The sequence below is a fragment of the Sesamum indicum genome, linkage group LG10 (genome assembly GCF_026168435.1).
Source record: "Sesamum indicum cultivar Baizhima isolate 11 linkage group LG10, ASM2616843v1, whole genome shotgun sequence".
NCBI classification, from domain to species: domain Eukaryota; kingdom Viridiplantae; phylum Streptophyta; class Magnoliopsida; order Lamiales; family Pedaliaceae; genus Sesamum; species Sesamum indicum.
This window is the reverse complement of record NC_142666.1, coordinates 3,873,498-3,997,515: the sequence shown is the minus strand read 5'-3', so window position 1 is coordinate 3,997,515 and position 124,018 is coordinate 3,873,498. Positions and strand designations below refer to the sequence as shown.

The following is a 124,018-nucleotide window of genomic DNA, read 5'->3' as shown; positions in this document are numbered from 1 at the left end:
AAAAACTCTATCTGAGGATATTTTCAGCTTCGAGGTGCTGTGTTATACACCTTGACGGAGCTTGTGGTCTCAACTCATTTAGGAAAACCCTTTGTGAGTTCTTGAATTGAAGAGTTATTAGTTTAAAGGGCATTGTGCTATGTACCTCGAAGAGAGTATTCTAATAAGGGTAGAGTTGTCAATTCTCCTCTTTTTGAATTTCTTGTTAGGCCATTGCAATCTGAGCTTTATATCGTCAGTTTGCATTTTCAACAATTCAAACCGTTTTCCACAGATGATGCCAAGCTGATGTTACAACAAAACATAAGAGATTAGAAATAAATATGAAAATGATTCAAAATAGGTTAGCTCAATTGTTTATAATTATACCAATTACAGAATAATAGTAAATACAAAAACAATGCTAATTTTTCTTCTTTTTCCTCTTTTTTTCCAAATGCATCTTCCTGAAACAACGTATATACTGATTAGAAAAATTGATCATTCTACTTGAACATGGACTATTTTTTCGTCTCTATTTAATGGAGCCAATTACACGATTCAAAAATAGAGCCCACAATCTAATTATAAAAAATATAATCTAATATTTAATTATATAATTCGACATATCAATTTTATTACATATTTTATTTTGTATACGCACAATATTTAAACAAAAAGTAGTTAAATTTTATTTAATGTTAATTAAAATTGCATAAAAAATAACTCAAAAAATAAACTAATTCACAACAAAAACAAAAAGCATACGCGAGCCGCGTCCTGAAACACCAACCAAAAACCCGGTGGCAGATCCGGTAATTCCATACACGTCGAGACCCAATTCCAAACCCCCTCAAGAAAATATCTCCTCCATTTCTCGAACCTTCCCTGCGGCGTTAGACTGCCCTCTCTCTCTCTCTCTCTCTCTCTCTCCCCAGATATTTTCCTTCCCCACTGCGACTTTGCAATTTCTGCCGCATATAATAATGAAATAAACTTCTTCCCCAGTTTTGCTTCGTCTACGCAACTGCCCTTTCGCGAGAAATCCCCATGGAGGCTTAACCAGCGCTTGAATTCATCGCCGATCCCTCTCTGTATCTGTGAATGCTCTAGAATCCATTCATCGGAATTAACAAGTTTTCCGGGTACGGGTATGGATAGAGAGGGAGGATCCGACGTCGGGTCTTATTGCTACTACACCGTCCTCGGGATTCGCAAGGATGCCTCCTTCTCAGACATTCGTTCAGCTTACCGCAAACTTGCTCTGGTAATTTTAATTTTTCTTTAATCGGAGACGATTTTTTAATTTAAATTTTGAAACCATCATTTTTCGAATTTTGATTTTTGAATTTTGTTTCCGGTGGGAAGAAATGGCATCCAGATAGGTGGGCGAAGAACCCCTCCGCCGCCGGAGAAGCCAAACGCCGCTTCCAGAAAATCCAAGAAGCCTACTCAGGTTGAGAAACACAAACCACACACACTGAATTCTTCAATTTTTATTCGGTTTTAAGATTTAAATTCAGTTTTTGTTGATTGATTGAGTGATGGGGCGTGAATAGTATTGTCGGACAAGGGGAAGAGGTCAATGTACGACGCCGGATTCCTTGATCTCTTTGAGGAAGACGAGGTGCGTGTGCGTTTATTCCCTAAGAAAAAATATCTTAGATATTTTTCTTACCCTGTGCCTTTGATTCTTCCACGCCTCTTTTGCTTCTCACACACCCCTTAATCACAAATTTCCCGATTTAACCCGTCTATTAAGTTTTCCTGGCTTGGGCTTTAGTTGCACCTTCTGCATGCATAGTTGTACCTTCGGTATGGGACGTGGTAACAAAATGGGTACTTTTAATTGGATCGTTGTACCTCGTACATGTGTTAGGGCAAAATTCGAGTGAATTACACTTAGCACCCCAAGAATTTTGTAATTTGCAATTCTCCCCTCTCTCAAATAAAGTTAACATTTTGCACCTTCAGGAATCATTAATTTAGTAGATTGCACCCAGATAACTTTTTGGACCGGGGAAGGTATAAAATCATGAGGGCAATATTGTCAAAATATTTATACTTTCGTGCCTAATTTCCCCCTCAATACATTAGTGTAAGATGAATAAATATAAGCTAAGTGTATTTTAGTGTTACTGTCAAATTGATGCTTAAGTTTATGCATGATCTAATTGATACGTATTTGATACTTGAGTCTTTATATAAAAGTCAAATAGTTGCATAGCCATATGTAGAATATTTATAGGAATAATTACGATATTCTGTTCTGAGGTTTGATGTATTTATATGTAGATTTTCTGTAATTTGAGAATTTACATATAGTATTTTTTAGGTTTGCTTTCGCCTTATAATAAGTCTATCCGTTGGTTACAATTCACAAAATTTGTCGATATTAATAAAAATAATATATATATATTAATCCTCAATTGATTTATTACTGATGTATTGCAGGTCAAATAAATTTTTTTATGATCAAATTACACTCATATGTTTTCATGTGTTAATGTACATACGGAGGTGTATTTTCACTGTTATAAGGATAGTTTGGACGGAAAAAAAATTGTTTGACCTGCAATAAGTCACTATTATATCAATTGAGGATAACCATCAATTTTTATTTAGTTTTTTGTTAATGTCAGCAAATTCAGTTAATTTAAACTAATGAAGTTATTTGTTAGATGAAAGCAAATTTTAGAGGTGCGAAATGTAATTTTTCAAACAACATAGGATCTAACGTATTATAACATCAAACTTCAAAAGAGGGGTCGTAATTATCCCTATTTTATAATGATAAAAGTGCCCTTTAATCTACCTTGATTTTTGTAGCCATTTATTATAGTCCTATAATTAAATAAAATTATACTATTATAATAATCTAAATGAGTAATGGTAAGTTAGTTTGTTATATATGAATATTGATTGAATAAGTAAAAATTAACATTAGGTAGGTAAGTGGTGGTTTTAAAAATAAAAATTTAGAAGTTTGGAGTATATGATAAATTTGGCATATGTAATAGGGGATGGGAGATTTCCTACATGATTTGATGAATATGATGGAGCAGCAGAACGTTGGGGCTGAGGTACGCAATTTTTTCTTCTGGTAATTACATTCACACCACATATTTGCTCATCTTTCTACTTTGTTTGAATTGGAAGAAGGCAGAGAGCATTGAGGATCTGCAGAAAACATTTGTGGAATTGTTCGGTGAGGATCTGGCAGATATGATGATGATACAGGAGAGCCACGAACCGGTGGTGAGGAAGAGCAGTGGGAACAGCAATACGCGGGTTACGCCCAGGCGCAACACCCACCTGTGACATTAACCCCTCCCTCTCCCTTGTATTATTACTACTATTATTATTATCATTTCCCCTCTTCCTCCTTTAGTAGTTGTTCTAAGGCCGCCTAATTGGAGGGTCATTTCAGAACTGATGATCCCAAAAAGAAAAAGAAAAATGATTGTTTGAGGGGTAGATTTGGTAATTCAAGTGACTTACTAGTTTGGTGGTTCCAAAACTTAAGAACGTTGCAAAGTTGTTTGCTTTGGCTTAACAAAACTCTTTTTCCTTCTTTCCTTTTTTTTAAAAATAAAATTAGCCGAAAACATGTGCACTTTGTTTGGTTTTTTTTAACTTGTTTTAGTGTGTTTTGTGAAGATGGAGAGAGAAAAATAAAAATAAATAAGTATAAGTTAGAGATATTGTGTGTGTTTAGATTTATTTTTGGAGATAATATAAAATAAGTATGGTATGTTTGATGTTGGTTAGTGGGAGATAGAAAGTATTGTTTATCGTCAAATTATATTTTATTTTATATATATTTATATATATGTATGAATATGTATATAATTTATTTAGTTGTTAATGAATTAAAATAAATAATGTTTTCTAATTATAAATGTACAAAAAGTGACAAACATATTTTATATAAATACACTTTTATAAATAATTAAATGCACTCTAATAATAGATTAATAATATTTTTGTTAGATGATTTATTCGATGTGATAAATTTAAATATATTATTTAAATAATGTAATATTTGAATTAATCGTGTAGAATTAATATATTATTTTGTATTTTTAAAATTTTTTAATTATTTCAATGATGTAAAAAAATATTAAGTACAAAATATTAAGTGGTTAAAACTAAATATATTCGTATTTAAAAATTAAAAGGCTATCACATTTCAGGATGTACTTTTTGTTGGCCTTTTGGAAATACAAAACTAATTAAAACAAATAAAATTAATTTTAAAAATTACAAAACAAATGTACCTAAATATACAAATATTTTAACCCATTTCAATGACGGGTCAAAAGCGAAAACAAACGCTTTGTTGTTCTGGTTATTTTTAGTATTTTCTTTCTTTTATTATTATTTGCATAAACTTGCCAAATTCCATAGCGCTGATTTTGTAATTTCTCATAATATTTGATTGCCTAAATAATTATCCTTTTGAGTTTTTATTTTGCATAATTAATTTCTTATTATTATTTCATCAGGTTAGTATTCTTAAAACTTTGTTTTTGTTTCTTTCTCTCACTTTTAGGTGAAATCTTCATTGGAATTTGGAATTTGGAATTTTTTTTCCTTATCTTTATTGTCGTGATGGCCAACATGTTGAGAGAAATTCAATGTCATAACAATCGTTATTTGACAAAATTATTGTGGCTTTCAATTTACATTGTGATGAGCCTAGAAAATGCACGTACAAAATAAATAATGCCACAAAAAAATGTCGTGTTTGGTCTATTCGGAGTGGGAAGTTGTGAAATAAGTGTTGGAATGTAAAAATGGTCAAATGAGTGATAAAGATAGTATTATTATTTGAAATTGTGTACAATAAGAGATTGCTATTGAATTTAATCTCCAAGTATGAAATTATAATGCTTCTTTAATTCAAAATGATAGCAAAAAAGATGAAAATTGAGTAGATAGGCTCAATGCGTAAAACGTAGAAAAAGTACAGGAATGTGTGAACCTAACCCCTTTTCCCGTTGGTGACCTCTTTATTTATAGGCACACAAGGTTATTGTAGAAGGTAATGAATTTTGGGGAGTATGATCTTGAAGTGGTTGTATAATGTTGAATCCCCCTCAAATTTGGTGCAGAGTCCCCAGCGACTGGCTGATCCCCTCAGACTCAAGGGGCAGCTAGAGGATTCCCTCAAATTCGTGGGTTGTTGGAGTCTGCTGTCTATCTTTTGGGGAATAATGTTGCCTTCTCGGACTTTTAGTTGAGGAGCTTTATCCTAGCTGGATATCAAGTCTGTTAAGGTTTATAATACTTCTCCTTGTGGTGCCATGTGTCTCTAAAGTCTACTAATCCTTATTCCATTCATGAGGGGAGGCCTCCAGAAGTCCTGCGTGGCTGCCATTTAGGTTTCACATAGGTGCCGTGTGGAGGACCTTTTGATTTTCGGTTGGGATCTTCAAATTCTTAAGCTTTCTTGTGGGCTCGTGAGGCCTTCTCGAATTTGGGTGGACTGGATCTTTTTCAGCCAACTTTATTTTTTGGAGTGCGCTTGCCGGTCCCTTTGGGCCTCTTACCTTATGGATTTTTTTCCCGATCTGAACTCTCTAGGGAGCACTATGGGTTTTGCAATATTTTCTTTTTCTTTTAAGTCGCTTGGGCCTCTTTGAAATTTTTATGCACATCATTAGTCCTCCCGAATAAATGCAGATTTCAACACTTATTAAAATAGAAGCCTTAGAGGCAAGAGACTAGCCTGAACAGGGAACCATATTTTTTTCAAATTCCTAAATAGCATGTTAATAGTATAAGCATGCTAAAAAAAGAAGAGCTTATTTTTGCCTGTACGAAGTAGGGTTTTTATAAAGGTGCTTCCTTAAAGAAGGGCTTGTTTATCTTCACGAATGAGAGTTTATAAGGGCGTCTAATTGGAGTAGGATTTAAGCAGGAGGAATAATAAGATGTTTGCCTGAAATAAGGCTTAGTTAAATCCATGGAGGAGGGTGTAGGTGCCTGCACGGGACACCTACTGAAAGACGTAAGTGCCTGCCTGAAAAAGGGCTGGGATGCCTCTCCCGAGAGGGCTTATGTGCCTACCTGGAAGACATGGCTTTTTCTGAGAGGGTGTCTGCTTGGGGAAAGAGTTTTACTATCAGATGGATGCCCGCTTGGGGGCAGGACTTATTTCCTGAGATGGCTGAGTATGTGTCTACCTGGAGGCAACGATTTATTCTGAGAAGTTTGAGATGGTGTCTGCCTACAAGCAGGGCTTATTCTAAAGCGATGCCTGGCTGGGGTGCACGAGTTATTCTTAGAAGGAGTCTAGGTGAAGTTGGACCTCATCCTCCTGTTCCTTGCGTCTTTTACCATAAACTTCATTTTTGTACTCTTTAGTATCCTCCAAGTTAATGCCTTGTTTAGCTCGTGCTAGGAAATTGTAAAACTTGGGAGGAGCCATTCTTAAAAAGACTTGAAGAAGCCCCATCTTCTATTCCCTACGAAAAAGCACAAGTTAGTAAATCAAATGTAGTTGTACGTAGGGGTGGGCGTTAGGTCGGGTAGTGCGAGTTCAGGTAGTTTAGGTTGGGTACCCGAACTTTCAGGTAGCTATTAGTTATCTGATTCCGACCTGAACATTGTCAGGTACCCGAATTTTTTAAAAATATTTTTTATCTTTTTTTTATTTTAAATTAGCTTCTAAATTTCAATTTCTATAATAGATAAATCGTGGTTGAATCTTCCATGACTAAAACAAAGATTGTTTTGACGACTTCTTCCTTTTCTTAAACAAATCATTTTTTTATTGTTAATTTATTAAAACTCCTACTTTAGTTTATAAATGATAAATATTTCAATACACTATTAACTAAATAATAAAAAAATAAAAGAATAATACAACAATATTAATATTTGGATTTGATAATCTTAAGGTCATTTTCTTTATGTGACATATTAGGATTTGTGGAATAAAAAATAAAAGAAGATTTGAGTAGAAACTTTTATGCAGAGGTACTGAGAAGATTTGAAGGAACAAGGAGAAGAAAAATAAGAGTTAGATGGAGAAGGACAAAGAGTTAGAGGAAGAAGGAGAAATAAAATTCTAGTAAAACTCAAACAGTGAACATATTACACTACCCGAACCCTGACTCGATGTTTTAAATTCGAACGCCCACCCCTAGCGGTAGGGACCTATAAGGCCACTAAGTTAAATATTGAAGATACTCTCTCAATGATTCTCCTTCTTTTGCTGTAGGAAAAAAGGCTCATGATTGTCTTCTGACATCGTTTACTGCTGGCAAATTAGTGGAGAAAGAGAGTGGGAAATTCTCCAAATGCTCGGATTGATCCCAGAGGTAATTGGTTGAACCACTATTGGACCGACCGCGTGAAGGTGGTTACAAACACACGGAACTTAACCACATCGGTATAACGATGGAGAAGGGAAATATTCTCAAAGCATGACAGGTGCTCCTAAGAATCCATGGTTCCATTGTACTCCAACAGATGGACTCCTTCCAATTGAGGGGGAGTTCATCTGCCAGGATTTCTTACTGAAGGTGGTGCCCTCCTGCCCTCCCAAGGGGACTCTAAAGACACGATTATGCAGGTCTAAGAGGTCCTAATGAAGCTTATCAATGTCCACCCTCTAATCTTTAAGGGCACATTTTTGTGGTGGAGGGTGCTCCCGCCTACTCCCTAAGCAAACGCCCTGTCTCATGTTTTTTTGCACAGTAAAAATTAGATTAGTAGGGACATTAGCATTAAGTAATGATAATGGTGAGGTCACTAAAATTCAGCTTTGAACAGAGGTGGTAATCATCCTTTGGAGGTCCTCCAGCGAGAGCGGTGAAAGAATCGGTATGACCGGTCAAGGAAGTATCTGAGAAGGTGTTAGCTTCGGCGTTTGTAGCTTCCATTAATCTCACGTCTTAGTTCTATGTTCCTGCAGTTGGTGTCAATTGATACGTGCAGAAAATGCACATATGGAATAAATGATGCAAGCAAAAAATGCAATGCTCGACCCACTTAAAGTAGGAAGGGTTGAAATAAGTATTAGAAGGTAAAAACAGTCAAATGAGTGAAGAAGAGATTGTTATTGCTCGATTTTGTGTACAATAGAGATAGTATTTCTCCCTGGGGGCACACATGTCCCTAGCGGCCTGCTGGTCTTTATCCGATTTTGTAAGGGGACCTCCAGAGGTCCTGCGTGGCTGGCACCTAAATTCCTCGTGGGCGCCACTGAGGACTTTTGATTTTGATAGGGAGACTTCAAGTCCCTAAGCTTCCTTGTGGGCGTGTGAGTCCTTCTTGGATTATGGCCCTCTCAAACTTAGTTCTGTTGAATTTCTTTTGGCCAATTTATTTTCTTAGGTGCACCTGTCGGTCCTCCTGAGCCTTATAGGCCCTCTCTCGTACTGGCCCCCTAGGAGGCATTATAAGCCTTGTGCTTCTTTCTTTCTTTTGAGCCTCTTAAGTCTCTTTGAGCCAATCTATTTTTATATACATCACATTGCATTTTAACATATAAATATTGCGCATACTATTTTTTTTTTAAATAGTCTGATCATATAATGTTATACATTACCATAGGATTTAATGCAACACAAGATGGAGTAAGAATCGACAATAAAAAGTTCCATCGGTAAACAAATGACTCTTTACGTCATGTTGCTCAAAGTTTGTAGTAAAAAAGTGGGAAAGATTTTATTTTTTTTATTTCAGTAATTTAAATTTTGTTTACTTTTGATCTCAAAATTTAAATCTCACTTTAAGGACGATAATCTAAATTTCTTTGTCATGTCGTTAGATATTAATGAAAATCATATGGCCTTTTAAGTTAAGGAACTTTGAAAGAAATGTTAGCATGTAAGAGGCACATGCCAACATTTCTTGAGAGATTGTACCTGCTGATTTCGACAAAAGAAAGGAAAAAATATCAAAATTAGGTCCCATCATTTGGGTTCTATTAAAATTGCAAGAATTGAGCTTTTCAGGCTGAAAATGTCTTCATAAAGTGATTCAACTGCTACAAAGTTAACTATCACGTGTTATTATGGTAACGCATGAGAGATGAGATTCGGAAAAGATCTATTTCTTATTCGATTCTTCGGATTGAAAAAAAATTAGTTCTTATTTGATTCTCGGGTTGTTTGTGATTAAGACGTACTTAAAAGGCAAGATTTGAAAAGAAAAAAAAAAGAAAAGAAAAAGCTCAGGATTTTCCCTTAAGGGATCTGAAAAGAGGAAATTTGAAGATTTCGGGATTTTATTGGGTTAAAAGACAAAACAGCCCCTCACATGTCATCATTTCATCTAAAATGTCCACTTAACGGTCACGTTGGAAGGAAATTAAATTTTGATTTATAACAAAGAAAAAGAAATCCCTCCTAAAAAAAAGAAAGAAAGAAAGAAAGAAAGAAAAGCAATGTGGGGACTTAAATAATAAATACATGACTTTTAGATCAAATGAAGCTTTGCGTAGAAGACGGGGAGACTCTGAATTGTTATGAAAAGAGATTTGAATAAACGCGTCAAGATGATTAGATCAATGTCGCCACTTTGAAATTATGAAAAACGTCAGACACTTCTAATTACGTGTTTGGGTAAGATAATTCATATTTTAGAATAATACACATTGTTTATCCATGTGCACAACTTGTATTTAATTTTTCTTTTTTTTAATTTAAACCACTCGAAGGTGGGGAGCTTTTTAGGATCTCGTCTCTTTTTTATTGATCCCAAAAAGTAGCTAAATATACAGCCGGGAGTGCTAACTCCATAATTTCTGTTAGAAGATCATAAACAAGGAGTTTTAATCCCTTATAATGATACTTATTAAATGTATAAATAAGGAGTACTACTCCCTTACAATAGGGAATCGATAAAATAAGAAGTACTACTCCCTTACAAAGTAATTTCCTAGATACACTGTAAAAAGAGAAAATAAGTTGGGGGCATAATCCAGCATGTCAAAAAGTTTCTGCCAATATGCTTGAATCATCAGGCCCAACTTATCACTTGCAAAAGTTTCCCAAGCAGCAATATACCGAAAATGCAAGAAAATTAAAAGATAAAATACCGTCAAGTTGAGTTGAGAGTTTGACATGTTAAAAAATAAAGTTTCTGTCACAACGCCAGTAAACAATGAGTATATCTCAACTTGATGCCATCACTTAGTCTCTTGGGGTGCCTGCAACAGAAAGCCAAACAACCAAACGGCCGAAAAAGAGGGCACCTCCATTTCATGACTCGACAAAACAAAACATGAGCGGGTTTCCAGATAGATTAGATAGGAGCACAACTCCTTATTCTGGTGAAGCAGACTAACAAAGCCAATTATGGATTTATTTTGTTTTTTTATAATATTTTAAATTATCAATAATTTTATTATGAAAAAATTATGCAAATTATCGAATTTTTTATACACAAAAGGGGTTAAATTGCATTTTATTCATCTACAGAAATACGAAAAAAATGTAAGTAACCCCTCTATGATATTGTAAAGGAGTAAATTATCCTTTTATAGAAAAAAGAATAGTAATTTATCTCCATGTGTTTTTTATAATGCACCAATTTATATCCCCTGTATTAAGGACATGAGATAAATTACTATTTTTTTTAATCATAAGGAAGTAACTTATTCATTTACAATATTACAAGAATAATTCCGATTCAACCAATATATCAATATGGCTATAAATAAATAATAAACAGTCAGATAAAATGAGACAAACATCCACACTTCCAGTAACTTAAATTCATAATTTCGAACTTATTCATAAAATCTTAGTCTTAACTCAACCATTAACTAAAACTGAACTATCATAAAAGAATAATAGAGTAAAAGAGAGTTCTAGTAAGATGCTGCAATCTAGATATTCGTTTAACACACACACACACACGTATGCATGTGTGTGTGTTTATTTATTTATTTATTTATTAATATAGAAATACTATAGTTGGTAGTTGAAGAATAATAAAATATTTGAAATCATGGCAACTTGTCAATTTGGAAGAATTTTGTTTATTAATAATTTAAAGTGCAAATATGTATAGAGAAATTGGCAAGTTGCATGCTGTGGACGGTGGCTGTATTTTTTTTTTCTCTCTCCCTTAAATTATTGGATATACTTATCAAATTATGGTTAATTATATAAATATTATATGCTTTTTTTTATAAAGTTATAAGTATAATTTTAAGAGGTTTCGGTATAATTTTTCTTATGAGGTATTTGTTTGATTTAGTGCCGTGACAAGGTATTGATGTAAACTACAATTATAATATTAGGGGGTGTATTTATAATTTTTCAAATGGTATAAATTATTTGTATAATTAAACATAAGTTTGTAACGGTCAATTTATAAATTTGGGACAACTTTTGGAAGTTGTAACGGTCTTTGTAACGGAACACCCTACCGTGACGTTTTTGGGCATTACAAAATATTTTAACGTCTTACTTGGATGCTGTTACAACTTGTAACGGCCTATAGAGGCTGTTACAATGATAGTCCAATTGAAGAAAATGCATTTGGACCTATTTTCTGGATAGAGAAATCAAATTTTATTTACTTATTATTGGAATGTTGGATGAGTTGTCGAATACTTTTTGTAACTGTTTTGCATTATGTTGTAACGAGCTTTGTATTTCTCTTAGCAATAGTTTTTGTAACGGTCTTTATAACTCCATATGCGTATGTTGGTTTTAATTTTGCATCGGCTTTTGTTTACTATTTTTTATACTGTGTTAGTAATGACAATTTGGACGAATTTCACAAAATTAATAACTGTCTTTTACGCGATCTTTGTAATGGGTTTTTTTTGTTATTTTATGACAATAACTCTTATTCCAAAAGCAATGACAAATTTTGTTTTATAATATGTAATTGTATTTAATATATTTTAATATTTATTTTTGTAAGACTAAATTATTGAATTTTTTGTTATATCTAGGTAGTTTTAATTTCTTAAATGTGCAATATTATATAAAAAAATATATAATATAACAAGAAAATAAAAATAATGTAATTACAAAAATAAAAGTATTGTTTAAAAATTATGTTTATACAAATTAAAAAAATCCTAATCTAAATCTAAATCAGCACCCCTTTTGACGATGGGTTCGTCGTCGTCTCCATCGAGTACTAGGGGGATCAGCTGAAGGCTGGGGTACTAGAGGATCGGGTCAGGTGGGATCCATTCGCCGCATCCACTCCTCGACCCTTGCTACCCGATCATCAAGGTCGGGGCGTGGCGTTTGTGGTGGCGAGGGTGACGGACTAGTGAACCTACTGGGCTGCAATGGTCTAGCAATAGTATGGTGGGCCTCGAAGTCGAGATCGAATAATTTAGTGTCAAATTACTACTCGAACCGCTTCCTCAGAAACTTATCCCCCTCCAACTTGACGACCTTGAATATTGACTCATCGTTGTAGTCCCACCAGTAGGACAACTGCAAATTTTACATATTAAAAAAACTATAAATATTAGATAAAAAAAAAAGTAAGTATTAATTAAAAAATTGAATAATATTCTTACATTTACATTGTTAAACCAGAATAATTGGTGCTATTGTGGGATCTACGATATGTTTCCTCAGGGATGTGGATAATGTCCTTTGACCGTAGCATGGATCAAAGTATGAAAATCTCGATCAAACCTCAAAAATAACTAAATATTAGAAATAATAAAAAATTAATAAAAATTTTATAAAATAATTTAATAAATTTACGTACGTACCACGGAGGCTGATATACTGCCTCTGGGTTGCTGGTGGCGGTGGATCCCATGACCTGGCCAAGGCCTGTGTATTGCTGCAGCCCGCCACATCTGACCCTACTGTGGGGAAATTTGTAGGAACCGGGAGCAGCAGGGATGCAGGCTTCCGTGGTGGGTGTGCATTCGTACTAGCAGCGGGAGAAGGACTGGGGGAACTATGACCGCGTGCACAACTACGGTATCAGCCACGACCTCGTCCTAGAGGAGGTAGAGCACCAATAGTCATGGATCTAAAATGTGAAAAAAATATTAAAATAGTCACATTAAGGTCCAATATTTTTCCCCTAAAATGCATATTTTTTTCTAAAAATTGCATTAAGGTCCAAAATTCCTAAAATATATTAAGGTCCAATTTTTTTTCCTAAAATAGCATAAAGGTCCAATATTTTCTAAAATTACATTGAGGTCCAATTTGTTTCTATAAATTGCATTAAGATCCAAATTGTCTAAAATTAAATTAAGTTCCAATTTTTTTTTTCCTAAAAGTAGCACAAAGGTCCAAGTATTTCCTAAAATTAAATTAAGTCCAATTTTTTTTTTCCTAAAATGCATAATTTTTTTCTAAAAATTCATTAAGGTCCAAATTTCCTAAAATTACATTAAGGTCTAATTTTTTTTCCTAGAATGCATAATTTTTCGTAAAAATTGCATTAAGGTCCAAATTTCCTAAAAGTACATTAAAGTCCAATCTTTTTTCCCAAAATAAACATAAAGGTCCAAATTTCTTAAAATTACATTAAGGTCCATTTTTTAATAATTGCAGAAATTAAAGAAATTACATAACATAATTTATTTTTACAGAATTTTCTTTAAAATCACCAAAAAATTACAGAAAATTAAAACAAATAGAAAATTGAGAAAAATATTAAAAACTACACAAAATGATTAAAATTTTATAAACTTATAGAAAATTTTTAAATATTTTTAAAGTTATATAAAGGTTAAAAAATAAATAAAAAATTATAAAAATATTAAAATTACAGAAAGTGATTACATTTTATAAAAAAAATTACATAAAATTATTAGAATTTTTTGAAATTTGCAAAAAAATTATTATTTTTTTAAAAATTTTAGAAATATATTAAAAATTTATACGATTACAGAAAATATGAATTTTTTTTATAAAAATTACAGAACTTTTTAAAAATCATAGAAATATAAAAATTTCAGAAAAATAAGAAAAATATTAAAATTACTGAAAATGTTTTAAAAATTTTAAAATTACAGAAATTTCTTAAATTTTTATAATTATAAAAAATTAGAAAAAATATTATAAAAATTACAGAAGAATTTTCAAAATTGGATACATTTAAAAAAAACGTTACATACATTAAAATATTTTCCAACAAATAAAAATTACTTACAATTTAAAAAACAAAATTAATGGGATAGGATACTTTTCTGGCTGGAGGGGTGGTGGTGGGGAGGGGCAAGAGTGGGAGCTGGTTGGGCGGGTTGGGGAGAGAAGGTCGCGCAAGAGAGAGAGAAATGAAAAAAAAGAAAAAAAATCTTCTAAGTACAACTATGACGCCTCTTATCAACACAAATTGGATTAAGATTTTCACTTTAATTACTGTTTGAAAAACTGAAAACTAAAAACAAAAATACAAACAAACAACTGTTTGTTTCTATTTTTATTTTTAATGAAGTAAAAATATTTTATTAGTGTTTGTGAGAAAAATAAAAATATGGTCAGATTGTATGTTGGTCTGATATTATTAGGTGTGAGAAATAAAAATTTGTTCGAATTTGATTATAAAAATAGTAAATATATATGTGTTGTGCATGTATGGAATTCCAACTTTATAGTATATTATTACATTATATGTCGTGTCATTGTCTCTTCCTCTTCTATTCAAATTACAAAAGAGGTCAACATGACAACACAATCTTTGGCCGATGAGTTTAAAATTTTGTATAGAGTAAGTAAAAATAAAAAGGCACTTTCATTGGACCTATGTTGCAAGGTTTTAATGCGATTGAGCATTTTCAACGAGCACATTACCACCCTCTTATAAAAAAAAAATATAATAATTTATCCCCCTGTACTTCTTAAAATGAAGTAATTTACCTCCTTCTATATTTTAAAAAATATAGAGAGGTAAATTGCTATTTATTTTTTTATAAAAGGGTAATTTGCGATATCATAAGGGGATAATTTGCTTATTTACGATATCATAAGGGGGTTCCTTGTATTTTTCTCAAATTGAAAATGTCCATTTAAAAATGAAACCAAATGACCCTAAAAACTAGCAATGAAAACATAAACTCCCAAGTCAACAATGAGGATATTTTGGACCATTATAATTTGGATTTTGAATCTAGTCCAGGTGAATTGGGCTAGTCCACAGAATTACTTGATCCAATTGTCAGGGGCTTTCCCCTTTCCAAGTGGACCAAATCGGATTAAGTAAATGCTTAAGTGAGAACTGATTGGAAGATTAGTTAACTGCTTGTTATCTCCCCTGATCCATCTAAACCCCTATTTACAGGAACGGGACGGAGATATGGGGACACGTGCTGAGGGTGATTAACATATATTTGGATTTTTTGGAATGTCTATTTTATTGTGATAAGTTGATCCAGCTATTTACTGCGTCATACGGGCCCCACACCAACAAAAATGGGATTTGCCACATCATCAGGGAGTAAGCAAAAATAACGAAAGTGATTACATTTCTTCTTTATCCATCATGTTACAACTGACATGTTCATCCATGCTGGTCGTACTTTGGTGATTATGTGTGGCTCAAGATATAGAATGTGGTGGACGTGTCTGCTAAGTTGAATGGGCCGTCAATAGGATATAATTAAGCCTGGAGTGATTGTTGTCTTGCTAACAGGTCAAAGGTAGTCGTGCGTTGGTGGTTTCCTAGCCTGCTGGTGTTGGGCTGATTGGGTTTGATTTCTTAGCCTAATTTGGGCTAGACTTTGCCATTACTTTTGGGGGAGAAAGGGGAGGGGGGCCATCAAAATTTTAGAATCTAATAATTGCGTTTCAATATAAAAGTCATAAGAAATTTGGCTTTTTATACTTTCAAAGTCAATAAATTCGCAAGTATATATTAAATTTGGGCCATATGCATATTGACGGATCAATCTAAGATAAAAATATTTTTTTTTTTTTAGTTTTGCATTGGTTAAATTGGGTCAAATCATGTTCAAGTATAAGCCGTTCAAAAAATAAGTTCAATCTACTAAGCTTTGTACATACCTATTAAAAGGGATCTTCACAATACAAGCTACAACATACACAATGATGCGCAACACACAAGTCACAACACAGTATACAGCGTAGCAAATTCAAACGACTCAAGTTTAAAGAAAGTCTCTCTCTATTTTCTTTAATATCAAATTTTCGAGTCTTGATACCATATATCAAGATACCACGTAATTTTTTCTATAAATTCAAAAAAAATTAGGCACTCTGATAAAAAAATATACTTCAAATCCTTACATCAACATTCTCAATAAAAAAATTAAGGTATAATCTTGACTTTAGACATTGGAACACTTTGACAAAATCAAAATTTGTCTAAATAATCATTATTTATAAGTTAAATGACTAACTCAAATAAATACCCATACATCATAGGACATTACGATGCTAAACTTTTTTCAATAAATGTAAATTTCATTAAGTTAAAAAACAAGTACATAAATACAGTACATCGATCATCAATTAGATCGATTCTTCGATAGGCCAAAAAATTCACGATAAAGTACGCATGTACTAACAACTGATATGATGCTCAATTTTTCAGAAGACCTCAATCTTGAAATTTATAATAGTATTATAATCTTTGATTGATGAATTTGTTGTTATGATTTTACTTAATTATTTTTTATAGTTTATTTCTTTCTTCCTTTTTTCTTTCAATTTCCCATTTTCTACCCAATATTATATATCTTTTTCTTCTTTTATCAACATCTTTTTATATATTCGATATTTATATTAAATTATGATTCCACATATACTTTTATTTATTTAGATTTTTTTAATAAAACATAATATAAATATTTTATTTAAATAAGTTAAAAAAATTATTCACACACTCACACCATCCTCATTCCCATTTTGCCCCTGACCAACCGCATCTGAGTTCCATACTTGTTCTTCCCCCAGCATTAATTTTCCCCTATTACCTTTGTCGGTCGTCCAGATATTTTTCCTTCACATTTAAATCCTCCATTATTGGAGTTCTTGTTTTTAACTCTGATTGATACATGTGCTATGCTGACCGTTCAATTTACTGTCTTTCTTTATCTTTTTTCGCTTTCCACCCAGTTTACCCCGAATTTGGGCCAGAATTCGTACCCGGATGTCGATTAGGGTTTTGTATTCAATGCGTTTTAACCCCAATTCAGTGATTTCAGAGACCGGCTTTTCTGTTTTGGAATAATTCATATTTGCCCATTCTTTCCGTTTTTACGGTTTCTTTTTCTCACATCCGTAAATCAAGAAAAGGCTTGAGAACTGAGATCGTTTACTTTTAACATTTGAGCAATGGTTCTGTGCTGCAGCTCTTGATCTCGCTCTGATCGACTGCAATTTCAACTGGGTTCTCGTCGAATAATCCCGAAATTTCATGATGGGTTCGATCCGATTGGAGGGTTCAAAGCAATATTATGCCACCAGCAGTCTTGTAATAGGCTATGCTCTCTGCTCCAGCTTACTTGCTGTCATCAACAAATTCGCCATTACCAAGTTTAATTACCCCGGTCTCCTCACTGCTCTTCAATACTTTACCTCAGCTTTGGGCGTTTGGCTTCTTGGGAAATTCGGGTTTTTGCACCACGATCCTTTCATTCTCGAGACAGCAAAGAAGTTCCTGCCTGCAGCATTGGTCTTTTACTTGGCAATTTTCACGAATACGAATCTCCTTCGCCACGCCAATGTGGATACGTTTATAGTTTTCAGATCCTTGACTCCGCTCCTCGTAGCCATTGCTGATACCGCATTTAGGAAGCAGCCGTGCCCGTCGAAACTCACATTTCTTTCTTTGGTGATCATCTTGGGGGGTGCAATCGGATATGTAGCTACTGATAATGGGTTCACATTGACTGCATATTCGTGGGCTATTGCATATTTGGTGACTATTACGACGGAGATGGTTTACATCAAGCACATGGTGACTAATCTTGGGTTGAATACTTGGGGATTCGTGTTTTACAACAATCTATTGTCATTGATGATGGCTCCCATATTTTGGATTGTGACAGGGGAGTATGTCGATGTGTTTGCGGCAATAACTTTGTCGAGTGGATGGGATTTGTTTGAGCCAATTGCATTTGTAGCTGTATCTTTATCTTGTGTGTTCGGGTTGCTTATTAGTTTCTTTGGATTCGCTGCCAGAAAGGCAATTTCTGCAACTGCATTTACAGTTACAGGGGTGGTGAACAAGTTTCTGACTGTTGCCATCAATGTGTTGATTTGGGATAAGCATGCTACTCCTTTTGGTTTGGTTTGTTTGCTCCTGACTATTGCTGGAGGAGTTCTATATCAGCAGTCTGTCACTGGAGTTGGGACTACTTCGAACCAAAGGGAGTCTCCTCCGCCCAAGCAAGTGGATAGTAAGAATGATAGTGATGAAGAGAAAGGCATTTCTGGTAAAATTTCTCGTGTATGAACAATTTTGTGCTTGCAAAAACTGCTGAGAAGCAGCTGCATATTTTAATTTACCGCAAAAGACTCAAATATTTGCGCTGTTAATCTCAGAATTTTCGTTAGGTTTCTTCCACTATTCCAGTACTAGATTATTTATTCAAGCATGCACTTTAACTTGTGATTCACAAATCTTTTGTCCATGTAGATTGGTTGCTGTAGATGGTATCTATTATATTCTTATACGCTTTATGATTGTGCATCATAGTGAAATTTACGAGTTATTTTATCATAACCACAGTCCAGTTTGTTGGACTCGTTCGACCCTTATGCCGACGTCCCAACTGCCCTCCGGAGGGATATGTGCATCTGAAAGATCCTTGATGCTATGTCCAATCCCAATATTAGTTCTATACATATGACCAGCAACAAGAAAAACAAATGCAGTAGCTAAACGATGATCACGATTGTTTCTAGGGAAATGAGATGTTCTACCGGTAGGAGCTGCCCAGTGCCCCTTCCTTTTCCAAAAAATTGTACAGATATGGTTTTTTGATGCAGAAGGACATCTTTTTGGAACTGCCATTTAAATAAAAGTTAATAAACTACCAACTAGTATAGCTTGCTGCTTAATACAGACTTCATACGTTTTGGGAATAAATAATTTTCTACAACCGAAGGAAAGAAAGTTTCTCACAGCAAATCTAAGTAGGAAGAAAATCTGTATTTTCTCTTAGTGTAAGAATGAAGATTAGAACTATATGATCCATGTTCTCCAGATTTCCTTTTTACTTTTGTTTGTTGGCATTCTGAACTCTATCAAGCAAAAATTGTTGTGATCAAGTTTTAAATTATTTGCAACTATGCTAACCATAATGATAGTTATGTCTGTGTGAATGATGAAATATAAAGGCTTATGGGAGAGAAATATGTTTCCTGTGCCGTCATATGCCCGAGATGCAATGATGTTGGTTGTTTGATTCTTTCACATTTTAGATTGTTTCCATTTGCTCTGATCTATTTTCTGCTGGATTTCAAGATTCATTATTTCATGAGTTGATCTGAAATTTACATAATGAACGGAGATTTATGCCTATTGTCTGTAATTAGCCATGTAATTATGCCCGTAATTGGTTTGGTCTTATCTTTTGTAATATGCCTTCTAGTTATCCCTCAAGAATTCTTGAGATGTAATTCAGAGTAGTCGCTCTTTAAGATCGATCTCTCTTTTGATAATAACCTGTGGTATAGGTTTTTCCTTACAAAGTTTCTTTGAGTTGACATGCTGATACTAAGGAACCATACTGCATACTTAAATAGCAAGCACTAATTCCCCATGTCTACTTAGTTTGTAATGGGAGTGATTACATTCCCACTAGTACCTTACATATGACCTACTTTTTCCATGGCATGAGAACAGTCGATCGGAGGATGTGCGATCATGTCAAAATCATGGTACTCCCTCTGGTATTTCTTGGAATTTTGGCATGGCTTACACCCTGGAGGATACATTTGAGTGATGATTTATGATCTGTATTCATGGCAAATCTTTAACCTGTGATGTTCTGCGTCCAGTCTTAGAAACATCGATCTGAAACACGTTCGATTCCTAACATTTTTGCCTGTGCCGGTTTCACCAGGCCATTGATTTCAAACTTGCTAGTTTTCCTCTTGTTCTACCAAGTTCATGCACCTTTAGTCCTTCCATTTGAGGCAGTTAGATGGATGTAACTTTCGAATGTAACCTATGAGTTAATATAGATTACAAGGCTTTGGATTTTCGTTTAATTGGGTAAATAATTGACGTGTGATCTTTTATCATAATTCACTCGAAACCATCGTATGATGTTAAGCAACTGTGGACGTTGGAGAATGTCCCGAACCACATAAATTGTGTTTCTCGTAGTTGTGCTATTTTTTTTTTTTTATTCATTTTTTTTTACCACGTTCACAATCTGACTAAATTTAATTCCTAATGTTAATAGCAGGCGTCCAACTTTAGAATATCCAAAGTCTGGGAGAGGTAATAACAAAAGGTACAAGAAAAAATTGTATTCTTAGTTCCACACGATAGAGAATATTGTATTTCTTGTCTCACAGTTTAGCATATTCGATCCATAAAATTTGTAATATCTTTGATCTGATAGGATAAAAAGTGTATTTGGTCCTAAAAGATTAAAAATTATAGCATTTTTTTGTCCTAAATGTTGCAATTTATTAACCTACGGGATTAAATGTGCTAAAATTTATAATTTTATGTAATTTTTTTTTTTTTTTGTATGGGACCAAAAGTGATATTTTTTCCCATAAAATCACCAACCCTTTTTTTCCTTACTATTTTCTGCTTTATTGATAAAAATAGAGTCATGTGCTATATATACTAGTGTGGTGTGTTGTCGTTAAAGGTATACTTTATGGGGCAATCAGTACGTAGGAATGAAATTTGATGAGAATATAATAAATTTAGAAATGGAATAAAAATAAAAATTAAATTATTTTATTATATCATTTTTATGTTTAGTTTAATACAAGAACAGAAAAAAGATTAATCACAGTATTTGTTTAGTAAATAGCAACTAAGCATGGCCTCGTTGCATTAGAAATATTGATTTAATTGTAAATTTGTAATATATACTTTTTTGGATGTTTTTCATATATTTAAATTTGTAATAAGTACCTGTTAATTATTTACTTATATTACTATAATATTTAAAATACAGATTTAAATATCAATACAAAAAATAGTATACTAAGTTCGTTTTTTAAAATTTAAATATCAATTAACGTGAATATTAATGAACAATAACAATAATATTTTATTAGTTAATTCAAATCAATACTTAATTTAAATATATGTTAATAAATTAATTTTAATACTTTCTTTTACGATATTTAAATTAATTTTTCTTATCATTTTAAAATTTTATTTTTTCTTAAATTAATTTTTAAATTTTATCAAAAAATTAAAGAAAATTGGGCTACAGCGACAGTTGCGTCACCCAAAGTCCCCTGATCGACCGTTGTGGCGATAAAATCACCCCCCCCCCCCGGCGCGAGGGGGCATGGGGTGGGCGGCAAGTGGAGGGTGGAGTGGGGTTAATTTTATTATTTTTTAATAAATAATAACTTATATTTTATATTTTATAATTATAGATATAATATACATTAAAATTGATTAAATCTTAACTATTAATAATTTAGATCTCACGTTTGCTATAGAAAGTAACTAAAATCATGTATAAGATAAGAATACTGATCCTACCCTCATGAAAATGAGTATTCATAATCTTGAGTTATGTAAAATATATGTTCCTAGCCTATTACTTCATTACAATATAAGTGATAATAATTTTGGTTTTATCGCAATATGTTATCAACGACGCGAATTGTACACTAAAATGTCAGTATAGATAATTAATAAGATATGTATAATAATAATTATATATATTTAGTGTCATTATATTATCACTATATATTGTAACCAATTGTTTATAATGATAATTTTATACGCAATATTTCTTCTCACTCGTTATATCTAGTGGCGACATTTACGTAAATATTATCGCTGTTAAAATAATAAGAATCAATATGGAGAGAAAATAAATTTTTTGTTGCTTAAACATATAACTAGTGACAATTTTAATATCATTCTTATTTTTTTTACATTAGCAAAAAGTTGATGTTAGTAAAAAAAATATTAAATAAATTTTTAATTTCGTTCCTTACTTAACGTTTTCATGAATATTTTTGTACTTGCAGTGATAAATATAATACATATATATGTGGAGTAGGGTTATCATTATTGTATTTTTTTTTGTTATAAGTATAAATTATTATATGAGAACGTTAAATAAAAGGTAAAATTGAAAATTTATGTAATTTTTTTTTTTTTTTTTTGCTAACGTTAGTTTTTTCCGTCAAAATTCTAACAAAAGGGGGTTAGGTGTAATAATGAATCTTCGAAGGAGGTATACGTATAATTTTAAAACTTTTTTTAGAAAAAGTGTAATTTTATATTTTCAAATAGAATCTGAATGTATTTAACCCTTATAATAATATAAAAATATGTATTTAAAAGAATATTTAGGTATTCAATACGATTTAGTAAACTAAAACTAAAACTAAACTTGAATAGAATATCAAATTTTCCAAAAAAATAAAAATTAAATACCAAATTGAATTTTTTGGTCTGAATTAAATCAATTTAGTCAGTTTATCAAATTGTAAACAACCTTTGGTAGGCAATTAAGATGGTGACGGAACTAGTGATTAGGGGTGCAAACGAGCCAAGCTCGATCAAAAATTTGAGCTCAAGCTCGGTCAGTTTGGAAATAAAGGCTCAGGCTCAAGCTCAAGCTCAATTAATTTTTTTTTCTAAACATATCTGGATTTAAAAAAATATGGACTATTATACTATTTGAAATACATTATTAAAAAATTTAAATAAGAAGAAGAAAATATTCATAAGAAAACAAATAAAAAAAGTAATATGATAAAAGAAAATTGACAGTCATGAAAACATTAAGTCCAATCATTTAAGGAGAAGTAATCAAAGTTCCACTATCACTTCTTATTATTTACACAAACACCAACAAATTCAGTTCACCTAAATCTCATAACCCCATCAGTCCAATTATTTAGCATGCAACACATTCAAGTAATAAAAAAAATTGTAACTTTGCAATCACACATAAGCATCAGCAATACACGGTGCCCTCCTCATTTATCAATTTCAACTCAAATATACAAAGATCTTGAAGTAACTGCAAAATATGAAGAAAAAGAAATATCATTAGTAAGAATAAATCTTTTTGCATCAAAGTTAAAAATATAGATAAAAAGTTAGATAAGGATGTAATAACTGATTACTGATAAAGAAAAGAAAAACTCAAACCAAATAGCGTAATATGCATTTTTCTTACCAAAAATATCATATTTCACAAGCATTGTCAACACTTAGAGTAACAACTTTCTTCAAGATACATATTAATTTCTGATTTCTAAGGCTAAACAGATTGAACTGACTCCAAAAAGTTATCATATTGAGACCAACCTCTTTAGATTCCAACATTACTAGTATTTTGACCTTGAGAACTGCCCCTTGCATTTGCCCAAGCGACTCACCTTCATCATTATATATCAGCGTGTATTTAGAATAAAGTTCATGCAAGGACTTGAGAACAAAACTAATTTTCCTTTCTACTTTCTCGAAAGAATAAAGCTTAGAGAAACAAAACTCAAGTGCTTTCATCTTACAGCTTGTATCAAGAATGGCTGTTACAGACATTAATAAATTTTAGTCGCACCCTAATATTTGTCAAATTTAATTTTCATTCTTTAAACCATATCTCGAATAAAACCATCATTGTTTAGTGACTTCTCATGTAATAACACTTTCGCTAAGATGACTGCATTTAGAAACAAGTTTGAAATTGGGTAATCACTCCCAGAAATGATGTGTATCGCTATCGCAGAAAACTTCCAACACCGAACATACCTTTTCAACTTTTTCCCAATCTTTAGGACACGGGCAGTCATCATAATGTGGATCTTTAGCAGCAAATCTTGAAAAAACATCATTGAATTTGATTGCAACATCTCATAAGTAGTTCCAACTCATTCGACAATCATCAATTAACTATCTTTCTAGTAAGTTTAGTTATTTCACAATTTTAGAAAATAACAAAAAAGCCTTGCATCTGATCGTTGAACATACTCTACACTGTCACATATCACTTCAACAATGTTTTTAATTTCACAAATACCATCTTGAGCTATGAGGTTCAAAATATGAGCACAACATCTGACATGAAATAATTTTTCCTTGCAAAGCAACTTTTTCTTTCTTTGTGCATAATCTTCAGAAGGTAAATGGCAGAATCATTGTCAACAAATACTGTGTGAATTTTACTTTAAATATCCCAATCTTCCAAGCAACGCCAAATAGCATTAGCAATCTCAAAGACTTTTACAAGGAGGTAGAATGTGAACAAAGTTGAGTACACATTTCTGTAGTCCCCAATTTTTATCAATCCAATGGCCAGTTATCACCATATACTCCATCTTCTGATTTTTTTATTTCCAACAATCAATCGTAAGACTACTTTTGTTTACTTTTTGCAGTAAGTCCTTCAATTTTTTTTTTTTTTCTGAGTCTCATAAACATTGACATAATATGTCCTTGTTGTTGTTCTTCAAACTCCTCTCCACTCAAGCATTCCCCTTCTACAAAATAAATTAAATCCCTCTTCTTCCACTTCAGAGAAACACTTCTCATGCATCATTATTCAGTGAGCTAATGACTCTTTCATTGCTTCCATGTCAAACTTTCCATCTTGTAAAGTTGGATGAGATGTTGGATCAACACTGCTGGGCATTAAGCCAAGCTATGTTTGCATTGAATTCTCCTTTTCCTTTATTATTTTTGCTCTAATATGGTTGGCACAGTGTTGCAAGTGTCTGCGCAATTGAGTGGTTGAATTACCTTTACTTTTCACAAACATCTTCTTGCAAAGGTTACAAGAGATTTTTATGGTGCCATCTAAATCCTTAACATCTTCAAATTCTAATCAATCGGTTGATTTTTTTTGTCTTTTGGCCTTCGACAATGAAGTTTTCTCATCTTTATCAACCACCATTGTTATGCCTGTGCTCATGTCAAAATTATTTTCGTTGAGAGACGGATATGTATCATCCATAATTTGTTGAATTCCGTCCTCCTAAAGTTGAAAGATTGAATCTGTTGAATCTACTCTGAAGGGAGAGATATAAGTTGAAAGATTACCATTTTGCGTCTCAAAATTCATACCTAAGAAACAATAAAAAGCAAGTCAACTAAATCCTAATCGTGATAATTTTTACTAAAATATAAAAGAAAATACGCCAAGCAAAAAGTGTTTGACAATATGCCAAGAATTATCACACTTTGAATCTAAAACATCTTTTGTGTAATACTGCTATTAACTGATATGCAACTCAACTCTAACATTTCTGGATTTTTGTATCACTGTTGTAGTGCAATGTTTCAATTTTGGTCAAAAGACACATAGTCTAAAAATGGAAAGTTTCAATCAATTAGATTATATAGCATTAAAAATCCATGGCCACCGATTTGAGCCTCAGAAGAAGACCTTTGCACCAAAACAAAATATTCAAACTCACATTAGAGATAGAAGTTCCAACTATGATAATCCACATCTACTCGAAACAAACATCATCCAATTTCAACAATACATCATTTTTCATTCCCCAAGTATACACAGCAACAGTGATACAAAAATCCAGCCAAAGTCCGAGCACAATCAAACAAAGTCAACAAAAATTCAATCAGGCATTTCATCAAACATTTTGAACGCAAAACTTGCTAAGAAAATTTCTTCTACATATTATAATAGAAATTTACAAAGAAGAGAAATCACCTGTTAATGAAGAAAATAACAAGCAAGCCACAAGATCTGTGCACTTTTTATCAGAATTTATGGGGGCTGTCAGCCTACCCCACCCCATCCAACCTGGAGATAGGATCCGAAATGTCAACCGTTGATCTCTATAGGAATTCTCCTTGAGATAATACCACGTGGCCCTATTGTGTACGGATGTTTGGACCTATAAATATTGATGTCCGAAAAATTTATGGTATGTTACATTCATTGCATATTTGACCATATTAAACGATCTAATTGCTTTTGACCTTATTGTATACTGATTTAAGTATTAGAGGGTCTTATTTAGGGATCTCCCAACTAACCTAATGATCTTCTTTGTTCTCAGGATCCACATCTTTGGGTGGTTTAGAATTTTCTCGACCTCATCTTTGAGAGGTATCGTGCACAACCCCTACCTCATCTAAACGATCTGGATCACATTGCTTTTTCAATTTTGTATGGACATCGAGTTTACACAACTATCAATATCAATTAAAAATAATCCAATGTATAAAGTTATTACTATTACAGTTACACTATAATGTGTCACGTGTTCCAATCAACGTATTAAAAACATTACCATATTCAAACTTATTTTTAAATTGCATTTGGAAATCAAATAACAATTTTTCTAAATAATGTCAAGTTACAATGAATGTCAAAATCTTTATAGTTATTGTAAATCTCTTTTTTTTCCCCCACTATTTTAGTATAATATTAAACTCTGGTGAGGAGTGTTTGCAAAAATTTTATATTTTTGAAATAAGTAAAAAGAAGTGTTCAATAAAAATCATGGATCATATGCTTTGAGGGTGTTTGGAAATGATTTATATACTTTTCAAAATATTTTATAAAATATTTCGGATATTTATAAGACATCGAAAAGTATTTGGTATATTTTTTTTCCTAAAGATGCTAATGGGATTGAAAAATAAAATGTTAGGAGCTTATAATCTCCTTTAAAAAGGAGGTAACAATTTCACGACTTTATAATCATATTAATATCAAAATTACCATAATTAACATCTTATAAGCTCCACAATATTATTTTGCCTGCATAGAACTGTAAACGATTCGAGTCGAACTGAGCACGCTATTGTTCAAGTTTGTTTAAATGATTTTCGAACTTTCAGAATTACGTTTGAATTTGATTATAGATTTAGGGAGTTTTTGCGAAAACTTTTGGCTTTATAGAAGTAATTTTTGTAAAAAAAATTGAGTTATGACAAAATCAAAAGGAACAGTTGATTTTAAGATTTGTTTTCGGCCCATCTTTGAGAGTGGCCGAAACAGAGTATATGTTTAGGTGAAAATATTTTAGGCATTTTTGGTATGTTTCACACTCTTTGAACAGTGTATTTTTTTTTTTTTTTTGATTTTGTGCTATTTTGTAGTGTTTTTAGAGTTATTTTCATTTTGTAGGAGCTGTTATTCCAAACACCTCAAAAAATATTTTTTTTGAAGCAAAAAGCTAAAAGATATTTTTCTAAAACTCGCGAACTCTACCTTAATCGAACTCAAAAGTTAATAAAATACGAGACGAATTCAAATAATTTTATATTTTTAAGTATTTTTATTATTTTTATATTAATTGAATCGAGTTCGAGTCGAATTAAAAATTCAACTAAATAAAAAAAAATTCAAATTTAATTTATTAAATTTAAAAAATCAAATTTAAATAACTTTTTATTAATTAATCTTAATTTAATATCGAATCGCTGCACAAGTCCAAGTCTAAGTGCAATCGATCCAAAAAGGCACAGCGGCGGGCGGGTCTGAATCGGGTTGGGCCAAGTTGGGATTCGGCCCAAGTGTTCAAATTCGGGTTTTCCCTCAAATTCAAATTCAAATTTCACAAGTCCCATGCTCGTAAATATCTGTTGATCCATGCCCTAATATTAAGAAACCCCAATTCCCAAACAATAAAACCCCTGTATAAATCCCTCGCTTCTCCACTCCGCCACTCAAATTCAATTCTCTTCTCCCCCAATTTCCCGTTTTCTCAGCGATATACTTGCTCTGGTGAACCATGTCGCTGAGACCTAATGCTCGCGTGGAGGTCCGTCGCAACAGGTACAAGGTGGCGGTGGACGCCGAGGAGGGCCGCCGGCGGAGGGAGGACAACATGGTTGAGATTCGCAAGAACCGCCGTGAAGAGAGCCTCCAGAAGAAGCGCCGTGAGGGCATCCCGCAGTTTTCTATCCCAGTTGAAGCCACTACCGGCATCGAGAAGAAGGTAGATATACGAATGGGTTTTCTTGGGTTGATGAAGTTTCGATGATTTGTGGTTTTGTGTGTCTGTTTTCTGTTTGCTTTGTTTTGAGGTTATCGAGACAGGTTTTCTACTTCGAATTGAATGGTTGGGTTTTGGTTTTCTTTGATGCTAGGGTTAGTGGCGTTTAATTGATTGTACGGATTCGTGAGCTGTGATTTTGAAAATTCTCTTATGTGTCTAATCTATATACTTTGTAATCGTTAAGTCAAGAGGGATTGATGTTCGTCTGTGTTTATTCCTTATGTTTTGAACTTAATTGGAGGCCTTGATGCCTCTTGCCTGTTTTTTCGGACAATGTTTCTTCTGCATGTAGATTGAAAATTCTCATTTGAAGTAATATGTAAATCAGATTGTTCTTGAACGGAATTCGTCTTTGTGTTAAAGTTGTGATGCTGTATGTTAATTTATTAATTATTTCACTTGCAGGTGCAGTTAGAAAATCTACCATCAATGGTTGCAAGTGTTTGGACTGACGATGCTGGTAGACAACTTGAGGCAACCACTCAATTCCGTAAACTACTTTCTATAGGTGATTACTGTAATCAGAATTTAGATTACAGCAAGAATTATTGACTCCTGGCTTTTCGTTACTGACTCTATGATGCATGGATTTTGGCAGAACGCAGTCCTCCAATTCAGGAGGTAATTCAAGCAGGTGTTGTTCCCCGCTTTGTTGAATTTCTGATGAGGGAGGACTTCCCCCAACTTCAGGTTTAACGAAATGTCTTATATGTTGTTTGAGATGTCCTTTTAAGCCCATATGGTTTCTTTTAATCTTATATCAATGTGCAAACACTACTGCAGTTTGAGGCAGCTTGGGCTCTCACAAATATTGCTTCTGGAACATCAGAGCACACTAAGGTGGTAATTGATCATGGAGCTGTCCCAATATTTGTTAAGCTTCTTGGTTCTCCAAGTGATGATGTTCGGGAACAGGTGCGTACATGTTATAAAATTAGATTTGGCTTAGTTGCTTTGTTTGGTTTGATAAGCATTTTTTTTGTAGTCAAAGTTTCTGCAAATTATATTGTATAATTTTTCATTTTACTAATAGCAGTTAGATTATTCCTCTTTTACACATTAGGCTGTCTGGGCCTTGGGTAATGTAGCTGGTGATTCCCCCAAATGTCGAGACCTTGTACTTGGTCATGGTGCCTTGGGTCCATTGCTAGCTCAGTTGAATGAACATGCCAAGTTATCTATGCTAAGAAATGCTACCTGGACGCTGTCAAATTTCTGCAGAGGCAAGCCACAGCCTGTGTTCGAACAGGTTTGTCTGCCAAAGCTTGGTCAGCAAGTGATTTTGTATGATCTACATGAGTCATTATATTCATGCATTTAAGGGTCTTTCCTAAACTTTACTATTGAATATTGCAGTTGATTTGTTTCACAGCTTAATATGTAGGTCATTGTTTGTTCATTTGTAGAGTTTTTATATGATGCTGTTCCATTCCCTCTGAATTTAGATGATTGTTAGCACAAAATGGTGCTATTAGACTTTATGAATGTTTTGAAGCATGGTTTCTACTGCACTGCTTGATGCTACTTATAGACTCCATAGCAATTCCTTGGCCATAAGCAAGTCCTCTGTGCATGACATGCTTTCTAAAATTAACTTGTAATTTTGCCTTTAAGGACTGCATATTATTGTTATATTGGATTATGTCACTATGGAAAGAATATGTTGTGACATTATTAGCTTAATCACAGACGAGACCTGCACTTCCAATTCTTCAACAACTTATACACTCTAGTGATGAAGAAGTTTTGACTGACGCATGCTGGGCTCTCTCTTATCTATCTGATGGAACAAATGATAAAATTCAAGCTGTGATTGACTCTGGGGTATGCCCCCGATTAGTCGAGTTGTTGCTGTGAGTATCTGTACTCTATAGTTTGGTATCCTCGGTCAAGTTGTTTTATACAATATGGGTTTTCCATTGTGTGTCTGATGAATGAAATGATCTGGAATTTCAGCCATCCATCGCCCACTGTTCTTATTCCTGCCCTTCGGACAGTTGGAAATATTGTCACTGGAGATGATTTACAAACTCAGGTATGGCCAAACATGTTGTGTGATTATTTCAAAATAAGGCGCATGTTTTCTTTTGCTATTTTTTTTTTTTGGATTTGGTAACACTGCCAAGTTAACCAATAGCAAAACAAAATACCTGGTGAGGAACAGAACTGGGATCTGGGAAGTGAATAGAAACTTTATTACACTGAATTTACCTGGGTTAATTTATATGTAAATTGAGCATGGGGGAAAATATCTGAGCAAATATCAATTTTAGGAATGGAGAAAGTTAACTATCATTTATGATGGTTATACTAATCTCAATTGGCCCAGCCCTTCTTTTCGGCTTTCATTGTCAATTTGGGGTAGGGATAAGGTTAATCAAATTGTGGTCTGTGTGAGTGTTGTTTTCATTTTTTCTTCGGAATGAGTTCCAGAGTGGGATGGTGTAAGATGTTTGGGATGTACCACCTTTTTGAGTATTGATGCAGGACCTGGTTGGTGGAATCTTATTCTTGGTGTCATGACATAGTAGGAATGCATGTACTATGCAATTGTTCTTCTAGGACTTTGAATGATATTATATTATTCGAAGCTAAGGGAATTCAGAAATGAAGCGTCTGTGTAGTATGCTATTCCAGTGATAGAGGTCCTAAAGTCAAATGAGATGTTGCTGCATCCCAACTTTATGTGCACTCATGGTTTGTGCGGGCCTGTTTTCTCTTGATTTGTTCTCCAGGCAAACCATGAGTGGACCTGTTCTCCCTTAAGTTTACCTTCATAGATAACATACATTGTAGGCTAGCATTGGATCCCTTAGAACTGCGTCGTGTATTTATTTTATGGATTATATAATGATTTCACAAGTCTGAGAGCCCAATCTTTTCCAGTGTATCATCAGCTGTAATGCGCTACCTTGTCTTTTGAACCTCTTGAGCGGTAGTCATAAAAAGAGCATTAAAAAGGAAGCTTGCTGGACTATCTCCAACATCACAGCAGGAAACAGGGAGCAAATTCAGGTAATGTTTGGTTCTCTGCTAATAATTATCCATTCAGTAAATGGTATATCAATTATGGTGGTTTGGAGTGCTTTCCCAACAGTTTTTGCTAGGTTTGTCAAGTAACACATTTGTTATTGCTGATGTTGCTTTTGCTACTCTGCAGGGTGTCATTGAGGCCAACATTATTGGTCCGCTAGTCCAATTGCTTCAAAATGCTGAGTTTGATGTAAAAAAAGAGGCTGCATGGGCCATATCAAATGCAACATCTGGCGGCACTCATGAGCAAATTAAGTGAGTCCTTCTGACATAAAAGTTTCGGAATTGAGCCCCCCTTTTGTTCTGAGCAAGATTAAGCTAGTCACTTGAACATAATAAGTTCATTTTCATTTTAGTATTAAATAGAAGTTTCGGAATTGAGCCCCCCTTTTGTTGTGAACAGGTACCTCGTAAGTCAACAATGTATTAAACCTTTATGTGACTTGCTTGTGTGCCCGGACCCAAGAATTGTCACTGTCTGCTTGGAAGGGCTTGAAAACATCTTAAAGGTAGGGGAAGCTGAGAAGAATTTGGGTCGGACAGGAGATGTCAACCTTTATGGTCAAATGATAGAGGATGCTGAAGGGCTCGAAAAAATTGAGAACCTGCAGAGTCATGACAACATTGAGATTTATGAGAAGGCAGTGAAGATTCTGGAGACATACTGGCTGGAGGAAGACGATGAGCCGGCACCACCTGGAGATGCATCGCAGCAACAGGGCTTCCAATTTGGAGGAGAGGTCTCTGTCCCCAGTGGTGGATTCAGCTTCAACTGAAACGTTTGCTACTTAAACTACATGGTTAGAAGTTAAAAGCTGACAAGAGTTACATGGGATTTTAGCCTCTTGGAAAGCATTGATGGAATTTGTTACAATTAGTTGTAATGGATATTTAATCCAATATCTTGAGTAATTTGTATTATTAGAAAATTGCCTGATTTTCTATTCTATGGCCGGGTGATTTTGGCTCTCCCAAAAAATTTGGTTACCCGGCTTGTTCTTGTTAGTGTTATGGATTCTCATTTCATGGGTAGTAACGTGATATTTTTTGATCCTTGATTGGTTTTTTGTTCAAACATTTCTGGTTGAAAGTATAATCAGATATTATTGTACTTGGTACCAGTCAAATTATGTTATATTGTATGGAAAATTTCCAGAATTTATAAGATAAATAAAATTTTTATATCTAAGAATTCTAAAATTCATTCCACAAAATTCGACTACTCCATGTTATATTTTTGGTGTTATCCCTTCTCTTACGTTCTTTGTTTTTATTTATTTTTTTAAATTGATTTTTGTAACATAAATTTTATAAAATTCGACTTTTGAATTTTAAGATGTATAATCTTTTTATCCAGGTTAGTGAAAATAATCAGGGTTCTATTGATATTTATTTTTGTTTAAAATATTAAAAGAAATATTTTTCTCTAAAATACAGTGCCTAAAAGAATAAAAAGAAGCCCAAATAATTTTATTATCTGAAGGAAATTTTGGAGAAAAAATTTCTTAAATATTTTCGAGGACATTATATTAATAGAGATAAAATTTTAATCTTTCAATTCAATGAATCAATAAAAATTAGTGTTAAAATGATAAGTTAATATTAAATTTATAATAAAATGATATCCAAAAAATGCATGAAAAAAAAAAAAGGTAAATATCAAAAGATAATAGGGGAAGTGATAAGTTATAAGATGAAAAGAAAAATAAATTATATATTTTAACAAAAAAAAGCCGAAAAGGGAGAAAGACACCAAAGGGGTGATCTTTCTTAATAATAATTAGTTATCAATCATAGAATAATGGCTTCAAAAACTTAAAAGTGCTAAAAATTGATAAAACTTGAGGAATATTTTAATAAATTCATTTAAAAAAATATTAATATTATGACCAAATTTTAATAAAATGAAGAACTAATTAAAGAAAATATTTAAGCATTCAAAAATTGGTACAACTTCAAAATTTTCTTTTTTTGTAGTATAGATTATTGTTCTATAACAAATATTTATATTAGGATAAATTATAATGACCTCCCTTAAGAATTTAGTATAATTACAAACCAATGAGAGATTATTCATAACTATGACAAATCTCAGGGAGGTTGTAGTTTACCTTTTTATATTATATTCACCTCTTTTTAACCACATAATACTACAATATTTATATCAATACACATTTCAAAAAATTACAAAACAATAAAATATAAAAACCTTTGAACGGAAGGCAAAACTAAAAATTCACTCATGGTTTTTTTGTGAGATCAGCATTTTTCATCTAAAACCGTTGTAAATGGAAAAGTTTTAAGAAGAGTAAAAGTACAATTTTCAAAGTGTGAGGTGCGAAAGCATGACTTGATTAGTTCCCCGGGGGGTGGATTAACTCAAGAAATCTGCTACCATAAAACAGTTCCATGTCATATATTTTCTATGACCTGTTCCAAGGCAACCTACATATTATCTTTCTGCTGTTTTGTCCATCTGTCGCTTAAGAGACTGAACAGCCTGGATTGGCCCGGTGTTCATTTTCATAATGTAATTTACCTCATCAGCACTGAGATAATTGTACTCGTCAACCAGTTCATCGAAGTCGTTGCGTTTCACATTTCACTCGAGATACAAGAGATGGACTTTGTTTCGATAGAGTATGAACTCAATCGGAATCAGATGATAGTTCCGATACAGGATTGAGTGTCCGGACCATGTTAGACAGTGTCTCCCCCATGTCTTCGACATCATCTTTTCCAAAACCCCAACTTGCAAGTAACTCTGATCCTAGGGCCCCTCGTGCAATACCAAACTTACGAAGGTTTTCCAATCTGTTCTCCAGAAACGGCAAAATGCAACTGCTAGAACGGAGTCTTGCTGCCATTGGGATGGAGTGCACTTCAAGTGACCCTCTTGATGCAGACTCTGAAATTGGAGTGTCCAAGAGCTCGCCATGTCGACCAACAAGGTTCCCGAATATTGAAGGGAAAGGCAATGGTATTGGAAGAGGACATTGAGCAACAGATAGATGAGAGAACCTGGGTCTTTCTGCTGCAGTCGAATAAGCAGTTTGCACTGCATCCTTAACTTCAGACACTGATGCCCTTTTGCATCCTGAAATTAGAAGAAACAAAAGATTAAAATACCCAACTTGCTCGAAAAATTAACTACCTCTCAATAGCATCCCTCTGTAGAACGTGTTCTGGGCCTTTTTCTTTTGCTATTCAATGGATGATTTCGTTCTCTACTTCGTAAATTTCACAGAATATTTAATATGAATGGATTATATTTAAATTCAATATCATCAAATATTATTACCAAGCCCATTATGACACCTAAAGGCTCAGCAGAAGTGCCTTCTTGTAGTCAAACTAAATAAATGAAAAGCAACTGAAACACAGTTTGCTTTCCCCATCTCATCATGGAGATCTCACTTAAAAAACAGTTAAACCGGGAAGAAATGAGACACAAGTCTTTATCACAGAAGCTTGTGTAATTTATATCCCTAAAGTTTAGGGACCCATGGAGTCAACATTTCAGTTCATTTTTTTTTATTTAGGAACCAATAATTTACAATACATGACAAGTATCCAAATCAGGATCTGACAGGAACCACCTTACTTCGAGCTTCTTAATATGCTTACTCATCATTTCCTAGAAAATTGATTATAAAGACTGAAAACACCATACTTGAGTTTCCAATTACAGGGCAAAATTCGTATGAGTGTGAATAATACCTGATCCAAAAACTCCATGAATGGTCATGGACTCCAAAGCATGCATGTCTTCAACATTTTCAGCAACCTCTGGAGTCAATGGATGCAAATTCTCCAACAAAGATTGCCGGCATTGGATATCTGTTTTATGTTATTTCATACTTCAGCAAAGAACCAAATTTGGAGGAGAAGAGGAGAAGCAGAACCCGGATTATAACCAGATTATACCTGACAAAGCAGGAGCTGGCATCACAATATCCAAAGCCATAACCTTATTCTGCTGAGCCTGGCCCGCTAGCATTTGTACAAGTTCATTTACATCCACTGCACCACATGTGTAGCTCAATTGTGCACTGGGCCCAAGCGGTTGCATTCTGAAAGGCAGACTGATGGAGTGTATTGCAGATGCATAAACTGCACTGTTGTGGTAAGGCTTTTGATCTTCCAAACAGAGATACTTGGACATTCTACCTTTCGTAATTGAAAAACAAAATGTTAGCAAAATGCTATAATTATAGGACGTACTCTTTCCAGAAGAGAAAACAGAAGTTCAGGCTGCAAAAGTTACAGCAAAATGGAAAGGAGAAGGTTTATATAGATTACAAAATAGATCCATTTAATTCTTTTTGCTAAGTAGAGAGGAAATTTCTGCAACTATGTAAACATAAGATTGTCTTCAAAACTAGGACCAAAACCTTGGCAGAAAAAGAAGAAAGAAACCAAACAATGCAGGTATATTATGCATATATGTGAGGATCTTAAAGATAGAAAGAAATATGATGAAAACCATAACATTTTATTGTTATTGATAAGTCTTACCTGATTAACCATTCAAAACAATAAGACAAACTAAAATGCTCGAAGACCCAAATCTTCATTCTAATTGCGCATGTCAGCTCAACCAAGTGTATATTTAAGGTTTCTTTCAAGTACACAACCATATATCTTCAATATCTATACTATGGGTAACATTTATCTTCAATATTTATACAATGGATATTTTTGCAATCATCCCCTCTAACTTCCAGTTTTTACAATTACCCCACCTTCACACCCCTGATAGTCAGAATTTGGTCAAACTTGGACAATAGATAAACAAATTTACCCTCACCGAAACTTAATAGTTACAAGATATGTTATATATTTAATACGTTCTCTTTTATCCTTTTACACATAAATTCGTGGAGCTTATAAATAAAGAGGTTCACTAGTAGAAAACATAATGGCATACTTATACAAAGCTTATGATAAGCTAATTCCAAACCAAGAAGAGAGGTTTGTGTAATTAATCAAAGATAAGAAGACGGTTCCCATAAACAAAATCTAGAATACAAAACCTATACTTGGCTCTGATTTCAGTTTTTTATAGATGGAACCCATCTTGGGTTCAACTTAGACAAGAAGAAAATAGTAGTTAACATTGTCCATCATAGTTAACATGCATCCAATAACCAACAATCAGAACCTGATGTAAAATAAACTAGAAAGCACCTTTCTTGCTCTTATACCAATAGAAAAGGCTGAAATCACAAATAGCACGCTCCAAAACCTAACCAAATAAAAATCGAAGCCCACATTTCAGTGCCTCTTGTACCAGAAGGAGCAACTGTTGTGCCTTTTCACAACCAGATGCTGTGTAAACATGAGAAGTGTATCACACCATGAGAAGTAAACAGTAACAGCAATTTCCCAAGCTTCTTTAACAAATGAAGTCACCATTTCTTAACAAATATCTTGATTGAAACCTACATTGATATATCGCCCTAGTGTTGCTCAAAATTGGGTACTACTACTGGCTACAGATTCAGATCTAAATCTCATCACATGAATTACCAAAATTTAGGTGTGCTACTTAAATCCTTAAGCAAACACAGACCTAATATGCTCCGCACAAGCTTGAAAATAGGATCAAATTACCGTAATTTATGATGAAGGTGTACATAGGGAAATGATATAACATGAGACATCATGAATATGTTAGTACATTGTAGCTCACTATATCCACACAATTTATTTCATATTGCCATAGTCGAAGTACTGCCTACTGCAATTAAGCACTAACACACATAATGCATAAGATTATTGAGACAACAAAGAGGGGAAGATAAAGATCAAAAGTTAGACAAAATATAAAGTATGAAGACCCTACAAATTTTTCCAACGGGGCCTAGCTTAGTTCGAGTTCCCACCAATGTGCAATTCTACTCTAATACTAGTTGTTGCTCTATGTTTGTTAGTTATAAAATTTGACATTGACATATACCATTGGAATATTGATTGTTAATAATTAAAGTTTATGATATAGTTGTAACCAAGTTACTCAAAAGGAAGATCATATTTTGAAGATCATAAAATTTTTAAAAAGATAATTTTATTGTGCCTCAATTTGAGGGTAAACTTTGTGGAGATATGAAAGAATTCATCGGCTTCTCATTTCTGTATAATTTATTAACAGTGTCTTAACTTGGCTTCATGTGTCTCAAGAAGAAACAATTCAGTGAAATAATAAATCAGCCAAATGGTTGCAATGCTCACTTGTTCTCAGGGATGGCAAACCCATAGGGACAATCAATTTAGAGAAAGTTGATAGCTTTGAGAATGAAACTGCATCATGAAGTTTGCGAGATAATGTCAGCTTGCGGTTGGTCGAATCCAGGGAGGAGTATGGACTACGAACAGAGTATAGTAGTACTGGAATATTTGTGTACTCGTCTGCAATATTCTCTAAGAACTCCCCAGCTACACCAGAGAATCCTCCCGAGTCATCAATAATAAATTGAATTCCCTGGCAAAAGAAGATGAAAATATAAATTTCAACATCATAGATAGAAGCCAAAAGAAGACTTAAATACAGCTGAGAATACACTATCAACATAGTCCAGCCTATGAAGTGTCAACCACAGTTCCTTTATTATACAGTTCCTTAGTTATTAAACAAAGAGCATCTCTCCACAAACATTAAATTATAGCCTGTTTAGATTGATTTTCGGAGAGGTGTCCCAACAAAATGGTTTTCCGAAAGGATATTTATGGTGGGTCACTGTATCAGAAAATGAAAAGAATGTTGAGAATATATTTTAGCAGAGAGTCAAATTTATATGACAAACCGAGTTCACTGTCTCCCAATAAAATCAATCACCTAACCAAGCCAACTGCTAATATACTATTCTATTTTCTTTTTCTTTCAATCAAACATTCTCAACCTCCAAACAAAAACCACCTTCAGTATAGGTTATTTTCTTTGCCTTCCCTCCCAACCACCAATTCTGTGATATGATTGCAGTAACTCATTTCCCTCTGTGCCACAAGGATCTCTCTGCCATTGCCATAGTGAACTAATTCCCCCCATTACCACCATTGGGTTTTTTTATCTTCTTTCTCAGTGCTCCCACAATCCAAGTCACCACCAACTTAATGCCGCTGGTACCACACTATAAGAGCACCTCATATGTCCTAACCCCTACCATCACTGAGTGGACATTGCTCATTTTAAGAGCAAAAAAATAGGAAAAAAGGAAATGTAAAAGACGAAAAGGGAAACAAGAAAATGAAACGAGAGGACATGGAACTGATAAGATGTTAACAGAAGAGTCATCATTCTTAAAACACGGGCATGTGCACACACGCACACACATATATATATGAGTGCGTGTGCGTGTATGTGTGTGTGAGTGAGAGAGAGAAAGAAAGAGAAAGGTGGGTGGTATTTGGTTGATCTCACAAGACAAAAAGTTCAACAGCTTTTGCCATTTCGGTGGGCCCATTCTAGGTTACAAGAAAGTGTTTGGACGCCCATCTCGGATTTCATTTTCAAAGTGTCCGAAGCTATTTAAGAAAATTGCAATTTTCAGAGAGGAAGAAAAAGAGCAAAAAAGTTGCATTCCTTTCTTTTTTCCTTGGTTTCAATGATTAACTGCATTGCATCTGCCAACTCCAATCCACTGAACGGGCATTAACTCTTAAAATCCCCATGATAATTCAAATCTTTTCTGCTCTTTCCAACACACTTCGTCTAAGTGCATTTTCATTCTATGCCAAACTCTCCATATAGGCATCCACCATATTGTAACACCACGTTCATGGAAAATGTAAAGAAATTTATGGGAAGTCATCCAGGCAGACTCATTCATTACCCAACCACAAAACGAACTAAAAAATATTGTTGCATGGGTGAACATGATACTTCACAATTGCCTTCAGATTGAAGCAATTTAGAACATCAGGGCAAATTAAAATTTCTGATGATTGAAGAGTTTCGCATGCATTTCAACAAAGGAGAAACAGAGTACTCGTTTTAGTTTCCATCACTAACATGTTTGGCAAATGTCCACTACTATTACAGTTGTAAACTTTTTCAAGAAAGAGAACAAGTTCCTTGTGTTAAACAAACTCAACTGAAAGTTATGACTTCACTTCAGTGTTGTATTAGGCTGGTCTGGTGGACTAATAGGGCAAATAGAAAAAGCATATTAAACAGAAAGCAGGTGATACCAATCAACAGGAGCCAGAAAGCTTATCAAGTTCAAGACTGAACTTCTTGAGAGGCAAAAAGACCATTCCACCATTGTGTCAAGCCTATGGGAAAAGATAAAATATAACCAAAAGCTAAACAGAAAGTAAGTGATTGCCAATCAACAGGGACAGGAAACACTATCAAGATCACGATTGCACTTCTGAAGAGGCAAAAAGACATCCATCACTATCAAGCCTATGGGAACAGATAAAATGCGAAGAAACCAAAATTCCAAGTTACAGGTTGGCAGACATAAGGCTCCATGGAAAACAGAGAGAAATCAGGAGGTATCATGCATACGTAGTACCTGAGGAAGGTCACATTCTTCAACAAAAAACCGGAGCCTCTCATTAATTTCTTCTGCATGTAGACCCCCAAAAAATGCCTCTCTTCCAATCCCATAGTTGTTAAAATCTTTGATATCACACCATAATCCACTTAATTCATATAGACTCTGAGGGTGATAATGAACTTTGGAAAAGTCTGTCCAATACTGAACTTCATTTTCCAGACATTCAACAATGTCCTTATCTTGAACTTCAGGACAAAAATCGCCATTTCTGCTGCCGCAATCTCTCGAGGTACCGACATTTTCAGTCTCTTCCAAGTACAAACTTTGCAAAAACAAGTTCTTCTTTAAAGGTTGAGATGTATGAGTTGTTACAGGACCTGTCCTACACATTAATCTGGAGATGTTTAATTCATTTGAATCCCAAAATCAAACAGCAGAAAACATTTTAATCTTATGTATTCTAAATTAGAAAGTAGGCTATTACATTAAGTCATTCAGAAAAAGCAGCAACTACAGCTTAAATCAGCATTTCAAGGTGCCTGAAAATTACAAATCGGCACCCCTCATGAATCTCCAAATGTCAGAATTCCAAATAAGAGAGTGAAAAACTATTCCAGTCTTACATGCTACAAAAATAGAAAGGACATCTACTAACTGAAGTGCTTCATAAAAAGCAGCATCTAGAACACAACATAGCGCTTGAAGGTGTTTGAAATTAAAATGGACAGAACTCTTTCTTTCAAAGGCCATGATGATTATTCGGGACTGAACACCTAAACATGGTCCTTAAAAGCTCTTCTGTATAAGATATGTAAACTTGAAAGTGATGCATCTTCTGGATATAACAAAGTGCCAAAACATAAAAATCGAAAGCATAGATAGAAAATTGTGATCAACTTCTCCAAAAGAAGAGAAGAAAAGTGGATAATTGACTGGAAAAGGAAACGAATATGATGTAATCCTGCATGCTCACCACCCACAATTTGCAGGTGGCGAAAAAAGAAGCAAATTGTTCTTGCACAAAAGATATATAAAAAAATTTCAATAGGCAATATTTTACTTGGCTTTTAATTATGAGGCCATGATAATTCAAGTGGTATATAGAGATTATGAATATATGACGATGTAGTCAACTAAACATCAAATACTTTCTAGAACAAACAAGAACAAAAAATATTAGGCACCACCTATCCACCGCATTCATGTTTTCACACTTCTTAAAGTAACAAGAAGTACAGGATCACCCCAGATTAATGAGCATAATTAAATTTGTATTTCAAATATTCTGATTCAAAATTAGAAATATATTCAAATGATAAGCGCAGATTTAAACCAAAACAAGAACTTGCAGTGTGAAGGGTAGATTTAAAATATGAAATACTGGTGGTGAGGTGTCAAGCACAAATTGAGTTTTTGTCATACATAGTGCAAAATTGCTCTAGAAAATACACTAACACAGAGACCTCAACAGTTCTTGGTATATACTGATTAAAGCCGTTCAAACCTATGGCTGTAAGCAACCAAGAAAAGAATGAGGGGCTCAAGAATCTTATCTGAAATGAGATTGCTCAACTAGAACTCAGAGAAAATTAGATGAGATATAAAATCATGACTAACAAGCATATGATGCATAATACTGGCTATTTGGCTTGGTACAGGAACTTCCCCTCATTGCAGCTTAACTAGAAATAATGCTAAAAGAAAAAAATTTCTCAAAGCACAAAGTAAGATGTAGATAAATATATGAAGATGTTATTATTAGAAATCAAGATAGCAACTGTAAGGAGACTAACCAAGTTATCAACAACTAAGGCTAAAACAGTTTAAATAGTTTAGTGAAAGCTAGAGTATGTATACCCGGAGTCACTCTTCCATCTTTCATAGCACATTTGACATTTTTAAAGAAAACATAATTTGTACAATGAAAAAGAAGAACTCAAGCCTCACCATGTTAAAGTATCAACAGAACTTTCCGGAACCTCATTGTACAAAGTTCCACGTGTACTCACCGATCCTAGGGATCCTGTTGAGCCAAGGCCATCCATCAGTATCTTTGTAGAAAAAAAGTTAAGCCATTTGCAAATTCAGTAATTCATGCACAGAAATATGACAAAGGTTGTTATTATAGGAGCCAAACAACGATGTTTTCCGAGCAGCCAAAATATCCCATGTTCTTTATCCAAAACATTTTTCTCCAACTACCTGAACAACCTCTTTACTCTACCCTAACCCCCAGACCACCATTTATATCCTCAATTCCCAACTTCCTATATATAAGTATATAAATGCATATACATATATATAAACAAGATAGATAGATAGATGTATATGCATACACATACATACATACATGTTTACATTTATATAGGAGGAGGTTTCAACAATGTATACCAAAAATAAACAAAGACGCCACATAATGCCTGTTAAAGAATTTCCAAATCTTATTTACAAGGTTTTTGTTAAAGAGGGCAAGAACGGAAGCCCAACCCATATAGCCATGAGACTAACCAATTCACAGTAAAAGGAGCTGTAAAAGTTGAAGCCCTTAGTAAATCTAAAGAAAGCAACCCCATATATTCCTAGGAAGATCTGAAGCATATAGGAAAAGAAAATTAACAAACTACAGTGTTAACATATCTGTAAGTTTCCGGTTTATTGCCAATAACCCTTTTCTACAGCGTATTATTATATTTCACAGGCACAGGCTCTGAGTTCTTAGTGAAGGTCCATCTTCTTTCTGGTGCTCAAGGACCTCACCTTCAAGCTACTCAGTTCTTTCCTTATACTTTTCTAAAGGAGCAAATCTGGATATACAGATCAAATATCTCATTTCTAGAATCAGGAAACATGCCAAAAACAAGAGCATCAACACAGATATGCAGCCCCATGTGGGAAGTTCCTTTGGCATCTTCATATCCTGCCATGTTCAGTCAAATGGACGAATACGCCTGAAATCATATTTGAATAAGAAAAGTGAATGGTGCATAGGTGTTAAAGGCGCATGGTGTAATACGGCGCAACGGTGTGGCATGCGCCTTTTTGAAGCACAGCGCATATTTGCATAAACAATTCACATTTTTATACCATTAGTATCTTTACCAAAATTAGCATGTTTTTCTTACAGGACCAAAATTAGAATGTTTTTTTTTACAGGACCAAAATTAGCATGTTTGGGATAAGGTTTAAGTGCCAAAAGTTTCAAGAAAAAAGCAAATTATAATAAAAAATTAGCATGAAAATCAAATTTTAACTTATTTAGCAAATTAGTTTATATGATACCAAGAAAATTATGTTACGACATTAATAACAATAAATTATATCATATTAAAGAGTTTAAAAAAAAATACAAAAATAAAAGATGACCAATAAGTGGTAGAACTACTGCCTTCAATGTGTGTGTGTGTGGGGGGGGGGGGGGGGAACTGGGGCAATTAGTGTTTCTTTCTTCAGCTTTGTTTCTTCTTTTCTTAACTTTATAAAGAGCCAAGTGAGCCTTTTAAGAACGGGCTTCAGCCAGGCGTTCCATGGTGCTCCTGGCACTCCAGAAAAAAGGGCTCTGGCGCAGCCCATGGCACATGAAAGCCCAGCACCATGGCTCTGGCATTTTGCGCTGTGCGCCATCACACACACCATAGCGCGCAATTTACAACTATGGAATGTTAGAGGTCCATGAATTTCAGCCTCCACTCTATAACTTGACATCAAACTTCCATAAAAGAAATAGACCTGACTGCCAGCCAGCCAGATCTCCAGCCCAAAAATATGGACACATTTTTTTAGTTTATTTTGTTATATTGTAGCTCAAAAGGAATTATAAATTTTACTTCACTAACTATGCCATCCACTAGGCAAGTTGGAGTACTTCACAAAAGTTATGAGATTAATGAAAAAGAGGTGCATCTAGATTCTATAAGCACTTAAATCACCAGCAAAATGTGTATTATGGAAGAAAGCAACATTGTGGCCTCACCATGAGCCAAATCTTTGCTGCAAAGAATTCTAAGATTTATGCCATATCTTCTTTTTCAAGTACTCTAGCTAATATCTGGAATGCAATAAGGCAGAAAGACCATCACATTTTCAATTAATATTTGGTAGAATAGGGAGCACTACTGGGGCCTAAATCCAGGGTATGTTTGGTAAGAATGAATATGCATCAGTTTGTTAAAAGAACTCAATTTTATGGGGCATCCCAAATAATTAAGCGAAACAATAACCATCTGTCAAACAATTAAATATATCTAAAAACCAAGATTCTTCATACTGTGACATAATCCCCCCCCCCCCTAAAAAGTCCACCTGACTCAAAAGTGTAATCAATGGGGTTCATCATCCAATGTAATTACAAGGAGAAGTTCTGAAATGATAGAGCATCCTATTGTTTTTCGAATACTGTGTGCTCCAGGCAAACGTATGAGAGAGAGAGCGAGATGAGGGGACAGCTAAAATCCAGAAGAATGTAGGGAAATGGAAAAAGAACATGCTGAAAGGAAAATGAGATGGTAATTATACATTTATATTTGGCATCCTAAATCACAGAGGTCAATATCCAGTGGGCATATAGAGCAGGAAAGAAAAACTAGGCATATAGAAGAAAAAGTTATATACTGGTGCTAACATAAAAAGGTCCTCAACCTTTTGCTTCAAAGCCGCCCTATTTCATAACTTAAGCTCTGTAGCTTTATGTTATGACCTAACACCTCAATTGCTACTATTTACCATAATACCGTCAAAATCATAAAGAGGCATGTAAAAGTAAAACAAGCTATTTCCAGTTACTGGAAATCAGGACAAGTACCAGATCACATTAATGGGGTACTTCATCTGTAATTTTATTTTCTACCCAAGCAAACACTTTTGGTGGAAAGTAAATGCATAAAGAAATATAATCTAGACTAGAAGCTTAAAATCATTTCCTTTCCAAGAAGCAAACCTTGCAAGGCCCCTAGTCTGGATACGGATAAAAACGAAGTGAAGAAGATGGAAAAATTGAAGAGCAAAAGTTCTTGAAAGCATGAGTTACAGAACAATGCACAAGATTATGAATTAGCTTAAACCAGTCATAATTTTAATCACAAACTAAATCTTTTTTGCAGTAAATGAACAAATCAGAGCAGTTTAATTGGATGATAGGTGACAAAATCAATCATATACAGAGCTTTCATATTGATTCCAAATAAAATTATCTTTGTACCTTGAAAATCCACTGAAACCAAGCGAGGGGTGTACGTTAGAATACCCTAGACATGATAAACACATAAGAACAGCAAGACTGTCAGCAACTTGTATATGCAACCTACAGGAATTATTGATTAAACAAGTCAAACTAGACACCCAAACACAAAGGAAAGAGGAATTTGTAAGATAAGCTCGCAATGCAAACAAGATTGACCTGCTGAGTTTCACCGGTCCGATAAAGGACGTCCATGTTAAGACCGTGACTTCTGAATATCTGGTCACCTGTAGGGCTGTCGGCCAATCCAAGCAATTCATCCTCCAAAACCAAAGCAAAATACAATTATATCAGGGAAATGCAGAGGTACAAAACTGTTGACCAATGCCAAAGCATCAAATCAAAGATTTCCACTAGAGGAAACAAAAAGCCTGTAACAAGAAAATCCTGCACTCTGTAGAAAATCCAATTTCAAAGTCTTACAACTAATCCCTGAAAATTAATTAAGCGTTCAGCTTCGAGTAAGGGGTCAATACATCAAGCACATGACAAAGCAAGATGACCTACAACTACTTTTTGAGGTCGCAAATCCAGAAGGGACAGTCAAATATATAAGGATAACCAAGAACATGTGTTCTTGGACATATGAAGCAATATGAAGCTATTTACAGATAGACGATAACTTGAAATGTTTTGTACCTGGAAATTCCAGAAGTGAGAGCCCACAAAGTTTGCATAGCTTCCAACTTGGATGGTGACTATCTCCTTCATGATCCTGATTGTATTCAAATGGGGTTTAGTTAAACATGTAGTAAACCAATCTCTGCCGTTGTGTGGTTTTGAATGAGAGAGGGGGGTTTTGCTTGGGGTTTAGCTCCTTCAAGAACTGAGGATGCAGAACGAGTCTTGACTCCATAACGTCTTACAACGCCCATTCATTTTTCAAGTAGCCATTCTCATACTTATGCTAAATAAAATTGGTTCAAGTTTTTATTCATAACGCAATATTAGTAAAAAAGAATTCATAGAATTGACACTATAGGATTCAATGAAAATTGTGAAGAATTTCTTGTTAGATACAAATATACTGCTACGTTTGACATTTAAATAGACACAAGATGTTCAGGCAATAGTTCCAAAAGATGCAAGCAGAAAAGGTACATCATATTCAGAAATCTGATCCTAGACAGTGAATCTTGAAGTCTACAGCACTATTATAGAAAGCATGTTTTTGGTAACTACATTTGGTACAATATAAGCCCTCTTGATTAAAGTTGGAATTTTAAATGATTTTAGCAGTAAATATAATAAATTTTCTTATCTATAAATACAAAGAGTGGTTAGACACATACGTATGCAATTATTGGACATGTAAATTGATTGTGTCCACCATACTATCACAGACCACCAAGAGCAGTGCTTACAACAAATTGCAACATAAGATGTCCAGCCAATACTTCAGCTGCTTAGCTCAAAAAGAAAGTAAATCTAAAATAGGATTTCAGAGCTTACATTCAAGATGATGAACTTAAGCATCAGTTCAGAAATTCTGCTGCAGAATTGACAAAAAGTCTGCAGCAGATTTTCTTGTTAATTCATTCTGCTGCAGAACCAGTAACTTAGCAAGAATTCGGCATAATTATGCTGCCGTTCTATCGAATCCTTTTCAATGAGGAAAAATGAATAAAGAAGGCAGGTAATGATGAGGAAAAGTGCATATAGATTCTGCCAAAAATAGATGGGATAACACATCTTCATGTACTTAAGTGGTTCCTATATACATCTTCATAGGGGTGCAACCGAGTCGAGCTCGACCATTTCTGGTTGGCTTGAGCTTGAGCTCGATTTTATTTTTTATGGTTCAAGCAAATTTTTAGCAACCCCAGCATTTCTAACACCACCGTCCTGCACCAACCCACCAGCCACTCCACACAATCCCACCATCACATAATACCCACCATACACCTCAACTCTCCCCTTCACTACCAAATCACTTTGTGTTCCTTTTCATTTCTTGAAGCACCAAACCAACACAGACTATAAAATGTAATGGCAAACCTGTTTGAGCTTCTTGCTTGGCCGACACAACAACAACCGCCTTACTCGTTGCAGACAACGCTGGTAGATGGATTGGGGCTTGCAATCTTTGGTTTGGGGCTACGGTTTTAAGGTTTACATTTGGAAATTGGAGGGAAAAAGAAAAAACAAGAGTGGGAAAGAAATGAGAAAGAAATTGGGCTGGTGATGGTCAGTGTCGTGACTCCTGAGAATTGAGAAACGAGAAGAGTAGGGCTGCACACGAGCCAAGCTCAGCCGAAAATCTGAGCTCGAACTCCCTTACTCGAGCTCGGCGAGCTCAAAAAAATAGGCTCGAGCTCAAGCTTGAGTATATTGACGTGAGCTCAAGCTCAATTAACACGAGTCTAGCTCGAGCTCGAGCTCACGAAGGAGCTCGCTAACTGGACGAGCTCCAGCAGTGCAAATAAGCATATACTTCAAAAGATCAATACCGCTACTACACAAATTAGGAACAAAAGATCATCTCTAAATCAAAAGGATTCCGTAAAAAACATAGATAATCACAAGAACAGTAAGCACAACCAAACAAAGTCAACAAAAACTCAATCAGGCATTTCATCAAACACCTTGAAAGCAGAACTTACGCACAAAATTTCTTCTAAAAATATAATCACCTGTTAATGGTGGAGTGGGAGGGAAGGAGTGCCGTGTGCCGAGGATTCGTGGACGTGAAGTAGAGTTCTGGAGTCGTGCAATTTTTCTTCACTTCGCGCGCAACAGAGAGAGAGAGAGAGAGCTCAGTTCTCAGTAGGGAATAGGCAATTCCCACATTATATATTTACTTCCTTTTCAGCTTTTCTTTTTTATTTCTAATTTTAATTTTAATGAATTACTTAATTGATTTATTTATTTAATAAATATTGAGAGATAAGTAATATATTTATTTATATACATTAAATAAATATAGGATCAAGATAACTAATAATAAATATATTTGTTGTACTAAATATTAAATATAACAGTAAAATTCATATATATTATATTAAATATTTATTTATAAAAACTTCCTAAATTATTAATTAAGCTAGTTTTTAGATAATGCAAACCAAAATACCGTATTTTAATATCATCTAAAATTAAAATATGATATATTGCCTAATAATTATAATTTACAATGAATTTTGAACACAACATTGTGTTTCAGTGGATGTTGAAATTATAACGATAAAATTCATATGCATTATATTAAATATTTATTTTTTAAAAAATATCAAAATATACTAAATTGTTGACTAAGCTTATTTATAGATAATATAAACTAAAATACTATATTTTAATATCATCTAAAATTAAGTGCTTTTTGTTGCGGTGGATTGAAATTGTAATGATAAAATTTATATGCATTATATTAACTATTTATTTACAAAATATATCAAAACGTACTAAATTATTGATTAAGTTTATTTTTAGATAATATAAACCAAAATGCCATATTTTAATATTATCTGATACTATATGATATATTGATTATTGACTAACATTTTTAATATATTGTATTTTACACAGATGATTATTTAAGTATAACTTTATGGAGGTTGTACATGTGTATGCCACCTCCCTACATCTCAATCCCACCATCCTATACATATTTCACTACAAATCACTTTTCATCTCCTAATTTTTTATTTTATTTTTTACAATCCCTCAATTAAATACTCAAACAAATTGAGTATAATTATTTAATAGTATTTTATTTTTTCTTGAATTTTTTCATATGTTGGAACACAAGAAAATAACATTTTATACGTATTGAAATTTTTATTCTATATTTTGTTTAGCAAAAAATCTTTCTGTTATTTTTATATGCCAAAAAAATCTCTTGTAATTGTAAATGACCCTCACTTGTCCAATTCCATCAGTGTCAATTAACGAAGTTAATTTTTTCCTTAGATCCACGTTATACCCTTCTGACTTAGTGCAATAAAAGGGGGGGGGGGGGGGGGGAGGAATGCCTTTCCCATTTAATGGGAGTTGGGAAAAGAGGGAGAGAAGACAAATTAAGGTTTGGGATTAGGGCACTGTGATTTTGAGATTAATTTTGCAAAATTTTTCTTTGTTTGCACAAGTTTAGTAGTTTTAAATTAAAAATCAAGTGTTATTGACTGTTGCGAAGCTTTTGATTGGAAATATAGATGGGAACATGAAGTCAAAATCAACGGTAATAATGTTATTCGGTTTTCTACCTAATTTCTTTTTAAACTTTTGGTTTTTTTACTGTGCGAGAAGCAATCTAATGGTGCTCTTTTTTTGTTTGTATTTGGAGGAAACCAACACAAAGCAAGGGACTTTGTTTTTACCTTTGAAAGAGCTGCTGAGACAACAACTTGTTTTGAGGCAAATAACAGTGTGAAAAGGTACGTATTCCTATATTTTTTACTGAATATTTATTGAAAATTTAGATTGAACGTTTGGAACATGAATTCTTCCACTATTGGTCCCCACAAACTCCATTTGCCTAAAAAGTTGTTATTTGGTTTCTAAGTAATGTATTTTATATTTTTTTGTTGTCTTCATTTTTATTTAAATATCTAATGTATGTTCTGTTGTATTTATTTTTATTTAAATATTTGATAGTTGTATGCTCTTTTGGTCCCCACACCCTTTAATTAACAATTTTTGTCTTGGTAGTTGTCAGCAAAGTATGAAAAGTTGTTGCATTTATTTTTATTTAATTAACAGTTGTCAGCAAAGTATGATAGTGTATGTTTGTCTTGGTATGGGGTTGTGTACAATGTCTCTTTATATTTTTTGTGCCCACTTGTATGGATTGGTTACTGAGCTTTTTATTTGTGTATTAATTAATTACAGGATGGTGTTGGCTGACTATGCTGATTTTGATATATGGCTTAGTGGTGTTATTAAATGGGTGCCTATAATTAGATATGTAGGTGGTAGTAGAGTAGGGTTTCCAATGTGGATAAGGAGAGATTGTATTATGGGGACTTACTAGAATTGTATGCTGAGGCAGGAGATAAGTGGCTAAATGTAATTGTTTATTATTACTTACATGGACACACTTTAGATAATGGACTTAGGATGTTGAATGAGAATGAGGAAAATGTGGATAAAGAAAGATTGTATTATGGGGACTTACTAGAAATGTATGCTAAGGCAGAAGATAAGTGGCTAAATGTAGTTGTTTATTCTTACTTACATAGACACACTTTAGATAATGGACTTAGGATGTTGAATGAGAATGAGGGTATTGGAGAACTGTTGAGGGATTATAAAGGGTTGAGCGTAATTCCCATCTATTTTGAAGAAAAACAGGGCCCACTAGTAGTTATTGATACTCAAGGTAATATCATTTCTACATAAGAACAAATTTCTTACTCCTTTTTCATGATGAGTTTGAGCCCCTAAACCCTGATGCTGAAATTAACGCCCCCATTCTTGATGAAACCATAAATGCCCCTAGTTCGACTTTGATACTTCTGAACATACAAATAACACAGACTCCCTACACAATTCTGAATCTATACACTATCATGATAATACTTCACCATTGTTTGAGGGTGTACAAACTAATACAAGTGAAGAGGTTCAGAGGGAACATGGAGTTGATGGAGGTGAAGGGAAACATATTGGTGGTGAAGAGGATGAGGGTGTGAAAAAATAAAATGGCAAATTATCTTATATCTAATTCATTGATAGGAGGTAATTTGCTTATTTTTTGAAGCATAGAGGTAATTTGCTAATTCTTATTTCATAGGAGTATTTGCTCATTTCATATATTATAAAAGTAAATTGCATTTAACCCATCTTTACATGAAGAATAGGCAAACGGGAGATGAGGTTGCAAGGGGAATGGCGTGCAACTGTAGGACGGAGGGAGGACAATGGTGAAAAGGAGGTGAACAACGGCAACAATGTGTGGAGAAGAGGCGATGGTGGTGCGCGAAGAAAGAATCAGATGGTCGTGGTTGGCGTGGTGGTTATGGTGTTGCTCGAAGGGATGGGATGGTGGTAGTGGTGGATTGTGCGATGGAAACGCCAAATTTGGGTGGCGGTGTGGGTATTGGAGGAGGTAGGGGGAAGCGTTGATCGCGCATGAATGGAGGTGTGGTGGGTAGCTGAAGGCCACACTTGGGTTGGAAGAAGGCAGAAAGAATATGATCTCCTGTGAGACGTGAAATGAGAAAAAATCTCTATAAAAAAAAATTAATGAATTACCCCTATGCGTTTCGAAAAAAAATGAAGTAAATTACACCCTTATCAATGGTTACATAGGGGCAATTTGCTTTATTTTTCAAAAATATGGGATAATTTACTATTTTTGTTTTCACATGAGTTTTTTTTACTTGTTTCTCATATTACTGAGGAGTGGATTGCGTTGTTTCCTATCAATATGTGATGAAATTCGTACATGAATAATATTCATACAACAAAAAAGTTCATCCAATTTATGATTTCTAGTAATATTTTAAAGAATTCAATATCAAATGACTTAATCTTTAATTAATAGTAATAATATGGCATAACATATAATATAATTTGAAAGTTGTACATCAAAATTTCAAAAAAAATCAACATGTTATGTAAGTCAAAATATCAAATAATTCAATTCTATCTTTTCCAATTGACAATCAAATGATTTGCAAGTTTGACTTTCCCTTAGACAAATTGGTGGATTGTGTACATGTTTACAAGATGGTAAGGTTGAACATTTAATTAATAATCTAAAACTTGATCACAATAAAAGTTAATTGAATCCAAAATTTGGTCTAAATTCAATACTAGCTTTAGTATTTTCCTACTATCACAACATAATATGGTGCTAAGTGCAAGGAGTAACCAATCACATCCAAATATATGGAATAAATTATTAATTAAAAGTTCAAATAAATTAAATTTCAAAATTAAGTCTATATCGAATTTCGGCCTTATAAATTTGGGAATTGATGTATTTCAAATGAAATACGAAATTATTTCTTTATTTTATAGGTTGATTTGATCATTTTAATATGACCTATTAGGAAAAGCGTCCATTAAAAGGTCAGTGAAAAAAAAAGGCAAATACTAATGATTTTGTAACTTTAAATCACATCTTGTGATTAGGAAAATAATGAAAATTAAGTTATGGATGACCAATCAAATTACGCCTTCGTCAAACAATCATGGCTGGTTTTTCATCCCACAATCATAAATAGGGGTAATTTTTCAATAATTCCACACAGGTCAAGTTAGACAAGAAGATAATAAGTCGTCTCAGGCAATGTTAACAAGTCAAGTTAGACAGCCAGTCAAGATGTACACACAACCGATTAATTAGACAAAAACCAACAAGTTAAGCCAGACAACAAGCAAGAAGGCCGACAACAAGTCAAGTATAGACCACAACAAATCAAATCTAAAGCTCCCAAATACGAAGCTTTCAGTCATGACGAAGTGTTGCAACTGCAAATGTTTCTACACCTTCTTTGGTGTCAAACCTATCAAGGCTTGATACCAAAATTTACGATAGATTGTGAAGTTTGGAGAAGATTGCATCCAATTCAAGGACGAGGTTCCAACACTTGAATCGTAATTCAAAGAGAATAATCAGGGGAATACTCTTTATTAAGATTCTTTTAAGAGATTACATCCTTCTTCTTAAACTTATTAAATTATTTATCCATACTTTTCAGTCCTATATTACTTTCAGCACATACAAAATCTTTTGAACTATTACATTGGAGAATAATCGAAAATTTATTAGTAGCCGATCCTTGGAATTTTCAAGGAGAAACTCTTAATTCATGTTTTTCTGTTTTGCCAATCAAGGTACTTCTTGAAGTACTTTGGGTCGGTACTGACTGCAGACATATAAAGACCGTCGGACCTTGCTTCCCAATAACAAAAACCAGTGTAGCATCTAGATCTCCATTCTGAATTAAAAGAGTCAAAAGCTCTTTCCTTCGAACCCCACCAAAAATGGCAGAAGAACAAAGTGTTGTAGAAGAAGTTGTCGCAAAAGTTCCAATGAAAATCTTGTTGAAAAGTAAGTGTGTGAAATCCAAGATCGTCGTTTTTGGATGCACAACGCAACTCCAACTTGTCGGAATTTGGAGGAAGCTTGTTAATTATGTGCACCTCAAATCTGTCTGTGAAAATGCATGTTCTTTTTTCTAGTGCAAGTGCTCGGAATTGGTTAGACCACATGAAAAGAAATAAAAGAGGGATGATAACTATGGTATGTCTCATTTCATTTGAAAAAATTGCCAGTTTTTGTCATGAACTCTGTGTTTTATGGATGATATAAGGAATTAATGATTATTGTATATATATATATGATGTATATATATATATAATTATTTAATTTTGACCAAATAGTGAATTCTTACAATTTTGAATTTTTTAATTATAAAAATATTTTAATTATTTGGTAAAAATTAATTATGACAAGCATTAATGGCAATGTTAATAGTTTTTAATTTATTTAGCCTCTTTGAAACTACGATTAATGACGAGCAGTGTGATATATTTTCTAAATAAAGGAGAATGAACACTCTCTTCTATTTTTTTTCCCTTTTAGTTCTTAGTTTTAAAGCTTAAAAAATATATTTTTTTTTTTACAAAAATTAAAATCTTTCTGTGACCCAATTTTTTTAACTTTTAGAAATTTGAATTTTTTTAATTATAGTAAAAATTCCTATTGCTTTCTTTAAAATTTTTAAAATTTCAGAATTTATAGAATTTTGAATTTTCTTATTTCTAATCCTATTTTTTTTAAAGCTTTATTTATAATCCTATTAGTTGCTTTAAAATTGGTAGGTTATATGTTTATTTACGAATTCATTCTAATACCATATATTTGGATATTCATATGAAAAAATTTTCTTTCCTTGATTTTGAATTTTTTTTGTTATAAATTATTTTATCTAATGAGTTAATAAAATATACGATAAATGTGTTAATTATAAATTTTTTTATTTAATTTATGTGATAGTATGTATTTTTTATGGGAAAAAAAGATATCTTACTCTTTTTTTATTTTTCAAATTCTAAATTTGATAAGTATCTATTAATATGTTTTTATTATATTAATTAGGTTTATGTCTTATATATATATATATATATATATATCAATTTCTAAATTATGGTTGTTAAGAATGTACATTGCTTATAAAATATAACTATAATATAAACTTCAACCTTTTGTTGTAATTCAAGTTTATATTTTTCAATTTTAACAATGTTTCCCATTTTACATAGTGTTGCACATTTGTTATGTATGTGCAAATTTTTTTAAGAATTTTGAAATAAAATATTTTTTATAAATTTATTATTTAGTTTTATAAATTTAAAAATCACCTAAATATATAAGATAAAGATGCATGAGGGAAAAAAAAAAAACTTCCAAAGGATAGTTATAAAAGATCATGAAGAGTGGGAAGTTAAAAATGATTAGTTTTTTGATAAAAATGACAAACTAGAAATATTTATTTTTTTGGTGTAATGATAAATTTTATTAATAAAAATAGGATACAAGATACAACAAACATATGTCGTTATTGACCCTCAAGGCCAAGCAAATAACCTATATAGGCCAAACAACTGAATCGACTGAGACGATTCATTATTATCAGTATGCATTCTAACTTGCTTTAACACAATTAAGACCCCTTGTGTCAGAGAGTGATAAGTGTCTGCTGGACTCGTCTCATATTCCACACTTTCTAGATGTGGTACATCAAAAAAGCAACTATGGCTTGAAAAACAGCATGAATATGATGCTTACCTCGCCACCTTTTTGCAGCCCACTGCACTCTTTGCTCCCAGTCCTTGGGAAGCCAAATAAAGCTCACCTTTCTCCTAAAAAGTGCAACACAATCTTGCTAAAAATAGATGGCTACGGCACTCTAGCACGTCAAGATCACAAACGATACATGCTCTATGTTTTAAAAACTCAATTAATAGATGATCGGAAAGGATTTGTTTAACTTACAGTAATATGTGTAAGTATGGATTTATATTCAATTTTTTTGTTAATATCATAAATTGACTAAATAGCATAAATCCCCCCTATGTTTTAAAAATTTAGACTAAAAATTCCTCGTGTTTAAAAAATAAGCGAAACACCCCCCTCTATTTTATTAAACGTAACTTACTTGTCCGTCTCTATTAAATTGACTTAACGATGTTAATTTTTTATATATAACTGTTATGCCTTTTTATTATATCTTATTTCTTATTTTAATGACCGTTGGATCTTTTTTTATCATATAATGATCATCAGATCTAATCAATTAAACTCAACTATTAAATTTTAAGAAAAATATGAAATATGAATTCTACAAATTATTTAATTTATATTATATATAAATAATTAAAAATTATAAAAAAAATCATTGTTATATATATAAAAATAAAAATCCCTACTCCCACCCCTATGTCACACCCTGCCCCTGCCATTCTCGCAAATGGCGGGACGGTAATGGGGGTGACGTTGGCGACGTCGCCTAAATCAAATTTGGGCACTGACAACATCACAAAAATAAAAGAAAGCGAAATTATATAAAACTCTCGTGTGTTCTGAAAATTCAACAACTCCCCTTCCCCTCAATTTAGAAATAGGCAAAACATACCCCTATGTTTAATAAGTTGAACTCACTCTCCATTTTTTTGGCTGAGGTGTAACGGCTTTAAATTTTATCAGCGTCTGAGTTATACCTTTATATTGACTTGCTTATATTATTTATAAATATTAGAAATTATAAAAAAGTAAATTATTATATTTATATATTTTTTTTAAAAAAAAGAAAATCTTACTCCCACCCTCCCCCTACCCTCACCCCTCGCCTCTAGCTCTAAAGAAAAAGGAAAGAGGACGATGGGCAACGACAACGGTCATCGCCCCCAATTAAAAAAATAATAATTTTTTAAAGGATTAAATATAGTTAATATTCCTAAAGTATCCACCTTACATCAATTACCTCCATAAAGTATTAAAACTTTCAAAAAAACCTTCCTAATATTTACTTTTTAAATTTGAAAAGTTCATTGTACCCTTACAAAAATTGCTTAGTGCAAAAAAAAAATAAGAAATTTTAAAAATGCCAAAATCACCATTTGTCTAATTCTAGTTTCACTTGTTCATCGAGCTCTTTTTATTTTATAATCCCTAAATACTTGTGGCTCATTTTATTTTAATTTTATTGATTTATCAAACCAAGTTAAAAATAAATTTATATACGCATAAAATTACCACATATATAATTATTATATATATAAATATATATTATAAGAAGATATTGATTCTATATTCTTTTTATTAGTTCACCAACCCCTTTGATTTTATTAATTTTATATTTGTTTAAGTAAATATATATATATATATATGCATGTATAAATTTATTTCTAGTTTGATTTTACAAGTAAGTGAAACTAAAATAAAACGAGTTTCAAATATTTTAAAATTACAAAAATAAAAGGAACTTGATAACTAAGTGAAACTTCGAGAAAGGGTGATTTTGGCATTTTAATTTTTTTTTCTAATTATAGTTTCACTTGTTTATCATGCTCTTTTTATTTTCGTAAACCTAAAATACTTGGAGTTCATTTTATTTTAATTTTATTTACTTGTAAAAATAAATTAAAAAAAATTTATACATGCATAAATCTATATATATATTTACTTAAACAAATACACAATTAGTAAAATCAAAAGAGCTTATGAACTAATTAAAAATATAGAATTAATATATATATATATATATTTATATATGTGTATATGATAATTATATAAATGAGGTAATTTTAAAAATCTCTTTACATTTTTTACAAAGTAAATTTTTTTAAAGGTAAAATATACTTTTCAAACATAAAAAGTGAAGGTTAGGATTTTTTTTTTAAGGTTTTAATATTTTAGAGAGTAATTCATGTGGGGTGGATATTTCATGGGTGATAACTGTATTTAATTTTTTTTAGATTAACTTAATTATATTCATTAAATATATATTTTAGTTAATTGAGAATAATTTTAGATAATTATAATAATCATTAGATATTTAATTAATAATTTTGTCTGCAGTAGATATATAAATTAGATTTCTTTTTTATTTTAAATACATATAATACTAATATAAGTATAAATATTATTATAGAAAATAATATAATTAATAAAAATATTTAAACTAAATAATAATTTAAATTAGTTTATAATTTACAATTATTATGATTGCTTAACATTTATATTAAGTTAGATATCTAAGTTTGAAAAATAAAATTTAGTATATTAATTTTGTAGTGTAATTTTCTTTGGTATTTTAATATTTAATATAATATATTTAAAAATAAAATTATTTATATTTTTCAGAGAGATGAAATGCCAAAAAAAAAAAAGAAAAAAGATCCTTGGAAAGATAAGAAAGACAAATTTTGATTATAAATATATTTATTTATCTGATAAAAACAAATGTGTAAGGATATTTAGATGTAATAACAAAGCCAGATTCGGTGTAATTGTGCCAAAAAAAGAAAACAAAAGATAATAAACTATAAAAGGAGTGTGTGGAACTCGGCTGTGTCTTCCCCTCCGGTGGATTTTCGTTTCTCCCTGCTAAGCCCAACCCTCTTCCTTTCTCTCTCTTTTTTCTTCAGACCATCATCATAATCTCATTTACACCTCACCAAAATTCAAAATTCCAGGAGAATTTTCGGAAGTACATCGAGTTGATTAGTTTAATACCGCTCTGACCAAGAAAAGGAGCTCGGATTTCTTAATCATTTTATTGTTTTTGAATTTGAATTTTAAAGGGAAACCCATGGATGCTAATTCTTGGGCCGCTCGTCTGTCTTCTACCTCCAAGCGTTATCAATCAGCTCTTCAATCTCGATCTGGTAAACACCTCGTATGAAAACTTTTTATTTTGTAATTCTCACATGGGCTTCCTTTTAGTTGTTGAATTTGTTTGGTTTTTTACTGAAGAGTGCATTTGTTTATTTATACGTGCCATGTATATAAAGAAATGAATTTTTTATCCGGGGTTTGCTAAATTCACAAATAAATGTAGAGTTTCTTAAAGATAATGATATCGGGGTAGAGTTTTGGCAGTAAATGCATCTCGCCGTCGTGTTTGGTTTCGTGGGTGTGTGTATGTGGGCATTGCATATCATATAAATGACGGGGTTTTTCTGGGGCTTGTCAAACTTTGCCGGTAAATGTATGCAAAAGATTTACTTGAAATGATTTACCAGTGTGTGGCTGTTCTTATCAACACTAAAGGTTGAATGATATTAGGAGTTCGCTAAAATTGGAAACTTATTGTGTACTTATGTCTAGCATTGGATTTCTTATGTTTTCTGCATGTGGATTTTCTTGTAGGAATGAAATGGGATGGTTTTGATGCAGAAATGTTGATGGGGTTTGAGGAAATTGACGTGGATCATGATATAAGGGAGGAGTATCCTTGCCCTTTCTGTTCGGAATACTTTGACATTGTGGGACTCTGTTGCCACATCGACGATGAGCATCCTGTAGGCGCGAATAATGGGGTAAAGTTGCATTTGTCCTCTCAAATTTGTACAAATAATGGTGAATATTTTAAGGGGTAACTCTGGGAGGTATTTGAGTTACTACATCATGTAGCTAAGACTTAACTTGGTAGATGATCATTGATAACACTCTTGGATAGCTGAACAAATTTGGGAAATCTTGTTACATTATATACAGAGATGTTACTGACTTTGGCATTGTCATGGGCTTAAACTTTTCTTCGTCCTGTTTGTTATGAACGAATAAAGGGAGAGAGCCGACTTACTTCTAAGTTTAGTAACTCTATCAGACTTTGCTTTCTTCTGTTTGTTGAGAGAAATTACCAAAAATATATGGAGTAATTATCTTTTTGACTGATTTATTGAGGGAAAAAAGATTCTATGTTGCTATCAGGAAGATTGTTTTTCCTCCATCTCCAGTGAAAGATTTTTCTTCTAAGATCTTGGTTCATGTTTAGTTTCTTTGATTGGAACATATAATAGTTGATAATTGTTTGAATGTTTTTTGCTAGATATTAACATGGGCGTTATTGTTTTCAGGTATGTCCAGTTTGTGGGATGAGGGTCGGTGTTGACATGGTAGCACATATAACCTTGCAACACGGGAGTGTCTTTAAGATATCCTTTTTCTCTTAGTTTGCATTCTCTTCTAGTTTGTATTTTTCTCGAACTCCTTGCAGATATTGGTCATTTAATTTCTTTTTGCTTTCAGAATTTTGATTTTCAAAATGTTGTGTTTTTTAACTTATTATTAATATTGTCATTTACGTGAATCAGCAGCCTGTAACAACAGATGTTGAAAAAAAAAAAGTGTATTGATTCTAAGCTCTTTCGATGATTCTTAAAATTAGCCCTGGGTGGAGCAACTTAAGATCAACTGGTTTTTTCCTTAGATATCTTTATTCCTAGTGTATAGCATTACATAATAGACAGTTAAGAAGTTAATCAAGTATCTTGAGTTCCTCGACTAGAAATTACGTGCAGCGCAAGAGGAGATCAAGAAAATCTGGTTCACAATCAACACTTTCTTTTTTGAGGAGGGAACTTAGAGAAGGGAATTTAAGGTCTCTTTTTGGAGGGTCTTCATGCATAGACTCTTCAAGCAATGCAGCCCCAGACCCGCTGTTGTCATCGTTTATTTTGCCGATGGTTGAAGATTATGAAACCGTTCCATCACAATCTTCAGCTGAGTTAGTCAAGAAAAGCACAACTGATAGCATTTCAGAAAGGTAATAGCATGCTTCAAATTTTGTCAGATTTTCTTCTTGTCATATTGGTTTATCACATGCAGATGTCCAGCAGTTGGAAGTCGCCCTTGATAATTCCATCATAAGTAGATAGAATAATTGCATAGCTAAAGCATCGATACTTCTGCGAGCTGGTGAAGTATATGAATGACCTTAAGATTATAGAGTCCGCTGGTGTTAAAAGCGCTCTTACACGCTTAACCGGCTGCTAATCTCTGAATCCCTTTTGCAGGAAAATCCAACAACCTCCCATGTCAATCAAAGATCAAGAGGAGAAGGCCAAGAGATGCGACTTTGTTCAAGCATTGCTGTTGTCAACAGTATTGGACGTCAACTTATGATATATGGCCCGGTCATGCTGCTAGAATTATTTAGAGTTGGCGAAAACTGCAACATCGAGGCTCATCCAAGCGTCTATGCCCGATTATCACCGAGAGGTGAAATAAGGTGTAGTAATAAAATGTAATTTATGTTATGTGTAGAATTATGGTAGGTTGAAGCAAACTGATTCATTTCCCTTGGATTTGGATCCATGCTTGGACAAAAAAATATGATAAAATGATTCCATTACCTCATGATTCGAATGTTTACCGACAAGTCCGTGCGTAAATACATAGAACAGTGGTCAATGGGGGATATAGCATGTTGCGTTCTGGCATGCGAAATGAGGATGATGATGGTAGTTTTGCATGAAATATATGTATATTGGTTCATGTTATGCTATTCAAGTGTGGTGTGAACTATTAGATCATATGTGATGGTTTGGATATTTTGTTTTAGGGTAAATTATATTTTTTTGTTTTTGTGTCAAGTTATCATCTCAATTTTTTAAAATTTGCACTTTGTCATATATGACTCTTTTTTTGTTGATTTTTCTATAGGAAAAACATCACATTTTATATATATATATATATGAAAAATATCACATCACATAACCTTTAATATCACATGTGTAATGCTTGTGATGTTTTTTTTTGACAAAAAGGTTGGTTGAAAAATAGTTATAAATGACAAAATGTAAAATTTTGTAAAGTTGAGATAGTAAGTTGATACAAAAAAAGGTTTAGATATCAAAAGTTAAAAATAGTTATAGTTCGAATGACAAAATATAATTATCCCTTAGTTTTATAATATTATCATATCCGAATTTATATTTCTCTAATGATTTAAATGTTCACTCAGTAGTGCATAATGGGGTGGGGGGGGGGGTGAGGGAAGAGATCTCGAAATGTTGTATGATTGGAACATTTAAGAAAGGTGATTAAATTAGATCTAGTCTACTAAAATAGTATAGCTGTATTCCGCACCCTTAAAATTTAGGGATATTTACAATGAATTTTGGTGTAATTATACGTAAGCTTTGTTTGGTTTTGTGTTTTCGCATTTCTCAAAATAAAATAAAACATACTCAATGTTTGTTTTTGTGTTTTTACACTTTATCTATATGTTTTTTTATTTTCAACTTTCTACATATAATATATATATACACACTTATATATAATATAAAAGAGACATAATTTGACAATAAATAGTAATTTTTGTCTCCAAAAAATACAACATTAGACATATAATATTTATATATATACATATTTATATATAAAAATATATGTAAGAAAGATTTGAGTCATTTGACAATGAACAGTAATTTTTGTCTCCCAAATCCCAACATCAAACCTACACCACTTATTTTAAAATATTTTAAATTATCTCAAAACACTAATCCAAACATATTATCTATTTTTAACACACACTTATTTATTTCTTTTTTTTTTCTCTCTATATCCAAAACATAAAACACACTCAAACCACAAATCCAAACACTACGGTAGATTTCTGATATTAGTATTTTTTCTCAATCTGTTTTCCTCTACCAAACAAGTAAAAATATTATTCTTCTAATCATACCAAATAATTTGAAAGAAAACTGTTATTCTTTTCCTCCGCTTATTACTTTCCCTCTTTTTGTCAATCCAACGAACCCTACGAGAGATAGTTGTAATTTACTCTCACTACTTATACTTCATAAATAATGCACCAATTAAGATACGCCTTTAAGAACCAAGAAATGAAACAATTACAAGAACAAAATGAGACCTAAATCGTGTTCTTTTCTTTCTTTCTTTTTTTTCTGAATTGAGCAACCAACGAGATTAAAACAAAATGATGAAATACATTTTTGTGATATCCCATTTTTGTGCTTGGAAATGATCTGTTTAGTAAAAATGTGAACAAATCTTTTATCACATTTTTAGGGTACTTTCTTCTCTTAAAATTTGGTGTAATTACACAAAGATTTTATATAATTTGGCAAATTATATCTGGCATCTCAAATGTATTCATAACGATATTTATTTGACCTATAATAAGTTAGAATAAGTCAATCAAGGGTTACTATAGATTTTTCTTTTATCTTTTTTTTTTTAAATTTCAACAAATTTGAGGAACTTTAATCAACGAAAAACTTATTTGTTACACGGAAGCAAATATCAAGAACGTTAAATGTAATTTTCCAAACAACAGAAGGTCTACGTGTGTACACTAAACCTCAAGGGAGAGAAGTATAGTTATCCCCACATTTTTATTTTCACATGGGATTAACAAGTTTTAATGATTGAACAATCACTTATTATTGCACCTGATTCACTATAAAATGATTGAACAATAAGGAAAAGATAATTAAACGACAAGGAAATATTTGATAATCACTATTAATAGGATAAAATGAGGTTAGGCCAAAATACACCAATTTTTTATAAAATTATGTTATAACTTCTGAGACTATAGTTAAAATTACAACTGTATATCTTATATAAATGCAATACTTACATAAACAACCCCTAAAAAATATTACACTAAACATCCTCAAGGGATGTAGGGTGTATTCGTATAAATTAGTCTAATCTCAAAATCTGCCAATGTAACTTCTCTAATTCTCTTTTTTGAAAAATCAAACACTTATAAAAAGGATTTCAAACGACTGTATATCCAAAAAAAAATTAAAATCCATCAACATCTTCATTGGAAATTCTTTCTGAGATGAAATTATGCAAACAAAATCAGAGAATTTGTTATTAAAAATTTAACGATTCTTCATATTCAAATCCGTTTATCCAAAATACCAATCAATTATTTTGTGCCAGACAACCAGAAAAGATGAACAATATTAAAAAGTATCAATGTTTGTTTTCTTGGTTTTTCCTATAGTACACAATTCATAAATTGATGCTGATCTGATCTTAGAAATATTTTGAAAAAAATCAACATTTCATGCCGCTTCTTAGCTACTCCATTTCCCAACATAATCCTTTAAAGTCAAGGAGTTGTTGGCAAAAAATGCATAACTCAATAACATGAAAAAGGTGTGTACATAACACTAACCTGTCCGTGTAAACATCTATCAGAAGTGGCAGTAACCAGCTGAGAGCTACTTCTTCTGGTCTGCTTCTCTGCTAAAAAGAAACAAGAAACTCCTACCCTAACAAAAGGACTCGGCCTCAGCCGACTGAAGTTCAACTTCCGCTCACTGCAAAGAGAGCCTAATCTGAGGACAAGAGGGGAACCCGGGTGGACATTATTTCCATCACGATGTTCCTGACGAACCAGTCAAAACAAGATGAGCATTGACCTGCAATTGGACGCATCTGCCTACTGGCTGATCTGTCAAAATGGTCGCAGATCAGTGGTCGTGTTTGTACTGGGTGTACTTCGTTCCACCGGTGCTCAAGTCCAAATGCAGCTAAAATTGTGTGCGTAGAGGTCCTTGCAATGTGCTTGAAGGTAACATAACCTGCACCAACATGGTTGGCCATGCTAAGTCCATCAGAGTATTAAAACCGGATTCTTATAGGAAAATCATTTGAGTAGCAATGAAATAGCTAGATGCCACCCAAAGTGATGGAAACATCAGAATAACCCCACCCTCCATCAGACCCCCTCAAAATTTCTTCGTGTTCAATAAAAAACAAAAAGCACCCAGAGATATTACATGAACTTATTGAGGGACTAGCTTGCATATGCAGCAGATGTTTAACAAGTTAACTTCACATACCTAAGTCTGAATTTCGAGACAGGCTTTTTAAATTACACCTAACCATGGATTGCACTTGTTCCTTCTCCAAAGAAGAGAGGCTCACCTCCCTAAATGGATATGGCGATCTGCTAGCATCCACCCCAGTGTTTGACATACTATTGCAAGGACGGAGTTGATGCTGAGTGAAACCCTGATCAATCCTCGAATTGGTCCCAGAAATTTCAGAATGTGATAATTCACCACCAGAGCGATCAGTAGATGTAGATGCAGATGCTTGATGGTGAATTACTTGCTCCCTCAAACTGGTTAATCCTGGAGAAAGGGCATCCCTACCATACCAAGAAGGTGTGGTATAGTTTCCTAATTTTTCCTGGTGACATATATTTTGTGGCGTCACCCATACAGGAACAGCATGCTGAGGTACTACAAACCCACCACGCCAAATTTGAGCACCAAAAAGACTAATCCCTGGCGCTGGGGCTATACTACTACTGTCCAATTGTCTAGTCCTGTTATTAAGAAGTTGATGAATCTGCCGCTGTATTCTTCTTCTTTCATATAGAGTAAATGCCCCTGACCTGGAACCAGGAGAAGCAGCTTGAACATCTCCAATAGAACTTCTAGGAGATGGAGAGTAGCCAGTTGCTTGGGTCAATGGAGTTTCAGGTACATACAACTCATTGAGATCAAAAGTTTCCCGAACAGTGCCCGTAGGTAATGAACCAACGGACAGATTGCTATTTGCTCCGTGATCAGGAATGGGATTTAGAGGTTGTGCATTCGAGGATGCAAGTATAGTTGGCCTACAGCTATCACAGTACCAATTCCCTTCGGGTACTTCACGTCCTAGACCAACACAATAAGTGTGTGCAGGTGAATCACAGAGATCACAAAGAAGCATAAGCGCATCATCCCCACCTTGATGACATTCCATACAAAGAACATTCTCGTATGGATCAAGATAGCCCCTCAGCTCTTCCTCAGATGGCTGATAAACCTGTAAAAAGAACAGTATTACATTAGTTATGGAAGAAGAAAACTTTGAAGACACAACTACAAAATGACAGTTTTTTCTCGCTTCAGAATGAAGGTTTTATCCCAATACCTGATCACGCTCAGAAACTGGAATAACTGCATGCCTTAAATCATGTCCACCGTCAGCTCTTGAAGTCCTGGTGATGGTTGCAAACCTTTGCTTGCAGAGAGGGCAACGAGATTCCACCTTTGACCACTCCATGATGCAAGCAAAACAAAAGTAATGACTGCAACAATTTAATATTCCCCTGACTGTTCTCTTCCCCTCTTCGGATAGACAAACACCACAAACCCTCTTCCCTACCTCAATCTTTACATCCACCGTCTTTTCCTTGCCCTTTCTTCCTTGGCATTTTCTTTGTGAAGGCACTGTGTGTTCCTCTTCAATCACCTTCAAAGAACTTGAACTCCGTATACTAGTTGCTAACCCTCCACAAAAATCACTAGCTTCTCTAACCTGTTCTCTTTCTTCTTCAGACATGGTGTACTCATAATCAGATGATCCTGAACTCACGAAATCTGAATCAGAATTCACACTTGATTTCCTCCTTCCCCTACCCATTCCAGTGACTTTTTTCTTTTTTGATACGACATGGTTCTCATCTTTGAGCTCCTTATCGTGATACCTATTTTTTCTCCTCGAAACTTGTTCCTTTTTTGGTTTCTTTCTGTTGGTCCTCTTCAAAGCCTCAACACTCCTCTTCCTCTGTTTTCCATTGGCAATCTGAGTGCCTTGCACCCTCAACCTGCCGACCTTATTCTTCTTCATTACAAGTAAGTCTTCGTCATCTTCTACACCATCAACTTCATCTGGTATAAATTCCTCCTCCTCCTCATCATCAGAATCATCATCATCTTTCTTTTCTTCTCGATACGAAACTTTAGCTTTCTTTCTTGGCCCTGCATTACAACCATCCACATATTTTCTGTTAGTTGATGCCTGAGTTCTCTTTCTCGTTTTTGCATCACCAAAATCATCCTTTTCTTGTCTATACAAACCCCCAATATCATCATCTTCCTTCTTGTGAGATAGCTTACTCTTCTTCTTTTGCTTAGTGCCGGCAAAATCATCTTCAGAAAAATCCTCCCCTTCCTCACTATGATCTGCCTTTTTCTTTCTTGGTTTAACAATCCCATTATTCTTCTTCCCTTGAAAACCATTTCGCCCTCCAGGTCTTCCAACCTTTTTAATCTTCCTTTTGACCCAAACTTCCTCTTCTTCCTCCTCCTCCTCAAATTCTCCTAAACTCTCTTCTGTTTCATCATCAGCAAAAGAAGAACAGGACTCGTCTTCTGACTCATCAAACTCATCTTCAGTCACCATATAGTCTTCATCTGACTCATCCGAACACTTCTTCTCCAATCGGACTTTATTCCGGGTCGTCCTCTTTGACGCCATGTTGCCTCCTCTAGCCATCTGCTGTTGCACCAAGAATTCAAAAGAAATTATTAGAAATGAAAGCATATAACAAAAAATCAGTTGCAACTCACAAAATAAACCATATGAAGTCAAATCAAGGCATAAACAACAAGAATCCACATTTCGTTTCTTTCTTTTCTGAGCTCTCTACATATACATCCAAATTGCCAAAAATTTACTCATTTCTGATTTAAGCCTTTGTAATTGCACAATTAGCAAGACCAAAGAAACAACCGAATTACTCATTTCCATATCAATTACAGCACAAGATGGTATCCAGTTGATGTACAATAAATTGCAAGATCAAAACATCCTCATCAGCTAGTCCTTTAAATCCCACGACCCATAAAATTAAGATATGTCGATTAATTTTTCACTTCTGCATTACGCACAATCAAATAAGCTAAATCATAAAAACAAAAAGCAAAATAAGTAAAACCAGCCCAAAAATGTTCATCGCAACTACTTCCTAACTAAACAGAAAAAAGATCCAAAACAACCGCTCATGAATCTGATTCACCTAGAAATGATAATCCAAATAGGAACCTCGGATAAAACAAATGACTCAGAACACTACACTTCAAACCTTAAGCAACAGAGCAAAATCCCTATCAAAATTCAAATAGCAGCACAATCTGAAAATAGCAAAAAGAAAAAAAAGCATGAGTTGACAGAATATATAATTAGTATATAATTAGAATTCTGCTGGCTTTTCACCTCAAATACACAGAGACGACAATAATTCCCATGAAACTCAAGACAAAACCAAGCAGACACACACCTCCAATAACATGACCAAGCAAACATCCAATACAAATCAAACACAAAACTTCAAAAATAAAAAAAAAAAAAAAAAGAAAGAAAGCAAGAAAAATGAAGACGCAAGCTTGCGGAGGTTAAAGTTCGGCACCTGCGTGAGGAGAGAAGAAAGCAGAATCAGCAAAACCCAACAATAATTCCTCTTAGAAAATTACTGCTCTCTCTCTCTCTCTCTCTCTCTCTCTCTCTCAGAAATGATGGCATAACAATGGAGGTAAAATATAGGAGCAAAATACAAATGTATTGTATGACTTGTTTCAATTCTACGCCTATATATATACACACACACATACAAATGTAATGTACGTATGCTTTTGTAAAATGACGACAATGACCCTGGTAGTTGGCATTTGGTGCTCCGTGAAGAGCATTGGTGGAACCCACAGCCTTTGGCTTCACTTCATGGCTTGGGTTTGTACAAGTAATGCCTTGTAGGCAGCACCATGTACTTTAAGAGGTTGTTCCGGTCTGCATTAGGATCGATGGATTTGAATTCGATTAAATAATTTTATATTAGAAGAATTTGAAATTTATTAATATTTAACAAAATATATGAAGTTTTGTTAATGAAATCTAATTCACTTGATAAAAGTTGAGGTAATGGGTTCGAACTTCGTCAACATACGATACGTTATTCTACTGTAATAGTATATGTTGTCTGTTTACTGTAATAGTAAATAGTGTTTATATATAATTTATCTGTTTATTAAGGATGATTGTTGTAGCTGCATCTGTTAGATATAGATATTTGACATAAATGATTGTAATTGATTTATTTCAAATAATAATAGTTCATCGTTTTCACTTAATATTTATATATATATGAAGTCTAAATTTAGAGGTGAAGTATTTGAAATCTTTTGAATTTAGAATTATCTATTCAAAGTTAAAAAATTTGTTACTAGAGATTTTAAATTCATAATTTTAATTCATCAATCCAAAATGTAGTCCGAAAATTTTTTCGAAATTGATCTTGTGGTTGCGTCGCAATCGAATTGCGGATGAAAAAGCTCGAGTTGTTATAAGTTTTAATACCTCATTTCCTTAACAATATGCCTTTTTAAGGACAAATCAGTCTTGAGGCACCAGTCGAATTAGACAAGACCTCGAGAGGTCACGTGTCAGTCTCGAACCCCTCATCTGGGGTTTGGCGATATTGGCACACGTCTTATATTGATTTATAGACGAAAAATTTGAGTGACTTATAAGCTTTAAGGCCTTCTCTCCTATTGAACCACATTTTCAAGGATAAACTCGTGAGATTCCAACAAAATGTACAATACCTCGTCGTATGAGGCTCCGATCGAGTTACATATCCCATAAGAAATATTTAAAAAATTATAAAAAAAATGTAGAGAATGTTCTAAAAGTAAATTGAATATTTGTAAGCCTAAGTATGTTATAAGATATGGGAACTTATAGATTTGAAGTAAATATTGACAAATATCCTTTAAGTAGCTCTATTGGTTGACTTGGATCATTTCTAAATTAATATTTTTTTGTAATTTTTATATTCATTTTGACTCGTCTTAAAATTTTTTACTAGTGGTGAGAACATACTCGATCTGTGTACATATTAAAAATTTTTGTTATATTTTAATTAATTAAATAAAAAATTAATCAAAATTAATATTAAATGTGTATATAAAAATTTATTGAGAAAGTCAACGGTTGGTCTGTGGAACAAATAGATATATCTGAAGGAATTTTAGCACACACACACAGACTACCAACCAATGTAGTTAATATAGAAGTCTCCCCCTCAACAAATGGTACGATGAATTATATTTTCCTCTTGAGGTTAGATCTAGATATACAAATTTATTTTTTAAAACTTGTGCGATGAATGGACATAAAAAATCAAGGTTCAATCATGTCAGGTTCATATAGTTGATCTATAATTGTAAACTAAGGTTCAATTCAATCCCATGAGTAATAACACATAAATCTGAACATATACGTAATTTAGTCTCACCGAACACCTTAATATTTTGGGTGTGACAACGTTCGACTTTAACCACTAAAGTACAACAATTGGGGGGGTGTCGCATACTAAGTCCAGTTCAGCCCGACTTATTGCATAATTGATTATAATATTATTGATTATGAGGGAACCGATTATGGAATAACTGATTTGTTAAAAAGAGTGATAATGATATTTGGATTCATGATTTCATAATTGATTATACCGCTATAGACTGTATGTATAGTTCTAAAAAATAAAAATAATTTTTTAAATAAATTATCGAGTAGAGAATGTAGATATAATTATCCCATATAATAAATATAAAGATTGAGAGTGTATTTTTCACACAAATGGGGGGGGGGGGGAAGTAGGAAGTTTCTTGAGGAGGGGGCTAAATGGAAGGGGGTAAATAAGTAAATAGAGATGTGAAGCGGTAGGGCAAAAGGAGGATGATGAGTTGAGCGTATACACGCGGCATTGACGAGAGTGAGGCAAGTGGGATTGCAGATTTGGCATGGGTGACGGAAACACGAGTTTACCCATCCGCCATACTGTCCCTCAACTAAAGTTGCTGCTACGTTCGACATTGACAGCGCGTGTGCCCGCCTTTTCTGACTACCAAACTCGTGTTTCTATATTTTATAATTCATGTTGTTCGTAATATTAGGTGTAATTATTGGATGGATAGAGATTAAGACATTAGAATTTAAGTAAATTACATTTTGCCATTGAAATTATATATTTATTTATATTTTGTTATTATTATTTTATCAATTTACCATTTCAATTTGCGAAGTTTGCACTTTGTTATATTTGATGTTTTTTTTATTGAAAAAATTACATGTTGTGTTTATATGAAAAATATAAAATCACATGACCTTAAATATCATATGTGCACTGCATGCGATGGTTTTTCAACCAAAAAAAAAAAAAAAACTTGGTTGAAAGTCATTAATAAATGACAAAGTTTAAAATAATAGTAACTTGATACAAAAGAAAGTTTAGATATCAAAATTAAAAAACAATTATATGAATGACAAAATATAATTAATCGTTAAAATTACAGTTGGGACCAGAAAAAGGGTCGGTGAGAGGAGAAAATTGAAGGGGATGAAAAGTCACTATATTTTGTTAGAATCGGACAATCCAGGGGTTTGATCGGTGACCCGTGTCAATCGATACTGGGTCGCTAAAGTCGGATGGTGCATGCGTTTGTAAGTCTAGACATAAATGTAACATATGTTGAAATTATGCATGGTACAGTGAAAAGTTTAAAAATATTATTAATTGCAAAGAGGGAAATGTTTAAAAGATAAAATTTTAAGTAATTACATATTATATAATATTTAAAGTTAATTTTTATATATTTTATAATAATTTATGAGGTATGTATAACGTCACCGATTCGACCATGATTAGGCTAATGGTTGAATCAGTGATACGTGACTCAGTAAATTTTTTGATTTGATGAACTGTCGGAATTTTAAAACATTGAATTAAAATATGATTGATTATGTGGTTGTTGAATTAAAATAATGTTTACCCCCAAAACAACATTCAACCCAAAAGAGGCCTAGCTTGAATAAATCCTAACAAGGAGTTCCTAAGGCGCTAGGCTCGAGAAGAAATGGCGTTAAGCCCAGGTACCTGCCTGGGGCTTTTCTGAAGAAGTGGGCTGCAACACTGCCCCATTAGCTCCAAAGGAGGGGTAACTCCACGCCCACCTAGTTGCCAGGATGGCTATGCGCACAAGTGGCGAAAGACCATTCATCCATAAGGTGGAAGGACAACCACGTAATCTATGATAGGGATGCAAGCTGATCATTCCATGCAAACCAACCCTCCCCTGAGAATTCGATGCTTATCTTCACTAGAGGACTTATCTATTTAAAAACTCTCAACTAGTATATTACAACCACGTAATTTATGACAGGAATGCAGGCTGAGCATTCCATGCAAACCAACAATCCCCTGAGAATTCCATGCTTATCTCCACTAGAGGACTTATCTAGTTAAGAACTCTCAACCAGTATAAATCCTCGAGTTCCTAGCCAACCGCCTCTAGATTTGAGGAGGCCTATCTGCAGGAGCCATCGACCTGACTCCTAACAAATAACAATTCTTCATCCAATGGGGGACTATGGCTATCAAAGTAAGCATTTTTCCCCTGATTAAGGGCAACACAATTTTGGCACTAGCATTTGCATAAAAGTACTATACTCTCAACGGTCTCTTATCATTTTTGTCAATCATTATAGTTCCATTTCAATTAACTTCATCTTTTCACAATTACTTATTAATTTGAGTGTTTAAGTGCTAATGTATTTTTTGCAAATCTATTTCTCAAGACTTGCAAGAAATTTAGCCCAAAAGACTCCAGTCCAAGACCTATCATACAATATAGGAATTCTTATATCCAATGAGTATAATTTATGCATCAAACACATTTTGTTATAACTTAATCTTGAAAAAATACATTATAAAATATTCTTTCGTAATATCATGATTACAAGTAAATATTTTTTATGAAGTTAACGTTTAATGTCAATAAAAACAAGTTACAAGCAAATATATAAACTTGTTAGAAGACTAAATCATTTTGTAAATAAATATGTCATGAAAACTAAATATATATTTTGATGAAACTATTAGTTTTTTCTCCATGCAAAAGTCTTTTGACAAAAATAGTTTCTTAATTAAATTGAAAAATATATTCACAAAAATATAATTTTTTGATAAAAATAATTTTTGTTTTGTGAAGTATTAAATTCTTTTGTTCAAAATATTAAGTTTCTTTTTTTTTTATGAAAATCTGTGTAAGAGGGTAAATTGAGTTGAAATTTAACTGTAGGGGGATCGAAATAATTTATATCAATAAAGTAAAACTTTTAGAAGGATAATTTAAGAAAATCACATAAATTGACAAGAAATTAATGTTGAAAATTCATTAGATGGACTCGTAAAGTCAATGGAAAAAATACGAATGATTTTGAAATTAGATTGTAACGTGAGGAATGAAAATAAATTTGACCCCATATAAACCATTTTATGCTATAGTTATAATATCAGTATTATATTTCTGTAATATACGTTAGAATAAATAGAATAAAATTACATATATGTTATACAAATAAAAAAATTATAAAAATATATTAAATGTTTTGGATCTGATTCGAATTGAGCTTTAGAACACTCAAAAACGGTTAATCTCACCCCCCAAGACCATTTTAGTTTCAAGAACCCACGCAAATACCATATTATTCAGATTACACCAAATATGCATTGCAATCCCTACTAGTAGAGCTTTATAAGAACATGTTGAATTTGAAGAAGCCAAACTCCGAAAACATGCAAAATTACACTTTTAGTCCCACAATTTGACACTTTTAATCTCATAGGATAGAATTCAACCCATTTAGTCATTTGCTTTGAGAAAATTCAACACATTTAGCCCTCGTAAAATAGAAGACTAAAAGTATTGAACCTCGTATCCTGTGAGACTAAAAGTGTAATTTCACTCCAAAAACCCTGCAGGAAATGAAGCTAAAGCAATTACTAATATGCTTCTCGCACCACATTTTGTTAGCATTGGTTTGTTTGCATAAGTCCTGATTAATGTCTATTGTAACAATTATTTCACTGATGTATCCAAATAATCTGGATGAATGATATTGTCCAAAATGCAGCAAAGGAGAAGTGATGAACAAAAAGCAATGAGCAGTTGAAGCTAAGATAAAACCTCCAGAAAACGTTACGTACACTCATGCTTCAGGATATTTTGATAGGGAACACACACAGAGAGTGGATATTATATATGATCAATACTTCGACTAATGATGCGTGTGCCGACACTAGTGATGCAAGAGATTTGCAATCAGCAAACGGAACAGATCATGCAGCTTGGAAAACAGTAGTTTCACGTAATCGATCACCAGATTGTGCTCAGCAAATAAGTGCACAAGACTACTTAAAATTAAGTTATCCATCTATATGTAGGATGCTAAGCAAGAACAAAACAGACTGCTTAAATAACTGGTAATTTCCTACATTAAACTCTCAGCTGTTTCTCTATCGCTTGTCAAAAACAAAAGTTCTATACGAGAGAGATTCCCTATGTTAGATATTGCATTATTGCTAAGGGGTGGAAACAAGTATTTGTGATGCTTTCTTGGTTTTTGGTGGTATCCGGTGTAAACGACAATAATCACTCCTGCTCTTCCAGGTCGAGTTTTAGGTGATGCAAGAATTGTAAGATGAAAGTAAATTGGAGGAAGAAGCTTTGCATATTTCCAGACAAGGAAAAATCCCCAGGAAAATTTTGAAGGCAGATACCCGAAGCAGTCGTAGCTGTGCATTTCTTCAATGATCTGAAGCAAAGGTTGATAGGATATTCCTCTTCAGTGTGAATTCATCAGCCTTTGAGGCACTGATTGACTGCATCAACAACCACAGAAAATGTCTTAAAACTTTTCTCCAAGACTTAATTCTGAGGTTCGAAGGCTTTAAGGGGGTTATTAGAATAAAATGTTTACACCATTGCAAATAAATTGGGGTAGTTACACTTAAAATCCCTCTGAAAATGCAAAATTATACTTTCCCCCAAAAAAGTTCCAAAATTACACTTGCATTCCCTCCAAAAAACTATTTTCTAAACAGCCGACCCCTTTTCCTTAGGGTTTGGACGAAAAATGCTGACTTCAGCAAAAAGAATTATACCCCTCATTTAACATTCTCAAGTAATAATAATCTTGTATTTATAAGGGAAAAATGTAATAATGTTAACATTACTTCATAGATATATATATTGCATTTATCTCTTTATAAGTATAAAAATATACATGAGCATATTAACTGATGGATAAAATTGAAAATTTATGTTATTATTTTTGTTAATGTCAGCATTTCTTGTCCAAACCTTAACGAAACGGGTTCAGGTGTAAATGGAAAATTTTAAGAGGGGGTATAAGCATAATTTCAATTTTTTTGGGGAGAAAGTGTAATTTCATATTTTTATAGGGGATTTAAGTGTAATTAACCCAATATAAAAAATTGAAACATAAATTTCCAAATTAAAACCGAATGCCATATAAAAGGACATGGATTCATTCAGAAGTGTGATATATCTTTGTGAATGAAACATTAATTTTCATATGGAGTGCTTTTTGCCAAGTGAGCAATTTGGCCAAACAAGTGTATTTCAGGGAACAAACTACTGATTGAACTGTTCAGGCAGTTTAGTTTCACATGCAAAGATGATTGGCATATAATAAGGAGACTGCTGGAAGTCATAAAAATTTCCAGTCAGGGATCAGGGAAAACAGGAAGAAGACTCGCAGCAAGCTATAGACCACAAGAGTCAATTGATTACCTTGGCAAGCATGCGATCCAATCGCTGAACTTCATTCTCGGCATAATCAGAACCTTTCTCAATGCAGCTTTTAGCAGCTTTCACATAAATCTTCCCGTATCTACAGGAAAATTAGAGAGGAAATTTTGAGGACCCCAGAGGCCAAATTTTTATACTTGTAATCTAAAGAAAGCCTATTATGATTATATAATTGATCAAGACACAATAAGCCAGTTTGAAAACCTTGCACTGGGACCCTTCAGCTTGTCAGCTTCTTCCACCAACCGCTTGAGAACAGCTTTTTTCTCCTCATTTTTTGCAGTTACAAATTCCTTCACTAAGTTATTAAGGTCCTCAAGAATACCGGCCTAGGAGGAGAGGAGAAAAAGCAAAATTAGAGTTGGAAACAAATATAAAGATGATGACATCTGTAACTTTGTTATAAACCTTTGAAGTCAGCTGTCCATTTGCATCTCGGTTAGTTCCACACTTCTCATTGATGAAAGTAACAAAATCATCTAAATCTCTGCCACCATCATAATCTTCACCAGCCTTGTTGTTCTTTGGGAAGAACTTCAACGTAGGATAACCACTTACACCATGCCTGCTTTGCAGAGGATACGCGTAAGAAAACTCATTCCATATGATTCTTGTTTTACTTGTTATAAAAGGTTTGGGGTATACTATCTTGACTTGATCCTTATTATGCTGCTGACAGGACTGACACAAGAAGTAAAGACTAGGTATGCATCAAAATCTAGATTTGGAAGAAACAACTATTCATAGCACTTACTTTTCTGCAAGATCCTTGTACTGGTCAGCATCAAGGTTTGCAATGACCACATCTTCCTCCAGCTTGAATGCTGTTGCAACTTTTTCATAGGTCTGCATGTAGAAAGGAGATAAAGTTTAAAGTAAATACTCCAACAGCCATATCAGTTTAATTAAAGAGCAGTCTTGTACTTACAGGAGCAAGGTTCTTGCAATGACCACACCTGCAAAAACGAAGGATTAGTTTAAGAACATAAATGCCACTTATTAATGCTCTCTACAGAAACGGTTATCGTAGGAGACTATGTGAAGCTGCTCCAAAGATCTGTCAAAACGCGTGACCATGTACAGGAACAGAGTGAAAAAGAAATTTTTACATACCAAGGTGCATAAAACTCAACTAGGACATTCTTTGTCTCATCATTTACAATCTCATCAAAGTTGTCTGAAGTCAGAACCACAACATTTGAAGGAGGTGCAACTATCTTGACATTTGTCCCTGAAGACAAAACAACATTTATAAGAGAAAAAGGAGAAAAGCAACATTTTAAATTGGGTCTATATAAGCATATGGGTAAGAACAGAGACCACAAAACACCACAAGCAACACGCATGAGACCTGCATTTATTTCCCTTCATCTCAACAAGCAAATAAATTCTTTATAAAACATAAGAAAGATCCATATATGTTTCATTCTGTTGCTTCAACAATGGTTAGTAGTGTCACCATCAACCGCATAATCATCAAATTACGTAATACATTTTTCAGAGAAGAAAACAAATCAAAACTTCTTGGCATGTATTGAAATGTAAACACTGTTTCTATCTGTTAACCATGGACAACAGGATAAAGTATAAGCCAGAAAAGGTCTTTTAACCTCCTTCAAGGTTCACATATGCGGCAAGGGCTTCGGCAGTTCTTGCACCATCATACCTAATAAATTGAAAACCTCACTCATTAGGAATGTCTGCAAGACATGCATGACTACCACCAACAAAAAGAATAAAGTTGTAACTTAATGGATGCTTAATTGTTAAAAAAACCAATAAGTTTCTGTGAGAGCGTACTCACTTCTTTGGCTCCACGGATCCCGCAGGGAACCACTTGATGGTGGGATATCCAGAAACCCCATACTTGCTGCAAAGGCTCTTATGCTCATCACAATCAACCTACAACAAAATAAATTACTTTAGACATAGACATCTAGAGCATTAGTTTGCTATTCAAAAAAATGTTAATATTTAAATATAAGTCATCAAGTAAATCATCAGGTTGTTGTAACAAGATATCAAGATGTTTAACAAACCGTAATTGTAAAACCAATTCCATAGGAAAAGTTAAGTGGTCACCCAATTAGATCACCCTCAAATGATCTTAAAACCACAATTCATGAACAAAGACAAAAAAAAAAAAAATTGTCGTAATTTCAACCAGAATTATGCATGGCTATATCAGACTATAACACGCATTAAGGGATATTAATAGAATAGTGACATCCAACATATAAAATCACAGAATATAAAATTCCAGCTGAAAATTACTACCTTTCTATCTCTTACTTTATTTTCTTAGTGCTAAATAAGATTAATTTTGCATTTAGAGATAACTAATACAAACAAATTAAGTTGGTAATAATTAAGGAATCATAAAAGTTTGCTGATGATTGTAATAGGCACAACAAATACATCATATGTCATCAACAGCAACAACACTATTTTATCGTTACTGTTTTTGATACATCTACACACTATCTCAGCAGAAATTACTCTTTGTTTTGCTTTATGATTTGAAAAGAGTAATTACTTGATAAAGTGCAGAATCTGATAAAAAGCAATTAACATCATTCTTTCATGGCCATATTGTTGATGAGTTGAACTTTGGAAGAAGACTATAGTATTCTAATGAGCCTAGTGTGGGAATCAGTTTCCAACCTCCCAAAAAGTGTGCTGTTAAAATTAAAAAACATTAAGTATAAATTAATGTTCAGTTCAAAATAATTGTTGCATAACCACAAAAAATATAAAATTATTTTATCAACTGCAATAGTTTCAATATCATTGCTGCACTGGAACATTTGACTGAACCACAATGGAATACTTGGTGCGTCAGTAAAACAAATGCTCAGAGCAATGTTATGACATGTAAAATTACTTAAGATCAGCAACAAATGTGGCATAAGTACAACAAATGCAGTCCAAAATGAACAGAACGTTAAAAAAACTTCAAATAGGCTAACCTTGCCAATCAAAACAGATTTTGCCTTCTTAAAACTTGCACCAAGCTTTTCATATTCGGGAGCCAGCTTTTTACAGTGCCCGCACCTGTACAAGAAGGAGCATTATAACATCGATCTTAAACCACACAGTTGCAGTGGCCAGCAAGAATCGAAAAGCCCTTTGAACCATCATACAACTAAGCTCAAATGACTAATTCTCCTATACTCGACATTCAAGTCCTCGTGACTATAAACTAATTACTAAACTGAAAATTTCTAATTGGAAACCGAACACCTTCGGTTTCTAATACTAATGAACTTTTAGAAATACATTCCAAATTACAATATATTATAATAAAACAAAAAGAAAACGAATACATATATATAGATCACGGATACATGACAAAAACAAAAGATAAAATCGGTCAAATCAGATCCGAAGAAAATAAACTCGAACTCAAAAACGACTCATCTACTGAACGTTAGAAACGAAGAACAGGAAATCCAACACTCAAACTCGAAACAAACAGAAAATATAAAGAAACCACTTACAAACTAACATCAAATCAACCGTACCAGGGAGCATAGAACTCGACGAGAGCTCCGCGATCTTTACCGACCTCTTTCTCGAAATTCTCCTCGGTCAGCACAACGACGTCATCGGCAAACGCCGAAGCGACCAATAACAACGCCAAAGTGGCAACGGCCAAGCAGATCCGTGATCTCGACATTGTTGATATCCTCAAAAAGGAGAATTTTGTTGGGAAAATTGTTTGAGAAAAGCAGGCGAATGAAAACAAGTGCTTTCTGTTTAACTGTTACTAGACTTTCATATTTATAGTTGCAGGCTGCGGACTTCTTTATTTTTACTTTTATTTATATTTTTGTTTCTTTCGATAATCCCACTCATGAGTCATACATAAATTTCCTCTATTTCGTTAAATTATACATAATATTCCTGACATTTATTTCCATCTTACAAATAAATCACTTTATTAATTCAAACTCACGAAATTTACTGATATTAATAAAAAATCATATTTACCCATATTTGACTTACTACTTATTTATTGTAAAAATTAAATTAAATTTTTTTGTTATCAAATTATCCTTATACTTGTTAATGCATGTGATGAGGTATATATTCGTCGTTATAAAAATAATTTAATAAGAAAAAAATTATTCAAAAAATACCAATTTTTGTTTTTCTTATAGTTAATATCAACAAGTTGAGTGAATTTTGACAAACAGAGAGATCTATTTATTATACGGAAGCAAACCTTATCTGCAATAAATGTAATTTTTCAAGCTATAGGGATCTACATGCAATTATACCAAATCTCATAGGTGGAGAGTGTAATTATCCTTTTTTTTTTTTTGGTATAATACCTTTACACCCCTGAATTATGATATATTATATAACCACCCATATTTTTTTTGAAAAATTATATATGTACCCACTAAAAACGTCGACATTATTTACACAAGTCATCCTTAATTTGTGAAAACTTATACATATCCCATAAAAGTCAATGTTATTGCACAAACTACCTCTCCTTTTTCGGCCAGAGGTAGTATTTGTAATTATATAATAAAAAATAAATGGTTTATGTATATAAACCATAGATTAGGGGTATAAATGTATTATCATTTTTTTTTTCAATTTCTCATTAGTTTTTCTAATTTTTTAATTTCTAAATATCATTATTATGTAAATATTTGTGCTTAATAACTTTTAAATTTACATGATAATGCAGCAAAATATACTAGTGGTCGAATCACACTCGATGCATTTGCATATTTTAATTATTTATTATATTTATTTAATTAAGTGAAACATGAATAACTTATTTAAATCCGCAATTAATAAATTATATTTAAATACTCATAAATAAAAATTTCTTAATAAATAATTGGTAATGGATGGTTATTTTCTCAAAAATACCCCTTGGAATTTTACTTTATTTCTAATTTATATTATTTAATCTCATTAAAATGACCTATTCTAGAGATAGTTTTGTAAGGTCAAACATTTAATTTTGTTCTTTCTAATTCTTAAACAAAATAGATAAAAGGCATAGACTGTGTCACTATGACATGATAAGACCTATCATGTAAAGCCATGTGTACAAAGCCACATGCAAAGGCAGATTTAGCAAGCATACCACACCTAAATTAAATACCATGATTAATTGCACTTAAACCCCTTTAAAAATATAAAATTATATTTTTTAATTTTTTTATTTTGTAAGTTTTTTAATGAAAAATGCTATCGTTAATAAAAAAATTTAAACGGGAATGGGCTAGGGTTATGAACTTATAATCTGATGATCGAGTCGATTCCATGATTATAAGTACTTTCCGTAAGCGGGCTCGGATTTTTTCCAGCTGTTCAATGCCCCCCCCACGCAGTTCTTCTGAATTTCGAATAGTATTCAAGATCCTCTGTTTTCGATTATCTAATAAATCACTTAATGAAAGTAGATTATAATTTTTTAATTTTATCCTTCATTTAACACCTCTCTAGTAATATTTGTATACTTGCAATGGGTAAGTGTAATGTATATAAAGTTAAAAATGGTGTAATTGCAATAAAATATTTTTCTCGAATTATAACTACTGATGTAAAGTAGCCGTTGAAGAATGAAAAAACAGTCATCTTTCGTTGATTCTTTTATTTCTTATGAATATGCAATGTATGAATTTATTTTTAATTTGATTTGACAAATAAGTGAAATTAAAATAAAATGAGCTCTTAATAAATAAGTAAAAATAAAATTTAAAAAAAGTTTCAGCATAATGTTGATTTTGGTATTTTAAAAATCTCTTAATTTCTTTTTTTTATAAAGCAATTTTTGTAAGGGTAAAATGAACTTACTTTTCAAACTTTAAAATTCAAGATTAGGGTTTTTTTTTTGAAATTTTAATACTTTAGGGGATAATTGACGTGGGTGAATACTTCAAGATAATAACTATATTTAACACATTCTTAAAGAATATAGATAAAAGGTATAGATTGTGTCACTATGACATGATCCGACCTATCATGTGAAGCCATGTGTACAAAGTCACATTCAAAGACAAATTTAGCCAAAATACCACATCTAAATTAATACCAGAGTTAATTACACTTAAATTCCTTTAAAAGTTTGAAATTGCTTTTTCCCAGTTGACTTCTCTTGTTAATATTTGGATGGATTAATACAAAGTTAATTACACTTAGACCCCTTTAAAAGTATGAAATTACTCTTTTTCAATCGACTCCTTTTATTAATATTTGAATGGAAAATACTGACGTTTTACATAATTTTTCATTTTACTCGTTATTCAATATTCTTCTAGTAATGTGGGCATTTGTAAGGGGTAAACGTAATGTGTATAAAATTCAAAGGATGTAATTATAATAAAATATTTTTCACGAATTGATATAAAGTAGACATTGATAAATGAAAATATTAATCATCTTTTGCTATTTTTTTTTATTTTCTATATATATTTGGGATAGATTAATATCATTATTGTATTTATTTTTTGAAAATGTCCAGTTCAAATACTTCAAAAAATAGGTGGAAGAGTAGTGTACAATATTACCCCATATATTAATTCTTCATTTTATTTAAGGTTTTATTGTTTTTAATCTCTTAATTAATTTTTATATTTAATCATTTTATTTATTTAATATTCTTTATTTCAATTATCATAAATCAGTAAATATTCAATTAATTTATTAATGTTTTTAATAAATATTTATGAATTTAAATTTTAAATATTAAATATATGCATCGAGTGTGCAGAATATATTAGTAATAATATATTTATAAAAAAATATTAGTCCAAATAAGTATATTTTTTAAATCATTAAGTTTCTAACTTTATATAATGTGACCATATTGATGATATTAAAAAAAAGAAAAAGAAAATTAAAATTCAGAAGACTTAAAACTATCATAAAAGGTAAAGATTTTTAATAATTGACTAAATTCCATTTTTCCACTATGTTTTTGAGAGCATAGCTAAAATTCCTCCTACATTAGAAAAAAGGGAAAAATGCATATTACCACATGCGATATTCAAAATAAATAAATTACTTCTTGATGAAAAAAAAATCGAATTACTTCCTTATATTTTTCAAAATTGAGCAAATTACCTTCCTCAAAAGAGATGGTGTATTACACGCTCCTTTCCTACGAGTTTGATTGATTTTTGAAGAATAAAATATTATTTTTATTATTATTATTATTATTTATAATAATATACATATTTAAAAAAAACAAAAAACTTACCCCTTGCCACCGCCGCCACCTGAAACGCTCCCCTTCCCCTGAAAACCTCCTCTTTCCCTTCCTCTTCCCCCATCCCCGTCCCGCACACGCCGCCTGAAAGCCTCCCCTTCCCCCATCATCGCCGCTCCCATCCCCTTTCGCTAGTAACCCTCCCTTTCCCCCATCGTCGCCGCCCTCTTTCCCAAAAACCCTCACCATTGCTGCCCAAACTAACCCCGGAAACCCTTCCCTTTCCGCAGAAACCCTCCCCTTGCCCCATCGCCACCGCCTCCTTCCCCAGAAACACATTCTCGTCGCCACCCCCTTCACTAGAAACCTTTCTCCGTCCCCGCTCTCCTCTGGAAAATGCTCAAACCTCCATCACTCCTTTGACGCTTATGGTGGTTGTCGCCGTTCCATCCTTCTCTTTGTTTCTCTCTTTGTGTATATATATATATAATTGTGATTATATATAATATATTACATATTTGTTTTGGAAATGTTTTGTAAATATAATTTTAAATCCAGACTGTTCATTTGAATTAAAATAAAGTTTAGGCCATTGATCTATTAGTTAAATTTAGATCTTAGATTTAAATCAAATCCAAGGTTATAAGATAATGTTATGAATGTAATTTTATAATTTTAAATTTTTAAAAAATAAAAATTAAAGAAAAAGCATATGCACTTCACGAACCGCGTGAGATAGGTAATTTGCTCAATTTTAAAAAACATATGAAGATAATTTGTTATTTTTTTTTTATAGGGGGTAATTTTATCAGAAGGATGATATATATTTTTTTCAAAAAAAATAACAAAAAAACTTCATTATTTTGAAAAGCTCAACGTGAAACCCCTATTTCATTATGAACTAACAGAGTCAATTGACAAATATGCCCTCATATTCTTTATAAAAGACTCATCCTTCTTTATTACTCTTTAGGACATAGTTTAGTACATTTTTTTTTTTCTAAAATGCCTATTTAAATTAAATTTTGTACGTAATATTCCAAAGAGAAATATTAAAAAAAGTCAAGTCTTAGATTTTTCTTATAATTTTATGAAAAATAAGATATTTTTGTTTCTAATAAAATACAACAAAATTGTAATTCAAATTGACACAAAAAGATTAGACACTAATGTTACTTATGAGTTTTTAGACTAATATATCTATGTATACAGATATATTGTACGTGTTAATTATATTATTTAACAAGTTTCTAAATTTACTCTAATATTATTTATGAGTTTTTAGAATAATATAAAAATAGTTTTATAATTTATTTTTAAAAAAATACAAGAAATTGTAAATTAAAAATAAATTAGAAAATTATTTTTGCAATTTTAAAGTGGATTTTATTTTTATTATACATAAATAATGTCTATAAATAAAAAATAACTAAATAATCTAGGGGGTTAGGGTTTCATGGAGCGGGCAACGACGAGACTAAGGGTTTCAAAGAGTGTGTGACAGTGCGGTTGGGGGGGGGGTGGAATTTTTGGGGCGAGCGATGACAAGGTTGGGATTTCAAGGGCTGGGTGACGGCAAGGGGCGAGCGACAGTGTGGTAGAATGTGTTAGAATAGATGATCATGAAAGTCAATTAGATTGGCATGGATATAATCTGTTTTGACAATACTCAATATTATGTAATATTATTTAGTGAATAAAATGAGTGTTCGTTATTGGCCTTTTATTTGTTGTACTCATTCCGTATGTTTATATTTAGTTAAACATCACAACAAAGCCACATACCATTTGGACAACTGTGCAGTTGGACTGCGCATTGGATGACGGTCATGAAATCAACTGTCAAAAGGTTAGGTTTGAAACGTTCCATGTCGAGGACCTTAAGAATGGACATCGAGTGTCCTACGGGGACTTGCATTAAGAGTCGCATTCATTTGATGAGTGCTGCATTTCATCGGCGACATACGTGGGACGTCTATGTGATCTTAGTGGGTTGATTGGCTAGGTGTCAAATTAATTGAACTAACTCGTGGGGATCGTCATATGAAAGCCTTGGAGGTTTGGTCAGTATAACTTGAATCCCCGGTTCCAATAGTATAGGCGTAGTCCTCAAACTTAATTAACCATGGCAGTCACGTGCATACGATGGGTGTATCTTGGATCTAGCGAGAGGTGATTGTATCGCAGACATGATCATTATAAGCCTTGTCCAATGGAATCGAAGTATGTAGCGGGACGATGAGTTTCAAGAAGAGGATCTGTCTCCTGTCAATACATGACAGAGGTATCTCCTATGCACTTGGAGACGCGTTCAAGCTTTATGAGCTTGTGGCCACAGTGATTGGTCGAATAGGGAAAAGGAGGTTCATATGTCGAACAATTAAGCTGATGTGGTCTCAAGTATTGAAGGATAGACGCCTAGTCTAGGATGAGAATCGAGAGTTGACCAAATCATACTATATATATGGAAGGGTTACCTTATAGGTGAATGGAATATATCTAGACATATTCCTACTCATCTATACAAGGTATATATATGTATTGTGTATAATTATTTAGGAAATAATTACAACACAATACACAACACAAAATCTCTCCATCTCTTCCTTGCAATTTCGGCCGCCCTCCCCTTTTCTCACTAAGGTGAGATTTTGGTCTTGATCTCTGCTAGCAAAGAGATCAAGGCCTCATTCATTCTGGTATGATGTGAATCTTCTTTAGAGGATTGCTACTTTGGAACCTTGGGTGAATAATTTGAGTAGCCGTTTGGAAGCTTGAATTTCAAGAGGTAATTTTATTTTTAAATTCATATTTTGCTTTTCGTTTTTCAACCATAGCCTCGTATGAATGTTTTATTCTTATTTATTTTCATACTACATCGAACGCCCTGGAACACCAAGAGTGCACCACTTGGCTTGACCATTTAAATTTTTTTATGTTGTCAATCTGCTTGCTCTTTTTCGAATGGATTTGGTCAAGATTAATATCTTAATGTTGGTGGACTTGATCACGTTATGTATAACATATATTATCTTTCACAATTCTTTTTTTTTTTTTTTCTATCTTTGTACTTTAGAAAATCTTTGTAGTTGTATGTATATATAAATTTTGCTCAATGCCATTTACAGATACACACCATATTAATCTTTTCATGGTATTAAGAGCCAAAAGCGTGGCATTTTGATCACACCAACCTACCCCCTAGTGTAACAAACTCTCCAAAAATAGTATCAACCTTCATAGGTGAAGGAAGCAAAACAGAAGGAAAACTTTCAAATAATAGTCAAGCAACTACTGCAGATGTGATGTCCCCATACTATCTGCATGCCACGGATAATCTTGGCCAAATATTTATGAGTGAACTTCTTCATGATGGTAACTATGGAGAATGGGTAAACGACATGAGCAACACTTTATTCAATAGAAATAAAATCGAATTCGTTGATGGAACGATGCAAAAGCCAACTGCTAATGCACCAGATTTGGGACATTGGATGTGTGAGGATGTGATGGTCAAAGGATGGCTAAAAAGTGCAATGGACAAATAAATTAGAAGCAACACTAGATAAGCTAATTCTGTCCAAAAAAATTGGGTAGACCTTGAAGAGAGATTCGGAATGATAAATGCACCAAGAGCTTCTATACTAAGACTGTCATAGTCCTCCTGAAACAAAAGCAACTATCAGGGCATCTTATTACACCAAACTTAACCTGTGGGAGAAATGCAATCCATTTCAACTTGGCCAAAGTGCACTTGCAATGTTCAAAAACAATTGGTAGAAATGTGGGACCGAGATCAATTATATTTTTTCTCATGGGGTTAGATGACACGTTTGGGACAAGATTGAAGTACTTAGTATGCAACCGACTCCCAACATTGGTAGTACGAACAACAAAAGCAGATTTCAGCTTTGAACAAGCAAGCGACCGAGGTTGCAACGTTTCAAAGACAAAGTACATGCAATGACAAGGATGTGGGAGATACAAGAATCGGTAGAAAAGAGAAACCAAAGTGTGGAGTTTACCAAAAGTTAGGTCATATAGAAAATTAATGCTTTAAAGTAATTGGATATCCATCAAGATGGAGTGAGGTACTCGTGATAAAAAGATTGGATCTTGGACAGAAGGAAGAGGAAGACCAAAGGCAACACAAGTTAGTGTAGATGATAGCCCGATACTTGGTTTGATGCAAGCTAAATACAACCTGTTGGTGTAATACTTGAGTCATGAAGATCAGGTGTCAACCTGTTGGTGTAATACTGGACTGCGAAAGACAAAGATACAACACTTGCACACTTTTGGAAAGCTTTTCTCTCTTCTTTGTCTCCCCCAGTTCTTGGTATGGTTTTCTCAAGTTCTGGTGATTGAGTGTTGATCGAGGATTAAAGGTGAATTCTGATATAGTGCAAAGTTAGAATCCTGAACCATCTTATCTCAAAAGAAGTGGTAGAACCTCGGTGCACTTTGAAAAAACGGGACGTCTAATTTCTTTAAGACAAGCATAAACTATACTGTGATTTGGTTGTTAAATCCAAAGTTGTTACAATGCAATTTTGACTCAGCTAAGTTAGTGTTTACAGTTTACGTAAAGCAACATATCTAAACTGTTTCTGTATTTTATTTCGATCTGTTTGTTTGTAAACTAATTTTACGAAATTGCTATTATAATCTTTATGAAACTGAAATTTTGGGATAAGAAGGGAGGCATTCAATGGCAATCAATCAATATTCCTTATAATTTTTTTGGAATAATTACACCGCCTATCCTGATGTTTTGCGTAATTAGACGTAAACTCCATATAGTTTGAAATTAAATCTAGTATCCCATGACGTTTGTCTTCATCTAATAAATAGATCCATCTACTAATCAAAATTAATTGAATTTGGTTATATTAACAAAAAAGAAATAAAAAATCACATTTACTTATAATTAATTCATTACTGACTTAGTACAAGTCAAACAAATATTTTTCTGACCGAACTACTTCTATACATCTTCATATGCCAATGCATATGAGTAGGTATATCTTCACTCATATAAGGTTAGTTTGGCTAGAAAAAGATTTGTTGAACTTGCAATAAATTAATAAGAATTGGGGTAAATAATTTCTTATATAATTGTTTTTTGCTAATATTAATCAATTCGATGAATTTGATTAACGAAAGAATCTACTTGTTAAACGGAATGAAAAATAAAGGGTGTTAGATATAATTTTCTAAACTACATAATTTTACGCCAAATTATATCGAACATCAGGAGAGGCCCATGTAGTTATCCCAATTCTTTTTCTGAAACTTCGATTTGGTATTTCCATAAATCAATTTTTTCGGTTTAAGAAGCAACAATTGTTTAATTTTCAGTATAAAAAAGAAGGGTAAATTACAACGTCTAGCCCTAAAGTTTGACATAATTACGAATACCTCCTTGTTATTTGAAAAATTACCAAAACTTCTCTGATTTTAATGATCGTCTAACAATTTTTCTATTCCATTAGTCTCCGTTAGGTTATTATTTATTTTTTATTATAAATTGATCAAAATGCCCTTGTAGAATAAAAATTATAATTTTATTTATTTTTTAAAATTTTAAATTTTTTTATAGATTAAGTGAATAATTCTTTTTTATAATTTTTCAAAATTTTCATCCACCCAATTCAATTTTTTTATAAATTTTATTTTTTCTAAAAAAAATACAGTAAGAGTATAGTTGACAATTTCATACCTCCATTCAAGGATTATATAATTCCATCAAACATTAGGGCTATTTGTAATTTTTCAAACAATGAGGATATTCATAATTATGCAAAATCTTAATAAAAGTTGTAAGTAATTTACCATAAAAATACACATTATACATCGAAATAATAAAAGTATAAAAATAATTTACAAATATAAAAAATATATAAAATTTAGATATTAAAATACATTTTATTTTCAATTGAAAATATTTGGTAACTGTTCGATGATCGAAACTACGTCACCAATTGTTCAAAAAGAAAAAAAAAAGCACAATTGTACAATAGGGAAATCCAGCTCCCACTCTCCTCGCCCCAGTTTGTTCCTCCCTGCTTGAATCCAATTGGAAAACTAGGGTTTAATCATTCTACCCCCAATTTCGCTAAAATCTCAACCTCTATTTTCAGTCCCATCGATTCTTTTTCCGTAGTTTTGGTATCCCCTTAGCCCTATTCAATTAGTCTTCACTGCGAATTGAGCGTAAATTCAAATACAGAGCAGCACCATGGCTCAATCCAGCAACGCCGTAAGTGCAACTCGCTTCACATTCATGGTATATTTTGTTATCTGGATTTTACGAACTCTGAGGGGGCAGGTTTTGCTGCTTTATGTTCAGGCTGCTGGAGTTGACAACACTTTTCGAAGAAAATTTGATCGAGAGGAGTATCTGCAGCGCGCTCGCGAGCGTGAAGAAAAGGTCTCGCTATGGGAGCTGCGTTAAGCATAACTTATTCTGCACACTTAACTGTTCTTAGCCATTTCGTTTTTCTTGGCCATAGCCTGATTCGGGTATTTTTTTTTTTTTTTGCTTTCTCTTATAGGAGGCGGAGGGTCGTTCAAAATCTAAATGTAAGATATTTTTTTAATTGATCCTTTGGGTATAATTTTACTTCTGAATGTGTAGGTTATAGCACTTGGTCATTAAATTGTGGATTAGTAAATTGTACTAGTGCAAGGTGTATAAATGATTAAATGTTTAATGTTTGGTTTTGGAATTTGTAATGTTGGAGTACCAATCATGTGATGTGTTTTTGGTGCAGCAAGGGGTCCCCCAGTGCAAAGGAAGCCATTGAAACACAGGGATTACGAAGTGGACCTCGAATCGCGATTGGGAAAAACTCAGGTTAGCTGTTGTTTGGCCATTTAAAATGTTCGCTCTTATCCAAGTCATTGCTTACATATGATGTTGTTTAGATATACGATCAGTTCCCATTTTCATTTCATTGCGTTGCTGATGAACTAGTTGAAATCCTTACTTTGATTGTTGCATTTGGCATGTGCTGAATATCTAGTTGATTTGGTTCTTGACATTTATAAACTGATGTAATCATCAAGAACTCTAACTATGATTGGTCAAGGTCTAGTTCTTTTGTTGTTTTGTAGTCTTCTTTCTCTAGCAAGAAACAATCTAGGATAAAGATCTTTTGGTTAAGCAATCTTCGGATCCTGGGATTCAGGACCATAGAAGAACAAAGAACTAGTGGTTTGGTTGTTAAATACTGAGACAACTGAAATCATGATCCGAACCTTTCTTAAAATTATAGTTCTGTTACTAAATGTTGAATTTGGTTCTGCGTATGCGACAATCTTTTTCCATGTTGATTGAGGTAAATAAAGTAAAGGCAAATACTAGGGTTGCTGCAAAAATCAACCATGAAAAATAGGAACTGGGTATAGAGTTCAAAATATTTTCTTGTTTCTTTTGTATGGACAATTGCTGCTGCTCCTCTTCTTTCTTCTTTTGTTCATCAATATTCTTTTCTTGGTGATGTCTTTTATTGTGGAAGTTACTTCAATTCATGGTAGAAAAGCAATATAAGTTTAACTCTGAGGTAGTTTGATCTGTATTTGTTTTTCCATAATTCAGGTTTTCTTTCATGGTGGCTATTCTTGTTTTTCCTCCTTTCTTAATGTTGTGGCAATCTTCAACGGATACATATATATGAATATATTCTTATGATGTATGATTTTATATATTTCTTCTGTAGGTTGTGACACCAATTGCACCTCTAAGTCAGCAGGTATTTTTCTAACCAAATCTTTTAATATATTCATTCATGTGTTACTATTACTATTTCTTTTATTTAGTAAAGGGACTCATGCATTTACATTGGGAAATAGCACTACCATCATGCCTTAGGAATATGAATGAGGTATATTGAGGTTGGGTGCTACCCCCTTTTTTTTCATTGAAATGGAACAGTAGGATCTTAAGTGAAATTTTGAGCTCTTCATGCTTGAACTTGTGCAATGAGCTGTGTGAATCATCTTTACATATGAGCACCTTTGACGTTGGTTTAATATCTGGGATCTTGCATTTAACTGCAACCTCGTTGATTCGTGGGTGGATTCATTATCAGAATTTGCAGAGTTAGGAGAATTGAGGTGTTACTGTGCTTCTTACGATCTTATCAAAAGTTAAAAAATATTATATTTTATATGTTACTTAGCACCACCTTTATATGTTAGATCAACTATCATTCTTAGCCTTTTATTTCATATCCAAATATATACTAAAAATTTTATCTCCATCTCACCAGAACTGTTTGTCTCTCACTTTTGCTCATTTTAAATGAGATGAATAGATACCACAAGCAAGCACAGCTTATTTGTCTCTGTCCTAGATTAAATTTCTTGTATGATCTAAAATATCCAGCTAAACCATCTTAAACCAAGTATTAATTTGCGTCCCCAAGTTTATTAATTGAATCTTCTTGAACTTTGTACAGAAATTGTTTTAAAAAAGTTTCCTATTTTTTGTTCCATATGCAAGATCAAATTGTCCTCTTTTTGCAGGCAGGATACTACTGCTCAGTTTGTGAATGTGTAGTAAAAGATTCTGCAAACTACTTGGATCACATAAATGGAAAGAAGCGTATGCCATCTGTTGATCTAAAACATTTGTCTTTTTTGGATGCTTAATCTATTTCTGCTCTATAATTGCTCAGAGATCGCTTAATTCTTTTTCCTAGATCAACGAGCCTTGGGTATGTCGATGCGGGCTGAAAGGGCAACCTTGGAGCAGGTAAGCATCTAACATATTTTCATTGTTGATTGTCTTAAGTATGGTGTTAACTACTTTATGTATCAGCAACTGACCCTAGAATGATGTTAAAGGACTATATAAAACTGAGTCTAGAATGATGTTAAAGGACTATATACTGATGTGATGTCAATTTCCAATTTGTAGTTGATATTCATGGCCATGTGTTATAGTTAGTATTGGAGCTGCTATGCTAGATAAAAAAAAAATGCTAATTTGCAAGTGATAAAAAATGCTAGGTGTATATTGCTCATGATAAATGAAAGATTGAAGTAAAATGATCAGTGCAATCTGCATCCTTAGACAGCTGTTAGTACTGACTCATGACCATAGCTGCATAAATGAAGAACAAGAGGTGGAAGGAGAAAAGAAGAGAGAACCTCCAGCGAGCACCCATTAGTTCGATGTTTGATGTCAACCAAATGCAAAGTACACACGCTAAGAGAACTATTTTCGATGACTTTTTTGAGCATCCACGCCTTCATACTTCAGCTTCAAAAGCTTCTGTGGATCAATTTTTTTCCATTACTTTGTACCTTGTCTTGAAATATAACCCGGAACTATCTCTGTTAGCACATGATTCTTTTTTTTTTTTTTTTCTGCGTTGACATCATTCTCATCTCAGCTCACCTCAAGGGTTTGTCTACACACGATATATCAGCTAAGCAAATCTTGTTGCTTGCTCCTTCTAGGTTTTTAACATGCAAATCTATGGTAACCTCTTCTACAATTCTATTGGCTCCCAAATTGCCAATGCAGGAGATAATGACTCCCTAAGAATCCATTATGCACAGAAAGAAGTTTTAGGGGTATACCGATCACATTCTGATGGTATGAACCTATAAGTGCAGCTGTGTTGAATCCGTCCGTGACTAAATCATCTCTCTCTCTCTCTCTTCCCCCATTCTGGTGAGGGTTTGGTATGATTAGCATGTCTTAGAGTCTTAAACTATTTTTTTCAGTATAGGCACTGCCCACTTTGAAAGATTCAAATAGAACATAGAGGGTATCCGTGTCTGAGCTGATGTTTACGCACTATGTTGTATATAGTTATATATCGATCTTTTTACTATGTCTGCTTTGGGTTTGTGATTAAACAACCACATTAAATTCTATTAATTTTATCAACTATTTTCTAGTTGTTGTCATATTTCAGCAATTGTCTCGTTATTGGGCTTCTTGTGCCGTTTGAGGAGATATCATGTTTTATATTTCTTTTGCTTTGTCATATGAGATATTTGAAAGGTTACACTTGTATGGGTCTAGCTGCTGATCTTTGCACTAGGATGCAAATGAGGGGCTTAAAGGTGTTCAACAAGTGATTGAAGCAAATAATAGAAGAACCATTGATATGGTTAAGGAAGCATCAGAGCACGTTGTCTGCATTGTTTGGAAGTCCAACATACATTTGGTTAGGGAGTCTTAGCAAGTTAATACTGGTCATAATGGCCATTTCATGTATGAGAAAGGAAATTCAAACATGTCACGTATTGAAAAGCTGTATCTGTGTTGACAAATTGTATCATAGTCCCATAACCTGTTTATTATATTCACTTGGTGCACAGGTTCAGCGGCGGTTTGAAGTTCTTAAGAAAAGGAAAGATACTGGAGGCTTTACTGAGCAAGGTAAGGCTTGGAGTATTAAGAGTTCACTTTTATTTGTTGGCCTGGTAGAACCCAAGTTCGCACCATGCTGAGACTAGCATGATTCTGCATTTCCCATTTGCCACCACTTCTCCCCAAGGCCATTCTTTTGAAATTTGCAAGTGGAAAATATTTAAATGGATAATATCATGTGAGGATTCTCTCGGAAAAGTTCAAGGTTCCTTGTTCATGGGTGGAGCTATATGTTGCATTTTTGCAACTTACAGTTATTGCATTTACATTCTCAAAATAGATAGAAGCATATATGCATCATCATTTTTATGAAGAAACAAAAACACCTTCCCGAGGATGTTCTAATGACAACTAGGGAAATGCTTCCACTAATATATTCTTTTCCAGAGTCTGACAGATGTTGCTTTTGTCTGTTTGATATTCTTAAGGTGTAATGTACATTATACTAATAAGCAAAGTCAATGAGAAATATGCATGACATTTTCATTTAATTAAGGTAGTTTGCAGCAGTTTCCACACATAATTTCTTCCATTACAGTAGCATCTTTACCTTTAGTTGCATTTACCACGTGAATTCTTGCGGGCACACATCTTTCTTGCCATGTGATATTCGAATACGTTCTTGGAGGTCAATCTGCTGGAGGAATGTTCTAAAGTGTCCTGTTGTGATCATCCTGCACATAGTTAAGGATGTCACTTATGACCCTATGACTGCATTTTTGATGAGTTGCTTGTAACATTCCATCTCTACTCTAATCATAGATTTTGATGAGCGGATCTTGAAACAACAACAAGAAGAAGAGGAAAGGAAGCGTCAACGACGGGAGAAAAAGAAAGAGAAGAAGGTTAGTGCTCATCCCAATTGTAAATTTTGTTTCTCCTTCTCCTTTTACTTGATTGCTAAGCTAATGGCTCAGCAAATTTCTCAGAAAGAAAAGGCTACTGAGGAGGAACCCGAGGTAGATCCTGATGTTGCAGCGATGATGGGATTCGGAGGTTTCCGGTCATCGAAAAAATGATCCGACTGGCTAGTAGCAGTACTCTACACAAATACCGCTGAATCCATCAACTCAACTAATTCACAAGCTTTTAGTCACTCATTTTGATAATTGAAATGAAATTCTGTTTGCGGAAGCTCTCAATGGTTTGACAACATAACATGTGAGTGGCTTTTGTTGTGTAATGTGTATTGATATCCTTCTGCTTTTCTGCTTTTCTTCTCCATTAATGTGCATAAGATCAAAGGGAGTGATATTTTCCTCTACTTATTTAATGTACTAGTTTTGAAAATCAGACGAGCTCGAATAATCTGATATCATCTGCCGAGTCTCCAAAACTGAGTTTGGCTTCGTATGGAATATACGAAAAAGGAAAAAAAAAAAAAAAAACGTAAATCACATTGATCTGCGAGGTTGTGTTTAGTATTTTAGTCTCCCAGCTAAAACACTAGTGACTTCCTGCTTTATCCTATGATTGAGCACATTAATCCTATGCTTCGAGTGCAATTGTAATTTTGGTGCTGTTTTGATCTTTTTTTTTTTCAGTGATCATTTTGAGATTAAGTTTTGATTTTGATAAAATTTATAGTTTGTGACTTGTAATTCAAGAATTATTTCTTATTAGGTACATTAAATAACCTTTTAATTTTTTTCAATTAATTTTAAGGATGAGGTTAGTTTTGGTATTTAGCTTGCATAATTAATTATAAAATTATGAATCTAAATGGTGTAATGATCTTTTTAAAAAAATTAATTAAATGTCAACAAAAATAGAAAATGACAGACAGACAATTTCAATTTTGGTTCCTTGATCACTGTATCAATTTTGGTATCCCATGTTCCTCTTTTGTCTGTGGCATGTATGGTCTCTATGTTAGTTTAGATAGTTAACTAGTAGAAATGACTGATTTTCATTATTTAAAAAAAAAATTAAGGATAATTAATGAGGTTGGAACATGGGATACCCAAACTCATTTTAAATTATTAAAGTTGATATGGTTAATTTGGCCTAATAAATAGAATATAAGGACATTATACAATTGATTTGAAATAATTCTATTTTCTACTCACTCACTATTTTTGGTAGTTATTATCTTTTATTTATAAATATAGTTTTTAATAGTATGTCATTATCTTTTTTCTTGATCATCGTTTATTGGTAATCTCTACATAATAGATGATCGGGAAATACCTCAATCAAATTCAAAAGGATCTTAAGAAAAATTTGGAAGAAATCGGTCTTCTAAAGACGAAGAAAATAAATTCTTTTGTTTGGTCGAAAAATTCTAAAATCCCAATAAAAATTTAAAATAAAAATATATATTGATATCATTTTTCAGAATACGAAGAGTGCCTTGAAATCAAAATTAAAGGCATGATTTCATTTTCACAATCTTCTAAAGAATATCCAAGTAAGGAAATTATCAAAAGAGACCAAATTCAATTTATGAGGGAAGTTTCTCAAGGTTCCTCAAAACAACAATCATAGTGCCCTAAATTATAGTGGACACTACTCCAATAGTAGAAGACACTTGTTCTGATCAATCTAGGACACTATCCTCAATTATAGATTATATTATTTAAATTTAAACTATCTTTCTTTCTTTTGTAGATTGGATAATATCTCTAGTGTACGAAGATACAATAAGGTCTTTGAGAAAAAGAATGAACTTTTCAAACAGTTTTTTGAATTAAAAAAAGAACAACAAAAGTTAACTACAAGGATGACTCATCATCTTCAACATCCTATGCAAAGAATTTGCAAGAAGAAGCGGATAAATTAGCAAAAAGTACAAGTTGAAAGAAAAAGAGACCCATGGTATCTAATAAAGAGATATCTCGATATGGTTGCATTTACAGTAGAATTGTATAAACCAAGAGCCGATTATGATAACATATTAAAGGTCACTCAAAGTATTGAAATTACTCACATCTACTCCAACAATGACAACAAATTTAATTATTCAGAAGCTATAGTTAAAAGTTTATCACTGGTATTGGTTGGGGAATTGACCCATCGATGAAATGGATACCCGAAGTAGGAATTACTTTACAAAAAACTTCTTGTATTAAAAGGAGATTTTGTTCAAAATTTTGGAGCAAAGCGCTGCAGATAAACCCAAAGACAAAATTGTATTTTGGTCGAGAATCTTCAGATGAAATGGAGAATAAGCTTCATGAGTACAAAAATCTCTAATTGAGAAGGAAGAAAATCAAACTCCTAATCCTTTTAAGCAATCGTCTCAAAGAATTAGAAGCAAAAGGGTGATAATTTATAGAGAGCAGACGATTGAGGAATACCTTAATCAAGTTCAAAAGGATCTTAAGAAAAATTTGAAAGAAATCGAGTCATCTATGAACGCATCTTCTTAAAATGATGAAAATAAATTCTTTTGCCTGATCAGAGAATCCCAGGACCCGAATGAGGATTTGAACCAACGAGTATCTATTGATAATATTAATATTGAGAGTGCCCTGAAATCAAATTAAACGACAAGAATTTTAGAATTTTTAAAAAAATACCTAATTAAAGGCTTTACAGAGATGAGATTCAATTTGAAACAAAATTTTTCAAATATCATGAAAAAAATAACTCAAGCAATGATGCCAACCCTAAAATTATTAATATTAATAACACAAATAGTAAAGTCAAAACAACAATCATAATGCCCAAAATTATAGAGGATACTATCCCCAATGGTAGAACACACTTATCCTCAATAGTGTAGGACGCTATTCTTAATTATAGAGAATATTATTCGGATATAAACCATTTTGGAGTCCGAAATTTGTTTTTCTTTTTCTTTTGTAATTTATATATATATATATATTAATATTATATTATTGTCTTTTTTTTATCACCATTTATTATTTTATATACTATATAAATAAGAAAAAATTATAAATATTTTTTTTAAATTACTTTATAAAGGTTGAAGTGAACCTTTTAACTAATCACAATTTTAAAATATTAATTATTTTAAAATTAATTACTGTAAAATTGAATTGAATAAGATATAAAGTTTTGTATAATTAATTGTCTGAAAATTGGATAGTAGTGCAAGTCTTTCTCTTCCCGCCAACCAGTCAGTCAATTACTTCCCTTCCGTCTCTATAGCCTCCATGAGCCGAGGCGGCAGCCGAGAGGTGGAGCAGAGGCTCCTCCGCCTCCTCCACGGCCGAGACACCCGAACCCGCCTCCGTGAAATCCATGGTCACTTCCTTCGCCACAGCCTGCACCACTCCAACCAGCTCCTTGCCCATTTCGTTTCCATATGCACCTCCCTCAACAAAATGCCTTACGCCAACCGCGTGTTTGGGCAATCCGCCAACCCCAATATCCTTCTCTTCAATTCCATGATCAAGGGCTACTCCCTTTGTGGTCCATTCCATGAATCCATTACGATGTTTTGCAACATGAAAAGACGCGCCATTTGGCCCGACGAGTTCACCTTTGCGCCTTTGCTAAAGGCGTGTGCCAATCTTCGTGATCTTTATTTGGGTTTTAAGGTTTATAAAGAAGTAATTGTTCTTGGGTTTGAAAGATTTGGATCGATCAGAGTAGGGGCCCTTGAATTGTATGTGAATTGTGAGAGACTGGGGGAGGCGAAGAGGGTGTTCGATGAGATGTCTCACAGGGATGTTATAGTTTGGAACTTGATGATTCGTGGGTTTTGTAGCAGTGGGGATGTAGAAACAGGATTGAGTTTGTTTAGGCGAATGGGTGAAAGGAGTGTAATTTCTTGGAATACGATGATCTCTTGTTTGGCGCAAAGCAGGAGAGATGAGGATGCTTTAGGGCTTTTCCGTGAGATGTGGGATCAGGGGTACGAGCCTGATGAGGCAACTGTAGTGTCAATTTTGCCAGTTTGCGCTCGTATAGGCGAAGTTGATATCGGAAAGTGGGTTCACACTTATGTGGAGTCAAGCGGTCTTTATCGAGATTTTGTGTCAGTGGGCAATGCTCTAGTAGATTTTTATTCTAAGTGTGGGGAACTGGAGAGAGCTCTTGAAGTTTTTAAGGACATGCCTCAGAAAAATGTGGTTTCTTTGAATTCGATGATCTTAGGTTTGGCTTTCAATGGAAAGGGTGAACTTGGAGTTGAATTGTTTGAGGAGATGACAGGTCATTATGGTCTAAGCCCCAATGATTCAACTTTTATAGGGGTGTTAGCTTGTTGTGTCCATGCTGGTCTGCTGCAAAGAGGTAGAGGTTTCTTTGCTTCAATGGTAATGGATCATCATATCCAACCAAAACTTGAGCACTACGGATGCATGATTGATCTGCTCGGGCGCAGTGGTTGTGTGAAGGAGGCTTATGAATTGATGCAAACAATGCCAATGAAGCCAAATGCTGCTTTATGGGGTGCTCTACTTAGTGCATGCCGCACTAATGGTGATAAGGAGCTTGCTGAGAATGCAGTTAAGGAGCTTATCAATCTTGAACCATGGAATTCAGGCAATTATGTGCTATTGTCCAATATTTATGCGGAAAGAGGTAATTGGAGAGGGGTTGAGGAGGTAAGAATATTAATGAAAGAAAACTGTGCTGATAAAATTGTGGGACAGAGCATGATTGGATAATTACACGGAGACATGTGAAGACCTGGTTCTTGCTATATGTTGAACTCTGAAATCAGGAGTCTTTGCATCTATAATGTTGTTCGAAGTCAGAGCGGACATTCTACAAACCTAGGAAGAATTTGTGGAGCTTCGGTTATGAGTTCAGCAGAGCATGATGGGAAATTTCTTGCTTTCATCCTTCTGAGGCCAAACCGTTACAGCTCTGGAACTCTAATGTTCTTCTGAGAGGTATAGGCTGAACTAAGATCAACTGGCAGAAGTGAGACAAGAACAGCTAGCTGTAGGACTGAAAAGAGTAAAAAGACATAACATATTGGCTGAAATTCTGATGTCCTTGGCTTCTTCAGCAGGTTTCTTAGATAGTGCGAGTATCAGATGCCAAAAATGGCAGTTTTGTGTGTAATGGCAAACAGATAATTGAAGAATGAATTAATAAATTTGTGACTTCCCCCGCCTTGGTTTAGATATCAACCGTTTAACATCTGTTTTAGCATCTGGAGTCATTGCAATTATCTGTGCACTTCAACTGTTTTAGATGCACAACTTTTAGATGAGATACAAAAACCATATTTTGGCATTCACCGTCATTTCTACATTGCATCTTCATGGTGAATATTAAAATTTTCAATCTTCTCAAACTCCATCTGCAGGTTTATGTCGAGAGACAAATATGGATGGCTAAGCAGATGCTGCTCAGAAGGAGATATGTCCCCGCACCAAAGAAGGAGCCATTGATCGCCCCTAAAACAGTAGCTGATTGAAAGCCACAAACAATCGATACCAATAAAGCAGCAGAAGAGAAGAAAAAGCCCGTCGCATTAATAACTTATGCTGTTGAGGGGGATCTTCTCTCTAAATGAAATATAATGACTACTTATAAGTGAGGTTTCTTTTTTTTTTTTTTGGGTGAAATATAAGTTGCATTCATCCAAGAATATTTACAAGCTATTCCAGGCATACCCGGAGAGGGACAATGAATCCACGTTATGGAGAGTTCCAAGAGGAGCCTCTTATAAGTGAGTTTTTGTTCTGTGGCTTTGGTAGCATTTATTTCCCTATGGGAATTGATGCTTCAATAGTTTATATATATCAACTTCATTAACATTTTGTCGCACAGTACATATAGTTCTATTTCTAGTAGCAGTACATATATTCTTCTGTTGGTATATACTTAGATAAATTGAATTTTTTATTTTAAATTCTGTTGCATATTTTATTCCATTTAATAGATGTGTATAGGTTTGAGATAGTATAGTCATCCCTACATGTCAAGGCAAGTAGTCATTTATGAAAAAACTACAGGGTTAGCATTACTAGTTAACACTGAAATATGAATACTATATAAGGGATAATTCTCTGAGAAATCCATGCTTAAGCATTTAAGTCGGCGATAATTATATTTACATCTTGTGATTTATGCTCTATTTACACAATTGACCCATGCTTTTTAATAAATATATATATACTCACCAAAAATGTCAAAACCATTTACACAAACCATTCATTTTTTTTTTTGACAAGTTGCACATATATTTCCCAAAAACGTCAATATCATTATACAATCTACCCTCGATTTTTTAGATGTCAGGGGTGGTTTATGTAATCATGCGAAAGAAGGGGTAGATTTTATAAATGAATTATAGATCAATGGTATAAATGTATTTATACTTTTTAGTTATTGGACATATATGGTTTAGTTGTACCCTCCACACTCGAGGGAAAAAAAACATGAGATTTCTCACACCTTAAGACCCCCACAGTTCCTATGCTACGATGAAACTAGATGAATATAAGTATTTAAGTTGCAACACACTCAGTATGTGATTAATTCAAATACTTGATTAAGCATAGTTTGGGCTAGAATTTTCACCTTGCAGTTGATAGATTCTTTGAAAGTTGATGAGAATTTTTAGGTATTCCAACAAAATCTAATGGTTATGGGAACTAAACTTGCCAAGAAAATTCTCTGAAGCTTGCACTTTCCACACAACAACTCCAGGTTCATCACAACTCATCAACATCTTAGTCACATATAACAACTTCACTAAGTGCATCAACAACTCCATCAAATACATACATTATAGTTATATGACACTACAGTCTTCCTATATAAATTGCAACATTTCTGTAATCCTCAGCCCATACCATCAATCTTACATCTAGCAAAAAGATCAATCAACAACATAGCCCTCAGAATGTTCAACAAATCATCAGCTTTCATTCTCATAACAATCCTATTTGCAGCCATCAATTCAGCAACCAAGACTACTGCACTTGACCCTCCAGCAGCAGCATCAGCAGCAACAGGAGAAGTACCGGTTCTCGAGCTATACATGCACGACATTCTAGGCGGCAGCAGCCCAACTGCGCGCCCCATCACTGGCTTATTAGGCAACATCTATAGCGGCCAAGTTCCCTTTGCTCGGCCTCTCGGCTTCCTACCCCCTAGAGACGGCGTCGCCATTCCCAACTCCAACGGCGCAATTCCGACCATAAATCCCAATGGCATCCCACTAGGCACTGGCCTGGTAGGCACAGCTTTTGCAGGTACTATTTACTTATTTACTTTTTCACTTCATAAGTATGCCTCCAGAATTATAAGTCACTTACAGAACTGCTGCTGTTTTTGTAGGGATAAACAACAACAACGGTCAAAATATTAACACCGCACAACTGGGGCCTGACGGCCTCGGCTTAGGTTTCGGGACAATCACAGTCATTGATGATTACTTGACCTCGGCTCCCGAGCTGGGGTCACAGCAACTAGGCAAGGCACAAGGGGTCTACGTGGCGAGCTCGGCCGATGGGTCCACGCAGATGATGGCGTTTACAGCCATGATGGAAGGAGGGGAGTATGGAGACAGCCTCAACTTCTTTGGAGTTTACAAGATTGGGAGCACCATGTCCAGGCTGTCGGTAACCGGCGGCACCGGCAAGTTCAAGAATGCTTGCGGGTTTGCAGAGGTACGATCACTGTTTCCGGCGGGTCAGCATGTTATGGATGGTGTTGAGACGCTGCTGAGGATCACTGTCCATCTTACTTACTGATTTGTTTGTGTTTGCAAAGCAAAAGCTCTTGAATGTGTGATTTGATTTCTGTGCGATTTGATTTCTGTAATGTATTTCTCTACCATCGCTTGACAATATCACCATACACTGCAATCGATATGAAACAATGCCTGTCGATAATATTATCTCATCGTAGTTGTAAAGAAGAAATTTGGGATAAAAAAATCTGCAAATTGAAATCTTTTTTTTTTTTTTATTCATTTTGGGACTAATATGGTCAAATCATGTGGGTTTAAAAATGCAATTTAACCCCTAGAATTTTTCTGAAGTTTTTATTTTAACGACTGTTTGATAATACTTCCGTTGGAAAACTAATGAAGTTGGAGTTCTGGAACTAAATTGCATGGTCTTTTAAATTTTGGGATATTTTGAAAAGTCCTATAAAGTGTGGGATCAAATTTGCACATCCACCTTTCTTAGGGACTAAAAATATAATTTTACCTATGTTCATGAAAAAGAGTGGTGAGAAGCTCACAAGAAATAGAACCATAGTGCTTCTATCATTTGTGAATACAAAAAATTCTTATCCAGATCAAGTCTGCTCGCTTCGAACCAGAATAATTACATTTATTATGCGATTGATCACTTTTCTTAAACTATATACTAACCCACACGGTAAGTATATTAAATTTGTCGTGCAATTGATTCATATCTGACCAAACTCGATCCCAATCAACTTAAAGCTCATTAAAATTCAATTATAGTAAGTAAACAAGAAAATGTTACGTACTCTATATGCTAAATTGATGATCAATAGGTTATTTATTAGCAACAAGGACAAGCAAGTGACATCATATATGCCTTCTTTAGCCAATATCACATGTTGATTGTGTGTATGCTTACATTATCTTTAACCCAAACTCAAAGAAGTCTCAATTTCTCCAAAATCTCTCTATAAAACATCATCAAAAGATCCAAAAACAAAACAATCCCATAACTAACCAAACCATGAAACTCAATCCTCCCACCACCATCATGGATCTTGAACAATCTCCACCACCACCATCACCACCTCGGCCTCGGCCCACTTTCTCCGCTCACCCTGTCCATAAAACGTTAGCCAGCGCGGCCAACCTAGCAAACCTCCTTCCGACAGGCACAGTCCTCGCATTTCGGACCCTAATTCCGTCGTTTTCCAATAAGGGTATGTGTGAAGTATCCAACAGATGCCTGACGACAGGCCTCATAGCCTTCTGCGCAGTTATTTGCTTCTTCTCCTCGTTCACCGACAGCTTCACGGACAGCGATGGGAAGCTGTACTACGGGATTGCCACCTTCAAGGGACTCTACATTTTCAACAGTACAACTGATCATGATGAAGACGAAGAGAAGATGGATTATAACAGTAGTACGATGGATTTGTCCAAATTCAGAATAAGTTTGATCGACTTTGTTCATGCATTCGTGTCGTTGTTGGTGTTCTTGGTGTTTGCTTTTAGCGACAGTGATGTCCAGAGCTGTTTCTTTGCAGTGGGAGGAGCAGATTTGGATGTTTTGGTGGTGAATTTGCCTCTGGCAGCTGGCGTTTTCTCCAGCTTCTTGTTCATGATCTTCCCCACTACTCGTCGAGGAATTGGATACGCAGACATGCCTACTAAGTTTAAACCCGTAGTCATCAGGTCGAACTGATTACATGACAAGTGTAATACACTTATCGTATCTGGTTGCTGTGTGTTGGAAACCAGATACAAGAGATGAAAAATTCACTCTGGCATAGGAATTTACGTGTAGGGAGAGTAAAATAATTGGTAAATTAGACGAGCTCTCCTAAAATTTGATATAATTATAAATATCTAATTATTTGTACTCTTGTGGATTAGAAGTTATAATTTTATTTATTTTATAAATTTTTTTAAAAATTTTATGAACTAAGTAGCTAATTTTTTTTATAATTTTTAATATTTTTTAATCCACCTTGTTCAATTTTTATATGATTTTTGAATTTTTCTTTCAAAAACAACAACAAAAAAAAAAAAATACAATAAGAGCAAAATTGCCAATTTCAGACATTCATTCAAGGATTATATAATTTTATCAAACTCAGGAAGGCATTTGTAACTTTTCAAACAACAACGGAATATTCGTAATTATATCAAATCTCAAGAAGCTCATCGTAATTTACCCTAAAAAATAATACACATAGAAGAATTAATAAACTAATCTACCAAAAGAAAATAATGTACCTAATATTAATAAACTTGATTAAAATCGTATAATGCTTGTCCTGCTAAAAACCAATACGACGAAGATGATCTTCTAGCACTATTTGGGTATAAGTATGTGATTGATATTTGCCTTTTTTAAAAAATTAAAACGTAAAATAAAATTTAATTTAAAAATAGAATGCGTATAGTGTACGCATAAATGTTGACGTTATATGATACAAAAGTAAGATAGAAGATGTTTTAATCAATATTGTTGTGGGGGTATGGTTTAAGTTTTAAATAAGAGTTAAAGATAGAGTGGTGTGGTATTAGCCCATTTTATTAATTTCTTCCGTCAAAAATGGGAAAAGAATTCTGAAAAAGTGGAGATGCGGGGTATCGATCCCCGTACCTCTCGCATGCTAAGCGAGCGCTCTACCATCTGAGCTACATCCCCTTATGTTGCACATGAGCTTACTAATAAATAATCATTGATATTTGTTCATGTTATATTTTATAAAATGTGAGCCCGTTTGGTTGTGTTTTCATTTTCATTTTCATTTTCAATTTCCAACATTTGGAAATAGGTAGAAATACTTTATTGGTTTTTGTGCGAAAATTGATAATATATTTGGATTAGTTGCTTCCAAATATAGGTATATAGGTGTGAGAATGTTGAATATAGGTATATGTATTTTTGATGTGACAGAAATTAGTTATAAGGGTTGACCAAATTGATTGAATAAATGAAATTATAAAATAATCAAAGTTAGTCTTGCCATTTTCTTTTCCTTTTTTAGTATAATATTTTTGTTTGTATATAGATATATATTAACGTGCACCTGGTGCTATGCATAAATTTAATTAAATTATAATTGTAATTATATCTTACAAAATTTATAAGTTATGTGAAGCGTGCCAAGGAAAGAAAAAACGTTAACGTGTTTATAAGTGACACACGTGTTCAAAGAAAACAACCAAGAAAAGAAACGTGTAAGCTACTAATAAAAGCGCACAGAAAATATAACAACTTTTTGAGTCTCTTCTTCAGCACTTCTTTAAGCCTCCTTCTTCTTCAATATATTCCATTAATAATAAAATTTATTAAAATATATTTTAACTAAATAATAATTTAAATTAATCAAATATATAATTTACTAAATATGTTTAAATTAATAATAATTTAAAATATACTAAAATAAAAAAAATAGGTAAAATAAACATTTATAAACATGGCAAAAAATAAAGCCCACTCGCAAAATACACATATCTCAAACACTCTCCCTTAGTTTTTGAATTTATTTTATAAAATATATGAGATTTTTCGCTTATAAAATTAACATAAAGAAATTTCGTGCTATTTTATCAAAATACAGGTGGTGGTATGCAATTTACCCTATTAAATAAATTTTCGTAGAACTATTTTTAGTGATTTAAAATTTTACTCAAATTTTTTTATTTAAAAAATAATATTTAAATTTATAGCTTTTTATAAATTATGTAATACAAAAAAAAAATTCACAAACTCAATATATGTAAATATATTTTACAAAGTAAACTATTTAATTTATGTATAAATACATAGTGTACATAATTTTATAACAAAGTATGTAAAAGAACTTATTTCGTTCAATTACATGTACATATCGTTATTAGGACAAATAGTGGTTGGGAGTTTATGGTTGTTTTCTTCATTAGTTAATGGTTTCCCTTCCATTAACTCTTGACATCTTCCTCCATCAAATCAAATATCAATTGAAGGTTGCTTGTAGAAGAAATTAATACATTTTCAAGAATTTTGCAGCAACTTGAGTATAGTTTGTAATGATGTATTATTATTGTGTTATTACTAGCATGTCCCTATCACTTTGTGTAATTTTCATTCAACCATGCACAAACAGAATGGGCGGGACAAAATGTGATATATATAAGAAATTGTATTCCTATAACCGCGATCCCCCTTACCAGAATCCTAAGACTGGACTATATGCCCAAATCCGTGTTGTTTGCCTTGTAGTGTCCCCTTGTTATTCTCATTCTCGATTAATTTTTCTCAAGAAGAAGCACCCATATCCCCTATGGAGCCATCTTGTTCATCCAACTTGCCCTGGCTTTGTAATGTATGGTCTAATGCAAATGCGATATATATATATATATATATGTTGATGAATACGTAACTTACAAATTATGAGCCCTATGAATTTGATTAAAGGGGAGTTTAATTATAACTTTTCAAATAGATGTCAAAAAATATGTGAGAGCATAATACTTATTCAGCCTTTGGATTAGAAATGATATAAAAATTTCTTAAAAAAATGAATATATAATTAATTATTTATTTTGTTATTTTAACAAGTATCTTCAAATTTATTATAAAGATCATGAAATTATTGGGGCTATTTTTTTATAAATTATGGTCTACCCTATTTAGAATTTTTCCAAAATAAAATCAAACATTTTATAATATATAATAAAACAAAACTTCACTAAACGTTAATTGATTTCTAAATAATATTGTCTATTACACAATATTTTCATAATTGTAAAATAAATATTATTATATTTTCATAATTATAAAAAAATATTATTAAAATTTCATAATTGTTATGGATACATTTAGAAATATTATTTTTGTTTATAAAAATAATTATAACGAAATTGTCATTCTCGTTAAATTGTAAGAAAATGAATTTAATAAAATGAAGAATTAATATTATGTTTCTTTATAAAAATAATTATAACGAAAATGTCATTCTCTATAAATTGTAAGAAAATGAGTTTAGTAAAATGAAGAATTACCATGAACATTATAATCTATTATTTAAATAAATTTTAAAAAAAAAACAACTAACATCATACAAGTATATAAAAAAAAAGTTTGAAATTCATGTAGCCCATATAAAAATAAAAATTGTTCACTTTTCCAATTTTTTAACCCAAGCACGTTTGTCCTCATCACTCATCAGAAGAAACATTTGGCGCCTCACCTTCAACGCAAATTGATCTTGTGCTGCAAAGAATAAATTCCGCTGTAGTCCCTCCATTTTAGACAGCGCAACCATACACTCTTCAATATCATCATTGGAAATTTTGGCCAGCTTCTGAATTTTGGCTTCACTGCAAGCATCGTCAATTCGTGATCTTGGCTCCGAAGACGTACCACATGGCTCCTCCTTTCGACTCATCTAAAGTATTAATAGAATATTACTAAAATATCTACCACATTTGATCCAATGTTTCAGTCTCCAATAACAGTTCCTTCATACCAAATGCTATGAACTAATTGTCCAAATAGAATGAACACAAAATGGCAAAACAGAAGTTCCAACTTCATTCATATTCAAAACTAGAATTTATAGAAAAGTTGTTCCCATCCACAAGTTTCTCATCTGTCAAAGCAGTGCATATGTTTGTAACGTGGCAAAACAAATCGTCAAAGTTCTCATATTTTTACAACTATTCTTCTCTATTACATTTTTAAATTAAATTATCTCATAATATTACTCGAATAAGATTTTCTAATACTTCTTAAACATAACTTTCTTTTTCTATTAATTTTCGTTAATTCTTCACCATTATAGTATTTAATTAATAAACTCGATGAAATTGGGTAAATCACTTATAACAATGATTAAATTTACTAAGGTACAACAAAATTTAAAATAAATAGCATCCAAATAATATATAAAAGGAAAAAATAGCATATATTTTATATACAGATATAAAATGAATAGCATCCAAATAATATACAACAAAATTTGGTCCTTTTAATTTTATACTCCATTGTAAAGATTTGGGTATCAGAAGAAGCAGTAAATTCCACTAACAATAATCTGAAGAAACTTTTATCTTATTCAAGAAGAAAAGCTGCAGTACAAGAATCCCTCATTTTTCTGTTTTGAAGATGATGAACAGTGAAGTATATATACAGATCATTTCTAATGGATAATACCTCTGTTTTGAAGAAGATGATGATGAACAGTGAAGTATAAACACCCACCACCAAATCTGCTAAAAAAAAAATCTAACGATACAAAGCTTGCCTTATTTCAAGTGCCGTGCTTTCTCTTCCAGCAAATGACGTCTTGTTCGAGCCACAAGACTCGACGGTCGAAAAAAATGGATGGATCGGCGGGCGTTTAGAAGTGTCCGGGGAAGAGGAAGGAGGAGGAGAGCTGGTTTTGTTTGAGGCTTCCGTTGAAAGGCATGGTTGGAAGAGAAATCACTTTTAATTGATTTGAAACAAGAAATGAGATGCTGACAAGATAAGACAAGTATGGCCAACCCATGTGGCTTATAATTTCAAAAAATTCAAGATTAAAATAGGAATGCATTTTCAATGAAAATGGCTTGATCAAACAAAATCCAACTACTCAAATAGTGAAAAGTGAAAAAAATCTCATTGAAAACAAAACCAAACGGGAATATGCATACCTTATATACATTTAAAATAAGCTTCAAAGTAGAGAAATAATATAAATTTTATACACATCAATAAATTAAGCAAGATATGATAACAAATTGCATTTATCCACCAGTACTTTTAAAGAAATGCCTAAAAACTCAATTATGATGAGAAGAGCCCAATATTAAAAACCACTTTCAATAATCGTGGATTTATAAGTACTTAAAAAAAAAAAAAACACAATCACTAATGAATTGTTCAAGTGTTATCATCCACATTTCATAAAATTTAAAATTTGAAACTTTTGGCCATCCACAAATTTACAAAATTAATTATGTAAAAAGCATTAAATGAAAATAAATCAAATTGCCACAAGCAGAGGGGTGAAATAAAAATCTCATAAAAATCAGATGACAACCAAAAGGATACACATTTTTGTCCGAGCTATGATGGTATGTTCATATATTCCAATATCTGGTGACAGACACTGAAAAACAAATGAATCAAAATTCCATGGCTTCATTGAGAATTGGAATAGCAGAAATTTATCCAACAATGCTTTCAAACAGACAAAGTCACAATTGAATGTTCAGTAAAACCTAAAATCTGAATCCAAAAAAGTTTATAATGTATTGCCCACTCTACTTGATGTATTGAGAGACCCATTTGAAGCCGTCTCCGTAACCCATCTTGCGAACGATGCTGCACATGAACACCTCGATCGGACGCACATTTGATTCCGCCAGGTTGACCTTCCCCTTCCCAGTAGTAATGCCCATCAAACCCAAGTGGTAACGCAACTCGTCTTCAGATGCAGCGTAAGGGATATCGATCTTGTTGCCCAGTATCAGGAATGGAACAGTGGCCAACGACTCGTCAGAGAGGAGAGCATCCAGCTCCTTCTTCGACTCTGCAAACCTCTCTTTGTCATAGGCATCCACCAAGTAAACCACAGCATCCACCTTCAGGACCAATAAATCGCAAAAGCATTAGAAACCACACAAGTATAGAAATTCGCATGTAGTGACGATTACATTCTATTGTATTGTAATACTACTTGTCTGAATCAGGCAGGAAAGATGTGAAGGCACTAAGTAGAGTCCATATAGGAAAACTGTGTTTCAACTGCTAGCAGGCAAGTGTTTGAACTTTAGAGCACATGGAAAATAAAAAAAGCAGCTTTTGTCCAATTACTCTTCACTTTTGCTATTCTCCGTTACAATTGTGATCTTGTGGGGTTTGGAGGCCAGCAATTTTTGGTTTATGGGATGGTAAAAGTGCAGCAGGTGCAGCTATTGAGCACGAACTCTTTTAAGTGAAAAAGTGACACTTTTTTGCAAATATAATTGCAGACTACGTGTAAACTTCAGGTTCTCTATGGTGTTCTAATCTCCGTGCGGCTTGGGTGGTTGATGTCGAAAAGGAAAAAAAGAGAAACTTCTTACGACTGTCACCACATCAACATCAAAAAGCCTTTCCAAATAAAAGCTCTATGAATTTGATCAACTCATCTAGTTGTAGCAACCAATTCATCCATAACAAAGAAAAAGAAAATATTAAAGAAAGTCAATTATTAGCTCTAAAATCAACAGTGATAATCCATTAATTCATTGCTCAAGTATTGTGCCTTTTATCAGCATAGGAAGTTAGAGAGCACTTACACCACATCAATGAATATCATGAATCTGGTATCTGGTGAGGTACTATTTAAACACCTTCAGAGGAATAAAAGATGCTTTTAGCGAAGTCCCATTTTTTATTTAGGCCTCCCATGAATCAAATAAACATGCAAACGGTATATTTGGGATTATGAAGGCTCATTTTAACAGCATATCCATGCATATAAAGATAAAAATAACTTTATCATATAAAGGAGAAGGGACTCACAGTTTACAGAAACAAGATAAGACTTTTCTCCACTATATTCTTCTTAATATACAAATGAACAGTAAATATAAAAGTTTAACTGCTCTGCAGGACAGGAGAAAGAACAGACATTTTCTAGCTCATTCTACAAAAGCGATAGAGCAAATATCTAGCAGTTAAAGATCACAGACAACAAAAATTTCTATCATAAGAAGATTTTCAGCAATGGAAAAATTTATGACAAGAGAACTGAACATAAGATGGCAATATCAGAAATCAATTGACGAGAAATAAGAAGTACCAAATCAGTTAAAAATAGTTTCTACCATACTACAAAGGCTTCCAACAACAGAACATCACAAAGATGCTACCTTTTGTCCACTGACAAAATATTTTCAGAGAATAGCATAAACGTTAGTAAGAGAATCGAGAATCAACTTTACCATCATCCCAGATTAGCTGCACCAGAGATTCACTGTGCTGTAAAAAGCACTTCTAGAGGAGTATACAGTGAGAAGGCAAAGATCAAAAAATCAAGAAAGGTAGCAGGAGATCACATATTGTAGCAAAACAAGGATCTACAAACAACGGCGCCAAAACATTCATAATTAACAGGAAGTCATTATAACCATTAATAAGTGCGGCAGTTGAGGGCTAAAAGGTCGACAAAGATTATACCTTGGCATAATAATCTTTCCAAACTCTGCGGGCAATCTGATGGCCTCCCAAATCAAAAGCCTTGAACTTGATTTTCCCAATACTCAGCTCCTCTGAAGTTGGATGCTGAGTTGGCTGGTGCTGAACCAATCTCTGCTCATTTCCAACACATTAAAAATCTCAGAAAAACTTCAAACCTCAGCCACACAGTACTCAACTTCCAATTTTCTCAACCTAACTAAAATTCATGTGGGGATCTGAAGATTTTGAAGATAGAATAGACATGACAAAAGACAGAAAACCAATCGCATTACTGTCTAAGACTGAACAAAATTACTACACCAAACACACCTCTTTGAATTGGATTAAACTGGAATCAAGAAAATGGAGAATAATTAGAAGACTCTTCTCAAATTTATCGATTGATGAAAATCCTAGTACAACACTGAAACAGGACTACACGAATGAAAGCTCAGTTGGCTTATTGCATTACAGATAATAGGCATCAACACTTAAAAGGCTATAAATTATGGCAAACCAAAAGCTAAAATGAAAATAATGCCAATATTTCCACCTGGACTAAATATAACAGAATCAGATGTACATCTAAATATCACGTTCACAAAGTTATCATAAATAAAAGTGTCCCTCGTATTCTGATCACCCATTCCAATTATTTACCAAAATCACTGAGTTTGTAAACTGAATATCAAACACGAACCTGATATATCAACAAGATTCATTCCAGTTCCCAACAGAAAGATACAAAGCAACAAATACCACAAACATAAAACAAGCAAATAAAATCAGAACCAATACGATTCAAACCTCATCTTTGAGCATATGAAGGAGGGTGGTCTTGCCGGCATTATCAAGCCCTAAAAACAGAATCTTCGCCTCCTTCTGCCACAGGCCGAGCGATGCGAGCACTCCATAGAACCAATCCAACAAGAACATCTTCTGATCTCGCTTCCCAGCAACAACTACCTATCGATACACTCGCCGGTTGATCGAAAACGCGTAATCCGCCTCCGATCCGAAGGATTCACCAAATGGATCGATCGATCTACGAAACGCTGTGCGGTTCGCAATCTCTCGATTGGCTCAATGCCTCGAATCGCGAACGCTGTTTGGGTGTTGTTCGCTTTCTGCCCTTTTAATTCAATTCTTTTTCTTGGAGAGAGAAAATGCGGTGTGCGCCGATATATAAATAATATCGAACCCTAGAGAGAGAGAGTAGTCTCGTAATTCTGGGGCAACGCCGCTTTGTTAGTTAAAAAACACATATCCATAAAATCGTAATAATTCTTCAATTCATGTTATTGTCTTAAACAATGATATGATGCCTCTGTCTTGGCTCAACACTCTGAAATTAAAAAATAATAATTCTGATTTTTTAATCATAAAATTTTAATTATTTATATAAATACATATTGTAATTCAATTTTCAAATTGATTAATTATTTAGGTTATGGAAGTATTTGAAATATTGATTACAAAAATAATTGCATAAAAGTTACTTTTAAATGCTAGATAAACTAATATATATTTGCTTTGGATGCATTTTATACTTAGATATGTAGTAAATATTTATTGTGCACATAAGTAGATGCTTATTTAAAATATTGAATAAATTGTAGTGATTTTTCTCGCCAATTCAATTGATTTTTAAACGACCCCGAAGAAAGAAAGATATCGGAAAAGAATATAAGTACCAAAGTGGCCCACTTCGAATAAGAGCCCAATGTGCACTCAGAAAGTCAATTCCGAGTAGACTCCCAGAGAATTTAGTAAAAAGTGCCACTAGAAAGTAAATTTGCCTAAAAAGATTCAAGTGCCCTAGATCTAATGAGGCCGCATATGCCCACAAAGAAGGTTAGAGGAATGGAATCTCCAAATCAAAGTAGAAGAAGTTTAGAGGAATGGAATATCCAATTCAAAGTAGAAGGTCATGTTACGTGGCGTCCACGAGTGGTCTAGGTAGCATCACCTTCGAGACCACACCCCATAGAATTAGATAAAAGTCGACCACCTCAACAAGGTCATGTGACTTTTTAAGATATAAGTAACCTCCAAAATTCGAAGGTAGATATCTCCTCAACCACTTTGCCAAAATTCGAGAAGACATCATAATCATCAGCATATACCCTTATCCGTCCTCGAAGATCACAAATCTCAATCGTCAAGAGAAACGGGATTCAACCTTATCCAACCATTGAAAAATAACTCTCTATCAAATCTGTGAGAATCCACCATTGAATTTATCGAGAATTTGGTCTTTAGCTAACTATTTGAGGGTGCTTATAAATTTAGAGCGACCATGATGACATTTATTTCTTACTTGAAGTACCATATTTTAAACTTCCACTTAAATTCTCATTTGAACAGGAGAGACAAGTAATTTCAATCCCAATTTATACTCTCTTAATTTTCATTGATTTATCTCATTATTTTGTACTCCAACTAGACCGAACACCACGTTTTTACTCCCATCAATATTAATATATAGTCTATACATAGTTACATATTATTTGTACTTGCAATAAATACATTTATGTATGAAAGTATTATTTAATTAAAAGTATAAGAAAATTAATTTCATTACTCATTTATTTTGAATGGCCGAAGATATAGGTGAATGAATGATTAATGCCATACTTTTAGGAGGGGGCACATGAGAGGGGATTTGGGGGAGATTTTTAGTTTTAATTTCCTAAATCATATAATACTTACATTGCAATAATAAGTATAATTGCACTTATAAACTCATATACAATCACCTATAAAACCTTATTTAGATAATTCTAAATTCAAATTATTTGAAATCCTTCATTAATAAATTTCAAATTCATTTCGAAATCCTTTCTCCAAATTCTTCCACAAATCTAAATGTAGCATAAGTTTATGAACTTGATAATTGGCTTCAATTCAACCACATCACAACCATTCTGTCCCCATTACATTCATCAGATTAACATCATGCATTCTATGAAGATTGAAATTTTGAACTCATGCTAAAAACTTTCACAATTTATTTCAGATTCAACAAATTCATACAACAAACTGATGGCTGGCGCTGACAAAATTGACTCCTAGAGCACCAAAAATGTCGAATAAAATGTTTGTATACGAGTCCATAAGTTTAAAACACACGGCACCTTGCTACACAAACTTGTTGACTAAATATCAGTAAACAGAGAGCAAACAGCAATTACTAATTAAGAGATTCCATTGGGTGTTTCCTCTCTGGAAAATGGGAAGCTGTGAGGCCGAATGAAATGACATAGTCCAAAAACTTACAATACTTCACGACGCCTAGACCGGGACTGGCTCAGCAACTGCACTAGATGAGCTAACTTTAACCTGCAGTAAGGAAGAACTTGGAAGAATGTAACTTTTCTTTAGTGGATATAATATATGTGAGTTTGATCTTAACATGACGATGCACCAGCTAGCAGTTGAGATGATGTCTCTGTTCAAGCATATTATTTGAGTGAAACAGGTCATCTAGTGTACCATTGTAAAATGAGAAGGGACTTCGGTTCAGGACTTAAGGATGTTTTCGTCTTCACCTGCAGTTTATACATGCAGGTGCATGAGGGGCTAGCACTTTGCAGTCTCATCTCTGATTGTCAAACAAGACACTAGCACAGCCTAGGAACTTATTGTTTAGCTACAGATGGACTTGATGAGCCACACAGCAAGCAGGAAACTCAAAATAGACATGACAACTGAAGTCGGCAATAAGAAATGACCATTTCTTTTACTTTGTATGGTATAGGGGAAGATGTAATTGGGTTATGACGTCGATGTACTTATTCACAAACTAATTAAAGTACCAATAATACCTTTGCTGATTTAAAGAGTTCGTCTAGGACTTCGGACAAGGTTGGATGTGCATGCACTGCAAATTTTATGTCCTGTAGAGTGCAAGAGAAGCAACAAAGAATAAGCATCTCAAAGTAAAAGGAGATTGTGTTGGCTTGAGATTGAGAATCTGGTGAGATCATTACCAAACTGCACTATAATTTGTTATAATTTCAGTGCAGGAGAAACAACATAGAAGTCATGCAGGAAGGCTCGAACACAACAAAGGAAATTTGTATAACATGAAAAATTAAGAAGAGTCTTTAAAGAAAATCATTGAGCATTTACTGAACTTGCCCAATTTAACCAGTGATGAATCTATTTTAGATCATTGAGTACCGTTACCTTCTTTTAAAATTTAAAGATACAATCTTTCTCTGCAACCGAGTGCTTACTTTTCAAATAGGATGTTCACAAGTCTGCTTGTGATTTTAAATAATATATAATGGAAAAGAATACTTTAATATCATAAAAGACATGTTCTTGCTTGCCAGATTTTCAAAGTTTGTACTCTACCGAAAGGATTTTGACTAAAATGTGTTTATATTCAATAGCATGTGCACATTGAAGGAAAATGTACCTGTATACGTGTTCCCATGGCTATCGCATTAGATGCTTCATGTATGAGATCTGCAGCATGCAAGCCAAAAATGTGAACCCCAAGGATCTCGCCATTGTCAGGTCTGTATATCAACTGCACAAAAGGACACATTCAGCATGCATACAAAATTGTGTATTATCTAAAAGGAAAAGGGTGTACAGTAAAAGATCCAGACTTGTGGGCAGAAGACAACACTGGCAGCAATATATCTTGGCCAGATTCATATAGAGTTTGGATAATTTCTTTTCTCTTCTTGTCTTTTTCTTATTAGTTTTACACAACTGACCTGGATGGGAGCAACTAACTTTCTATATGTGTTACTTTGTAAGCGTATCATTTTATACAGAAGTATGTGTACTTCTTCGAGTACACCCATGAACAACTTGATTTAGCAGTCATCACCTTAGGGATTAAGAGCACAAAAATCAATCTAGTGAACTAACATCGCAATAACTTATTATGATTTATGCATCACCTTGGCCATTCCTTCCCCTTCATTTTCAGCCAGAGCCTTTGTGTTTGCTTTGAAACTTGTCTTTGCAACACTTACTTCAAATCCTTCCTTCTGAGCTTTTTCTCTTGCTTGAGGCTGAAAATTTTGAAGACATTTTAGTAGCAGTATCAGAAATAAATAACCAGGGACCTTACCTGTAAGCAATAAGCTATACATTCTTTATTTTTTTTTTTTAATTTTCATTTTACCTTATTAAGATCTTTTTTACGATGAGACAAAATCTTTAATTGAAACTTAACCAGTAGAAAATATACTTTCATTTAAGAAGTCTAGAATAAATAAAGGGATAATTACAGTTACACCCCCTTACCTATGGTTTGTTACACAAGGACCACCCCTAACATCCAAACAACATGGGTCGTTTGCGTATGCGTAGTTTGTGTAATGATGCTAACGTTCTTTTTGGGTCTGTGTGTGTGTATAATTTTCCAAAAAGTACGGGGTGGTTTGTGTAAATAATATTAACGATGTATGTGTAATTATCTAAAAGGCAGTGGTAGTTTGTGTAAACAGGCCATGGGTCAAGGGTGTAAATGTAATTATACCATAAATAAACTATGCATTGTATTCTTTTACCACTGTCATATAAGACTTCTAGTCATTTAACATACATGGAAGCACTATAAATGAATGCGAGGATTCACTTAAGAAACCATCCTCTGTCAGAACAATTTATCATTACCTAATAATATTTTACAAGCAATCCAAGAACAAAATAGTTACCTGCAGCTATATTTAAAGGATCTAGCTGCACCTTGACATGTTAATCTTAAAGTGAAGTTATTTCTGAAGTAGCTAACCAGTTTACAGCCATATTCTCTGTTTGCGGGAAACGGTGAGAAATTGAAAAAGGAAAACTTCATAAATACACTAAGAGAAAGACAAATGTTTGGAATCAGAAAAAGAAAGTTGGCATTGTATAAAGAAAAAGTTCCAGATAGAAAGATATACCTCTGTCAATCCAACCATACTGATCTCAGGATGAGTAAAACATGCTGCTGGAATACTCAAATGATTCAACACATGGTCCTTCCCAGTAACTTGCTCAACAACTAAATCCAATTTTGAAAGTTAATGGACCACAAAAGATGATGGAAAAATTAATTGTTGAAATTCATATGAAGTTCATTACCAGAGATTCCTTGTGCACTTGCTGCATGGGCAAGCATCATTTTTCCATTAGCGTCACCAATGCAATACAAATGAGGAACCTAGTAATCAGAACTTTGGGTCAGTAAAAGCAACAAAATTTCAGATAAATAAACGCTTGAGAGCATCCAAATAAGAGAAAGAACTGCAGACCCACCAACTTCCCATTTGCATCAATCACTCTCATGCGCTCATCAACTGGGACAAACCCGCGTTGCGTTTGTACATTGATCTGCATAAAAGTCAATTTATTTGGATGAATTGGCACTGAATTATAAACTTGATTAGCATAATGAGCTTTACAATATCAATATGCCGAAATTGACTAACATTTTCTAAACCAAGTCCTTTAGTGAATGGCGCCCTTCCAGTTGCAATAAGAGCAGCATCAACCTGCAGGTAACCATGCAGCTCATTATGTATAAGTAAAGTTCCAAAAGCGTTTAAAGTAGTAGTTAAGTAGGTTGGAGCAAACTTCAATTAAGCAGACAAGTTTTGGCATGCAGCAACAGTAATGCAGTCCAACCATTCCAAGCTTTCCATGTGTGATAACACCCAAAAAAACATTACAGGTAAGGATGGGACTCTTAAACTAGGATTATGAAGCTCTAGATGCATGACTTCACATGTAACTGTGCATAATTGTATCTCTTTCTTCAGATGCTTAAACTGCTGACCGAGGACTTTAGATGAATAATAATTCATCTATCTCTGCCACACATTTTCTTCTATAGCAAACTATAACTAAGCAGTATCATGTGTTGAGGGGAACACTGTTCTGTGCCTAAATCTTCTCTGGAGAAAGATTTCTGAAACTTACCTCCAATGTATCCTTTGGCTCCTTTGTCTTAGCATCCACGAGCTCTATCTGTACTGGTTTTCCATCCTTTGCTGGAGTGATCTGTACATGGGGTTAAATTTACAAAAATTGAAAAATGTACTGGAGATCTATGTTGGTTTATTTGTTAAGATGTAATAAAAATATGTGATATCCAAGCACCTTGCTAGCAAATACACCAGTGTAAGAATCAATCTTGCGAGGATTGATGAGAACTCGCTGAGCTAGTTTTCCAATCTCGGGATCAAAGCCTGGCATGAGTTGATCCAAAGCTTCAATAAATGTAACCTGCACAGGTTATTAACTCTGATGAGCTTGAAGTCTTACGCACATGCAATTTACCATGGTTACAGGTATAAAATAGAATTGTTCATAGATTTTATTTAAATATTTGAATTATGATCAGCAATCATGGGTTCGGGAAGAGTTTCCCAGGATAATTTGGGGCTATCAGGGTTATGAAGCCTTCCAGCAAGAAGAAACAAAAAAGAAAGAAGAAGCAGCAGCAGCAGCACAAGGGAAGTCTCTCTTATTCTAACCATAAAGGCCTTAAATTCTGAAAATAACAAAAATATTCTAGATATGAGGCACTACAGAAAAACAAATTTCACACCTCACTTCCAAGTGCGGTATACACATCACTGAATTCAAGCCCAATGTAACCACTTCCAACAATGGCTATCCAGTCTGGAACAAATTCCAGTTTAAGAGCATGGTCACTGGTAATTACTGTCTTACCTGCAGTAGGTGGAATCAAGTATGTAATTGAACGGCGATCACAGCGTAACACAGAAAAATATATACGTCAGACCAATGAAACAATGGAAAAGGCGGAAGCCCATTGCATGAACATTAAGACAAAAGTGAAATATGAGACCAGAACAAGCAACTACCATCAACTTCAATTCCCTTGGGCACCAAAGGAACAGAGCCAGTAGCAATTATTATGTCCTTTGCTGTAATGATCTTCTCTCCAGAATCGCCTTTCCCATATTTCAACTTTTGCGGGCCCTGAAAATGTTTACAAACAGATACGTTAAAGACGAAAATTCTAGACTGTTTACTAGTAGTTATAGAGTAATTTCTAATGTTCAGGAATAAGAACTGTGAGGGCTGAAGATCTGGACTCACCAAGATTGTACCAACACCTGTCAATATATCAACACCAAGAGCTTTTAAGGAATTGGTCAAGTTGCTCCTGATCTTTGAGGCCAGATTGTTTGCATGATCCGCAACACCCTGTCTATCATATCCAGCAGCTGCAACCTATCATTATGGCATTGACGATTGGTAAGTACAGAAAACGTGATTCAGAAAGGAAAACAACACTAATCCAGATACAGAGTGGCAAAGAAATATTAGCCAAAATTCCTCATTATGCATAATATGAGCAATCAAAAGTTTCTAACTAGAGGCTTTCTTGTTTATTTATCATGCTATTCACTCATTTAACTACTTTTCTGAGCTAAGAACAAGTCTCTACTCCTTTGCAAGACATCAATTATTCAAATACTGGACTGCTGTTTCATATCTTTAGAAGGGAAAATCAGAAAATGAACTCTCATTACTTTCTGATATGATCGCTTAACTCATCATATTTTTATTTTGAGGTTTTTCCAGTTCGCAATGGTCATTATCATATTGCTTACTCAAAAGCGTAACACCCACCAGATTCTGATGCTGCAGTATTCACAGGAATGAGGAGTACCTGTAAACCGAAAGACTTCATATGGTGTTCGTTTTGAAGCTCTCGCATGCGACCACTGACAGCAAGAAGTGCTTTAGAAGGAACACAGCCCCTATTTACGCATGTTCCTCCGACAACATCCCCTTCTATGATTGCAGTTTTCAGACCCTGCATTTCATATAAATTCAACATTCTGATGATTATACAATGAACAGAATACACAACAATGGTTTACAATTATTTGGAATGGAATAAGCATACAGCTTTATTAGATTGAAAACAAAAAACAGTATATTCAAAAGGGCACTCACATTTCATACCAAGCATGCATCACTAAAACATAAAAACTTAACATATTCATGTCACAAATGACAATCTTGTCATAGATTTTATATAACATATACTAAAACAAATTCTGATAATCGGATGATCAATATGCTCGTGCCAATGATTGTAAGAAATGGCAACTTAGGACTTTGTCCTGACACCATTAGGTTTGATATAATCATTGCTATGGCTCAAAATCTATATCACTAAATAATATAGGTAAATCGAGATAACTTTTACTTTACCTCAGCATCTTGTAACTTTCTTTTTTTTCCTTTTTCTTTATTGTATTTTTTGCTAATTAACATCGTCGATCAGCAAATCTAGAAAGACAAGCCATTTATCTGAGTTTCATACAGTCATTTGCCTGCGTTAGATGATTTTATCTTTTTTTAAAAAAAACGCATTGACACGCTAAACACAGAAAAAATGAATGTCTAATCTTCCCAACTAAAGTCAGGGTAGCTATTAAGTATCAAGTTCGATAAACGTCATGCTTTGAAGCTTGTACATTTGCTTGAGTAAAGCTAAAACCGCACAACAAAACACTAACTCACAGCAGAAATGACCAAAAAGCGAAAGGTAAAAAACAAAAGAGGCAGCACCTGAAACCAAAGGAAAATCAAACAGACACAACTAGGTCTACCTGCTCAACGGCATGAAGCGCCGCGCCATGGCCTCCAACTCCAGCTCCAATAATCACGAGATCGTAGTCAAAACCACTCGACGACGGCGCTCCATTGCCTTTCAACACCGCGGAAACTTTACTCAAACTCGAATGCTTCGGCTGCAAATTCAATCGAACAAAACGCAAGGACGACGCATCAAAGGACGCAGCCGAATCAAACGCCTCCCTCCGAAGACCGCAGAAGCGGAGCGACCGCGGCATCGGCCAACACGCATTGCTAGTGTTGGCAACACCGGATCGGGCGATCGGCGACGGCGAAGAGAGGGAGAGAGAAATCGCCGACTGCATTTTCGAGAGCAGCTAAAACAACTGTGTAAGGTGCGTGTAGAGTGAGAGGGGTTTGGGGGAGATATAGAGTTAATGTGGTTGGAGCTTCGGGAGGTCCGGAGGGGTGGCGGAGTTCACAAAGAGAGAGAGAGAGAGAGAGAGTGGGAGTGTTGTGTGTGTGTGTTGTTTTCAATCAAATGCTGCTGAACTAACTAGTTAGACTATTTTGGAATTTAATTGCTCTTTCGCGCTATTTTCAATATTTTTTTTATTAATTATATTTAGACTTCATATAAAAATATAAAATTATATTTTAAAAAAAAATCAAAATTATAATTATATTCTCTTTGAAAATTTACCGTTTCCACCTGACTCTCTTTTATTAGAGGTTCTGTGAAAAATGCTGATATTAACGAAAAATACATAAATTTCTATTTTTAACCCCTCACATAATATTCGTATATAATAATTTTGTACTTATAAAGAGAAAAGTATAATGATGTTAATCTTACTATATATATTATATTTATTTATTTATAAGTACAAAATTTTATTTGAGACTGTTAACTTAGGGACAAAATTAAAAATTAATATAACTTTTTTTGTTAACGTCGTCATTTTTCGTTCAACCCCCAACTATAGGAATTCAGGTGTAAATGGAGCATTGTGAAAAAGAATATAAGCGTAATTTTAAAAAATTTAAAAAATTTGTAGTTTCGTATTTTAGATATGATCTAACTATATATATAGAATTCAATTATCTATATTAGTAATCTAAGCAGACTTATGGGTTGTTTGTAACAATTTATGCTTTTGTAATAAGAATGTTTGAATTTACAAGAAAAGTTGTAAGTTAAGTGGTAATTAAAATTAAGACCGTTGAAAACAAAAGTCAAAAAATATTGAAGTTGAAGTGTTTGAGAAAATAAATTAATACATGCAATTTTACTAATAAGATGTAAAAGTTGGTAAGAATTTGGTTATAAAATTTTAGCTTAAATCAACTTAATTCAAGCAGTTTAAAATTAAAAGTTGTAAAACAAAAAATAATCTTTAATATTTAAGTCAATAATGATTTAAGATAGAAATAAAATAAAATCGGTGAACAATATTTGAAAATGAGAGTAAAAAAAAAAGTATGTTAAGAATTGGCCTAAAAGACTTCTGGAAAAAATAGTTACGAACTCATAATTCTTGGACTTGCAACATTAAAATCAATCAATTTAGTTAAGTAATTATTTCGCATTACTACATGCATTTAATTTATACCCAAACCTAGACCCTAATCGATGGGTATAATATTCAATCCTTATATATCTTCACACGTTAATGCATGTAAGGAAATATATTTTCACCATTATAAAGGTAGTTTAGTCGGAAAAAAATTTATTCGACCCGCAATCAGTTAATAATAAGTCAATCGAGGGTAAATATCAATTTTCATTCAATTTTTTTGTTAATATTAATAAATTCAATGAATTTTGAGACTTATTTGCTAGACGAAAGCAAATATCTAACTCCTGAGACAATTTCCTAATGAGATCTACTGCTTTTATATTTTGTATATTCATATCTGTTTGTTTATTCGTTAATTTGTAATTATATTGTATAAGAATTTTCGAACCCGTTATTATCTTTGTAATAGTTTGATAGGATTTTTTTTGGGCTCACTACTGGTGGTTAATACCCAACAACAACAAGTTCTGGAAGAAGTCATTTCCACTATTCAACCCAAGGTCACGGCGGAGATGAATGACAGCCTTCTTCAACCGTTTACTAAGGTAGAGGTTCGTACTACTTTATTCAATATGTCTTCCCTTAAATCCCCTAGTCTTGAAGGTATGCCACCATTATTCTTTCAAAAATTTTGGCATATCATCGGCCCTGATGTCATTCATAGTGTACTAGGTATTCTTAATGATGGTTTGATGTTACACAAAATGAATTATACACACATTGTTCTCATCCCTAAATGTGATGACCCTGAAACAATAGCACACTTTAGGACTATTAGTTTGTGCAACACGATTATGAAAATTGCTTCTAAATGTGTGGCTAAGAGGCTTAAACCCATACTTGATCACATAATATCCCCTCCCGATTAGCCTTCATTTCGGATCGATTAATCACTGATAATGTTCCCCTCGCTTTCGAACTCAACCACTATGTTAAGAATAGAACACGTGATCCGAATTTGCTCTCAAACTGGATATGAGTAAGGCTTATGACCGAATACAGTGGCATTTTCTTAGGGACATGTTGTTTAGAATGGGTGTACATGAGCATCTTGTGAGGATTATTATGTTGTTAGTTACATCCGTGTCTTATTTTCTTATGCTTAATGGTTCCGGTTTGGATATTTTAAACCACGTAGGGGAATTCGTCAAGGTGATCCCCTATCACTGTATCATTTCACTGTATGGTACGGGCGACAACAAATAGAGGCGAGTTAAAGGGCATTTCAATATGTAGGCAAGTTCCTAGATGTGATTATAATGCAGTCTATAGTTGCAACTGATGTTTTAACCCTCTTATAGTGCATTTTGCCCCTAGTGAGTTTTGAATGACATAAAACCATTGATCACTGCGATGGAGAAGTATTATGTATGCATGTGGAATTGTAGATATACATATTTATGAAACCCACACACTTGGTGTATATTTCAAGATGTTGGTGTTATTTTCAGTGAAATGATCCTAACATGAACTTTCTGATAATGGGAAATGCAAAATGGTCTGAAGAGTTGAAAATGCGGGTATTGAAAACTTTTCTTCGATGTAATATGAATTGGAAAGTTGGAGTTTTCCTTTACCATTCAACTGGTGACATTTTTCTATTGAGAATGGGTGTGCTTCCTGTTCTGAAAACATTGTTATTTTATTTTCTTCTATGTAATGATAAAATAATTCCTGTTTCATTTGATGGGTTTGTGCTGATAATCTGTCTGATGAATTCTGAAGATGGATGGGAGAGTCGGTGGGTAAAATCTGACTGGAAGAAAGATAAGAACATAGCTAGCGAGTGGAATTTCACCTCCGGCAAATGGAATGGAGATCCTGATGATAAAGGTAGTTTTGGGAATTATGTGCAGTTTGTATGTAGATTGAACTCATATAGCCTTAGAGTGCCATGATTTTCCAATATATGCAGTTGGTATCTAGACTGAACTATACACCAGTAAAGTGGTACACGTATTGATTATTGGTGGTTTGTATGTAGACTGAAATATAAAGCATTAAAATGGTATAATTTTGTATTGCAGATATCCAGACCAGTGAAGACTACAGATTCTATGCCATCTGAGCTGAATTTCCCGAATTTCGAAACAAGGATAAGACCTTAGTTTTCAAGTTCTTTGTCAAGCATGAGCAGAAGCTTGATTGTGGTGGTGGATACATGAAATTACTCAATGGTGAAATGGACCGGAAGAAATTTGGAGGTGACATTCCGTACAGGTTATAAATCATTCATCTTTTATTGGAATTTGTTTCTTTTGTAGTTTGTTTACTACATGAAATTGCTGATTGGTTGTATTATTATATACTGCAGTATTATGTTTGGACCGGATATCTGTGGCTGTAGCACCAAAAAGGTCCATGCTATTCTTACATACAATGGGACAAACCACTTGATTAAGTAGGAAGTTCCATGTGAGACTGACCAACAGACTCATGTCTGTACTTTTCATCCTCCGCCCTGATGCTACTTACAGCATCCTCATTGAAATCCACTGATTATTATAAACAAGGAAGCTAGGAAACAGGTGGGAATCATTGAGAACTTCTACAACTCTTTCATACATAATATTTGAGTCTTTTTCAAATTCTTAGGTTTTAAATTTTCAGTTTATGGGGATTTCTCCCACGAGAACAATCCTCTTTATGTGATGCTAAATGGTTGTCTCCTCCTATAAATGAAGAAATATCTATGTAATATTTTAATTATTTTTTCAATAAATTAAAGGATTATATTCCACTTGTTCATCCATAAATTTTATTAAGTCTTATATTTGAGTGCTTTCTATGCCCCTAATATATAAAATAAAATAGGGTTGTGTTGTCTGTTGCTGAAGAAATCAAGTACTTATAAACCATCTTCTGTGGTAGTGTGGTTGGAGGAAGTTCGTAAACTGAGGACTTGGAATGCCCTGAAACAAAGAGGTCAAAACAAGATATGTATGAATTTATAAAGGCTTAATTTTATTCTTGAAAGTATGTTGGGCCTGACTAAGAACATGAGAATGGACTAAAATGGCTTTATCATTAAAAGGGCAAAATGGTCAATAATTGATCAGAGAGCATAAATCGCACACATTTAAAAGAAATAGGGCATATACTGCCACCCCTATTATACGGTACTTATTTTGCCACTGCCTCATAGGTACGAGGCAGTAATTACAATTAAGTCGATAAATATATGGCAGTAATTACATTTAAGCAGGTAAATGTATATTTCTTATCCGAAATCCAAGGAGGAAAAATTGTAGATATGGGAATTTTGAATTTAAATTCCATCTAGTTTTTAACCAACTTGTACAATAAATATAATACAGTTA

General features: G+C 33.5%; 13 protein-coding genes, 1 long non-coding RNA gene and 2 other non-coding genes across 25 annotated transcripts; 8 read left to right on the top strand and 8 right to left on the bottom strand.

Annotated features, from left to right (window-relative positions):
• Positions 1–867: 867 nt before the first annotated feature.
• On the top strand, positions 868–3,456 carry LOC105172412 (uncharacterized). Of its 2 annotated transcripts, none has more exons than XM_011093817.3 (5): positions 868–1,246; positions 1,348–1,435; positions 1,539–1,606; positions 3,000–3,062; positions 3,142–3,456. In XM_011093817.3, the coding sequence occupies exons 1-5, from the start codon at positions 1,133–1,135 to the stop codon at positions 3,298–3,300; spliced, it is 492 nt and encodes a 163-aa protein (XP_011092119.1). In that variant the 5' UTR covers positions 868–1,132; the 3' UTR covers positions 3,301–3,456. The 2 variants fall into 2 exon arrangements, with proteins under 2 accessions (XP_011092119.1, XP_011092118.1); XM_011093816.3 differs by having other exon boundaries at positions 3,139–3,456.
• A 13,412-nt stretch (positions 3,457–16,868) lies between these two features.
• On the top strand, positions 16,869–18,474 carry GONST4 (golgi nucleotide sugar transporter 4). Its single transcript, XM_011093818.3, has one exon. It carries the CDS (start codon positions 17,323–17,325, stop codon positions 18,361–18,363), a length of 1,041 nt encoding a protein of 346 aa, XP_011092120.1. The 5' UTR covers positions 16,869–17,322; the 3' UTR covers positions 18,364–18,474.
• Positions 18,475–22,851: 4,377 nt separating this feature from the next.
• LOC148785194 (uncharacterized) lies at positions 22,852–26,206 on the bottom strand. The gene is made up of 2 exons (XR_016067908.1): positions 25,757–26,206; positions 22,852–23,101 (listed from the first exon to the last, which is right to left on the bottom strand). It is a non-coding gene; the product is annotated as an uncharacterized LOC148785194 (long non-coding RNA).
• Positions 26,207–27,695: 1,489 nt separating this feature from the next.
• Positions 27,696–32,144, top strand: LOC105172414 (importin subunit alpha-1). The gene is made up of 10 exons (XM_011093820.3): positions 27,696–27,998; positions 28,464–28,566; positions 28,657–28,748; positions 28,842–28,973; positions 29,122–29,307; positions 29,748–29,911; positions 30,015–30,093; positions 30,945–31,073; positions 31,219–31,346; positions 31,495–32,144. Exons 1-10 carry the CDS (start codon positions 27,792–27,794, stop codon positions 31,865–31,867), a joined length of 1,593 nt encoding a protein of 530 aa, XP_011092122.2. The 5' UTR covers positions 27,696–27,791; the 3' UTR covers positions 31,868–32,144.
• Positions 32,145–33,309: 1,165 nt separating this feature from the next.
• Positions 33,310–47,604, bottom strand: LOC105172415 (plasma membrane, autoregulation-binding site, misato segment II, myosin-like, tubulin/FtsZ protein). Of its 3 annotated transcripts, none has more exons than XM_011093821.3 (10): positions 47,462–47,604; positions 45,468–45,543; positions 44,988–45,089; positions 44,790–44,835; positions 41,543–41,618; positions 39,611–39,977; positions 37,326–37,575; positions 35,019–35,261; positions 34,812–34,931; positions 33,310–34,188 (listed from the first exon to the last, which is right to left on the bottom strand). In XM_011093821.3, exons 2-10 carry the CDS (start codon positions 45,537–45,539, stop codon positions 33,740–33,742), a joined length of 1,725 nt encoding a protein of 574 aa, XP_011092123.1. In that variant the 5' UTR covers positions 45,540–45,543; positions 47,462–47,604; the 3' UTR covers positions 33,310–33,739. The 3 variants fall into 3 exon arrangements, with proteins under 3 accessions (XP_011092123.1, XP_011092124.1, XP_011092125.1); XM_011093822.3 differs by lacking the exon at positions 47,462–47,604 and adding an exon at positions 46,827–47,358; XM_011093823.3 differs by lacking the exons at positions 45,468–45,543; positions 47,462–47,604 and having other exon boundaries at positions 39,611–39,989; positions 44,790–44,891.
• A 9,697-nt stretch (positions 47,605–57,301) lies between these two features.
• On the top strand, positions 57,302–60,144 carry LOC105172416 (protein DEHYDRATION-INDUCED 19 homolog 3). 2 transcript variants are annotated; one of them, XM_011093825.3, is made up of 5 exons: positions 57,302–57,668; positions 58,180–58,322; positions 58,863–58,940; positions 59,301–59,551; positions 59,802–60,144. In XM_011093825.3, the coding sequence occupies exons 1-5, from the start codon at positions 57,593–57,595 to the stop codon at positions 59,908–59,910; spliced, it is 657 nt and encodes a 218-aa protein (XP_011092127.1). In that variant the 5' UTR covers positions 57,302–57,592; the 3' UTR covers positions 59,911–60,144. The 2 variants fall into 2 exon arrangements, with proteins under 2 accessions (XP_011092127.1, XP_011092126.1); XM_011093824.3 differs by having other exon boundaries at positions 57,304–57,668; positions 58,153–58,322.
• Positions 60,145–62,723: 2,579 nt separating this feature from the next.
• LOC105172417 (uncharacterized) lies at positions 62,724–67,124 on the bottom strand. 5 transcript variants are annotated; one of them, XM_011093829.3, is made up of 4 exons: positions 66,965–67,124; positions 64,705–66,054; positions 63,618–64,596; positions 62,724–63,356 (listed from the first exon to the last, which is right to left on the bottom strand). In XM_011093829.3, the coding sequence occupies exons 2-4, from the start codon at positions 66,049–66,051 to the stop codon at positions 63,106–63,108; spliced, it is 2,577 nt and encodes an 858-aa protein (XP_011092131.1). In that variant the 5' UTR covers positions 66,052–66,054; positions 66,965–67,124; the 3' UTR covers positions 62,724–63,105. The 5 variants fall into 5 exon arrangements, with proteins under 5 accessions (XP_011092131.1, XP_011092130.1, XP_088741970.1 ...); XM_011093828.3 differs by having other exon boundaries at positions 64,705–66,051; XM_088885844.1 differs by lacking the exon at positions 66,965–67,124 and adding an exon at positions 66,772–66,935 and having other exon boundaries at positions 64,705–66,051.
• Positions 67,125–72,733: 5,609 nt separating this feature from the next.
• On the bottom strand, positions 72,734–78,001 carry LOC105172419 (protein disulfide-isomerase like 2-1). Its single transcript, XM_011093831.3, has 11 exons — positions 77,750–78,001; positions 77,195–77,279; positions 76,030–76,127; positions 75,836–75,891; positions 75,339–75,456; positions 75,154–75,181; positions 74,980–75,071; positions 74,634–74,790; positions 74,430–74,554; positions 74,208–74,307; positions 72,734–73,273 (listed from the first exon to the last, which is right to left on the bottom strand). The coding sequence occupies exons 1-11, from the start codon at positions 77,902–77,904 to the stop codon at positions 73,199–73,201; spliced, it is 1,089 nt and encodes a 362-aa protein (XP_011092133.1). The 5' UTR covers positions 77,905–78,001; the 3' UTR covers positions 72,734–73,198.
• Positions 78,002–87,400: 9,399 nt separating this feature from the next.
• LOC105172420 (C2H2 and C2HC zinc fingers superfamily protein) lies at positions 87,401–93,094 on the top strand. Its single transcript, XM_011093833.3, has 10 exons — positions 87,401–87,667; positions 87,758–87,838; positions 87,963–87,990; positions 88,182–88,264; positions 89,130–89,162; positions 89,938–90,016; positions 90,114–90,166; positions 91,750–91,810; positions 92,564–92,646; positions 92,731–93,094. The coding sequence occupies exons 1-10, from the start codon at positions 87,647–87,649 to the stop codon at positions 92,818–92,820; spliced, it is 612 nt and encodes a 203-aa protein (XP_011092135.1). The 5' UTR covers positions 87,401–87,646; the 3' UTR covers positions 92,821–93,094.
• Positions 93,095–95,855: 2,761 nt separating this feature from the next.
• Positions 95,856–98,383, top strand: LOC105172421 (Tetratricopeptide repeat (TPR)-like superfamily protein). Its single transcript, XM_020697086.2, has 2 exons — positions 95,856–97,611; positions 98,034–98,383. The coding sequence occupies exon 1, from the start codon at positions 95,923–95,925 to the stop codon at positions 97,381–97,383; it is 1,461 nt and encodes a 486-aa protein (XP_020552745.1). The 5' UTR covers positions 95,856–95,922; the 3' UTR covers positions 97,384–97,611; positions 98,034–98,383.
• Positions 98,384–99,501: 1,118 nt separating this feature from the next.
• Positions 99,502–100,648, top strand: LOC105172798 (dirigent protein 18). The gene is made up of 2 exons (XM_020697438.2): positions 99,502–99,930; positions 100,016–100,648. The coding sequence occupies exons 1-2, from the start codon at positions 99,579–99,581 to the stop codon at positions 100,429–100,431; spliced, it is 768 nt and encodes a 255-aa protein (XP_020553097.1). The 5' UTR covers positions 99,502–99,578; the 3' UTR covers positions 100,432–100,648.
• Positions 100,649–101,321: 673 nt separating this feature from the next.
• Positions 101,322–102,206, top strand: LOC105172799 (protein DMP10). Its single transcript, XM_011094377.3, has one exon. It carries the CDS (start codon positions 101,401–101,403, stop codon positions 102,079–102,081), a length of 681 nt encoding a protein of 226 aa, XP_011092679.1. The 5' UTR covers positions 101,322–101,400; the 3' UTR covers positions 102,082–102,206.
• A 774-nt stretch (positions 102,207–102,980) lies between these two features.
• On the bottom strand, positions 102,981–103,053 carry TRNAA-AGC (transfer RNA alanine (anticodon AGC)). The gene has a single exon. It is a non-coding gene; the product is annotated as a tRNA-Ala (tRNA).
• A 4,447-nt stretch (positions 103,054–107,500) lies between these two features.
• On the bottom strand, positions 107,501–110,754 carry LOC105172422 (small COPII coat GTPase SAR1A). The gene is made up of 3 exons (XM_011093835.3): positions 110,353–110,754; positions 109,546–109,677; positions 107,501–107,963 (listed from the first exon to the last, which is right to left on the bottom strand). The coding sequence occupies exons 1-3, from the start codon at positions 110,479–110,481 to the stop codon at positions 107,643–107,645; spliced, it is 582 nt and encodes a 193-aa protein (XP_011092137.1). The 5' UTR covers positions 110,482–110,754; the 3' UTR covers positions 107,501–107,642.
• Positions 108,688–108,809, bottom strand: LOC148785193 (small nucleolar RNA snoR83). The gene has a single exon (XR_016062292.1). It is a non-coding gene; the product is annotated as a small nucleolar RNA snoR83 (small nucleolar RNA).
• Positions 110,755–112,533: 1,779 nt separating the features above from the next.
• LOC105172423 (dihydrolipoyl dehydrogenase 2, chloroplastic) lies at positions 112,534–119,667 on the bottom strand. 2 transcript variants are annotated; one of them, XM_011093836.3, is made up of 16 exons: positions 119,154–119,667; positions 118,202–118,348; positions 117,625–117,759; positions 117,387–117,504; positions 117,107–117,231; positions 116,656–116,781; positions 116,476–116,556; positions 115,986–116,048; positions 115,813–115,887; positions 115,639–115,717; positions 115,458–115,558; positions 114,468–114,581; positions 113,972–114,085; positions 113,373–113,444; positions 113,041–113,096; positions 112,534–112,887 (listed from the first exon to the last, which is right to left on the bottom strand). In XM_011093836.3, the coding sequence occupies exons 1-16, from the start codon at positions 119,481–119,483 to the stop codon at positions 112,821–112,823; spliced, it is 1,803 nt and encodes a 600-aa protein (XP_011092138.1). In that variant the 5' UTR covers positions 119,484–119,667; the 3' UTR covers positions 112,534–112,820. The 2 variants fall into 2 exon arrangements, with proteins under 2 accessions (XP_011092138.1, XP_011092139.1); XM_011093837.3 differs by lacking the exon at positions 113,041–113,096 and having other exon boundaries at positions 119,154–119,666.
• Between the last annotated feature and the right edge of the window lie 4,351 nt (positions 119,668–124,018).

Bases quoted from the DNA above. Each gene is read 5' to 3' on its own strand.
- LOC105172412 (XM_011093816.3), top strand. From the start codon at position 1,133: ATGGATAGAGAGGGAGGATCCGACGTCGGGTCTTATTGCTACTACACC. The intron at 1,247-1,347 runs GTAATTTTAATT...TCCGGTGGGAAG, and splicing joins CTTACCGCAAACTTGCTCTG to AAATGGCATCCAGATAGGTG. The intron at 1,607-2,999 runs GTGCGTGTGCGT...CATATGTAATAG, and splicing joins ATCTCTTTGAGGAAGACGAG to GGGATGGGAGATTTCCTACA.
- GONST4 (XM_011093818.3), top strand. From the start codon at position 17,323: ATGATGGGTTCGATCCGATTGGAGGGTTCAAAGCAATATTATGCCACC.
- LOC105172414 (XM_011093820.3), top strand. From the start codon at position 27,792: ATGTCGCTGAGACCTAATGCTCGCGTGGAGGTCCGTCGCAACAGGTAC. The intron at 31,074-31,218 runs GTAATGTTTGGT...GCTACTCTGCAG, and splicing joins GAAACAGGGAGCAAATTCAG to GGTGTCATTGAGGCCAACAT. The intron at 31,347-31,494 runs GTGAGTCCTTCT...TGTTGTGAACAG, and splicing joins GGCACTCATGAGCAAATTAA to GTACCTCGTAAGTCAACAAT.
- LOC105172415 (XM_011093821.3), bottom strand. From the start codon at position 45,539: ATGAAGGAGATAGTCACCATCCAAGTTGGAAGCTATGCAAACTTTGTG. The intron at 39,978-41,542 runs GTGAGGCTTGAG...ATTAATGTGTAG, and splicing joins TCTGTTGATACTTTAACATG to GACAGGTCCTGTAACAACTC. The intron at 35,262-37,325 runs GTGAGCATTGCA...CAATTACGAAAG, and splicing joins TTTGCCATCCCTGAGAACAA to GTAGAATGTCCAAGTATCTC.
- LOC105172416 (XM_011093824.3), top strand. From the start codon at position 57,593: ATGGATGCTAATTCTTGGGCCGCTCGTCTGTCTTCTACCTCCAAGCGT. The intron at 57,669-58,152 runs GTAAACACCTCG...ATTTTCTTGTAG, and splicing joins AGCTCTTCAATCTCGATCTG to GAATGAAATGGGATGGTTTT. The intron at 58,323-58,862 runs GTAAAGTTGCAT...TATTGTTTTCAG, and splicing joins CTGTAGGCGCGAATAATGGG to GTATGTCCAGTTTGTGGGAT.
- LOC105172417 (XM_088885844.1), bottom strand. From the start codon at position 66,861: ATGTTTGCTTGGTCATGTTATTGGAGGTGTGTGTCTGCTTGGTTTTGT. The intron at 66,052-66,771 runs GTGAAAAGCCAG...GTGCAACAGCAG, and splicing joins GTCGTCTCTGTGTATTTGAG to ATGGCTAGAGGAGGCAACAT. The intron at 63,357-63,617 runs GTATGTGAAGTT...ATGTTGGTGCAG, and splicing joins GTCTCGAAATTCAGACTTAG to GTTATGTTACCTTCAAGCAC.
- LOC105172419 (XM_011093831.3), bottom strand. From the start codon at position 77,904: ATGTCGAGATCACGGATCTGCTTGGCCGTTGCCACTTTGGCGTTGTTA. The intron at 74,791-74,979 runs GTAAGTGCTATG...TCTGCAAAGCAG, and splicing joins TACAAGGATCTTGCAGAAAA to GCATGGTGTAAGTGGTTATC. The intron at 74,308-74,429 runs GTTTTCAAACTG...ATTTTCCTGTAG, and splicing joins CTGAAGGGTCCCAGTGCAAG to ATACGGGAAGATTTATGTGA.
- LOC105172420 (XM_011093833.3), top strand. From the start codon at position 87,647: ATGGCTCAATCCAGCAACGCC. The intron at 90,167-91,749 runs GTAAGCATCTAA...CTTGGTGCACAG, and splicing joins AAAGGGCAACCTTGGAGCAG to GTTCAGCGGCGGTTTGAAGT. The intron at 92,647-92,730 runs GTTAGTGCTCAT...CAAATTTCTCAG, and splicing joins AGAAAAAGAAAGAGAAGAAG to AAAGAAAAGGCTACTGAGGA.
- LOC105172421 (XM_020697086.2), top strand. From the start codon at position 95,923: ATGAGCCGAGGCGGCAGCCGAGAGGTGGAGCAGAGGCTCCTCCGCCTC.
- LOC105172798 (XM_020697438.2), top strand. From the start codon at position 99,579: ATGTTCAACAAATCATCAGCTTTCATTCTCATAACAATCCTATTTGCA. The intron at 99,931-100,015 runs GTACTATTTACT...CTGTTTTTGTAG, and splicing joins GGTAGGCACAGCTTTTGCAG to GGATAAACAACAACAACGGT.
- LOC105172799 (XM_011094377.3), top strand. From the start codon at position 101,401: ATGAAACTCAATCCTCCCACCACCATCATGGATCTTGAACAATCTCCA.
- LOC105172422 (XM_011093835.3), bottom strand. From the start codon at position 110,481: ATGTTCTTGTTGGATTGGTTCTATGGAGTGCTCGCATCGCTCGGCCTG. The intron at 109,678-110,352 runs GTTTGAATCGTA...GGAAATGAGCAG, and splicing joins TTCATATGCTCAAAGATGAG to AGATTGGTTCAGCACCAGCC. The intron at 107,964-109,545 runs GTATAATCTTTG...TTGGTCCTGAAG, and splicing joins GGAAAGATTATTATGCCAAG to GTGGATGCTGTGGTTTACTT.
- LOC105172423 (XM_011093836.3), bottom strand. From the start codon at position 119,483: ATGCAGTCGGCGATTTCTCTCTCCCTCTCTTCGCCGTCGCCGATCGCC. The intron at 118,349-119,153 runs GTAGACCTAGTT...TATGAAATGCAG, and splicing joins CGCTTCATGCCGTTGAGCAG to GGTCTGAAAACTGCAATCAT. The intron at 113,445-113,971 runs GTACATTTTCCT...TGCACTCTACAG, and splicing joins CCATGGGAACACGTATACAG to GACATAAAATTTGCAGTGCA.